This window comes from Dipodomys merriami, unplaced genomic scaffold (assembly GCF_024711535.1).
Source record: "Dipodomys merriami isolate MVZ:Mamm:240054 unplaced genomic scaffold, mDipMer1.0.p SCAF_7, whole genome shotgun sequence".
NCBI lineage: Eukaryota > Metazoa > Chordata > Mammalia > Rodentia > Heteromyidae > Dipodomys > Dipodomys merriami.
Genome location: NW_027206290.1, coordinates 59058277 through 59180172, shown reverse-complemented (window position 1 = coordinate 59180172; position 121896 = coordinate 59058277). Strand labels below are relative to the sequence as shown.

Sequence of the window (121896 nt, the reverse complement as noted above, 5' to 3'; positions counted from 1 at the left end):
TTTCCCTCAACTAAGCAAGAAATATAAAGTTGTTTTTCTGTGTTTTTTTTTTGGGGGGGGGGACAAGGGGACAATACTGGAGCTTGGACTCAAGGCCTTATGCTTACTAGATAAGCATTCTACCACTTGGCCATACCCTTATCCCTTCTTTTTAGTTTTCTTGACATAGCATCTTGGGCATTTTGCCTAGGCTAGCCTTGGACAATAATCCTATATTCTCCTTCACCGACCATAGCTGTTTGAAGTTGTTTCTCTAGGACAGGTCTCAAGCTTTGTGTACTTCCTGTTACAGGACTGTGTGAAAAATCTGCAAGCAGGTTCTTGATTTGGTTGAGGAAATTCTTTATTTTTGAAGATAGCTTAGCATGAACTCATGAGCATGTTTTTGGATCATCCAGAGCCTACCTATAGTGATTTCTAAGCAAGAAAATCAGTATGGCAACAAGTAGGCCAATCACAAATAAATCCCAGTATGGTCCAACGGTGTTGTCCAATTTCATCCATTTCCATCTCATTGTAAACTGTTGACAAGTGACATTTAGGTTAAAAAAAAGTCCTAAATTACCACTGTATTCAGATCCATCATCTCCTTGTTATCTACCTCCCACCTCTCGCAGATCTCATCAATTCCCCTTTGCTTCCTGCAGTCTTAGAAGAGACAGTCTTTTCTGGCTTTCAGCTCTTAGAGAGGGCTCAGCTAGCTACCATTGGAATATCCTCAAAGATTTATAAAATTTAATTTCAAATTCTTTTCAAATTGTAGCTCTTTGTGGTACCATTTGCTACCTACCATCTGCTTACCAGTCTGAGATTTTTGATGGCAGTAGCTGTGTTTTGAACAATATATATAGCACATGTTATTTCACTTAAGGCTTTGAACATAGTTTGTGCTGAAAAAAATATCTACCAAATGAATTCATTGGGTGTACTACAAAGTGCCAACACATACTCAATATAACAAGTAAAGCTGTTCTGCATGGTAAATATAAGTCTGAATGCTACTTGTCAAGGGAAAGCTATCCAAAAATTACTCTTATGATGGGCCTCATCATTTTGTCCCTAAGAATTGCTTATTGGAATTTCAGAACCTCAGGGCCTATTTGAAACACACTTACGTTAAAAAACAGGATGTCTCGGAGCAAATGCATTGTTTCCAGTTTCATAAGGGCAAAGAACACAGGTATGTGAGCATCTGGACTTGTTTGAGCAGCCATGTCATACAATCTCCTGGCCAAGTGGATGTCCTAGAAATAGAACAACAGCCCATCCTCATTAGCTACAGGTTCTTGACAGATAAACAGAAGCCATTGTTAGAAATACTATAGTTTACATTTGGCAGAGTGGTTCCTACAGATGTTTATGCTTTCATCTGTAGAACCTGCAGGTATATCATAGGGCAAGGGGCTTTTACAAATGTAATTAAGATGATAGATCTTTAAATAGATTCTCCTACATCATCCAGGTGGACCCCATATCATTGTATGAGCCTTTAAACAGAATTATCTCTAGAACAAAGAAAGAAGAAAACCAGAGAGACTCAACTCACCATTGCTGGAAGCTGCCACAAGGGAAAAATGAGAAGAAATTCAAACAGCTAGCAAGGAAACAGAATCCTTGATCATACAACTTCAATTCAGCCAACCACCTGAATGAGCTTGAGAGCAGATTCTTCCCAGAGCCTCCAGTGAAGAATGCAACCTTGATTTTTGTCATGTGAGACCCTATACAGAGGACCCAGTCAAACCACCAAGACTTTTGATGTACAGAAACCATGAAGTAATAAATTATATGTTGTTTTAAGCAATTAAATTTATTTTACAAAGAAACTAGGACAAGCCTTTAAAAGCTTTCTTGGATATCCTAGACCAGCTCTTTATACTTGTGAATTCAATGAAAGGGTTAGAGATCACTAGATGCTAAGAGCAGTTTCCTAAAACAAACACAAATGTAGGTGAAAGGATGATAATTTATTGTGTATAATGATCACCATCATATTTATCTTACTTGAAGTTATTAATTTGTCTCTAAGTCCTTGAAGACAAGGTCTTGTATTATTTTTTCCCAGTATTTCATGAAGTTCCTACTATGTAATAGGGCTTCAGGAATATTTTATAAATGAGAGAATATATAAAAAAGAATATCTGTCATAAACATTATAGACCATGATAATGAGAATTTGCCTTGTGACAGCTAAAACGTGTTTGTGAGTATCACTATCTCACAATACTGAGAAATTTGTGAATTTTATGAAATCACTTAATCTCAATAAAAATTATAAAAAAAGAAAAAAAGAATGAGAGAATATAATCTTTTGGCTCTTGGCTTGGAATCTGATTCCCCAAATAACATAATACTATATTGTCAGGGACTTGCTTTTGATAACATTAGATAATGGCCGAGAGAAATACTTTATTTTCACTTTGTATGGCTTATTCTGCTTGCTTTATTTTTGGTCTGTCAAACAGTGGTGAAAAGGCTAAGGTGTTTTACTTGTAAAGGTTGAGGTGTTCTGAAAGTGTTTTGCTTGAGTGCCGTGAATTACTTCAAAAGAAAGGGAAGAGGAGAAATGTTTCATGAACTGCCATCCAAATACATTATTTTCTGTCTGCATCATCACCTAGGCCTTAACAGTTGTGAGCCCTTGAGGCCTATGCAAAACCTGTTTCTTGAGTAGTGTCTTCTGTCAGCGTGTCTTCTGTCATTTCTTAAAAATTTCCATAGCTTTGAAGTCTGGTAAATAGATTTGTTGGAGAAAGAGAAATGCCTTTGCTTAAAATTTAGAAGACTGTTTGAAACAAATATTCCTGGCAACAGAGAAAATCAATGTTAAAAACTCTTAATTCTAGGGGCTAAGAAGGTGGCTCGGTGATAGAGCACTTGCTTTGCATGCATGAGGCCCTGGGTTCGATTCCGCAGCACCACATAAGCAGGAAAAAAAAGCCGGAAGTGGTGCTATAGCTTAAGTGGTAGAGCGCTAGCCTTGAGCTGAAAAGCTGAGGGACAGCGCCCAGGCCCAGATTTTAGGCCCCACGACCGCCTCCCCCCCCCCCCCCGCCCAAAAAAAAAAACCTCTTAATTCTAACATATTCTGTGGGTCATCTTATGATAACACTCCGCTGATTGTAACAGCTGTGTTAGCCCCTCATGGGAAAGGCAGCTTGACTCAAATGGGACATGTAGGGTAAGTTAGCTTTGTCAATATCTCAGTCATTCTTTCTTAAATTAGTCATTCTGAAGTTACTCCTTGGCACAAGTGTGGCTAGTTCTATTACTAGGTAATAGAAAAAAACAAGAAGCACTACCAAAGTGGAATGAGCTTGCCCTCTACCCTATGGGCCTCAAATGTTGGAGTAGAGTAGAATGTGAAAAATCTTTCTTTAAAAATTTCCAGACAAATTTCAAACACTTCTGCCTAATTCGATCAGTTTATTGCCAAACTTTAGAAAAGATCACTCATGCTTTGATCTTATTTAGTAAAAAAGTTTAAATCTAGCTGGGTAAAATGGTTTACACCTGTAATCTCAGCTACTCTGAAAGTAGAGATTAGGATGATTGTGGTTTGAGACTCCACCATCTCAACAAAAATACCTGAGAATGATAGTAAAATCCTGTGAACCCAGCCACGCAGGAGGTATACATAGAAGAACCATCGTCTAAAACTCATCTAAAAAAAAACAAAAGGCCATGCCTGAAAAATAACTAACACCAGAAAAATTGGCCAAAATCTTTCAAACAACAGATGTCTTCTTGATAAATAGTGTTCATTAAAGATGGCCAGGCCACAGTATAATCCTTATGTTTAATTTTTCTATGGTATATTAGTTAAATCAGTGATACGAGGGGTCTATATAAATCAACCCTCAGACTATTTTTAAATAACCTGTTCTAACTAAACTCTAACCAAAATGTCAGGTGTGCCACAGTACTGCTTAATATTCAAAACAGTTTCCTATAATTAAAAGATTCGGAACTGTTCGATTACACCATGCAAGTGTTTTACAGTCCCAGATGTTTGAGTGTCCTAAAAAATTTCTTGAAGTGAGACAGATGTGCAAATGGAAAAGTAATTCTTAAAATAATGAAATTTTATGGTCTTATATTGAATATGCCCTATGTAAATTAGAAGAAAATTTGAAATTATAGAACTGATTAACTGAGGAAATAAAGCCACTGATATTCTCACTATAGAGAAATAACTGCTGATATTAACACATTGTTCTAGCTTTTGTATATGTTCATTATACATTTTTAATTTAGGGACTTTTTTCACCTTACATAATGTTTTGTTGTCTGCTTTTTTATTTTAACCTGACAACACATTTTAAAACAAAATATGTGCTAAGGTAGTCTTATTGAATTATTTATTTATTTATTTATTTATTATTTACTTGTTTATTTTGTCAATTGTGGAGCTTGAACTCAGTGCCTGGGCACTGTCTGTGAGCTCTTTTGCTCAAGGCTAGCCCTCTTTCACATTGAGCCCCAGTGCCACTTCCAGTTTTCTTAGGGCTAGTTGGAGATAAAAGTCTCATGGGAAGAAAAGTTGGACAAATGGGATTGCATGAAATTGCAGAGCTTCTGCATGGCAAAGGATATAGCTAGCAAGATCAATAGAAAACCCACAGATTGGAAGAAGATCTTCACTAGCCATACAATGGACAAGGGTCTCATCTAAAATATACCTGGAACTCAAAAAATTAAATCCCCAACAACAAATCCTCAAAGAAACAACTGTCCAATAAATAAGTGGGCTAAAGACTTAAAGAGAAACTTCTCTGAAGAGGAAAGAAGGATGGCCAATAGACACATGAAGAAATGCTCATCCTCTCTAGCCATAAAAGAAATGCAAATCAAAACGACATTGAGATTCCACCTCACCCCAGTTAGAATGGCTATAATCAAAAACTCTTAATAACAACAGATGCTGGAGGGGATGTGGACAGAAGGGAGGCTTATTGCATTGTTGGTGGGAGGGTAAACTTGTTCAACCACTTTGGAAAACAGTATGGAGGTTCCTCAAAAGACTCTACACATAGAGCTCCCTTATGACCCAGCAATCCCATTTTTGGGCATTTACCCAAATGTTCACAAACAAGACCATATTAAAGCTACCAGCACAACTATGCATTATTTACCATAGCTAAGATATAGAACCAACCCAGATGTGCCTCAGTAGATGAATGGATCAAGAAAATGTGGTATATATACACAATGGAATTCTATGCCTCCATCAGAAAGAATGACATTGCCCCATTTGTTAGGAAATGGAAAGACGTAGAAAAAATTATATGAAGTGAAGTAAGCCAGGCCCAAAGAAACATAGGTCCCATGGTTTCCCTTATTTGCAATAAGTAGTATATGAGCAAGCAGAAAAGGTCAGATAAATTGGTGTTAGGTGAAATGAACCCCAAGATAAGTATTCAAATGTTTTTGCTTTCATGCGATTGTTTTTAACATATTTATAAGATGATTTCTTTGTTGCTTTGTATGTCCCTCCCCCACGGCATAACCCCTGCTTTCACTGTATTTGATGTTGGTATAATTTGTGGAGGGGGAGGGAAAAAAATAAATCGTTTAAATAGGGATACAGGTGGACCCATTGCAACAATGAGATGTACAAATTGTTATGTCGAAAAATGAACTTTACAACTTTGGGGGGAGGGGTGTGGGGGGGTTATGGGAAGGGATGGGAAGGGGAAACAAAGGAGGAGGCAACAATGCTTGATAAGAAATGTACTCATTATCTTGCCCATGTAATTGTAACCCCTCTGTGCAGTATTTTCAAAATTAAAAAAAAAGTCTCATGGGCTTTTCTGTCCAGGCTGGCATTAAACCACAATCCTCAGGTCTCGGCCTCCTGAGTACCTAGGGATACAGGCATGAGCCACCAGGTCATGGTTTAAATAATATTTTTATATATTTTTGTATTAAATATTTAATGTGTGCCAATCGCCAATATCATTTAATCATCATGATAATTCTGTAGGGCAGGTTGTATTAACTGTGTTTTGAAGAGGCACAGAGAAGGTAAGTTACTTAATTTTTTTTTTTTTTTTTTTTTTGGGTCCAGTCGTGGGGCCTGAACTCTGGGCCTGGGCACTGTCCCTCAGCTCTTCAGCTCAAGGCTAGCGCTCTACCACTTGAGCCACAGCGCCACTTCCGGCTTTTTTCTTTTTGCTTATGTGGTGCTGAGGAATCGAACCCAGGGCCTTGAGCATGCAAGGCAAGTGCTCTACCACTGAGCTACCTTCCCAGCCCAAGTTACTTAAATTAATATGGCATTTAGGTGCTGAGTTAGAATTCAATTCCATGTCTGCTTTTAACCTACTCATGCACTAGTAGCAGATACACACCACTGTATAATAATCCATTTATAACATATCTTCTACTGGGGAATATCTAGGGGTTTATAAATTTTATAAGTTTTATATATATAGAGAGAGACTACATATAATATATAGATTATATATAGTCTATATAATATAGAATCAGTCTCTAAAGTCTCTGTATATAATATAGTCTACATATTTATAGACTGATGATATATACATAATGATATTTATCTCCAAATGATAATTTCTCGCTTTTTGTCTTACTTTAGGCCAGTTGCCATTATCTTCAAGCATACATGCTTTCTTCCCTTTAAAAAATGGCTGTTACGTGTTTCTCATACTCCACATTCTATATTTTAGAACAGAATATAAGTATCCTAATTGTCTCCCCTCCATGAAATTAATTTTTCTCTCCATAACATGTTTAGTACTTTGCTTTTTATTCTTTTCAGGGGTGTGTATGTGTGTGTGAGTATGTGTGTGTGTACACACTTAATTTTTACCTATAACTATTGGTATATTTCTTCCATAGGTTATTATAAATCATTGGAACACTATCTGTTCTGTCCATGTTCCCAGAAACAAGAGTACAATGTTTCCTGACACAAAACAAGCACTTGATAAATGTTCAAATGAATAAATGAATGAGTGAAAAATCAGAACCTTATACCATGATAGTGTAGAAGTGTATATATCTTTAATTCTGGGGGTTCATTGAAAAGTTAATGTCATTGTTCTTTGAAGAATGTCAGTCGGGGGCTGGGAAGGTGACTCAGTGGTAGAGCACTTGCCTTGCATGCCTGAGGCCCTGGGTTCGATTCCTAAGCACCACATAAGCAAAAAGAAAAAAAGCCGGAAGTGGCGCTGTGGCTCAAGTGGTAGAGCGCTAGTCTTGAGCTGAAGAGCTCAGGGACAGCACCCAGGCCCATAGTTCAGGCCCCACGACCAGACCCCCCCCCCAAAAAAATAATGTCAGTGGGAAAAATATGGGAGAAGATCATTTCAGTAAGAGGGGTAATATATATCAAAAGAACTCAGCCCAAGGCCTCTGTAGAGGAAGGAATATGTAGTCGAGAATAATTTAAGAGAAAGTAGTTCATTAAGCCATCATTATGAAGATGGGTTAAGTCAAGGTAAATTTTGAATTTAGAGAAGTCAGGATTTTATTAGGCAATAGAAAACAAAATTATTTTATGTGTTTGCTTGTTGGTATTTTATGAGTAATTTTTTCTTTTCTCCTTCCACTTTCCTTCTTTTTTTTGAAAAGGAGGTAAGATAGAGGAGTAACAGCACCAGAGTTAAGCTTTATCAACAATAACATGATAGAACTTAATTAGATAAATTTTGTTAATCAATTGATAATATTTAAAAAATAAAGATCATGCTAACACATGTCACATACCCCCAGACTTCAGTAGTCTACCACCACAAACATCTGTTTTTCCCTCATTCTGCATTCTAATCTGGATGTTCTGGTGGGTGGTGACTTTTCCTCACATACATCTGAGGGTCTTAAGCTTCTTCCACATGTGACTGCACTTCCTTAGGACCTTTGTGCCTTTTGCTGCACTGAGTCAATGGAAGGGGAAAGAGACTAGAGGTAATGCCTATCTAATTCTTAACTATCTTTATCTACAAATGCTCTCTTTTACATCTGTGCCATTGCTGAGAACTAGTCACATAGATACAAAAGGTGCTGAGAAATGTAGTCTTAGCAACTATCCTAGGATTAGTGATTACAAATTACTAACTACACATCAGTAACTACAAATCACTAATCTTTGGTGATTAAAATTAGTGGTGAGTAGAGCCATTTCAGTCACTGGTTTTAAAATACAACATTAGAATGGGAGACTCAAAGTAGTTACAACAAGTGTAAGCAAGCAGAAATTCAGGGTAGAGACAGAAAGAATGACTAAGAGGGATGAACAATAGGGATTGTTCATGGCCACATTTCTGAAGTAATTCCAAATCAAATATAAATTGAATAAGAATTTCAGAAAAATTTGTGAGCTGAATTCTCATATTTTTAAACTAGCATGATTTCTCACTTCTTCTCCAGGTAGTATTTTGTGCTCTTACAAACAATTCTTGGTCAGCCCTGAATCCATTTAGGTCAAGCAATTCACCAAGCTGAGATAGTGGTTAGGGAAGCTTTGAGAATAACTCATCTGTATCACTATAATCCCACTTTTCTTTCCTAAAGACAGATGAGAACAACAATGACCCATATATTCACCTTGATTTTCCAAGAGTTGATTTATACCTCACTGTCCTCCCTATTTGGTTCTCAGAGAAACTCCAATAATATTATGTTCATCTTTTTCACTGGTTTACATGAGGATGAATAAGAACAATGATGAAGTGCCTTTCTGAAGAAATAATTACATGATGACAAGAGCTTGGATGACCTCTTCTCCCAACCCCTTTCTTTTATTGCAGTAAGTTTTGGAATTTTAATTGGCAAGATTTTTATTTTACTTGAATTTCCTAGTTAATGTGACTATGAGATGACACGATGAATAAACTTTGCCTCTGGACCCTTATTTTTCTAATGACTAAGATTAAGGATAGTGGCTTTTCATTAGCTAAATCAAAAAGTAAAGAAAAAAAGGGGATGAAGGAAAAAAAGTCAGACCTCAACTAAGATAGACTGATCAAAGTGAACTATTCATAATTTAACAAGAACCCTGACAGAAAAGAATAGGAAGTGGTCAGAGAGAAACTTCAAAGTATTTTCCTGAATGTCTGACCTGGCTGTTTCGGTAGTACTGTTTGACGTTGTAAAGACAGTGACTAGCAGAGAGATTCATGGTGACTAAGAAGGAAAACCAAAGCCTCTGATATGACTGGCCAGCAGGGCTAGCAGGCAGTATCTCTGCTCTGTTTATAGTTCCTGTGTCCTGACAGGATGCCCCTGAGGATTCAAGGCAAATACGGTCTTCCTGTAGTGAGGATGTGGCTGTCAGAAGACTTGAGTCCTTTTCAAAGCACACAGGGTGGGAGAGCCAACATGAATTTAATAATTGGAGTGGGGCATTTGCTTGCTTCTCATAAACAAAATTCATCTTGGGTTATTATGTTTTACATGAGGAATTGTGAATAAAAGCTTTAATCTTATAGAAGCCTCTTCCTTAGCAGTTGCTTAGGATTTCCTTCTGATCTATATTCCAGTGATTCCCCACATTTGACTTTCACAAAGTCTTACTCATTCATTTTATCTTCAAAGTGAAGGCCAGGCCGGGTATCATTAGTTCTGTTTTACTGATATGGTAACAGTGGGAGGTAGGGAGTTGCTAAGTAACATCCAACAGATCATCCAATTTAGCTACTTGGTCCAGTCTGTTCTCCTTCCATTTTTATAAACACAGGTAGCTTACCACTGCTAGGAATGGGGGAAATAGACTGATTTGGATTTGATATTCTTTCTATTGCCTAGGGTGCCAAGGCTGTTGAATAGTATTTGTCCAAAAGGCGGGCTGCAGGGGAGAACAAGACATTGGGGATCTGGATAATTGGCACCTGAAGAAGCTGCCTTTGGCTGCCTGTGCACACTGTTTTTGCAGCTCTCGGAGAGGAAATTCCCTACCAATAATTCTTAAATTACTACTAGCCACAACTGGAAAGAAAACAAGAACAGAAAAAAACCAATATTCTCCACAGTATTTGATTCTAGAAGTGCATTTAGGAATATAAACACCAAAGAAAAATGCATGTTTGTGCATTAAGAATAAATCAATCTAGGACTCATTTTTCCCCTAATATTTCTGAGGATCAGACAGGCCTGGGTTAAAGCTTAGACCCTTCCACCTATGAGCTCTGCTATCTTAGCCAAATGATGTATACATTGATTCATACATTTAGGACAATTATAGAGCTTCACCAACTGACTATGGGATTTAAAAGACATAGTGCACATAATACATGTGGCCCAATTATTATTGTCATTGACATTTAACACAACTTGTTCACCCTGTCAGACCCCAGTGCCATCCTCTGGTTAACTAGACTCACTGACTAGGGGATTTCCCCAATAGCATCTTATAGTGTTAGTGCTCTTTCATTAACAAATATGCATCTATTCTCTTGGGCCTTCCTAGAATACTGTACCCTGTTATGGAAATGCTAGTTGCTCTATAAGACATTTCTGAGGGCTGGGAAGGTGGCTCAGTGGTAGAGCGCTTGCCTTGCATGCATGAGGCCCTGAGTTCAATACCTCAGCACCACATAAGCAAAAAGAATAAAAACCGGAAGTGGCGCTGTGGCTCAAGTGGTAGAGCGCTAGCCTTGAGCTGAAGAGCTGAGGGACAGCGCCCAGGGCCCAGAGTTCAGGCCCCATGACCAGACCCACCCCCCCAAAAAAAGACATTTCTGAAATAGTGCCACATCAGTTTTTAGCACTGCCCTTATTCCACTTTGTCCTTTGTTACTGAGGACTTGGAAGTCAGTGGAAATGTCAATGGAAAAAAGGTTTGTAGGAGGAGAGGAATAGAAGTGAGGTCCATGGAAAAAGGTATGCTCTGGGAAAAGTAGGAACTTATGACTCCAATTGGCCTAGATGAGATTTCTTCTATTTATTATTCATATCCTTGATGTCAATCAAGAAAATAATATGACCTTCATAGGATTCATAGTGGAAAAATAGTATTAATAATATATATTGACATGAGACTCAGCAAATACTGAATCTTCTCCTTCTTTCCTGTAAATTGATGACATTAATGAAACTCAAAATATTTATGGATTTTCTCTTCCCATACAGCCATCATGGCTAGACTTAAACCAATGTGCTTACCTTTGCAATACCTAAGCCATGTTCATACATATATGCCAGATTGAACATGGCTTGTGCACTGTGATATTTGTCAGCTGCAATGCTGTAATGTGTAGCTGCTGTTTGATAGTCTTTCTTAGTCCCATAGCCATAGTAATGGTAATCTCCAATTTTTACTCTAGCAAATGCATTGCCTGGAGAAATATTAGAAAGAGAAGAAGAATTGTAACTCAAGTTATTCATATCTAAGTGATTCAGTCTAATGGTCTGTAAAAAAAGAGAAAGAAAAGTGGAGGGAGTGGAGGGAAAGGAAGAGAGTAAACAAGTGAAGAAAGGAAGGCGGAGAATGCAGTCATAATGTTCAATGTACATCCTATGAAACGAAGAAAGTTGATGGGAGTGGTGGGGTTGGGAGGGATGAGGAGATTGAAGGAAAGGGTGTCATCATCAAGATGCATTGTATTTATAAATTAATTTGTTAAATGGTAACTCCTTCATACATCTACTTAAAGATAATAAAAATATAATTAAAAATTATATATATATAATTACACACATTCTGAAGTTTATATATGAATAATTATACAATTTTACCACTTAAATTCATTTCTTTTGTTGTCAGTTATGGGGTTTGAACTCAGGGCTTGGGTGCTGTCCCTAGCTCAAGGCTAGTGCTCTACCACAGTGCCACTTCTGGTTTTCTGGTGGTTAATTGGAAATAAGAGTCTTACAGACTTTATTGCCTGTGCTTGCCTTGAACCATGATCCTCAGATCTCAGCCTCCTGAGTAGTTAGGATTAGATGTGTGATCCACCAATGCCCAGCCTTAAATTCATATCACTCCTGGAGACTGATTTCCTTTCCTCCCATTCTTAGACTTCATTGTTGCAGCTCTACTCTTCTACATCACCAGCTTCTTCTGTCCCAAATCAACCCCATTAGCTATTCACACTCAATCTTTTTAAAAGTGTGTTGTGTACTCACTATCTCCAGAGCTTTATTTCTCACTTTTGGTCTCAGTCTTTTGACTGAAAGTCACCTTTCTCTTAGAGATGACTTCTAAGAGGAAGGGAGGCCCATGTTTTTGTTTGTGAAAGAAAGATTGAGTGTGCTTGGTGTGGTGGCTCATGCCTGTAATCCCAGCTACACAGGAGGCAGAGGCAGGAGGGTTAAATCTTTAGACCAAACTCCAGCAAAAGCATAAGAACTTAACTAAAAAAATGACCAAACTAGAAAGGGCTGGTGATGTGGTTCAGGTGGTAGAGTGCTTGCATAACCTTGAATTCAAACCCCAGTACTAAGATAGATAGATAGATAGATAGATAGATAGATAGATAGATAGATAGATAGATAGATAGATAGATTGATTGATTGATTGATTGATTGATTGATAGATGTTGAAAAGATTAAAGATAACTCATCTAAGACATCCAGTCTTAGCTGTAACCAATCCATCATAGTCTATGAGTCTTTAGAAAAGAGAAAGTACTGAGTATGGGCAGTCTGGGTGTGTCATTAGTGATATAGGACTAGTTCCCAAACTTTCACCCCATTTAACCTAGTGGTGCCTAAAATCCTTTGGAATATATTCCTTTGCATAATAGAGTTATTTTCACCTTGTAGAATTCCCTATCAAAATGTAGTTTCCTCTAAGAAAGGTAATGCCATTGCCCTACAGTGTTACATGAATAGAGCTAATTTTATAACATTCTTACACGGATGAGGTCCTGGAGGACTGACCCCAAGAGAGGGTTCTGCAGAGGCCTGAAGAGACTAGAGGTCCATAAAGCCTTAGCGAGAAACACACTGCATCTCTAATTTTACCTAAACCCATCCTTCTTTGACTCAAGGAGTCATAACTCTACAAGAATAGGGCACTTCTGTGCATTTTTGAGCTTTACAAGCTGAATATAGTATTCCTGAAGTCTTTGAGAATAGAGGGCAGTGAACAAGCTGGTTCTTAGAAGATTCAGTTCAACTCTAAGGAGGGGAACTAAACCTGACAGGCTGTGTGGGGATTGGTTGACAGTAGGACTCCTACTTTAATTTCACAGTTACAAGACAGATACTGCGTACTGATAGATCAACACCCTCTTCACATGAAGCAACTGCTAAAAGAGACCAATAGTGAGTGACTAGCTGGAAAATTCCATTATTAGGTTTCCTGACCCCAAAAGATCTACTCAGCAGCCATATCTTTGGAGACACTTATACCCAACCTCTCTTGTGACACATAATTATTTTTAGCACAGTGACTTTTTTTTAGATTGAGGGAATTCTGTTTAATATTCATGTTTTCTCATTTTCAATTTCTCTTTTTTCCTTGATCCAATTTCCACACCATTTCCTGGTTTGAAATAAACACGCATTCGTTGCAACTGAGCTGATTTGCCATGGCTGAGAGATTGCTGGTGTTGTTTTTCTCATTCCAAATAAAGTCTTCATGGCATTTTAGAAAACACAGAATTTCTCACTAAAATTGCAGTGATGGCTTGCTGCTGCTTTATCAGCTCAGCTGTATCTGAGAAGGCACCACTGTGACTTTTCCTCTGCCTCATATTAGCATAGGTTGAAAATAATTTTTATCCTATTCACTTCCTGTTTAAAAGGATGATTTGGCCATAGCATGATTTTTATAAAACATAATTGGAAGTAAAATTGCTTTTATTACGCGAGCTCCTCACATATCCAAAAGCCAATTCTGACAGCTTTGCAACATCTCCCTGCTCTTAATACTGTAATTTTAGGGGGAAAATTGGGAGAAGCATAGTAATATAAATGCCACCTGTCAATGCTATTCCTGGTAACACTATTTTATATTCTTTACCACATCTGAAGTCAATGCACAGGAATGACATGAGAACTCCAGGCAAGGGAAAGGATCTTGCCATTCATCTTTACTTTGAATTGTTTTAATTCTAACGTGTTAATGGCTATAGTAAAGATCTGAACTTTGTTGTAATCATCAATATAATATTTTTCAAAGAGAAATCAATGAAGTCTTAGATACATAACTAATTTTGCCCATAAACTCAGAGACGTAGGTCATGTCAATGATTAATTCCATAAACAACTCAGCAAATGAGTGACTGAAGCCAGACTAAGAAAATTGTTTTCTTGTGTAAAATTATCATGTTTCAAACAACAGCTCTGGTGCCATGGAGACTGAGCCATAGAAAATTTCCTAAGATTTGCAAAACCAAGGGACTTTGAGAATAATGAGGATTATGGAAATGACCCCTAACATCAATATGGTTTGAAGTGCCACCTACCTGATATTCTGTACCTTTATACCTATATGCCCAAGAACATAGCTGAACCAGATTAAGTGATTAGTCAGGGAACAGGTTTGTGTTTATTTTTAATCTAGGTTTTATACCTTGAACAGCAGCTCGATTCCATAAGAGAAGTGCCATTGGATACATCTTCTCTTTCTCAAGAATGTTTGCCTTTTCTGAAAAACAAGGAAACATTCCATTAAGAAGGCTAAAAGTGCCTTTATAGTAAAGTCATTATAAGCATCTGTATGATTGGGGAATTGCAGAGAATTTTAACTTATCTTACTAGATTCCAAAATGAATGCTGAATTGCTCTGAGCTACTTCATACCCCATTTCTGCAAGCATTGCATACTGAACAAGAGAAGAATCTATATCACCATCCTTATAGGCAAAGTAAGCTGTCAGGAATTTTTCAGCCCAGTGGCCTAGTTCACAGACACCTTTATAAAGCTGTATAAAGGAAGAGAAATCAAGCACACTAAGTTAGTCAAGATACTTAATCCCAGGCAAATGATGGATGAAATCATTCTGAAGCGTCTCCAGGCTAGTCAGACAAGAATTTTAAATTTAATGCATGCTCTTTGCAAATTATCTGGGGGTAAAGAGCTAATATTTTTCCTAGGCACAAAGATTTCAATTGTATTTTTCCTTTTTAATTAAAATTTTTTCTTTGTCTTCAGCAGAATTTCTTCAGGGGGATTTAAAATTTGTATACTAACCTTTCCTGGCTTGGAGATTTTTCTTGACAAGAATGTAAGGATTGTGTTTGTTATTGTTGTTGTTCTTGTTTTACAGGGCTTATCTTGGCACTGCTGTGCTGTGTGGGCAAATTACAAGGCTATGGCTGATGTGGAAAGGACAGAAGAAAGGAAGATAGTGCCTAAGGGAAAAGGTGACATAATCGCAAGGGAGGTATGCAGAGTTCTATGGGGACAAATGTCAACTTAGCTGAATAGCCTTTATGTAACCAAAAGAGGTTAGCCATACATAATTCATTAGGAAGTTGGCAAAGGAACAAATCTAAAGATAGATTATTAGCTGGCAGCTTTTAAAATGAGCTTCAGAGGGACTGCAGCTTGGAGGTATTTATATTGGTGTAGCAGAGGGGACATATTTCATAAATCAATGAAGGGCATTAAGGTCCCAAAAGCATTCTTTTGAAAAGTATACTACTGGCTTAGGCTGAAAGAATACACTATCAATTGTCATCCAAATCATTAAAAAAAAAAAAAACCCTAAGGACTCTGCTTTCTGGAAAGAAATGGGCCACATTTTCTAGGCTAAATCAAGCCATTCGTTTCCCAAGTAGCAACTCCTAATCCAACTAAAAGTGCCAAATTGCCCTGGTGATGTGATTGTAGACTGAAACAGAGCTCCTTCACTGAATTATGAGGCAAGCTCTGAATGGGATAAAAAGCTCAATGCAGCAGAAGAGGGATCATTTCTCTTTCCTCCTGTTCCTTATCCAACTCACATCACTATTTTTCTTCTATGGAATATGTTGGTGTTTATGCTGTCAACTGTAAGAAAAGAGGTAATAGCCAGAAAAAATCAAAGGCACCAACACAGTAAGGACACCTCCTGCCTGGGACAAATGAAAAGAGCTGTCAAAGCAGTCCAGCATTTACCTCCACAGCAGTTCTACATGATCTCAACACTCCCGTTCCTGTGGCGTACATCTCCGCCAGGTAATAAATGGCAAGAGGCTGCCCACTCTGAGAGGCCAAGTAAAAATATTTGAAGGCCAGTTTATAATCCTTCCACACTCCAGAGCCAGCTGAAAATGAAAATATTTATGAGCCACATTTGTTTCATTAGTTGATATTATACTCTATGGATATAATGGTCATAGTGATGCCTGCTATCTTAAATAGGATGGGAAAAGAAAAACAATCAAATATCATGCTTCAAGGCTACTATGAGAGCAAAAAATATGGATGCTCATTTGGGCAACTAATAAAGTAGAACCGTTTATCTTATCTACTTTCTTGCTTTCAGTTTATAACCTCACCCACTGCCATCCGGCTTCCATTCCAGCCAGTCCAATACTTTTACCAACATTGTCACATTGATATATCCCAAGCATACTCAGTTTTTCTTCTTCTTCTTCTTTTGTTGTTGTTGTTGTTGTTAAAACTAGGCTTTTCATTGCATTTCACTAAAGTGCTGTTCGTTCATCGAGTCTTTCAAGAGGTCTCCACATTCTTTTTGTTCTTTTAATTCCCTTCTAGGATTCTATATCCTGTTCCTATGTATGACCATGCCTTTTCTTACCTCTTGGTGAGTACTTCCTCCTTTGCCTATTGAAAGATTAAATAGACTTTGCTAGAAAATCACGCAGACATCCAGGAGAACAACAGGTACAGAGAACAAAGGAAGGTTTATTGCTGGGAAAGGGGCTGGCAAGACCCCTTCTCACAAGGGAGAAGTGAGAAGAAGCCCCAGCTATTGTCTGAGGTGACCTATAGAACCTAGGAGGTTTAGGAGGGGCTAGAAGGGGCTAGGAGGCGGAGACCCTGGTGTGGACGCACCGGCCAGGGAGTTCATCATGGCTGACTAGGATTTATGGCTGCTATCTGAATAGTAAATAAGGGGTCCCTGCAGCTGCCTGGACCTGAAGGTCACTCTAAGGGGCTCTTGTTGCCTTATATGGTGGTAGCTGCCCCAGAGAAGTGCCATCCAAGGTAAAGGGAGTTGGAGGCTGATTATTTACTGATTATTTACTACATGGGCCTAGTGTTGCCTAGGAAGGGAGCATGCTAAGATGTGGAGAAGGGAAGAAGTGGACTAAGCTATGGGAAGGGAGCTCATTTTTTGCTAACACCTATCCTTTCAACAGATTACCACATTTTTGGTCATAGCTCATCTTTCCTTTCATACACATTTCCTTCCTTTCACAATTTCAGTTACTCTTAACTCACATTGATGTTGATGACTCCTATGTCCTCTCCAACGTTGACCTTTTCTTATGGGGTTTATGGTTACTTGTAGGTATGTGTGTGATACCACATTGGATATCATCTCAAACTTAACCTTGTCACAGATGAGCTTTTGACTTCGTGTTCCCCCTCCCCCAACTGATACCCTTTCCTCAAGTCTTCCTCAAACCTTCCTCAGCTTGCTGCATGAATGCTTCAGGCACTCACCTCAACCCTTTTATTTGTGATATAAAAGTAGCAGATTTACTAATGCATAAGTAAGTCTAAATAAAGCAGTAATATTTATAGTACCTACAGTAGTACATGAAGCCTAACTGGAACTGTGCATTAGGCCATCCTTTCTCTGCAGCTTTCTGAAAGTATTTAAGTGCTTCGGCATAATTCTGAAAGATAATTACATTCTATTATTCAAAGCTATATGTACAACTCCATGGTAACAATTATCTTCCACTTTTTAAGGAGAATAAAACCAGTGCCTCATAGGCTAATTAAAATAGCATCAGAAATAAAATATATTTTGTTTCATTATTACATTAGATTCTATTAAAATTAATTAACTCACATCCACTATAAATTATATATCTTCCACATTGATAGCAAATTTTGTTAGATATTAAGAGAAGGTCACTTAAAAGACAAACTAAGCTAAGAAGATAAATTTTTCTCTCAATAAAGTCCTCAAGGAACTGATATTTTGAAAGCTATGTAGAATCTATGATTCCGAAATACAATTAGGGTTTCTATTCTTGTCACAAGGCTTGTGATTCTTTGTCTCTTTAATGAAGATTTTACTAAATTATTTTATTCTCTATTACCAAATCTAATAATGTAGCCAAGCAGGCAATAGAGACTAATTCCTATAAGTTAATGCATGATAAATTTTACCTTATAAATTACTAGAAACATGTTGAAAGGATAGTAAAATTTTTTAACTTACCACAGGGATACCTTTTCCATGAAAGTGAAGGAGACCAAGGCCATAAAGACCAATTGCATTGCCCTAGAAGAATTTTTAAAATCCAAGTAAAATTTCAGAGAAAATTCATGATTAGGAAAATCACCACAAAATTATTCAGTATATTTGAAATGCACCCAGCAAGAGATTAATGAAGACATGTTAATCAAGCAGTCGGAAGGTTATTCTGACCTATCTAACTTGTCCTTTACTATCTTTATAACCTCCCTTAAATATGAAAGAGGGAAATGAAAGTCAAATGTTTACTCCATTCCGTACTACTTATTTAATACTTGCTTTTGGTGTGATTCTAAGAGTGGTACTGGGGTGAAAGATGAAAGGTGAATGAGAGGTATGATTGCGAAAAGTTTATAGGCCAGTGGGCCCTGAGCCATTTCAAATGTGTAGGTCACATTTCTTTGTCATGTTAAATGTGGTTAGTTGTGGAGTGAAATCCATTGAGAGCATTGTGGATATCTACAAGAGAGACACTGAACTGTGTGGTTGAGAGTAGGGAGCTGAAAAGAACTCTTAGCAGGGGGTAACATTTAAGCTTGGTTTCAAAAGGACAAATCAGTTTATCAGTGGGGGAAAGTCTATCTAGACAGTTCCTACCTACTTTAGTCAAGGAGGTAAATGACATAAATGGCCAAATGACATTTCAGGGACTCTGAATCTCAACCCAGCCACTATAGATAATAAAGCATTCTTGGAATGTTTCTTTATTCAGTTTTGACTACCTATAATATCACCAAAGTTTTCTTATCCATGTGGCTAAGTAATTATCATTTGTTTTCTGAATATATTCTCAATACTCTAAGAAGTGAATATTTAGTCTATGTAGTACTAGAAGATAATGCTTAATTAGCATATTCTCAAATATATTAATATTTAGCATATCAATCCTGGATGAAGAGTGAATCTTGTAAGTGACTTCCTAGCTAGACAACTCTTTTCTTTCCATCTCTCTCAAGTAATTTTCCCTCTGGAGACTGTGAAAAGCCAAGTCTTGGTCACTTAGCTTTCTTTTATCATGTTTATTTGATAGATTTATGGCATTTCTCTGTGATCTTGGAGAGGAGGGAAGGAAGAATGGTGTGGAAAATGTTGCCATAGCTGTGACAAATTGCTTTTCTTCTCTGAGAAGCCAGAGGCTCATTAGCTGTTTTAGTCTAAAAGTACCATGTTTAGAATTCCGGTGACCAACCCAGGTGTCTTCAGTACTACACTGATAACCTATGAATACATTAAGCAGATGATGGGGAAAGTAAAGGAGGTCAAGACAAAATAGAGCCTATCTTTCCAGTCTAAAGCCAGCAGCAGCTACTCAGCTACTTTGCTCCCCACGGTTTTTGGCACAAGGAGGGCTGTCCTATGTGGTCAGCTCTTGCTCTTTTCCAAGAAAAGCTAAATGTCTATATTCTTTCCTCCTCTGCCCACCCCCCCCCCCGCCCCAACTCCCATCAGTTGTCATGAGCTGCAAGGTTTAAGGGAGGCACATCTCATACAGTAGTGTGAAAACCCAACCTTTACACTTAGGAACCACAAAATAATAAGAATAGAGAAGCCCTCTTGTGCTATTAATACATGTAACAAGCAAACAAAGGAAATAAAAAAGGAGCTTAATGTTCAAATTCTGGTGTAAAGTTTACTGATTTTTTTTTTGTCTGAGACTGGGACTTGAACTTGGTATCTGATGCTTTTGCACATTGGCTAGTGTTCTACTACCTGAGCCATACATCCAACCTCAAGTTTACTGTTTTATTTCTTCTTTCTTTTCTTTTCCTATTTTTTTGTTATTATTAAGGTGATATACACAGAGGTTGCCATTTCATAAGTGAGGTAATGAGTACATTTCTTTTGTGGGCAATATCACTCCTTCTTTCGAAGTTTACTGATTTTTAAAAAACTTTTAATAACATGTAGGTTGCAAGGCTGGGTTCCTGTGGCTCACATGTGTAATCCTAGCTACTTAGGAGCCTGAGAGCTGAGAAAAGTGATCCAAAGCCAGCCCATGTAGGAAAGTCTATGAGACTTATCTCTAATTAAGCACCAAAAAAGCTGGGATTGGAGCTGTAGCTCAAGTGGAAGGGCTCAGGAACAACATCTAGACCTTGTTTCAATCCCCAGCGTGCCCACACGCGCGCGCACACACACACACACACACACACACACACAAAACAAAACAAACAAAAAACATGCATGTTGCCATGTTCTCATGTTACAATTTCCACATTAAGGCTGAATGCTTTCAATCAAGTTAACTGACATGAAGCTAGGGGGCAGATGACCATTTGTTTCACAAATATTTAATGTACCTACCTGGGTATGGACTAGGGGCTTGTCCTCCTGATGACCTCCAGACAATAGGAGAGAAACTAGAAGTAGAAAACTGCAGATTCCCAGGAGCAGAGAGAGAATATAAGGAAGGAAGAAATTCTAAGCCAAGAGGAATGGGGAGAGAAAGAGTACTGTACTTGGCTTTGGAGATAAGTAGGCCTTAGAATGGGGGACTCTGGGAAGAGTGGCTTTGACAAAAGTGCAGAGATGGGGGGATTGGCCTGACTTGTTCAGTCTGATATAGAGAACCAGAGTGTATGGTCCAGCATGGTACACTATAGACTCACTGCCAAATTACATGTTTATGAGTCAATAAAACAAAGGGATTGTAAAATCTATAGCTTAATGTCCTAGTCCAAATATATCTTTACAAATGGAAAAAGCAGTATTTTTTAAAGTAGTAAAACAAATTATCTAGGCAATGACCAAGAAGTATGTGATTGTACCCATGTATCAGAATAATTACATTCAGGGAAATTTTAGATTTCTCTCATAAAGAAAGGAAGCTGAGGTTTAGAACAGGAGCAAATTCAGATCACTGTTACTTACAAATTCCTAAATAGCTGGAGAGCAGAGTTAACTTACTCACCCAACTTCCTGGTATTATTCCCTTGGGCTGACAGATCAGTGTGATTTGCCATATTATAAGAGATCATTCTGTTACCTCTTTTTCAATCTGTTCTCCCTGGTTGTCCTTCTAATATAATGGGACTCCATTAAACTGTCTTGCTGAGCAACAATTTCGTAAAATTACAAGGGAGAGAAGTCCAGTACTAGCTTTCTCAGTAATTTACACCATAAGAACAGCAGCTACAAGCTGAGCTTCTCATCCTTTGTAAATAGGCTACTAAAGCAGTGCATATAGGCTTTTAAAAACTGAGAACAGTGAAGAATAATCTTGATTTAAACACATCTTTACTGTCGGCATTGCATTATAAAATTATAATGCAACGAAATGCGTCCTGCTATATGGGAATAGAACATTTACCAGGGCAACTTGCCAAGATTAAACTGATGGATGTTGGGATGAGAATGTATTTTATGATATGAGAGTTTCAGAGTAGGCTGGGCGCCCATTGCTCATGCCTGTAATCCTAACTACTCAGGAAGCTGAGATCTGAGGATTGTGGTTCAAAGCCAGACTGGGTATGAAAGTCCACGAAAATCTTATTCCAATAAACCACTCAGAAAAATGCAAAAGTGGTGTGTGGCTCAAGTAGTAGAGCACTAGCCTTGAACACAAAGAGGTTCAAAGACAGTGCCCAGTCCCCGAGTTCAAGTCCCAAGACTGGCAAAAACACTTTTTTTCAGAGTAAATCTACTGACCCTTGTCTGACAGATACCAGCCTCTGAACTTAGGAACAAAAGGCAAAGATTTCAACAATGGAGGCAAGTCATAGTTGTCCCTTGGTGTCTTGAGGGGACCAGCCCCAAGATTTCCAAAGTAGAGTGCCAAAATACTCCAGTCTCTTATGTAGAATGGCATAGGATATACATATAATCGATGTACATCCTCCTAACTATAGATAACTTATAATACCTAATATAATAGTGAATGCTGTATAAATAGCATTGCTCTATTTTGCTTAAGGAATAATAACAAAGCAAATCTGTATATATTTAGTACAGATACTGAAATAAGGATACTGGGTCTAAGTAATATCATTTTGTTCTCACAGCCATCTTGGTGTCTTGCTGGGTGATAGAGGCTTTCCACCCAGCTCTGAAATGCCTAGAGCTGAGATAGGCTGTTCTTTAAAATGCAGATGTCATTATGTTTGGCCCCAGGAAAGCTTTGCTATAGAGAATGCTTATCCTTGATTCTTTTCCTATATGGTTTGCTTTGCTTGCCCCCAAGTATTCCTCTATATGGTCTGCTTTTGTTGGGTTGGGTCTCCATCCCAAACATGGGGTATGTGTCTTTAAAAGCTTTGTGCAAGCTACATTTTGGGTTGTAGGTCTTTGAGACAGGAGTCCATCTGCAGTTGCTGGCTTTCTAATAAAGACTCCCAATTTAACATCTCAAGATTGAGGTTCTCTTGCTGGGTGCCTGTGGCTCACCCCTGTAATCCTAGCTATTCAGGAAGCTGAGGTCTGAAGATCACAGTTCAAAGCCAGCCTGGGCAAGAAAGTCCATGAGACTCTTATCTCAAAGTAACTGAATCTTCGAAGTCACTGTATCTCACTGATCTCAGACTTCAAACAATCACAGCTGATATACAAGGATTTCCTGTGTTTAGAGTTTTAAGTATTTCACAACATAAGGCACTTATTAACTCCTTAAATTCTGCCTGACGTGACACTATCCAGTAAATCTTACATTCCCATTTTATAGATAAAGAAGTGAAAACACAGAAAGGTCAACTAAGTCTATGGTCACACAATAAGTTGCAGAGCTAGAATTTAACTAGAATTTAACTCTGTCTCCACAGCAATCTATATCTATATCTATATCTTGCCCTGACCATCTAATTTGACAACTTCCTTCCTGGGCTAGAGGAGCTCTGGCTTTTGGGTAGGATACTACAGAGGAGAAAAATCGACATTTCTTGGTTTTGTTTGTCCTGAGCTTACTGTGGCTATTGATTGAGTTTTCCCTTCCTCTGTCCTCATCTATTTTAGTTTTTGTTCCTAGGCTAGATGGCTTCATCTACCGCACAGAGAAGACAGCTGAGCTTCTGTCTGGACTTCTGCCCGCCCCTGTGAGGGCAGCATAAGTCGCCATCCTTTCTTTATTATCAAGAAGGCAAGTCCTAGCTCTCTCACTCCAACCTAGTGTTTCATGTTCAAGGATATTTCTCCAGGATATAAAATTCCTACAGGCCCACTATCTGGACTTGGGATATTGAAGTTAATTCTTGAGTAGCAGTTACATGTAATAAAAACCAATTGGTGTGTGTTTGTGTGTATTTAGAGCAGTGATGTGAAGACATACCTTATCAGCTGCCATGGAAAAATATTTGAAGGCAGTAGCATTGTTTTGTGGTGCTGCCGCATTCCCTTCTAAATACATCTAGAGAAAAACAAATGAAAAGGACGTATAAACACAAGAATTTGATGGTATGAAAATAATTTAAAACTAGAGGTAACAAGCGGGAAACATGGTGAATGTAGCACTTCTCACCTAAGTATACATTGAAATACTTTTAAGTTATGTGAATTTTACCTCAGTTAAAAAATAAAACCCCATGAATTAAAAAAAAAAAACACAACTAAGGGTACCCTCTACTTCATATAGCTCAGAATGATCTTGTCCAAGAAATGGACCCCATTTGTTTTCTCATGTTTCCGGTGACTACATTATTTGATGTAGCACCTGTGAAAGCTGGGGTCTCACCCCCATGGTTACTAAGGCAACTTGATTGCAGAGGGTCAAGGGCAACACTGGAATGAGGAGAGAGTGGACTCAGAAGGACAGAGAGCATCTTTCTCTAAAGGCCTCAGAGGACATTATTTTAGAGGAGGCATAAGAAAAACCTTGGAAAGAACAGAGCTGTTTCTTTTCCCAGGAGTGTAAGGAAGAGACCCTTGGTTGGTCCGAGACCTGTATCAGTCTTCAATGATCAAATAACCTGGATTTCCTGTTCTGAGCTGGGGTGGTTCACGAGCTCATAGATTTACCTAGTAGAGGAGCCTGGGCCAGGTGCATTTTCTCTGTCTCTGTCTCTGTCTCTGTCTGTCTGTCTGTTTGTCTGTCTATCTGTCTATCTGTCTGTCTTTCTCTCTTTCTTTTTCATCTTTTTTTCCCCATGTTGGTCCTGAGGCTTGAATTCAGGGACTGGCCACTAGCTTTTTGGTGATTAATTGGAAATAAGATTCTCACGGACTTTCCTGCTTGAGCTGGCTTCTAACCATAATCCTTAGATCTCAGTCTTCTGAGTAGCTAGGATTACAGGTGTGAGCCACTGGCCCCTGGCTTCTTTCTTTCTTTTTAAAAAATTATACAAACGAGTTTCAATTCAACTTGCCAGTTTATCAGTACAATGCAGAGGTGCTTACAAGGTTGCTTTTGTGTCTCTGACCCAGCCTGATGCTATGTGGGACTTCTTCCAACTTGTCATCTCAAGAATATGACTCTACTGGGCACCAGTGGCTCATGCCTATAATCCTAGCTACTCAGGAAGCTGAGATATGAGGATTGCTGTCGGATGCTAGCCCAGGCAGGAAAGTCCATGAGACTCTTATCTCTAGTTAACTACCAGAAAACCAGAAGTGGTGCCATGGTCAAAGTGCTAGAGTGCTAGCCTTGAGTGAAAAAGCTCAGGAGCAGTACCTAGACCCTAAGTTCAAGCTCCACGACTAACAAAAAAAGAATACCATCCAGTTTGTACCAAATGCCTCTTGAGCTGCTACTATGAACCAGGCCTATGGACTTGTCATACCACATGCTGAATTCAATCAGCTGGTACCATTCTTAGGTGCTTCCTCTTCCTTCTTTTTTCCCTTGTTCTTTTTCTCCTTCCTTTCCTTTCCTCCCCCACCCTCTGTGTGTGTGTGTGTGTGTGTGTGTGTGTGTGTGTGTGTGTGTGTGTGTGAACTCAAGGCCTCAGATATGCTAAGCAAACAGCTCTGCCTTTGAGCTATATCCTTAGCCTATTAGGTCTTTAAGAAATGAAAAGTATTGATCAACTTAAACATGTACCTTTCCTATAAATGCCATGGCATTTGCACTCCCAGCCTTTGCTGCCTTTAAGAAATAGTATAATGCTTTCTGGAGAGAAAAAGAAAGAAATAGCATTATTGCCAGTCACAAGTTAATTCTATGAAATGACTTATTGAATCAAACTTTATTCTTTCAATATGCATTCAAAAATATCTACAAAATACCTACTTTGTTCAAGGCATGATTCCAAGTACTATTTAAACCAAAAACCTGAAGAGTGGGAGTATATGTATATTTACAGATCACACACACAATTTTAGAATGTGAACACTTATTTCTACCACTTGGATATGCAAGATAGACATAAGGATTTGTAGGGAGAGAGGAACCTTGGTTTCAGTTAAATAGCCTATTATTTTGAAACAGTGGGCTTCTCTGTTAACACTGTATATTTACTTTTACTACAGTTAGCAAAGTCCTAATGTTTATGTAACAGGGTAAGAACAAACACACCTGACTGCCCGGTGAAACCTGCAAAGAACTTTCAATTTCTTCTAAATAAAATAGGAGTTGGGCAAAACCTCTGACTTCATCTAATTTATAACACAAAGTCATATAACAAGTCTAAGATATGTAAGAGCTGACTTTGTCTCTTGCTGCTACATTGTCTAGGCCTCACCCTGATCTTCTAGAAAATCCATCAGAAACTAAATGGAGTAATAAAATAAGGATCAACTCCAGGAAGACAACTTGGAAACACTCTCCAAAGTTACACTTTAGGACAAAACTCTTTTGTTCTTTAAATTCTAAGCTAGGTTAACTGAAGAGGATTTACTACTCAAGGAGAAAATACAGTTTAAGGAAGGTATGTAGGTATGTAGATCTTTCATATGGGAATTCATCCCTGAAATGTTGCCCTCTTATTTGAAAGCCATTCCCGTGTTACTGAGGTCAGGCTGTCATGTGAACAATTACAAATTATATCATGCATCTATTTATCCATCTCTCCCATTCTTCATTTTTCTATTCTGAAAGTCTGCTCTATGCTTGTTGGTAGTATGTTATAGATGTATTATAGATGATTCACAGAGGAACAAGAAGATGGTTCCTACATTTGCTCTTTGACAATGGTGCTGAGGAGAAAGGAATATATGTTGATAACTATAAGACTGTAAGTGATAGGATAAAATGAATGCCCCAAAGAGAAGGGTATTAATTAACAGGAAATTAGAAATTATGATTAACAGGAAATTAATTAGAAATTATGACTGGTTTTCTTTTTACAATTTTTTTTTGCCAGTCCTGGGGCTGAGACTCAGGGCCTACGCTCTTTGCATGAGCTTCTTTTGCTCAAGGCCAGCACTCTACCACTTGAGCCACAATACCATGTGGGCCTTTTTCTGTTTACATGGTACTGAGGAATTGAACCCCAGGCTTCATGCATGCTAGGCAAGCACTCTACCACTAAGCCACATTCCCAGCCCATGCCTTGTTTTCTTTGGAGTGTTTATAGGACTTTTTTTCTTTTTTGAATACTCACAATGTCACCATCTTTGTAATATCTGATCTTGTTTAAGGACACTCAGAAACATGCAACCAATTCAAGTCCCAGAAGCTTCCTGATTGTAGTTCCCATACCCTTGACACTTGTTGTCCATGGTATAAAGAGGTAGGCTAAAGTGAGAGGCCTCACAAATGATGGAGATAAGTCATCAATCACAGAGATCAGTGCAAATCAGGGCAGTATCACAAGCAAGGGAACAGAGATGGGACTTTCAAGGCTGTGTCCAGGAAACTGAAATTAATTTAGTTACCAAAGCAGAATACCCAAAAGCTACAATGCAAAAAAGAGGAGCATTAGCTTTAAAAACTAGTCTAAGGAGTTTTATTTTAGTTGGAAGGAAACAGAAGCTGTTGCAGTTTTATGTACATTAGGGAGTCTCGAAGCTAAAATGTCTAGACCATTCTAAGTTTTAGTTGAATAGGAGAAAGTTACAACAGCAGTATATGATTTGCCAAGTTAGAGAACATTAATATGACAAAATAAAAACCCTCCTTCTGAATGTCTCACATTTACATACTCAGGGTAGTATTGTTGTAAATTTTTAAATATCTCTGTACACCAGAGCTGAATATGTCCCTTCCCTAGTGTGGTATTTATGCAACTTCCATTACATTCAGAGTTTTTTGTCCTCACTCAGATTCTTTTTGTCTGTACTTTCAGGGCATTCTGGCCTGTCTGTTATGGCAGTCTTCCACTGACTTGTGAGATTATTTTGGATTCTCTTCTACTTTAGCAGAGTTAAATGCTTAATATTAAGTATTCACATAATATTTCAAGAATGAATGAATGGATGGATGAATGTTTATGAATCAAAAAAGTGACCTGGATATTCATCTTTATTGGACCTTTCAGATCAAATTGTAGTTATTGAGAATAAAAATCAAGCATGTATTTATCCACCCATCTTTCATGTGGATGCAGTGCTACATTTCACTAAATCTAAGATATACAGTTCTCTTTCTCTTCTTCCCTCCTTCCTATCTCTCTTTTATTTGTGTCCATCCTAGGGCTTGAACTCAGAGCCCGGGTACTGCCCCGAAGCGCTTTTTGCTCAAGGCTAGAGCTGTATCACTTGAGTCATGAGCCACTGGTGCCAAGATTCCCCTCTCTCATTTTAAGCAGGATACTTGTAACTACCAATGACATGCTATAATGTAAGTTAATATTAGCAGTTTTTTTCTTTCTTAGTAGAACATTAAATAAAGGTAGCCTGTTCCATGCATTAAGGGAAGTTTTATTATTTTAACTCCCCCCCTCACATGAGTATGGTTTTTCATTGGTTTATGAAAATCCCAGTTTAATCAGTTTGTAATATGTCCTCTAAAATGACATGCCAAGAAAATGTATTATTCTAAAAACTCTTATGAGCACTTTCTTTTATCTTAGGCTCTGTAAATCATCCTGAAAAAATGGATGAGATTAGCTTTCATTTTAATTGGTGGCAGTGTAGATAAAGCAGTTGTCTTTATATATTAGATATTATTCCTCTTCTTCTATCAGGTATAGTTTAATTCTGCTTTATCCACTGTAATAAAGCAGTTGTCTTTGTATATTTGATATTATTCCTCTTCCTCTGTCAGGTTTCATTTAATTCTGCTTTATCCACTTTAATATTTATATACCCAAATATCCTGCCCTTTCCTAATCCAACTCATTCTGAGCCTGTATATATTTAGAAATGCAAATGAAATGAAAATTTATGTGTGTAGAAAATTCAAGATAATGTAATCAAGAAAAGCACATACAATACTTTTCAGTAATTAAGGAATTAGTCAGGGTTTGGGTAAAAATGTTGCCTGTAATGGCAATGCATGAGAGATTCACCCAGTGAGGAGAAGAGAAAAAGGCCAGATAGTTATTTCTGGATATTTTGGTATTTAATTTGCTGTGCAGAAAACTGCATCATCACATTTCACTTAAAAAAATTTTCAATTGGTCAAATGCTGATTTATTTCCGTTGTAAATTTCATTATATCCCTTTAAGATTCCCTGGAATGATACTATGTAACCCTTAAGTGTCCTGTAACGCTGGTATTTTATTATTAGTCTGATGACTAATATGATGTTTATAGTGAAGATTTCTAAAATTACCTTTTAATGGCAAACTGCAGAGTAAGAGTACAACATGGGAGAATAGGTCTATCTTGAATTGCTAGGATTTTGCTCTATTGGTGATTCTTATATGATCAGATAAAATATTGTCTTGGAGTTTACCACATCTTAAAAGAGCCTTATTTCTTTGGTGGACTGAAACAGCATATGATTGAAGTGGTGGTTTCTGGCTACAAAGCAATATATAATGTTTACCATGCTAGCATATGTTCGTTCAAAGACTCTTACTGAGAACCTGGGATGTGCCAGGTACTCATAAACAAGACACATAGTAGTGAGCATGAGAGACTAGGGCATCCAATGCATTGTGGGGATACAGACAATAAAGACAATAATGTGGGGAGTTACAATATCCTCCCTGAGGGGTGAGATCTAAAAGATGAAGGCTAGATCTGGATCACATCCTTTCCTTTTCCCTTTTCCCTGTGGTCTGTGCTGCCACATAGATAGCAATGGTAACTTGTAAACAGTGACCTCAGTAGACCTGCTTCGTCCACCATGAGAAACTGACTTCTCCATCTCTTCATTCTTCCTGGCCTGTGATGATTTTTGGCCAAAACAATGTGACAGAAGTGACTTGGAGTGCTCAGCTGGACCTCAAGACTCCCTTTGATTGCCATGTATAAAACTAGGCTGCTTGGCTGGAGGAAGAGATGCTCCAGTCATCCTACTTGTCACAAATCATTCCATCACCAATGCCCTCACAAACTAGATTGCTTTGGCAAATGCTCCATTTAAGTGCAGATGAATGAGCAAACCTAACTAGGCTTCATTGAGCCTGGCCCAGACCCTGTTCAGCAGAGCCTTCCCAATATTGTTGACATGCCCAAACCAGGAAATCAAGTGGCTATTGCTTCAAGTCATCTAAACTAGGAAATGGTTAGTTGTGTAGACTAAACTAATCACAAGCCAATCCATTTGACATTTTTTGACTGTAGTCTCAGGACAACTTCTTTAAGTTGAGGGAAGCAGAAAGGACCAGCTTGAGATTGCCTCAAACATTGTTCCAGAATTAAAATTGTTTTCTTGAGATATCTGGACGAGAGGAGCAAGAGCCCTAACCCACTATCAAATCGTTATAGATGAAAGGGCCCTGATTGATCATGCTCTTGCTTGTTGGTTTTTTATAAACAAGGAGGCAGATTTTAGAGCCTGTATGGAAGGGTGAGGCTGAAAGGAAATACAGTTTAATAGAAAGAGCACAAGTTTGAATGCTGAATACTGGAGTTCAAATTCTAATTCCTAACTTACTTCTCAGTTATGGCTCTTGAAGCAATTTACCTTACCTCTAATAGCCTCTGCTTCTCGTTTTGGAAACACTTACCATGAAACCTCTGCAAATGAGCGTCTGGAACCTGACTGGCTGGGGACCTAGTGATGCCCAGCAATGCCTAAGCATTGCCATGAACATCCCTGAAACCCTTCACTACCACCCTGGCTAGTCCTTCGCCCTAATCCAAGGTACCTCTGGAAGCTCCTCTGGTGTTCATAGCGAGTAGGGCTGATTGGAAGTACCAGACTTGGAGGAGGTATCATATTGTACCAAGATTGGCATGTCATCCATACAGCTCATGTTTGGGTGCTTTGACACCCAATCAAATGAAGACCCCTTAGCAGGTTAATTTCTAACACTGAAATAATATTAATTTGGAAATTCTCATTTAAGAAGATCATCTCATATGATTAGTGATTTTTTTAACTACCTAAAAACCTTCAGTTGAGCTATCTTGAGCTGCATATGCTTATTGAAATTGCTCCTTATTTCTAATCACACTTTATGAAATTAACTTTAGCATTTACTTGATGTTTTCTCTATCTCACATAAAACAGAAAACTGGATACCACAGAAATATTCATAAGATAAAATCAAATGAAAAATATTAACAGGTCACTTTTTTATGCAACAGCCCTATAAAGTTTCCATCACTGTCATTGGGATTTTGTTGAAACAGAGTTTGTGTTCTTTGAGACAATGAGCTTCTAGAACATGATAGGAACTGCAAAATCATCTTTTAAAAGGAAACTCAGGGAGCCAGACACGGAAGGCTTACACCTATAATCCTAGCTACTTGGAAGGCTAAGGATCAGTGTTCAAAGCCAGTCCAAGTATACAACTCTAAGAGACTCATATCTCCACTTAACCAGCAAAAGGCTAGAAGTAGTTCTGTGGCTCAAATGGTAGAGCGACAGCCTTGAGGAAGAAAGCTTAGCAAGAGCTTTGAAGCCTTGAGTTCAAGCTCCTGTTATACCAGCACAAAAATTAAAAGAACCCTAGAGATAACCCCTGGTCTGTAGTGACGAGACCCTTGAACCCACAATTAGAATCTACATAAAAGTTTATCCTATGACTCTGGTATTTCACTGTTTATTTGGCCGTTTCTCTCTACTATAAATGTGAATGGTTAATGAATCCTCTAACTTTACTGAGATGCTTTATGGCTAAGAAAAGGAAAGGAAGTTTTGTAAATGTAAAAGCTGTTTGATGTGTTGTTAATTGCAATGAAAAGAATCTCCGCACTGGAGGTGCGGCTTGAGTGATTAGAACAACATCTGTGAGTGGAAAAAAAATATGTTCCCTGATCTAGCCAAATGGGAATGGAGTTGTTCCTTAGCAGAAACTTCCCAGGTGGACTTTTATTCAGCTGACCTGGAAGGAGGGGAATATTTAAGGCCTGTGGGTTGGGGGTGTTTTTCCAACCTAACCATACCCTTACAGTGTGTGGGAGTAGTTATGCCCAAGTGTGGGTTCTCCCTGCCCCAATGGTTCCCTTAGAAGCTCCTGCAATTTTGTACTTGAAGGCAGGTAGGAAAGTTCTCCACTTGGTGAGTTTCCTTCTTCCTCAGAAGCAAGAAAGCAGGGAGGTAGCGATGGGCTGTCCTTGGCAATACTTCTACCTATCCCTGGTTTCCTTTTTCACTGTTCCCAGTCTCCCTCCCTCACCATTTTCCTCTCCACACTATATGACTAAATTTTGAGGTTGACTTACATAGTAATCTTGATCTAGACCTTTCCTCCCAATAAGATGTAATTGTCCAAGAGATACCTAGGAGCAATGATTTTTAAAAATGATTTTAGTACAATATTAATTTAAATTTACTTGGTGTTGATTAACTATAGCATGTTAATCCAGTTTGAGGCAATTGGTGGATTTTGAAAAAAAAGCTGGAAGCTGGGCATAGGTGGCTCATGCCTATAATCCTAGTTATGTAGGAGGCTGAATGAGTATTGTAGTTTGAAGCCAGCCTGGGTAGAAAAGTCTGTGAAGCTCTTATCTCCAATTAACCACACACACAAAAAAAATGAAATGGAGCTGTGGCTTGAGTGGTAGAGCAGTAGTCTTGAGTACACAAGCTCAGGGAAAGTGTCTAGGCCCAGAAGTTCAAGCCCCAGGACCAAAAGGAAAGAAAAAAGCTGGCAAACATTCCTGACTATATTTTTCATTAGAAAATTAGTTGCTATTGGGCAGATGGCTTCCTCAGTAGCAGGACGTTAGCTGCTGGGTATAGAACAATCATGGGCACATGAACCTAGGGGACTTAGCTCTTGGCTTGGCAAAGGTCACACAAATACTGCCCCATTCCCCAAGATAGTATTTCTAGATCCTTGTATGATTTCATATATATCAAAGACAATATTGGATGGTGCTTTTTTTCCTCCTTATAATTAAAACCTAGGCTTTAAAAAATATTTTTTAGGAAGAAATGGAAAAAAAACCCAAATCTTAATATGGCAACTGATTCTCCACATAGGCAAGTGATAGGGGATAAAACAGAAATAAGGCAAAGAGGAGAAAGTGCCTCTTCCCTCCCTTTTCCATTCAATTTGGGGGCATTGCTAATCCCTCCAGAATTCAGAGAACCAAGTCCCTTGTAATTTGCTTGTTTTAAGAATTCAGACTCTTCTGAATACATTACTTGTATCTGAACATCTCCTCTTTCTGCCAAAAATTTATAGTATTGGTATATGTCCCAATCCAAAATCTCACTGTTAGAACTCAAATTTTCAGGCCTCTCAGTGAGTCTCACTTTTTCCACTGGAATACCTTCACTTTTTTCCAACTTGTCAGCAACTGTGAATAGAAACAACCCAGAAAAGAGTTAGAAAACATAACCTGAAAGGGATAACAGTCAACTTAGAGAAAACAGTTGAACTTAGTCTCCTAAAATTGTGGTAAAATGTGGCTGACAGTGAAAACCCATGGGAAAAAGAAATTTTTATTCTTTCAAAAGTTCAAAAAACCTAGCTATTCTTTTCAATTCACAGAAGCATTATCAACATATAGTGAACTCTTCTGAATAAATTGGTCAAGGAGGCTCAAGAAAAGAGATTTTAGAAACGGCTAATTCCATCTGTGCCGACATTTTCGGGAACTGGTAATACAATATAAGAAGAATAACTGTTCCTTAGTTATTGCTTATAGATAGTCTGGAAATAAATATGAAGATAAACATGCTAGAATTTAACAAAGTATGCAGTTTAAAATATTATACATAGTAATTCCAATTTTATTAAGCATATAAAATGATCTTGTTATTTATATATATAGCATCTCAAATTCAAAAGTAATTTATTTTTTCCCTTTCTTTTCTCAGATTCCAGTTGTGGCAAAGATATGGTTCATTTCTAGATTTAAGTGTTATTCTAAATCCAGAAATTAACCAAATAGGCTTTGCCTTATTCATTTCTTGGAAGATTTTTATTTTAAACTCTAGTATAGATTCTGCTTCTGTGCTGTCACAGCTGAAATGTTACATACAAATTTGAAAGTGATTCTAGGCAAGACTGGGGACAAAGCTCAGGTGATAAAGTGCTTCCAGATTTTAAAAGAAAAGACAGAGAGAGAGAAAAAAAGAAAGAAAACAAAGCAAAGAAAGAGATAGAGGGAGGAAGAGGGGAATGAGGGAAGGTGTGAAGGAAGGAGGGAAGGAAGGAATGAAAGAAAGAGAAAGAAGAAAGGATTCCAGGAAACATAGATTAGTCTCATGTTGTGTGTTTTGGAGACGAAGCATAAGGTATTAGAATAGTAATTGCTTGAATTTACTTGGATGCAGTGGTAGATATCTCCAATGTATGTGTCTGTGTTTATTTCATTAAGTACTTTTAACAGCCATTTTACATTGTAAATATGAGGTTTGGAGTAAATGCTTAATATTTATTGGTGTTGCATTTAAAGTTTTTTTGCATTTAAATTTTTTATTTAAACAATGAACATCACAAAAATATGTAAAACAGAAGTGTTTGGAGATAGATTAATAAAAAATAAAAGATGAATACAATCATTTTTGAAGTGTCTCAGAAAGCTGAAACACCACAATGATTAAAAGAAATGTATTAGCAGATGCTAAGAGCATAGAAATCTATAGTACTTTCATAAATTTATGTTGATTAGTATTGATTGGTTAAGGTTGTTTAATCAGTCTGGGTTTTTTGCAGTGATAGGGAATGGAACTCAGGTTTTTGTGTTAGAAAAGTGCTTTACCATTGAGCTACAGCCCCAACCTCATGTCTGTTTCCCTTAAAATAAATTATGGGGATTACTCACTATAATCTGCTACTTTCTTGTAATGATTTAGAGCAACTTCACAATTTTGTAGAACATTGATTCCTGATAAATACCGGTACCCCTAAAAACACAAGAATACATATTGTTAACATTCAGACAATATTGTATTTATAATATTTCTACTTGACTCAAGAATATTTAATTTACAAACCAGAATCATCTGGGACATCATGCTTCCTCCAGCACTTCCAAAGGTATAATATATCAATGCCTAAACAAAAATAAAGCAAAATTATATTGTTTTCAAGTTAGGAACTCAAGTCAACCACTAATTTTCACTCCTACTCTAGCAATGAATCTTTAGCTACTTCAAAATAAATTTCAAATTTCTCTTTTAAGATGGGTGCTATTTATCAAGAATGGCATTATTATTAAGACTGTGGAATTTTTAATAAGGGAATTATGCATGATATTTCCATTCATTTTATTATCATAAAATCCCTAGAAAGTAGATACTATCTGCCTTTAGCTATGAATGTAAAATATGAGACTTTAAGAAACTCCTAGTAGAAAAATGTTAAATTTCTCTGTTGATTGGATGCTTCTAACAATAAAGTAAGTCCCCTAAACAATAGATTCTGCCCAGGCATGGTGGCACATGCCAGTAATCTTAGCATTTGGGAGGCTGAGACAAGAGGATTACAGGTTTTAGTCTAGCTTATCCTATCTTGTGAGATCTTGTCTCGAAACAAAAACAACAAAAGAATATATCTGATTCAAATAAATAAATTTAAATAAACAAATGTTTTATTCCCCCCAAAAGATAATAGAATTGACTTTACCTTGGCTTGATCGTATTCCATTCCTATTCCATAAGAAGACAAAAATCCTAAAGCCTAAAGTACAAATGAAAACATATAGCTAGATATGTCATTGGCTTCACAGTTCTTACCTATGATAAGGAATATTTGAAAGGTCTGATCCATGATAATTTGTATTGTTAATTTATTTGTTAAGTTCCAACAAAATTCTTTTGTTAAAGCTGTGAGAATTTGGGAAAGGTCACAATGGTGGAAGAATTATATAATATATATGAAGATGAGCTAATTCTTACTGTACTTTAGAATGAATAATAATAAAACATTTTAAACCAGTGGTCATTATGTATTTTACTTACTTAGAAACAGTTTTTTACCTGCAATATCTTACAAACTACATTTGAATATTTTATTCATGTTTTTAAATGAAATAGGATTGGTGCAAAATATTCAAGCAGTAAGAAACACATTGAATAAACTGTTACAGTCTAATCCCTGAACAAGTTGAAAGAATAGAAAGTCTTTTAAAGAGAAGCTTCTCTGAAGAAGAAAGAAGGATGGCCAATAGACACATGAAGAAATGTTCAACATCCCTAGCCATAAAAGAAATGCAAATCAAAACAACATTGAGATATCACCTCACTCCAGTTAGAACAGCAAAAATCAAGAACTCTAACAACAACAGATGCTGGAGGGGATGTGGACAGAAAGGAACCTTACTTCATTGTTGGTGGGAATGTAAACTTGTTCAACCACTTTGGAAAGCAGTATGGAGGTTCCTCAAAAGACTTCACATAGATCTCCCCTATGATCCAGCAATCCCACTTTTGGGCATTTACCCAAATGTTTACAAACAAGACCACACTAAAGCTACCAGCACAACTATGTTTATTGCAGCATTATTTACCATAGCTAAGATATGGAACCAACCCAGATGCCCCTCAGTAGATGAATGGATCAAGAAAATGTGGTATATATACACAATGGAATTCTATGCCTCCATCAGAAAGAATGACATTTCCCCATTTGTTAGGAAATGGAAAGGTTTGGAAAAAATTATATTAAGTGAAGTAAGCCAGGCCCAAAGAAACATAGGTCCCATGGTTTCCCTTATTTGCAATATCTAGTATATGTATGAGTCAAGCGGAAAAGGTCAGATAATGTGATGTTAGGAAAATGAACCCTTAAATATGTATTTTAATGTTTTCGTTTCTTTCATGCATGTGTTTCTAACGCATTTATAAGATTATTTCTTTGTTGCTTTGTATGTCCCTCCCCCACAGTGTAATCCCCGCTTTCACTATATTTGATGTCAGTATAACATGTGGAGGAGATGGGGACAAACAAGTCGTTTAAGGATTCAGGTGGACCTGTTGCAACAATGAGAAGTACAAAATGTCATGTCAAAACCAGCTTTACAATGTCGGTGTGGGGGGGGAGGAGGGTATAATTGGGTGGGGGGAGGGGGGAGGCTGGGAAGGGAGGTGAAGGGTAAACAAAGGAGGAGGCTGCAATGCTTGGTAAGAAATGTATCCATTATCCTGCCCATGTAATTGTAGCCCCTCTGTACAGTATGTTCTCAAATAAAATAAAATTAAATTAAAAAAAAAAAGAATAGAAAGTCTTAGATTGTATTCCTCCCTCCCCAGCCCCCCCCTCCCCCCGCAACAGACATAAACCTTTCAAAAGATCTCCAGAAACCATTTAAGTTGTAGTGAGCCACCAAGCTGAAAATAGAGATGATGAAGCCTGGTAGAAGGTTGCCAACTTCTGATGGCTTGACCTACAATTTCTCAGCTTTGGGATGGTGTGAAAGCAATATGTGTTCAGTAGAAATTGAACTTCAACGCTTAAATTTCCAGCTTTTTCTTGGTTAGTGGCATGGGATTGAACACTTTCTGAGGATGCTGGGCAGTGACAGGTTCCCAGTTAGCCAATGAGATCACAGGTCAACTACTGACACCCGACATGTCCTGTGTTGCAGATTTACAATGTTTGACAAGTCTATGAAATGGATTTTGCCATTTGGTGAGTTTATTGGGACATACTATCTCACATTTATGTCTCCCAGCATGCTTTTACTGTGAGCTATTCTCAGTTCTAGAGACGACTGAAATAGTTTCTAGGCTTTATGCCTCACCTCTGCATTCTACAACTCTCCATTATTATTACCTCTCGCTATCTACCAGTATCAGGCTCACATTTCCATTTCTTCATCTGGTTCATAAGAACATTACAGGAGACATGTAAAATGTCTAAAATCTAAATATGCATCAAGGTGTGGTAATTCAATCACCTCAAAAAATGGGTAATTTTTTAAAGTTTTAATTGCAATTTTGCAAGGCCAAACACTCTTTTCTGTCTTTTCGCCTCTCTCTGCATCTCTGTCTCAATCTCTCTTTATGGTACTGAAGATTAACTCAGGGCCTTGAGCTTCCCCAAATGAGCAATGCCCTCCATCCATTTGCTGTATAGTTTTTGCTCCTTCCATAGGGTCTCTTATTAACTGCCTGGACTGGCCTCAGTTGGCAATCTTCTCACCTCTACTTCTCAAATAGCTGTGATTACAGATGTACACTACCATACCGGGCCTGTGTTACTTTTTAAATTATGAAACTGCAGAGTTCTGTTTCCAAAAGCATAATGTCTCTAACATAGTTTATAAGTACAGTTCATATATCAAAAATTAAAAACAAAACAAAAAACTTCTGTGATTCTGAAAAGTCCTCTTTAGTTGTCAAGGTTTCCTCTTTAGGGAACTTACCTCACAATTGTTTTGTAAATGGAAGACGTCTGAATTTTGGTACTCCTGTAACCCTTGCAATGTATATTTAAAATGATTAAATTGGCTCCTTTCAGGGACATCTCCAGCCAATTTTAGATTATTTTTCAAAATTTTGTTGCAACTCCCAGCAGTTTTTTTCCCCTTCTGCTCAATTTAGAATCTAGTTCACTGATGCAGAAACTTTGACAGTAAACAAATACAATGACCTTCATGTAAGAAAATGAAGGTGCAATTCTATTCAATTTAGGCCTGTATTTTAGAGCCACTTACAACCAACAGTATCATTGTGTACAGCCTAGCCTGCTCTTTTGGTCTGATCCTCCTGGAAAAATACATGAGCTCATAAAGTTATGAAGAGGCTTGTGTGGGAATTAAATTAACATTCTGTGACAGTGAAGGGGAGTGTTTCTGTATAAAGCCCACTCCAAAGAGTAAGGACTAAAATAATGATTTTTATCAGCCTTGAATAATCAAAGGCTGGGCTTCCTTTCTCTTTAGTGTAAAAATAACATGGAGTGACTTTGAGTTAATTCTCGGAGGAGGGGGAGTTCAACTTTACTTTATTCTTGGTATTTCTTTTAATTCTGCTTAAAGCATGCCTGGACATTCCAGAAAGTCAAAAGTTGTCACGAGCTGTCCTGTGGTAAAATACACCAATTATTGTCAGCACAGACCTATTCTTTTATATGTCATGTATTGTCATGTAACAATTTCACATTCTTTGGCTTTGTTTGTTTGTTTGTTTTTGGACTCAGTCTTTTTCTGAGAAAAGGACAAGATAAAACAAAGATGGATTCTAGAATGATTAAGTTTTCATCCAGGAAAGAGAAACATGATGAATTGAAAGAGAAGCTGCAGAATAGTGATGACATCAAGGACATTTTTGTGGTTTTTTAATGGTCAAACTCTGCAAATTGGATTGTTTATAAGACTCAGATACTGAACTCAACCACTTTGGCATGGCTTTTAAGGAAGTGTTACGGTGGCTGGGGTTGCATGGGAAGAGTTAAGTATAAAGGATGTCTCACTGTACTTCAAGGTAAATTATTCAGGTTCTATAGTAACAATTTCAAAATTAAATATTCCTTTTGCTTTTTTGTGAAAAGGATTATTAATGGAGAAAAAAAGATGAAGCAATTTTCCTTTAATTATTGTATGAGGCTTGAAAGCTCCTGTGATCATTACTTTTAGTTCAAATTGAGTTCCAAAGAAAAGCATGAAGGAACTCTAACGAGCAACTCAGACACTGTCTGTACTCTAAATACAAAAAAGCATCAGCGTCAAGCAGTGCTTTACACAGGTAACTGTAGACTGATCAAAGTGATGATTAAGTTGATATGAAAAACATTTTTTCACTAGTAGCATAGTGCTAATAACTATAGCCCTACCACAATTCATACCTCCATAATTTGATTTTTGGATATAAAAGAAGAATATATAGAATCTTTGTCATTGAGACATGATTATTCTAGAATCCTAAAACACAATAAAACATGGAGTTAAGGGATATAAATCAAGGGACTCAAATGGGGAAGGAGAAGTCAAATTATTGTTATTTGCATATGACATGATCCTAGTTTTAAAAAAAACCTAAATATTCTAACCAAAACCCCTCCTAAATAAGCCAGTTACCAGTAGCTCACACCTGTAATTCTAGCTACTCAGGGGGCTGAGATCTGAGATCACAATTTGATGCCAACCTTACAGGAAAATCTGTGAGACTCTTATCTCCAATTAACTACCAAAAAACTGGAAGTAAACCTGTGTGTCAAGAGGTAGAATGTTAGCCTTCAGCAATAAGGCTTAGGAACAGCACCCAGGCCTTGGCTTCTTCAAGCCCCTGGATGGCACAAGAAAAAATAAATAAAAGAGAGAAAAGAAAACTCCTAGATTTGATAAACACTTTTGATAGCAGAATAAAAAATCGACATATAAAAAGCAGTAGCTTTTCTATACACTGACAATGAACAAGCTGAGAGAGAAATCAAGAAAATTCCAGGGTGGGAGACATGATTCAGTTGCTAGAGCACTAGTCAATGAGTGAAAGTGTTAGGTACTGAGTTCGAGTTCTAATCTTGGGCCAAAAGAAAAAAGAATTTCATTCACAATAACCTTAAAAAATTAAGTTAAATATTTTTTTTTGTCAGTTGTGGGGCTTGAACTCTGGGCTCAAGACTAATGCTCTACCACTTGAGCCACAGCGCCACTTCTGGCTTTTTCCATTTATGTGGTGCTAAGGAATCGAACCCAGGGCCTCATGCATGCAAGGTAAGCACTCTACCACTGAGCCACCTTCCCAGCCCTTAAATACATTTTAAATAAATAAAAGTAAGTTAAATAGCAAAGTAGTACATATGCATGAATAGAAAGACCATTTAGAGAGAAGAAAACAATATAAAACTACTTAAAAAAAGGAATAGAGCCAGGCACAGGTGGCTCACACCTGTGAGCTACTTAGAATGCTGAGATCTGAGGATCATGGTTTGAAACCAGTCCAGGCAGAAAAGTTAATGATACTCTTGTCCTCAATAAATTATTCAGAAAAAATCTGGAAGTGGCCATGTGGCTCAAATGATACTATGAAGAGGCTCAGGGACAGCACCCAGGCTCTGAGTTCAAGCCCCAGGACTGGCAAAAAATAATATAAAAATAGCCAAAATAGTGTCACCACTTGGAGATTACCATTACTGGTTTGAATTTTCTTAAGGGTAATAAAATATAAATGACCTATTCCTTGATTCTTTTTGTAGTACTCTACCTTGAACCATATACTGAGATCTGTTTCTTGATTTTTTTTTAAGTAAATGAGTTTTAATTTCCTGCCTGGAAAATTAATGGACAAATCTCTTATTGAGAACAGTTTATCTATATGAAGAAAAGAATGAGTTTCTTATTTCTCAATTTTTGCCTCCTAAATGAGAACTAGAAAATTGAAAAGTTACAAGTGAACTATCTATATCCAACCTGGTAAACACAGTAACTTACAGGACATCTTCCAGATTATGAGAGCTTGAAATCTCCTCAATTCCCACCATTTCATTGAAGACTACTCTACTAATAGTTACTATTACAGATTCTTTCAAATCATCTTACTGGGATATTTTCATAATGTAAATTGTTTTTGTTGCCCTTCACAGAATTTCCTTCAGTTTATTTTGCTACATGAACCAGTCAAGGTATGAAAAGAAGTAATTAGGCCTCTTTTCCTCCATCCAGCTTCTCTTTGTATAGTAGTCTAAAATTGCATTCCTCCCTTCATGTTCTCAAGGACACTTTATAAGATGAATTGTGGCATTGGTTTTCTTTGTTAATTTGTGTATTCTTATTAGTTCTCTGACATCCCATCATCATCTGTAATGCATCAGAACTTTGTTTTCCTGTGCATGTGTTCCTGTCCTAGCTATACTTCTGGCTTTTCGGTGGTTAATTGGAGATAAGAGTTTCATGGAGTTTCCTGCCTAGGTTGGCTTTGAACTGTGATCCTCAGATCTCAGCTTCCAGAGTAGCTAGGATTACAGGCGCAAGCCACTAATACCTGGCTATTAGTACTTCTGATTTATTTTTCTCTCCCCACTTCAGAGATGTAGTATCCTCTGTATCTCTCCAGCCCTGCAACTCTCTCCTATTCTTGCTCATTTCAATTTCTAGCTTCTTTAGTTGCATTTTTTTTTAATTTTTATTCTATTGTAATGATGCTGTACAGAGGGGTACAGTTACAAGAGCTAGATAATGAGCACATTTCTTGTCGAGCATTGTTGCCCCCTCCTTTGTTTTTATCCTACTAACCCTTCCCTGCCCCACCTCCCTCACTCCTGTCCCCCAAAGTTATCAAGTTTATTTCCAGCATAGTATCTTGTGATCCTTGTTGCAATGGGTCATCCTGTGTCCTTGTTTCAGCATTTTGTTATTCCCCTTCCCCTCGCCAAGTTAGATAAATGTATATACAAGACGCAAGGCACCAAAATCAAATGCTTAGGTGCATTGCACTTCTGTTGTGCTATTGTCCTTATGCTTTCCAACAGTGCCAGCAGGATCCCTATATTAGACTAGCACAAATATCAGGAGAAGGAAAGTGGTCACCTGGGCAGCACTATTAAGCTTGAATCAATGTGGCCTGTGGCCAACCTGGTCTCAGGACTTAGCCATTGAACTAAGTACTGTTTGTGGCATAAAATCTCCTTCACTCTTTCTTTTTAATACAAGGAACTCAATCAACTGTAAGAGGAGTTGCTATTGGAAACATTTTTCTATAGTGTTCACAGGAATAATAGTAGAAATGTAGTCAAATCCAGCTATAGAGCTGCAACAGGGTAGGTGAGGGTTCTAGATGTTAACCTTACATTTGCATATCATGGAGAGTTTGAGAAGAGTCTTGAGTGAGGAATGAGGATGTCCAGGTGGTCAGGGAGCGCAGAGGATGGCTTAGGCAGAGGATTTTTTTTTTAAACCATCAAATATAATGTTGCAGTGTTCCAATAAATAGCAGGGCTGGATTTCGCATAGTAGACCACTGTTAGCCATTTGGATTAATTTTATCTTACCTACACTCTGTCTTCTGGTCCCTCACAAACTAGACACACACCTATTACACAGATAACTTCATTTTTTTAATAGACAAAAGAAAATGAAATGCAGAAAGAACAAGTCAAGCCAGATAAGGTGGCACAAGCCAGAAATCCTCGTTATGCAGAAGGCATATGTAGGAAGAGCAAAGTCTGTCCCTGGCATTAACCTTGCCTTCTGTATAAAATGTAACTATGTCAAGAATCCAGAGCTCTCAAATGAGCCCTTAGGGTCTCTCACCTTAGGGTGGATTGGAGAGCAGTTCTCTTTTTAAAAAAATAAATTTTATTTTTTAATTGAAAAGGTGATGTGTTGGGGGGTTACAGTTACCTAGGTAAGACAATAAGTACATTTGTTTTTAATTATCATTACCCCATCGTTTTTTTTTGTTTTGTGTGTGTGTTGGGTGGGGGTGGAGGGGTTGCAGGGTTTGAACTCTGGGCCTGGAAGCTGTCCCTCAGCTCTTCAGCTCAAGGTGAGCGCTCTACCACTTGAGCCACAGCACCACTTCCGGTTTCCTGAGTGCTTTATTGGAGGTAAGAGTCTCACGAACTGCTCCTGCCTGGGCTGTCTTTGGACCGCAATCCTCAGATCTCAGCCTCCTGAGTAGCTAGGATTACAGGCATGAGCCACCAGCGCCTGGCTCTACCCCATCTTTCTATATCTCCTGCTTACCCCTCCCTATCCCCCCCCCCCCGCCCGACCCCCAAATTGTAATGTTCATATCCCACATAGTGTCAAGTGAGTATCAATGTGGCTCATCCTTTGTTCTGATGTTTCTGTGATTCCCTTTCCTTTCCACATATTGCATTGTCTATTATGTAAAACACGAGGTACAAAAGCTAAGAGAAATGAGGAAAGGAAAAAAAACAATAACAGAGAAAAAAGAATGAATTATATACCGGGTCTAATGAGAGGCTCTTGTTTCCATGAGTTGGGGTTCATATTAATATGCTTCATTATATATAGTTCTTGACACTAAGCAAGTGGGTTCTTGAGATCCCTTGTTAAGAGTATCTTCTACATATTCTAGTTCTTACAAATGAGGGAGATCATGAGACCTGCTTTTCTTTGGGTCTGGCTTACTTCACTTAATATAATTTTCCCCAAACTTTTCATTTCCTTATGAATGGAACAACAATGCTGGAGGAATTTCAATACTAAACCTCAAACTCTATTACAAAGACATAGTACTCAAAACAGCTTGGTATTGGCACAAGAACAGGCCTGAGGACCAATGGAATAGATTCGAAGACTCAGAAATGAACCCACAGACCTATGGCCACCTAATCTTTGACAAGGGAGCAAAAAAAAAAAAAATAGGATGGAAGAAAGACAGCCTCTTCAATAAATGGGGCTGGCAGAATTGGCTAAACAGGTATAGAAAACTAAAGTTAGGTCCTTATTTATCACCCTGTACCAGAATCAACTCCAAATGGAGCAGTTCTGTTCCTTAAAGTCATCCGTTTGGAATAAGGTACCAGGGGTCCTGCAGCATTACTGACCTGACACTACTATGTCTATGTGCATATGACCACATTACCACAGCCTAGCTAGCTCTGGGGTCTGCAGTAGTGTGGGAACACTATTGTAAAACTTCTTTTATGTGTTATTGTTCTTTTGTTATTTCAGGATGGAGCTATTTAAGGTTTTGTTTTCTTTCAAAACTCACGTTTTGGGCTTTGTATGATCCTTCTTTAGCCAGGGACTCATATAATTGGATAGCTGCTGTTATGTTTTGCATGCCAAAATTTCCAAATAGCAAAGCATCAGCCATTTTCTCCATTGCTTTCAAATTTCCCATGTCAGCTGCTTTGGCAAAAAGCATGTAGGCTCTGTTTCAAGAATATAATGTCAAAAGGGTGATTTACAAAAATGAAATTTTCTGCTCCTTCCTTTATGTGACTTCTTTCTAATAAGTAATAGTACCCTGTTGTCACAATGCAGCTGAGCTGAAGTCTATTATACCTGTAGATTTGTTGATTTATTTTACCTTTAGATCAATCTAAGGTTATAATTTCAAATACATTTAACAAATAATAAAGCTACTAATAATGAGAAATACATAAGATATGTCATCCTTAAGCTTTATGTGGTAAGTAAAGTGAAAACTCAAAGCAGTCATCCTAAGATAGCAAATTCTTCCATGCCCATCTCCATTATTTATAGATATTTGTTTTGTAAAGCAACTTCTGAAAATATGAGAATACTCAAAATTTAAATGCTGCATATGGGAGTTTATCTCATGCAAATAATGAGATACTTACATTTCTTAAAGCAACACTTCTCTTCAATACAGCAAAGCCAGCTTACTTGGAAAATCAACACCCAAACAAAAGTTCAATCGATAGGACTCTACAGTTTTGTTGTTTGGAATCATATTCTGGCTCCACCAGTTAATAGTTGGAAATTTTCAGTCAAGTTACCTAGCCTCTTTGTGCCTCTTTCATCTATGAAATGAGGATAACAGGACACTTATTCTGTAGGGTTGCTGTAAAGATTAATTGAGATAATCTTGGCATCATGCCTGGTAAGTGTAAACCCTCAATAAATTTAGCTATTACTATTAGAACCAAAGTTTTACAACTTAATAATTTCTCCTTAATTAGGTAGTAATGGTGTGAAATTTTAGTGGTTGAAAATATAGTTACTGTAGGATTGCCTGACACTGCATATTCTGAACTTCAGCCCAAATCACCTGGACTTTCTGTGTGTGACAAGTAGTGATGAAGAATCTCACAGGTCAAAATGTGTTAAGAGAGAGAGAGAGTACTTCGGGATGTACTTTTACTTTTATAAGTTCCTTTTTTTGTTAGTACCAAGTCTAGAGATCATTAACCTCTATATTCATGTATTTGACTCAAATATAAGAAAATGTACGGGTACACCCCCTCCACATCATTGTTTCCAATTAAGAATGATCAGGCAATTTTGTGTAGTGTCTTTAATGGTGAGAAAAGAAGCTGCTCCTTTACAAAGACTGGTGCAGAACAAGTTGGGCCAAAAAGGCCTCAGAAAGCCCCTCAACGAAGGAAGCAGTAGAGGTCAGCATGTCAAAAATAGAGGATTGGTATTCTAGTAGAACAGAAAATGGCAGACAACTAGAGTCAGGAGGGCAAGAAAGAACTTATCCAGGATAAAGCAAGCTTAGCATCTTGAGGATGGGGCAAACAAGGAAGAAGGTCTCAAAAAACTGATACCTAGGATAGGTAGCAGAAGGATAGGCTGACATTGGGATACAAATCCACTTGAATGGCTTTTATCACAAGGCTTGCTGTTGTAACTTATCTAGTCTGCAGGAATGAGAAGACTCCAACAGGGACCAAGATGTAGAAACCTGATATGGATTGTAGAAGCATTCCATTGTATATCTCATCTGTCCAAGGAACAGCAACAGGCCACAAAGCCAAGCTCTATAGGTTTGTGGATTCTGTGGACACAGTTAGGTACCTGGCTTCCCAGTCAGGGAAATCCAAAGTATAAAACAGATGCTACACATAGGACAAGTTGCTTCTGGTTAGGCAAGATTAAGTTCCACATGCAATCCTCAAAAGGGAAAAAGTAGAAGGAACTAGACAGCAGGAATAGATCTGGACAATAATATTCAGTTAGCTATCTGTATGATCACCAAAGCAATTGGGTGTTAAGTGGGTATTGGAGGGAGAAGGGTCTAAACATTCCTCCAACACAGATCAGCAGCGTATCTGAAAACACTGATGTGGAATAATTCTAAATGAGGGACCAACAATGGCTGTCACTGAGATTTCCTGACTCCCTCAGACAAATTTGTGTCTCTCTTGATAAATGCTTGCATGATAAGTGTACTTGTGTGTGTGTGTGTGTGTGTGTGTGTGTGTGTGTGTGTGTGTGATTTCTGAGAATTGAACTCAAAACCTTGAGCTTGCCAGGCAAGCATTAGATATTTTAGTGGCACTTCCAGTCAATATGTATATTTTTAACAATACTGATGCTTTCAACAATGCTACCTATTTATACATAAATAGATGAATGAATGATTAAACAAATGATCAAATGATTCCAGAATGTGGGTAAGCTCAAAGCACGAGTGCCATTTCCATGGGAAGGTGCAAAGCATGAGAAGATAGAGGGATTCCCTTCTAGTCAGCAAGGTATACATTAAATTTCTCTTCACCTTCCTGAATCTTGAACAAGACAATAGAGGTGATTGGCTGAAGGAGAACATGGGCTATTCTGACAGCATAAAGGATTTGCCCAGCTTCCTCACAAACTCCCAGTATGTCTTGTGATTAGCAAATTTGGTTTTAGTTCTCCACTGCTGTTAACTCAAAAGCATCAGGTGACTCAGGCATTAGATATCCTCTACTGCTATGTAAAACAGCTACTCTTCTGTCACTCCTAAGCAAGGAATAGATTAAGACAATCTGGGCAAGAATAGCCTGGAATAAAGTCCTTAAATTTAAAGGCTGGTTTGCTGTTTGGACTGGGTTTTGTTCCAGTCCAACCTTTAAGCAAAGGCTAAGAGAATCATTAAGCTAGATAAATAATTCTCTGTTTTCACTTACTAAGTGAATTCCTTAGTAAGATAAATTCCATATTAGGATAGGTTGTATTTTAGGGGTCTGATTTTTACCTGTCCTTATCAAGACAGTCATCAGGGACGCTTAGCAGGAGACCAAAATCGTGCTGGGAGTATTTCCTTTGTTCTTGCAAAGAGTTTATGAATCACCTTCTCCTAAGGAAAGGAACAACTTTCTCATCTCTCTCTTCTTGTCACTTTGGAAGAATTACAGAATCTTTTTCCCTCTCCGTTTCCTCATTTGGTTGGGGGATAATAATCCATGCTTCACAGGAGCATGATGAGCACTGAGTAATATCGAACTTAGCCAGTAGAAAGTGATCATGAACAACCCTCATCTTCTATACTCCTGCACTTTCCTCAGAGGCTTCAGGTTTTGACACCTTTGTAAAGACACAGGCAACAAAGAGGAAGAATGGGTGTGGAAGACCACAGCTTATTCACCTCCTTGCTGTGTATCTATGTTTGTCTCACTGTAAGAATATTAGCTTTCTGTTTCCCATTTTTTAAACAGGCTAGGTGTAGTATTTCTTGCCTCATAAGATTCATCTGGAGAGAACACAGAAACACATGAAAAAGCTCCGACAATCATAAGGTACTGTACAAACACTCAGGAAGAATAAAACATGCTAAACCAGCAACTGTTCTAGTTCAAATAACACATTTAAAATATCTAATTAATTAAAGCCAACATAGTATTTTGGCTTGAATGCTCATGAGGATCAGAACCTTAATTCTCCATTTCACTTAAAGGTACCTGAGCCAAATAATCCTCCTGCTTAGGGTAATGCTTTTTGAGACTCTTTAAACACCATTTGATCCTTCTAAAAGCAAAACTTATGGGCAGATAAGCTTATTTGTTGTTCTAATGAGCTTAATGATGAATTAGATTCTAGAATGCCCTTTTTTTTTTTTATTAACGTGAGTATTAACTTGGCTACTTACTCTGCTTTATGCTTTTGGCCTTTAGATTCCTGGAGAATCTTGATGCCCATGTTAAATAGCTCATCTCCTTGATCTGTGAAGTTTTTCTTTGCTTGCTTTTTTACTATATGGGCAAACAAGGAAAAGAAAAACAATATTGCTTCTTTATTTTACTTTTTTTTTTTGTTGTTGTTGGTCATGGGGCTTGAACTCTGGGCCTGGGCACTGTCCCTACCCTCTTCAGTTCCAGGCGAGTGCTCTACCGCTTGAGCCACAGCACCACTTCCAGTTTTCTAGTGGTTTATTGGAGATAAGAGTCTCACACTTTCCTACCCTGGCTGACTTTGAACCATGATCCTCAGATCTCAGCCTTTTGAGTAGCTAGGAATACAGGGATGAGCCACCATTGCATGGCAAATTTTATTTATTTTTAGAATATTTTAAATTTCAAAAAGTTTGCTTAGTATTATTCTCTAAGTTAAGGACACTGGTAGGTCAAAAGGGAGAACCTGCCTAAAAATGTCACTTGTTATTTTGTGAAAGGATCTAGACAATGGGGAACTAAGTTTCTGATGGCAGGAGGGAAAGTGGTGTTCACGGGGTATGTAAGGTTCTGTAAACAGAAAGCTGGGGATTTCTGGATCCTGTCTATAAATCTCAGAGCCATGATATATAGTTGAAGAGAACAAAAGGACTAGGCAACAAGCATTTCTAAGATGACCTAGCATTGTGCACCTAGAATCAGTATATTCTTGGGAGAAAGACTGCTAATTATAACTTGCCTTATAGACTGAGAGCTAAGAAGTCTGTTTTATGGGACTTAAGGAAAATAAGATGCAATCTTACCCACTACAGTAGTATCACTGAATCATTTCTACAGCACTTCATAACTCTTAGATCATTGTCACCAGTTTATTAACTAGAAAAGCAGGTTGGAGGAAGAGTCAAATTTGCAGCTACTCCTCACACTCTAACAGACACACACACACACACACACACACACACACACACACACACACATACACACACACACACAGCCTTTCACAACATCTCAATATTTATTCAAGTCCATTTCAGTATCAGTGAAATCTCTGATTAGGAAGACAGCACCAGAAATCATTTCAAAGGAAGGGCATTTGGGATTTGATGCTTCATTAACAAGACCATAAAGAACTTTTAAATGGCTCTTATTTTTTTTCTTCCTGACAAGCTATCAGAGTTGTCTCATTTCATTTTTTAAATTTAATTTTTATTGTTATCATAGAGGAGTTGTACAGAGGGGGTTACCATTTCATAAGTCAGGTAATGAAAACATTTCTTTTCTTTATTTTTGGACAATGTCATCCTTTCCTTCACTTTCCTCCTCCTGTCTTTGTCCACAAGCTACATAGCTCATTTTCCCATAGTGTATACTGAATATACTGCATTTTTTCACTCTTCCTCTCACCCTTTTCCCCCTACCTAAAAAAAAAAAAACAAAGCAAAACCAAACACCACAACCATTTTATTATTTAATTAAAAAATCAACTTAAAAGCCAGTTTAAAATTATTTTGAGTGCTTCACATTAGTTAATCAATTTAGAAATACATGATATTTTAGCATATAATTTTTGCTCTGAGTTATATATTATCTATACTCATGATTAAAACGTGAGGAATAATGGGAAAAGCCTACTAATCTGTGTATACAATCACAGTTGCTCTCATTAACACGCTTTCAAAGCATAAGAATAAATTTTGAAAGCTTGACTCTGCATGCACATAAATATAAAATGGTTTACCATTGCAAATTTTTTCCCATAGCTTTTGCTTTTATTTGTAATTCTTTTTTGGCTCCCTAAAATGTATTGAGCTGTACAAATTTTCTTCTTAGAAGAAAGTTCAATTATGAGATAAAGTTATCTTGATGATGCTTTCATTTTCTTCTTAAGGTTTGAAGGTTTTGAAACTTCAGGGAATGTAGAGTAAGGAAATGTCTTGAGATTCCAGATTTGATGTGAGGTAATCATAGTGGCTGGAGAGACTGATGCAGCCTCAAAGCTGTATTAGAGCAGGACATCATGGGACCACTCAAATAGACAAGATACTGAAACCAGTTTTTGACCCTAGACCTCCAAAGTATGAATTGAGTCCAGCTTAGCGCCAAATAAAGAGATCTGATGAGGGGCAGAGAATGAAGATTCATTATATGGCACACATAGAAAGATAGTTCTTCAATACATCTTTGGCAATCTTCAGATGTCTTGAAAAGGAGAGTTAAATAGGAAGAACTGGGGGAAGGCTGAGGGAGAAGAAATGCATGCTTAAAGCAGTCCTAGAGACATGCATGTACCCAGAGACAAATAGCTGACAATCTATTGTCTAGGACTGGGCAGGTGATCTGCTGCTTCCTGGCTTGGCTTCTAAGACAGTTTCAAAGTGACTGAGGCATGGAGAGAGAGTAGGAAGGAAGACTAGATGTCATTGTTAGGAGAAAGAGAATGAATTGAGTGGTAGGAAGCTAGCGCTCATTGAAGACAGGTATTTTACAGTTCAAAATCATGTTGGTGAGAAAGCTCTGACTGTGACTAACAAGTGGCAGATGAGAAATGGAGACAAGGAGGATTGTAAATGTTAAGGTCTAGGATATAAGGCAATATCTTCAATAGGCTATTTCATATCCAGGGTGGCTAGTAGTGGTCACTTTAGTAGTCATTCACTGAGCAATGTAGCACAGACCTTGTGATTATAAGAAGAGGCATTTTTCTATTGCAATCCACTCTTCAAAGGTCTAACTACTAAACCTCTAGCTTTGCTCTGTTCTTTTTTGTCATAACCTTAAAATCTAAAATTTAACATTCAAAGTAAAACTACTCTCTAACACAACTAGAAAGATGAGAGAAAAATAATGGATTTTTTTCCACCTCAAGTTAAATATATTTACAGCATGAAGTACATAAAGGATCACTGAGAATGAAAAGAATTGATAGTTGGGTCGGTAGCTCACACCTGTAATCCTGTAAAAGGTATTTTAAAAGCTGCTTCTGAGCCGGGCGCTAGTGGCTCACGCCTGTAATCCTAGCTACTCAGGAGGCTGAGATCTGAGGATTGCGGTTCAAAGCCAGCCCGGGCAGGAAAGACCGTGAGACTCCTATCTCCAATAAACCACCAGAAAACCGGAAGTGGCGCTGTAGCTCAAGTGGTAGAGCGCTCGCCTTGAGCTGAAGAGCTGAGGGACAGCGCCCAGGCCCAGAGTTCAAGCCCCACAACCGACAAAAAAAAAAAAAAAAAAAAAAAAAAAAAAAAAGCTGCTTCTGCTAGGCCCATGAATTAAAGAAACGCAGGATAAATACCGGGGCACCCAGCCCCCACCTTCCATCTGAGCTGTTCCCTTGTACAGTCACTTTGCAATCACTCTGGGCTCCAGGAAAGATAGGATTTGACACACATAAGCATCTTGTGACAAAAGTCAAAGTGTCCCTTAGATAGTCATTGTCAATATCTGAACCTTCAAGAAAAGCTAAACATAGCTAAAGATGTATTGAAGTCTACCACATAATCTCCTTTCTCTGTCCTTCATCAATTGTCTTTATTTGTCCAGACCTGAAATGTGGGACTTCTAGAGTTTGGGCCTAATGTTTAAAAACCTAATTTCAGTTCCAGTTACTCTGAAGAAAAAGAGGAAGAGGAAGAAGGCTTAAGGCCAGCACCGGCAAGAGAAGTTAGCAAGACCTATCCCAATCAACAGGTGGCTTGGGGTGTGCTTGTCATCCCTACTATACTGGAGTTATAAATAGGAGGATTGCAGCCTAAGTCAGCCTGGGGAAATAAACAGGAGATAGCTAAAAAACAAAAACAAAACAAAAACAAAGCAAAGCAGAAATCCAGTAAAAGCCGGGGGCGTGGCTCAAGCACTAGCATACCTACCTAGCAAGCAGGAGGCCCTGAGTTCAAAATCTCAATATTGTTGAAATAATTAAAAGGGTTGACAAATGATCAAGGAGATGAATATTTTAGAGGCTTATTAAACATCAGATAAAAAGGCAAAGTCTTTCCCCTTGCAGCAAATCTTGCCTATACAGATCACCAAGTCCTTCTCACCTAATTTCTATTGCATTCAACATAAAACATCTTCAGCTTCCAATGTTTAGCATATTGCCTAAAAAGAGCTCCTCATATTTACCCTTATGTGTGCCAAGAAGATACAATATAAGGAGAGAGAGAGACTAACGATCCATTACTAAAAATAACATTCCATCCAAGAAAGAATGATTCAGCAAACCCTTCAGTTAACAATGTGATCAACTCAAATACACCCGAGTTAAACACAGATATTTTTTAAACAATCAAGTGCATTTTCATCATCTCCAATTCACTACTGTCATATGTAGATAAGCCATATTATCAGTAGAAAAAAATAATCTGACTTCTTCAAATATTTACCATAAAAAATTTAATAGGGATCCTGACTAAAGATATTGAATCTACTGCCTAAAAACTTAATTTAGCAAAAAAAAAGAAGATTTATAAAACAAATGAAGGATTAAAAACAATAAACATTTGTGTTATAATAAGCGAATCAGGTGCCAGAAATTTGGGACAAGCAGTTCTCAGTGTTTATGCTTATTTTCTCAGAGTATAGCAGGAAGGTACAATGGCTATTTCCAATTTATAGATGAGGTGATGCATATACAAAGTAGTTGAGTAACATGTTAAAGCTACCAAACTTAACCCAGATGATGATGATTCACATACGCTTTACTTTTTTAAAAATAAAAGTTTTGCTATACTTTAGGCCTCATTTTTAGATGTATGTAGCTGGAGGAACTTCATACTGGATGAGCCACTATTTCATCACAGTGAGAGATATTTCATAATTATTTTTACTATTAATTTTAAAAAATTGTTATTATAAAGGTGATGGACGGAGGCGTTACCATTTCATAAGTCAGGTAATGAGTACATTTCTTTTTGGACAATGTCACTTCTCCCTTTGCTCTCCAATTTTCTTATAAAAATCACTATATTTAATATATTTGTGTGCTGATTTGAAGAAAAGTTTACAGCAGAATAATGACAGTATTAAGGTAAGCAAATTGGATTCTCTGATGCAGACTTTGAAATCTCTAGTACTGAAGAATTGCCTTCAGGTGGCTTGAATTGTGCCTATTTCTTCCTCTTAGAATTGGGTCTGGCTCCTGCTTTTATACAGGGAAGATGAGAAAAAGGCACCCAGTATGAAATTATCCCCCTTTGGAGGAGCTTGCTCTGTAATACTGAGGTCTAGCCTCCTCAGGCCTCTATGCTTCCCCTCCTCCAACCTTTCCCCAACACAGAGGACTGCATCGGTCTCTTCCAAAAACACACTTAAAGATAAAGAAATTACTATTCATTCTGCACAGATCTAAGCATGATCAGTGTTATTAGGGTTGATGTTGGGCATTCAAGGCAGAAGAGAGATTTTCCCAGGTGTGGGATAAGAGACACTCACTCTTAGCTCCTAATTCTCCTCCCCACCCCAACGAAGAACCACATGAGGAGATGATGATGGACTGGGCAAAGATAGAAACTGATGTAGCCTTAAAAACACTTGGCTTACTCTCCACAAGGCAATTTGGAGCTAAAATGGCCCTCACAATGGTCTCAAGCAGGGGAAAATGATCAGGCCTTTGTACTCCTGACTGCCCCAGGGAGGGGCAATTTTGAGTAAGTAGCTCATTGTACCCAATATAGTGCCATTATGGACTGATTGCCAGAGTCCATTAGCAATTGAAGTAGGGATGGGGAGGGATCTACATAGTACTTTATAGCATATGCTACACACACACACACACACACACACACACACACACACACACACACACACACACAAAGGGGAATACAAATGAAAATGATAGGTGATATGATCAGGTCTAGAAACAAGAAAAGGAATTACAATACTAGCTTCAGACCTCCTCCCACCAAGGACACAGTAGTTAGTGTCAAAATTAAAGATGATTATTTCCAGGTGAAGTGGAAAAGACCTGGTCAAGATGGAATAGAAGATCGTGTTCCAGCAGCTCTATTGTACCTACTGTAGTATGATTGGCTATTGATTTGTCATACTAACAACTTAATAAAGCTAATTATTTTTATGAGAGTCAGTTCTATCTTAGAAGGAAGAATTAGTTGAAGATTTACTGTTAAAATATCCTGAGGGAAAATGAACATGCTATTTTCAAAAAGGTAATGGATGTAAAAACATCATGTTGAAGTACAAAAGTACTTGAATATTCAAATGAACTCTAAAAAATGTAAGGCTTGTTTACTTTTGCGTAGCATGTTGTAGAGAGAATTTTGAATTTGGGGTCAGAAATAACTCAATTCACTTTAATTCAGCAAATATTTATTTACTGTAACTGCATGACAGATACACCTCCATTTAAGTGATGGAGGTACAAATGCTGTTTAGTATATTTCTGATTGGAAAAGGAGTAAAAATGAGTCCCTAATTTCCCTGTTTTTCAAGATGTGAAAAAATACATCTACATGTTCTAGAAAGGTCAGCTCGATGTTAATCCCGTTAGTTTCTCAAATAGACTATTCTGCATTTTTTTCAATGTGATTAAAACTCACAGGTAGAAGGACACTATCTTAGAGAGTCTGGGTTGGCCTAATTCAGAACACTGCAAAGCCTTAAGAGTGAAACCAAGGCTTTCTCTTTTTTACAATTCTTTTTTTATGTATTTTTATTTGTTTATTTATTTTTGTCGGTTGTGGGGCCTGAACTCTGGGCCTGGGCGCTGTCCCTCAGCTCTTCAGCTCAAGGCTGGTGCTCTACCACTTGAGCCACAGCACCACTTCCAGCTTTTTCTACTTCAAGGCTTTCATGAAGCAAATAAAATTATACCTTTAGGAAGTAGTTTAGCTTCTTCTCAAGAATTATAGGCTTCTTTTCCTGACAAATTCTGAACTTGCCCAGCCAGACACATATATGTAAGTAAATCCCTTACAATAAATCCTTTAATATACATCTGTATCTCTTCTATTCTCCAAGATGTTTTTCCCCCCTGGTTGAACTTTGACTGGCTTAATTCTTATTTTTTCACCCTTTTGAGTCAGGGTCTTACTAGGTAGTCTAGGCTGGTCTTGAACTTTTCTTGTCTCAGATTCCAGTTGCTGGGCTTACAGGTGCACGCCACAACTCAGCTTGGCTTAGTACTTTTCAGTGAGAAAAGGATTTATTTTGCCATGGAGTTGTTATGCTTCATCACTCAGATGGTGTCTAAAACAACTAACAGGACTTTAGCAATGACACGCACAAGGCACCACACACGCGCACAAGGCACCATTGCTCAGTGGGCTAGGCACTGCATGCTGATCAGGACAGTGCAGGTCAGATTGTTATGTCCAGCTCCTGACATTGACTAACATGAAGATCATAGTTTGAAATGATTTGAGTTTAATGTAAGTTAAGAATGTTATAAGGAAGTGAGCGATGTAGTAGAGAACACCATAAACTGCCTTGTATGATAATAGAGACCTTACTCTCAGCTATCTTTTTAGGAGCTAATGTCATTTGTTAGGAACAGCTGAAGAAAGATCTTCTAGGGTAGGCAACCTCTAAAATTTCCTTTATATTCTTAGATACTTAGTAATTTTACTCCTATTACAATATTATAATTTCACTAACTATAATATAGTATTATAATTATCCTCCTATTTTCTGTCAGCAGAAATCTTTCATCCTTCAACCTGCCCTGCTTAGAAAACCAGTGTGTTGGGTTGAGAATGTGGCTTAGTGGTAGATTACCTGCTAAGCATACATGAAGCCCTGGGTTCGATTCTCAGTACCACATAAACAGAACAAAAAGCGCTGTGGCTCAAGTGGTAGAGTGCTAACCTTGAGCAAAAGACACTCAGGGACAAGGGCCAGGCCCTGAGTTTAAGCCCCAGAACTGGCCAAAAAACAAAACAAAACAAAACAAAAGGCATGGTTGGGAACTTAATGGCAGAAAGAAAGGAAGAAGGGAGAAGGAAGAAGGAGAAGAGGAAGAGGGGAGGAGGAAGGAAGGAAGGAAGGAAGGAAGGAAGGAAGGAAGGAAGGAAGGAAGGAAGGAAGGAGAAAGAAAGAAGAGAAGGAGGAGAAAAAAGAGGAGGAGGAAGAAAGGAAAGGAAAAGAAAAAGAAAAAAAGCAACAAAGGAATTTTAACTCCATGCTTCTCAAAATGATTTTGGGGAAATACTGAATTATGTGATAAGCATGCTGCGACTTACTGAGCACCAAACGTATTTGAAGGTTTTAGGTGAGAATAAATAAAAGTAGATGATGGAAGACATTTTATAACTAACAACTATAGTTTATGTTGTAGATTTCAAAACTCGCACTTTGAATTGTCACATCTAAGACTTTAGAGAAAGAAATGTCTTGCTGTCCACCAGATCTCCAGGCATGTTTAAACCTGGGCACTGGTGGTTCACCTGTATTCCTAGCTATTCAGGGGGCTGAGATCTGAGGATAGTTGTTCAAAGTCAGTGTGGGCAGGAAAGTCCATGAGACTTACCTTTAATTAACTGCCATAAAAGCTGTAAGTTGAGCTGTGGCTCAAGTGGCAGAGTGCTAGCCTTGAGCAAAAATGACCAAAAATCATAAACCAAAAAACAACATGGACACACACACACACACACACACACACACACACACACACACACACACACACACACACACACACACACACACACTAGGCTCTGAGTTTAAGTTCCCATACCAGTATACACCACACACACACACACACACACACACACACACACACACACACACACACACACTCACTTACTTGGTCCAAGTGTCTTAATTCCTCATTCTCTTAGGAACCTGAGACAAGCAAAGCTGCAATTCCTCACAGAACCTGAAGATGCAGCCTGGGAAGGCCAGCTGCACTACACTAAGTAACAAGAAGGCTGTGATACTGTGTCAAAAATTGCCAGATAATTATTGCAATATTTATGATTGTATCCTTAGACATCTCAGAAAGTAGCTCTAAAATGTGGCTTTAGATGAACTGTCTTGTTTTAAATTTAGTTTTGATGACTTGGAGCTTCACACTTATTAGGCAGACACTTGAACACTTAAGCATGGTTCTAGCCCTTTTTGCTTTGCTTATTTTTGAGACAGAGTATCCCTTTCTTCCCAGTCTTGTTTGAACCTTGATCCAGTATTTATGTTTCCTGCAGAGTTGGGATGACAGGTACATGTCACTTTTTTCTATTGAGAGGGGTGTCTTATTATTCGTTTTTTTTTTTTAGTCTAGAACTCTAATCCACTTAGTTCCTACATTCTGAGTAGTTAGTGTTATACATATGTACTACCAATACCCAGCAACAAAAATCATTTTCTTTTACATGTGAGACAGTTTTATACTTACAATGAATTTTATTTCTCCTCGGGACATCTTTATTTTGAATTCCTTTTATTTTTAGTTTATGCTGACCCTTCTTTTTCTCTAAGAGATACTCTCTTTTATTGGTTAATTTATTCAGTTTTCTTTGTTCCAATATTTGTGTTAAAAGCCGTTTGACTTTGTTCACTGATACCTACAAAGAAAAAGACTTTTGTTCATGTATAATTCTTTTTATAAAATAGAAAGTGAAAATTCATCTGTTTATGGCAAAAATATAAACATAAGTCAGTTATGTGAATTCTTGCTATTTTTCAAATAAAAATGACAAAGTTTACTTAACTTGGGCAATTCATATATTTTATGAGTAAAATTCTGTTAAACCTATGACATTGTCATCTAAATTGCCAAGACAAGTATTAAAAGCTAAATGTTATAGATAAAATAGAAGGAGAATTAAACTAATTTGCTATTCTAGAGGTGAGTTGTCATAGTAATAGTGTGTGTTTTTTTTAAAAAACTTAAGTATTTGATAGCCCCTTATATTTAAAGTGAATTGTGACTATCATTAAAAGTATAAAAAATGTATTTTCCCAAAGTATTTTTTTCAGAAGTAATATAATTAACCTATTTTGATTAAGGTGATGAATTTGGGGACAAGGTTCAGTATACAAGAAAATAATGCAGACTTTAAAGGAAAAAGTTAAAAAAACATACACATAGCTTTTCAGGATAAATTATTATAAAGTAATTTTTTCTTTATTTTTAATGAGTATGTTAAGAAAAGTTTTTTATTTGCTGTTTCCCCCCCTTTCCTTCAGCACCCCCATTTGAACTCTTGCTTTCTATGTTTATTTTCTGGAAAGCTTAAATCTTTCCTATAAAGGTGGCAATGCAGTATTCCAGGAAGTCTGAGAAAAGAAACCAGCAAACTCTTAGCTCTCCTTAGCCTCAGACTCCCCATTTTTTCCTCCACTGTTCCTGCTCCCACCTCAACAATCACTAATCTATGTTCTGTCTATGGAGCTCCCTGTTCTTGGCTTTTACAAGCATGGAAATGTGTATGTTTTCTTTTCTTGTGCAGCTAGCTTTTTTCATTTAGGATAAATTTTCCAAGATGAATCTATGTTGTGGTATGTATCAGCATTTCATTCTTTACTTTATAGCTAAATAATCTTTATCTCAATTAATTACATTTTATCATTCATCCAATGATAAACATTTTAGGTTTTTCCATCTTTGGGCTCTTCTAGTGCTGTTGTTGTCATCATGAAGGTACAAAATACATAAAGATTTTGAGGGTGAGCCTTCTTGCTTTAGAATCGACAGATTCCATGAATAAAATATAAGCAGCTCAGTTATAGTTGAATTTCTGATCAGAATTTTTGTAGGGTGAATATGTCCCAAATATTGCACCTACCCAAAGATAAACTGTGAGATTTCCAAAAAGCTCACTTCTACTAATAGTATTCTCATTACCAATCAGGGTATGTGGCAGTTAGAGTGATGAATATGGAGGAGGGGGTTAGAAAATATAATGAAAAGAGACAGGTTTAAAATGCATAAACAATTATTCCCATTTTACTTCTTCAATTTGGATTTAGGATTTCTTCAAGTAATTCAGTAAACATTTATTGCTAAGAAATGTAATTGTTCTCCTAGTACTCAGGAGGCAGAGGTATTAAGATCTTGTTTGAGGTCACAAGGATTCTGTGGCAAGAACCTATCTCAAAAACAAAACAACATTTAATGAAACAAAAAGGAATAAAAATTATTGAATATATGTGCACAGTACTGGTCTAGTTGCTGGGTTATAACCACAGTAAAAAACACAGATAAACATCTCTGCTCTTGAGCAGATTATATTCTGATGAAGAGTGGCAACAGTGACAATAATATTGTGTGTTACATAGTTCTTAGAAAAAGATTCTAGGAGAAAAATTGCCACAGGGAAGGGAGATAGAAAAAGGTATGTGACCGAGTTTGCAACTTTGGATGGGAACGACTATGAATTGAGAGGATCTGGGACGAAGACCCTCTTAAAAGTTGGTATTTGAACCAAGACTCAAGGAGGTAAGATGAGGGAACCATGCAGTTATCTTGGCTACAAAGGCACTGTGAGTAGAAAGGACAGAAAGGTGTGTGCCTGCCTGGGGTTGCTGAAATAAAAGCATGGAAGCCAGTGTGTCTAGAATGCTTAAGGGAGACAGCAGGAAGAGATGCTATCAGAGACCAGACTCTTGAGCACAAGAAGCAGGCCAGGGGCCATGACTTTGGTTTTGCAAGAGAAAAAACAAAAAACAAAACCCAACCAAACACACAAGAAAAACCACTCGGGTTTCAAATAAGGTATCACTTGAAATGCCTTGTATTTAGTTTTGCACTGGCTGCTGGGTTGTGACTCGTCTGAAATTTTGAATCATCGTTTCCAAGACGTTAAAAGATAGGTGGTTAACAAGCTTCAATGAACATCTGTATATAACTAAAGTCAAACTGTCTCTGCCATTTTGGTTTTAATATAGTCTTACCTTACAGTGGACTAAGAAATGTTTACTGAGTGAATGAGAGCGAAGAGAAGAATGAAAGGACTAGTAAATAATTCCCTGTGTAAGAAGTTCTAAGCAAGCTGAATAAATAGTACCAACTCTGCCGAAGGCCTATTGTTCTATTGAAATATACAGCGATGAACTAAATAGTTACCTGTGTGGTAATATTTCTTTCCTTTTGTCTTTTATTGTATCTTTCTGCTTCCATATCTGTAATATACAAAGCATTTTTTAAAACATTTGAAAACTTGAAATTTTCTGTAAGTACAGTTTCTGGTTAAAACTACGTAGGAAACTTTTAGAAGTGTCTTAACAATAGTTCTAAATAAGGAGTTTAGTGATAGAGTACTTGCCTAACATACATGCATAAAGGCCCTGGGTTCTACCCATGCAACACACAAACACAAATGAAAATAAGTTACAATTTCATTACTAAGAGTGTGTTCAAAATAGTTCCTTCAATGACAACTTCTACGGCTCTAACATGAGTGAAAAGATGGCAAAGATATATTATGACACCAGAGAGTGTCTGAACAATTTAATCAAGCATTCTGAAAGTGAGTTAAGATGCAAGTGTTCTACAAATAATAACGCTAATTATAACAGTGTATAACTTTCTGAGCTTGAGTTTAGTTAAAATGTATCTATGTAAATATTGTATCTTTGTACTTAAAGGCCATCTATTAGGCCTTGAGAAAATGAGGAAGGAGGATGGCAAGGTTGAGGTTAGCCTGGGCTACACATTGAGACTATCCTATGATGTCAAATGAATTGCACTAAAATAAAAGTGTTACTATAAATGATACTGTATGCCAAGTTTGTCAAGTGACTGGATCCATGAATACTTACTATTGGAAGCAAAATGCCATCATAGTTCATCATGTAGTCTTTAGGTCAAACAAACCTATGTTTTAGGTTTTATTTGTGCCCATTTCATTAATTTGCCGTGATAAGCAAATGACATAATCTACATATTTAGCCCAGAACTAATACATTCAGTGTTCAATAAACCTAAGCTACATTTTTAAAAAAGGATTTAAGATGCCTTCAAGATAATATCACATGTTAGTAGTTTTAAAAGACTTTGGCATATAAAGTGTTATTAGAAAGTCCATATATGTTAGAATTTATAAATGCTTTGCATATATGGCTTCTATCAATGACTGGTTTTTCCACAGATTACTTTGCTTACTCATGTTTGTTGTATTAGAAGCCATTTGCTATGACTGATATAGTCACCATAAATGTCTGGTAATTTAAAACTCCATTATCACAACTAGAATGGTAAGTGAGTTGGACAGGTTCCCATTTTCATCTTCCCAAAAGTACACAGAATAAAATTAGAGGTAGTATGCACAGAATGTGCAGTTGCAGAAAAAGTGCAAAGGGCCATACATATTTTAAGTGAGAAGATAAAATTATGGATATTAAATGGAATACAGTTTATATTATATACTGGACCAGAAAATCAACCTGTCATTGACAAAGAGTAAGATGAAAATTACAGGATTAAAACTAGTTATCAAAGGCAGAAGAAGTGTAGATAAAAGAATTAGTGGAATTTGGGGAGGTAAGAGTATAACTAGAGGAATTAACTACTCAATTGCTTAAAACATAATAAAAAAGAAGATAGAGGGAACTGGACAGTCTTTCCAGGAGAAAATGCACAATCCAAAACACTTTTGAAACATATTAAAAATGTAATTCTTTTTTACATTTTGAGCTTTTAGATTTTCAACTAAGAAAATAAGGTTTTGGTTGGCTAGTGGAGAAAACAGTCATTTTTGCAGCCATCTTGGAATCTGGGAAAGAATAAACAGGAAACCTGAGCACCTACGAGGCATCAAAGATTTGTTTTGCATCAAGGTCCCACCTAAGCGATCCTGAGACAACTATAAGATCCAAAGAGGCCTTACTGAAGGCGAGAGCCAAAAGCAGAGACACAAAAAAAGAAGCACTGCAAGAGGTTCGATATAAACACAACAAACTCAATTATAGAGCTGTTGAGGCAGCAGTGGTATCAAAACTCCAGAGCCCATTTCAGGCACAGAGCTTATTCCAGAGTTACTGGCTCTGTATACCTTAATATACCAAAGTAATACTTTATTTGCATCAATAAGTTACATACCAATTAGCTTCATAGTCAGTGCTGGAAATATGGTGGTAGTTTATTTGCACAAACAAGGTATAGAGTTCTTATGCCTCTGCATTTTGTGCTCAGATGGAGCAAATGGCTGTTCATGAAATAGAATTACTCAGGTAGGGCACAGCCTGAAAGCTATTGTTCTATACACCATATAGTAACTTTGGAGCAGGGTACAGCCAGATTCCCACAAGGGCCAAGTCATGGACTGAGATAAGTCCATTTTGCTTCTGAATCTGTCTTGTTTCATCTTCCTTCCGTACAGTTAGTTACCTTGCAACTCAGGAATAACAGATCAGATTGATGGGTATCTTAAGACAAAAGGCTAAAACTACTCTTTAAACAACAGCAATCTTCATAGCACCAACTTGGCATTGCCTGTCCTAAGATAATGATGGAGGCAATGGTTAACAAAAACATGGGCAGACCAAGATGACCCAAACTGCTTGTTGCCTTTGCTTCTCTCTAAGATAAGTTGAAACTATTTAAAGCACTTTGAAGACAGACCTTTTATTCTTGGAGGTGGGGGAGGGGTCGTGGTGGTGGTGATCATGCTGTTAAAAAAAAAGCCCCTTTCCTGCCTTTGCCATTACTTTCTCTGATTGGCTTTCCAGGACCTATGGTGGAGCCTAGTCTATTGGGACTGTCAGTAGCAACTTTTGCCCTAACTCTGATTTAAAAAAAAAAAAGTGCATGAATTCTATGTCTCCATCAGAAAGAATGACACTGCCCCATTTGTTAGGACAAGCAGAAAAGGTCAAAAGCTATGTACATATGACCATATAAGATGATGCTAAGCAAAATGAACCCCAAGATAGAAACACATGAGGTTTGTATCTTTCTTGCTGTTGTTTTTAATGTACTTATAATGTACTATGTGATTTTTTTGTTTCTTTTGTATGTTCTTCCCCCATGGTATAACTCCTGTTTTCACTGTATTTTAATCCAGTGCAGTGTCCTGCATCTTGTATATATATATTTTTTTCTAATTTGGGGAGGGGAAGGGAAATAACAAAATGCTGAAACAAAGATACAGGTTGACCCATTGTAACCAGGAGCTGTAAAGACAAACTTTGTTGAAAACAAACTTTACAACTGGGCAGGGAACAGGGAAGGACTTGGGGAGGTGGGGAGGGAAGGGGTGGTAGAGGAAAAACAAAGGCTAGGGTAACAATGCTTAATAGGAAATGTATACATTACCTTACTCATCTAACTGTAACCCCTCTGTAAGTATCTTTACAATAAAAAATATATATTAAAAAAAGTGCAGGTGGGAACAGTAGGAAAACCAGTTACCCAATCTACAGAATTATGATGAGCCTGTAGTGAATCATTATTGTGTCAGCTGACCATGTTTTGGGTTGTTAATGCAAAAAACTGAAAACTGGAAAGATTGGTTCTTTGGCCTACTGGGACTCCGTAGACAGAATTCTCCTTTCTCAGAAGTGAAAGTAGACCAATAAATAATGTCAAAATATGTCATATAGAATATATTCATAGAATGGACAAAAACCTTAGAGGAAAATAATGTAAACATACTGCTACATTGTGGTTCTTTACAGATCTACATTCTCTAAGAAAGGCTAAATGTTTATTAACACCTGGATTTACCCAGAAGGCTGCATTTCTCTAATGAAGACTCACATCCTTTTGTCCCTGCTATTGTCTAGATTTAACCTTTCCACCTTACTTGACCTGTGGGAACTGTTATTGCATTTATCACTCTGGTGATAACCAGTGATAACTCTGGTAACCAATATTTTGACTTTCTCATTCTCCCTTACATTTAGGTATTTCCCCCTAAACACTTGCATTCCTGTAAGAGGCAACCTAAAAAGTGATTTTGCTGGTCCCTGTGAATTAGCTAAAAGTCCTCCAACTTCTTATCTGTGCCCTTTGATCTGAGCTATTCTGCTGCAACCCCTTTGCAATTACCTTGGGCTCTAAGAAAGAGAAAATTTCTTGATAAATGTCTTTTGTGGAAGGCCATGTTCTCTTATCACTTTAACGGAAACAGCCAAACCACTCAGGAGACTACCTCGCTCCTGTTTGGTTCCAGTAATAAAGTGGTAGCAACCTCTCTGGAAAGTCCTCTAAGGACAAAGACTGAGCTAATGGCCAACTTATAACTTGGGACTATTTTAACTGTGCATACCTTTCTCACCCTCTTCCCCCAATTTTCCCTGAAGCCAAAATCTGAATCCCTGAAGACAGCGAAAGATGTACTGAAATGCTGTCTTCCTATGCCTGACATGCAATAAATCTTCTTCCTCTGCCCATCATCATGTCTTTTTTTTGGCATATAGGGACACATATCTGTTTATATTTCAATTGCTTTCTCACTGCTCCAGACTCTCTGAAAGAAGGACATGCCATGTTACTTTCTACCACAAGGGGGCAGTTTCCCTTAACACCTTGTTCTCTAGGATCCAGGGCAAGAACACTGCCATTCATTAACTCTGCCATTCATTTAAGGCCCTCCTAGTCAAAGTACACAAAGTAAAGGACACAGGTGTAAAGATGACTGGAGTGAACACATGAGGTAATAAAGCACCACTTTACAAAAAGCTCAGTGTAGTGAATAATAAAGTGGTTAAAAAATAAGGTCAGACTGTTGAGGGACAGTTTAAAACATACATTTAGTTTGGGCACTTTGGCATTGAAGAGTTGATAGGAATTCATCCAGTCCACTTTGTTGTGTATTTAATCATCGCAGATATGTGTGCACTTATTGGTGACAGTTAAGTAGTTTTGATGTTTTCATTCTTTAAATCCTAACTAGAGAAGCTTACCAATTGCAAGATTTCAGAATTTCAAGGAAAGCCTCTCAGTTTAAAAGCCTTATTGCTGTATTGCTAGAGCTAGGCAGATCACATTTAACATTCACTCTTATACTTTCTATTAATAGTTGGCATACATTTTAATTTTCAAACTCAATTTTGCAAGAAATACATCCTTAGGATTTTTTAATAATGGAATTTAATTGGCATGGAATTTGTATTTCAAGCTATCACACTATACACTTCTCTTGCTTCTTCCCCTTTAGCTTTTCCCCTACTTCTAGTCCAGAAAATGCTTTCCTATTTGGGGAATGGGGTCTAGAAGATCTTGAAGTGCTCTTAATGTTACAAATCAGACAGTCTTCACCTATATCTTCTTACCACCTTATTTTAGAACCACAAGCGACTGGCATCCACAACTATGTTCTACCATGCTTTCCTATTGTGATTTACATTCCTTTCAAATTATTTCTCATCCAAACAAGACTACAAGTAATATTTGCTAAGCATTTCCTATATGCTAGTCAAGCACTCCGTGCAAATCATTTAACTATCTTTCAAGTTTGCTGTTAAACTCTTACATCTATCTACAGAAGGTAATGAGGCTTCTTGAAGGAAAATCCTCAGCAACATTGAAAGTTATTCAAGTTTTTTGACTAAAACCCAGAAAAATGAAAGCACTCTTCACTTGTTGTTATCCTATTTCAGTACCTTTAGCTTTCATGGAAAGTGTACACACATACTACACCCCTAGTCCCCTTAGCCTTCTCTTTTTGGAGACATTTTAGAATTCTAGCATAATTTGCATTTTAGAAAACCTTTAGAAATAAGCTGGAAATTCATTGGTAGTTCTAGGATTGTGTTGTTAATTTACAAAGATCTTGTTTACTTATTTATTTATTTTTAATTAATTTTGCCTGTTCTGGAGCTTGAACTCAGGGCTCTGTCCCTGAGCCTCTTTTTTGCTCAAGGCTGGTGCTCTCCCACTTGAGCCACAGCAACCAGTTCCAGCTTTTTCTGAGTAGTTTATTGAAGAGTCTCATGGACTTTCCTGTGTGGGCTGGCTTCAAACTACAATCCTTAGATCTCAGCCTCCTGAGTAGCTAGGATGCCAGCAGCACCTGGCAGATGTTGCATATTTAAATTGAGGTTCACTCACATATATACATATATAGCCTTAATTGGTTTAGATTTTTTAATTTATCCTCTTCAGAAAAATTGTCATTTTCTTTCATATGCATATTTTTCTACCTTCAATAAATTTTATTGAAGCAATCTTCAATATCTATTACTAGTGAAAGAGATTCTTTAAAGTCAATTATAATAACTATGTTTCTAAATATTAAAATGAACATGTACTTGGATGTAAACTTGAAGTTTAGTTTCTTTGCTTACTGTTGACTTTTGGTCTTTTTCTTCAATCTATGTTATATTTTGTTGGAGTATATCTTTTTGTCCTCATTTTAGCTAGGTTTTGTGATGACCAACTGAAGAACTTCAGGTCCAAAAATGTCTTATTTCACTTGTCTGATAGCCTTTTAGATGATAGATTCTTAGCCCTAAAATTATTTCACCATTGTACTTAGAAAATGTTTCTCCAATGTCTTTTTATATTTTAATGTTGCTTAATAAGCTTAAAGTCAGCATCGTACTGTTTTTCTCTTTGTAAATAATGCTATTTCTCTTTAGAAGTCTTTCAGATTTTCTTATTATCGATGAAATACTACAATTTTACGGATTTTTTTTTTTTTTTTTTTTGTCGGTCGTGGGGCTTGAACTCTGGGCCTGGAGGCGCTGTCCCTCAGCTCTTCAGCTCAAGGCGAGCGGTCTACCACTTGAACTACAGCGCCACTTCCGGTTTTCTGGTGGTTTATTGGAGATAGGAGTCTCACGGTCTCTCCTGCCCGGGCTGGCTTTGAACCGCGATCCTCAGATCTCAGCCTCCTGAGTAGCTAGGATTACAGGCGTGAGCCACCAGCGCCCGGCTTTTACGGATTTTTTTCAGAGCTGGTCTTAGCTTTCTTGCATGGCACGAAGTAGGACTACATCTAAAACTTGAATCTTTTTTTTTCAGATCCTTGGAATTTTATTTGCTTATTTATTTTTCATTGCACTTCTGTTCATTTCTTTTAGAAATCCTCTTAGCTGGTTTTGGATGGATTCTTGAATTCATTTAATCCTCTAATTCATTTAATCACCTCCTCTTTCACTTATGATCTAAGAGAATTGATCAGTTTGATCTTTGAAATTCTGGATTGCCCTTGGGACTACATCAGTGTTGCTGTTCTAGCTTTGAGATTTTAAAATCTTTTTATTTTTGTGCCAGTCTTGAGGCTTGAACTCAGGGCCTGGGTGCTGTCCCTGAGCCACTTTGCTCAAAGGTTAGCATTCTAGTGCTTGAGCCATAGCTCCGTTCCTGGCTTACTGGTGATAAGAGATGAGTATCTCACAATCTTTCCTGCCTGGATGGCTTCCAACCACAATCCTCAGCTCTCAGCCTCCAGAATATTCTGTTTCTTCAGGTGTGTGTATAGTTCGATGCTTTACCTTCATAGTGTTAAATGTTTGGTGAATACTTATTGGATTCAGGCTTAGATTTTTCTGTTTACCTGTCTAAGAATGCTGTAAAGTAATGCTTTCAGCTTATAATGCAACAAAGTGGATTGTAAATAGTTGTAACATGATATTGCTTAGGGAATAATTTACAAGGAAAAAATATTTTTCATGTGTGGTTGCAGATGTTGAATGATGGATAGGAAAGGCTGACTACATTTAGTGAATTTTGGCTATGTATTTTGGCTATATGAGCCTGCCTTCTCATAGAAAAGACAAAAATCTACTCCTGCCAAGTGTGCGGCATTAACAGTAAGAGACCACCTTAGATCTGATTCTGGGATTAGGTGTATGGGAATACATAGGCATGTTAAACTGATGATGCAAATTTCCATGTGGGTTGGTCAGTGACCACACTTTCCTCTCTTCCTTTTGCTCTTTGCTAAATGTAAGGTGTATCAGATCTCTAGAAGGAGTGAATTTACTTTTGGTTTGCCCTTATTCTAAAAGAGCATCATTTTATGTTCTTAGGCTAATACAGACAAGGTCTTCTGTTAAGGTCTTGAATACTGGATTCTATTCTTCCTTCTTTGCAAGACCATTAAAACCCAAGGCTTGTACTGTCTGATTCAGTCAACGTGTTCTCTGATAATCAGATATAAGTAGGTTGTGAGTCCACTCAAGTCTTCTGTGCTTACTTTCTTGAGTTCTACCTTTGTCTTAGCTTTTAATTAGTTAGTTCTTTACTGCCTTCAGTACCCTTCAAAGTACTTGAAGGCTGTTTCTGAATGTGGTGATGTGTGTCTGAAGCCTATGCTATTTGGGAGACTGAGGCAGGAGGATCACTTAAGCCAAGGGATTTAAGACCAGACCCAGGAAGGGAGTGAGATACCATCTCAAACAAACAAATTCTTGTTATTTTACATACCATTTGTTATCCGTGGGAAAGATTGTTTGGATAGCCATCCTATTACTGGAAATAGATTTCTCACCCTCTCCATTGCGCATGGTAGTGGTGGTTAGGGAGGGTTAGAGGTGTTGAGACTTTCACATTGCTCTTCCTGTTGATTCCAACCAAATACCTTCTCCTTGTCCAAGTATTCCCTATTTGTTTCCTAAATCAACTAGTAGAGCTTTTCTAAGAGTTTTTTTTTTTTTTTTTTTTTACAAACTTCGGGAAAAACTTCCTATTTCAATTCAGTTCCATCTCTCATTTTTGTCTTTTAGGCAGTCTTAGTGGTTTCTTTTTCCAGAGCAGATGAGGTTTTTTGTTTGTTTGTTTGTTTATTCTTTTATCTATCCTATCAGGGAGGCTGCTGGACAGATAGCACTTTATCCAATCTGAAAATATCCATTTTATTTCTAGCAATGTAAACTAGCCTTGGTTCCACACCTGCCTGAGACTCCTAACTGCTGGGAATTATAGGTGAGCACTACCATGCCTGGCTTAATGATTTAGGAAAGTTTTATTGCCTATTACATTCTCAATGGTTGGCCAGCTAATGTAGATACTGTAGGTATCTAGCTAGATAAAGTAAATAAATGGAAGACTCCAGTAAAGTTACAAAATCAGTTTAAAAATGAATAAAATGTCACAACTGAATTTATGTAATCATCATACTGCCAAAACAACTGGGTGAAAAGCAAACAATCAAACACCTGGCTATTTGTTCTATATGAAGAAAAACATATTCATACTATATTTTAAAATATTTAGGTGATTGATGGAATTTTTTTCAATCTGGCCTTTTGGCAGTGGAAACAGCTTGAAGCAAATAAATATGATAATGAGTTAAATACCTAGAGTCTTCCTTTAGAGAATACCAATTTAGAATGACAAATAGGTAGTGCAAAGTGAAAACATTAGATCCCAGTAGAGGAAGTGAGTGTTACTAAACTATATACTTTAGGGTTTTAAAAAATCTATAGATTTAGGGTACTAAAAATATTGATGTAGTCTATTTCAGGAGTACTGAGAATGTATTGTAGAAATTTCAGTATTACATAGATATTGACTATTATCCAATTTGACAAGTCCTTTAGAACAAATAATCTAAGTGCCAATTTTCCACAGACTATGGAAGATTTAAAAGGCAAAGCACAATATCTGCATTCAGGTAGTTGACAATGGTGAGAGACTTAAAAAACTCAATTATGAGTGAATAATTATATGATGCATAAGACAATAAAGGCACAATAGGTCACATATGCCATGAGGAAAATTTTGTTGTGATTTTTGTGTGTGTCTGGATGCTGTTTCTGAGCTTCTTTTGCTCAAGGCTACTGCTCTATCACTTGAGATACAGCTCTATTTCCAGATTTTTTGGTAGTTTAGATGAGATAAGTGTTACACAGACGTTGCTGCCTAGGGTGGCCTTGAACCATGATCCTAAGATCTCAGCTTCCTGAATAGCTGGGTTTATAGGAATGAGCTAGTAGCAACCAGCCACTAAAGTGGAACTTGCATGGACCTTAAAAATTGAACCAGATGTTTTGCTGTAGGTTATTGATAATGTTGAAGACGACATGAAGACAGTCTATCCCTGAATAGCCTATCTGCAGAATAGATAAAGAATGTCACTGATATGAGAGAGCTAGCAAGTATAGAGTAATTAGCAGTTTGCATTGGATGCAATAAAATATTAGCAGAGACAAAATACAATTACACAGGATGTTGACTATTGAACAAGTTGTTAGAACTTTACTTTCTGTGGTACAAGGGGAGACCGTGATAATGTTTGGTGTTTTGGATTATTATTTCTGGTGGTAACACACAGTGGGTAAGAGAGAGGAGAGTCAGAGATACAATGGTGTAGTTAAAAGATACTAAAAGGAGATATCACATTGAGACAGTGAAACACATGGAAGAAAAATTGAGGAAGTAAAGACTTGATGAAAGAGTAAAAGAATATTAAATATAAAGGATTAGATCTGGTGATGGCAAAGACCTATAATCTCAGCACTTGGGAAGCTGAGGCAAGAGAATTTTGAATTTGAGGCCAGCCTGTAGTGAGACACTTTCTTAAAAAATGCAAAACCTGCTGGGCGCTGGTGGCTCATGCCTGTAATCCTGGCTACTTAGGAGGCTGTGATCTGAATATCACAGTTCAAAGCCAGCCCAGGCAGAAAAGGCCCCTGGAAGACTCTTATCTTCAAGTAACCACTCAAAAACCTGAAGTGGTGCTATGGCTCAAAGTGGTAGAGTGCTAGCCTGGAGTAAAAAAAGCAAAGCTCAGGGACAATGCCCAGGCCCTGAGTTCTCAAGTCCCATGACTGACAAAAACAAACAAACAAAAACATTAAAACCCAAATTAAAAAAAAAACAAAACCCTGAAAACATAAATCAAACAACAAAAAATGATTTATCAATTTGGATGTGGTGGCACACATCTTTAAGCCCAGTACTTGTGAAGTGAAGCTGGAGGATCTAAAGTTCAAGCTCAGTGTGTGTTAATTTTTTTTTTTTGAGGAGGGTGGTCCTGGGGTTTGAACTCAGAACCTAGGAGCTGTCCCTGAGCATCTTTATGCTCAGGACTAGCGTTGTATCACTTGAGCCACAGAACTACTTCTAGCTTTTTCTGAGTAGTTTATTGGAGATAAGAGTCTCATGGACTTTCCTCCCCAGGCTGGCTTTGAACTATGGTCCTCAGATCTCAGCCTCCTAACTAGCTAGGATTTATAGGTGTAAACCACAGGTGCCCAGTTCATTTTTTGTTTAAATGAAAAGATATGGAGATTCTGAATCCAGACTTGGTTTTGTAGAAAAACTCTGAAAAAGCAGTTTTTCACTAGTCTTTATTTTTTTTCTTTTCCTTTTCAGATTAATGTTTTACTGTTCATTCTAGGCTAGATTAAAACTTGCCTCTGGAGTGCTGGAATTACAGGAATATGTTATCATGCCTAGCTGAGAACCTCAGTCTGATTATTTATTGCATTAGGTGATGCTGTGGGTATTATAACTGCATGATCAAAAAACGTTATGAGAACTTTACCTTTGAAATTTAGAGCTGCAGGGAAGGGTAGCTGATAATAATAGAAAATAAACAAAGAAACATATGCAAGAGAAGAACTTTGAGAAAAATATTACTTATTTGTATAGATGGTTTGTGACATCTTGTAGCCAGACATACAGGCCTAGTGCTTAAGAAGAAGACCGGCTCTAGGGCTCATGAGAAAGAATGGGAAGCACAGAATATGAAAAGCAAGAGAGTCAAGCACTAAACTTTGAGAATAACATTTAAAGGGAGAGTTGAGGAAGACCCATCAGTGAAAACACTTAACACGATCCTATGGAGACAGGAGAAAGAGATGTTGACTAGTGGCAAATGATCGCATGCAAAGAATGGTAAGAATTGGTTTACCAATAGATTGGTACCCAGTGAGCTATAAAGTCATTCTTTTTTTTTTTAATTGTGAAAAATGCCATACAGAGGGGTTACAATTACATGGGCAAGGTAATGAGTATATTTCTTATCAAGCATTGTTGCCTCCTCCTTTGTTTCCCCTTCCCATCCCTTCTCAACTCCCCTCCTCCCCCGCCCCCCCCGTCACCAGAGTTGTAAAGTTCATTTTTTAACATAATGTCTTATACATCTTATTGTTACAATGGGTCCACCTGTATCCCCATTTAAACAATTTGTTTTTTCCCTTCCCCTCCACAAAGTATACCAACATCAAATATGGTGAAAACGAGTTATACCGTGGGGGAGGGACATACAAAGCAACAAAGAAATCATCTTATAAATATGTTGGAAACAATCACAAGAAAGAAAAAAAACATTTGAATCCTTATCTTGGGGTTCATTTTGCCTAACATCAACTTATCTGACCTTTTCTGCTTGTCTCAGACATATACTAGTTATTGCAAATAAGGGAAACCATGGGACCTATGTTTCTTTGGGCCTGGCTTATTTCATTTAATACAATTTTTTCCAAGTCTTTCCACTTCCTAACAAATAGGGCAATGCCATTCTTTCTGATGGAGGCATAGAATTCCATTGCATATATATATATATACCACATTTTCTTGATCCATATAATGTCATTCTTTGAGAAAGCAGTTGACAGCGAGTAAATCTCAGAATCTATTAGGAAAAAGTAGAAGCCTAGCATTGGCAGAGAAATGTAGTAGGGTATATATGCAATGAAAATAATATGAGGGCTGGGAAGGTGGCTCAGTGGTAGAGTGCTTGTCTTGCATGCATGAGGCCTTGGGTTTGATTCCTCAGCACCACATAAGCAAAAAGGAGAAAGCCGGAAGTGGTGCTGTGGCTCAACTGGTAGAGTGCTAGCCTTGAGCTGAAGAGCTGAGGGACAGTGCCCAGGCCCAGAGTTCAGGCCCCACGACCGGACCCCCCCCCCAAAAAAAAGAAAATAATATGAGCCTTTGTATGGATAACATAGAGTTGGGAGGGATTCACTTGGGAGGGATTCACAGCATGATATAGGACAGGTCAGGGAGGCGAGGTTCTCAATAGAGATGAGATAAACTTGATGCATGGAGGTTTATGAATTTAGCAGGAGTGTCAGTTCCCCAATCTGCACCAGGCTTAGTTCTGTCTTTTCCCCAACTGGAGCCTCTTACTAGATGAATTTAACAACTAGTTGCTAGTATATTGCTTACTATAGGAACCTTTCAGATCTGTATACATAAAACATTGATGAAGGAAACTGAAGATGACACAAATAAATGGAAAGAAAACCCATGTTCATGGATGGGAAAAATTACTATTGTTAAAACATCCCTAGTACTTAGTTGCTATAAAATGCCATCATCATTATTTTATAAAAACAGACAAAGCAGTCCTTAAGTGTATATGGATCACAAAAGATCTTGAATAAAAGCAATTTTGAGCAAAAGGATAGCTGGAGGCATCACACTATCCAATTTCAAAATACATGACAAAATTATAGTTGCAAAAAATCTTGGCATGGGTATGGCTTATTTCTGAGCCCAGAAATAAGCCTGTACATTTAGAGTCAGTTGATTTTTCTTTCTCTCTGTTCCTTCCCCCCATTCTTTTGAGCTGGAATCTTCTTTTTTTTTAAATTTAATTTTATTTTATTTGTGAACATACTGTATAGAGGAGTTACAATTACATGGGCAGGATAATGCGTACATTTCTTACCAAGCATTGCAGCCTCCTCCTTTGTTTACCCTTCACATCCCTTCCCAGCCTCCCCCCTCCCCCCCAATCCCAATGAGCTGGAATCTTCTTAAGTAGCCCAGATTACTTAACTAACTTATTATGAATCCGAGGTGGGTGTTGAACTCATTATCTTTCTGTCTCTGCTTTTACAGTACTGAGATTATAGGTTTATATCACCACACCTGGCATAGACAATTGATATTTGACAAAGGTGATGAGAATGTGCAATGAGGAAAGGACAGGTACATCAAAAAATGGTATTGAAACAACTGGATACCCAGACACAGAAGAATGGAGCTGGATCTAACAACTATACTGAAGGTAACACAAATGCATGGAAGATTTGAATATAGACCTGATACTGGGATAACACCGAGGAAAAGCTTAATAGAATTGTGCATTTCCACAAAACACAGGCATCAAAAGTTAAAAAAAAAAGGGGGGGGGAACGAATCAAAATAAAGTTTTTGGAGAGCAAAGGAACCTTAATGGAGTAAAGAGAAAACTTGTTTGCAAACCATATATAAACCATACATAAACCCTGATTTACAATTGTGGCACTAATAACACTAAGCATAATTTCTAAGCAACAGGATAGTACTCATATGTCCTGCAGAGGCTCAAGGGTCCTGTGCAACGTGTACAGGACTTAGTCCTACTGCATCTTCTCTTTGGAAAAGACAGGGACCTACATATGATTACTAGACTACTTGCTTGTTAACCTCTGATTATTGTAAGATTGATGAATATTTGTCTTTTTAATTAGAGCAGAGTTGGTGAGTGGGTGGGTTTAAGAAAAGAAGGTGGCTATTAACTTTCTGTTGGTTTGGTTTTCTAAGGGACAAGTACAGGCTAATGAGAAGTTACTGCTAGGAAAAAAGTAGATAAGATGGAGAAAATCATGGATCCTGGATGATGTAGAGCTGGAGCTACTGCCAATGCATTTTCTCTGTCTCAGTTACATATCTTACATTACTATAAATCAGCAGCTGGTTTGGTGAGGTAGAGAAAGAAAAAAACATATTATTATAGAGATACTGAGCAATGTTTTATATGGACTGCTCATTTTTTCTGGGATTGACTATTTTATTCTAAGAATTTACCAAATGTGGTGGAAAATAAGTGATTGTTGTATAATTTTCCCTAGATGAATGTTGAGTCTGGATGATCACATAATTGTGCCCCCCCAACTTTCATATAGGTAAAACTAAAGTGCAAAGCATATCAACAAACAAAAACACAACATGTACCCTGGTGCTTGAGTGTGAAAAAAAGATATGTCTATTTTTGCCTTGAGAACAAGGGGAGAGAGGCAGGGAGAAGAAAGAAAGAGCAAAAGCCAGCTATATGTATGAATCCTGGGCCTTTTCGCGCTAGAGTGAATTGCTTTCTCCCTTACTAACTACTTTCCTGGGTCTCTATATACCTGAAATCAATAAATGACCCACTGAAAACTCTAGTCTGGCTACAAAGAAGCATTGTTCTGGAAGAGCTCCGTAATTGTCATCCCTGTCAATTCTTTCTCTCCTTTTCACACCTACCAATTGAAATGGTTTTTGGTACCTGCTTCTCAACCAAAATTGTCCTGGAAACCTAAACATTTCCTAGACATTAAATTCAGTGATTGACTCTTACATTACCCACTTTCTTTGCCATTTGTCACTATTAGTAACTCTCATCTTGACATTCTCTAATCTTAGACTCCATGCCACAACTCTCTGTAGGCTTGTTTTCCTCCTGCTGCCCATTCTTACTGCCTGATGTCTAAACCCTTATTGTATGTTATTTGGACCATTTCAATCGAATCTGTAAGCCAGTCTCCTGCTGACCACATCGTCACTGCAATTATGCAGCTAGAATTTATTCACCTTTCTGCTGCTAAGGTAATTTTTCAAGGCAAAATTCTATAAGGAAACCTTCAAGTGATTCCCACTTTGTCACAGGATACAGCTAAGACTTCATAGCCCATCACAGTCTCTGCCATCACTTTAGCCTCATCAGGTGTTGATACATCCTGTATCACAGTAAACTCACATACTTCACAGACTAAATGTGTTTATCTTTCTGTGCCTTATTATCTGGACTGAATGTTCTCATTTCCCCTGGCCTGCTTGGTAATGGCTCACTAATCTTTGAAGATTCAGTCTATGCCATCTTGTTTTTGAAGGCTTCTGGTCACTCTGCACAGCCAGAGCAGAATGGATTTCTTTCATATTTGTGGCCAACAGTACCTTGTTTTACCCTGTAAATGCTTCTGTTTGAAGATCTGGGACACTTTCACAATGTATTTCCTCACTTTTGTTTTTCCCCCCAAGACTTGAAGCTGCTCAAGAAGAAGGTCTGTGTCTTAGGTGTTTTTGTATCTCCAATCTCTTGGTTTGTATCTTTCATCAAATGATGTAATAATGTTTAGCATATTCATAAATTTGTGCAGGCATTACCATGGTCAATTTTCGTTCATTTTGTTATTAGTTTTTGTGGTGCTAGTGGTTGAACCCATGTTAGGAAAGTACTCTGCAACTGAGCTACGCCTGTCCCAGCCTATTTATTTTGTCGTTTGCCATGTTGTTTCACTATGTTGTCTGGGCTGTCCTTGAACTTGTGATTCTGCCTCAGTCTCCTTTGTAGTTAGGATTTAGTGACGTTTGACACATTCGCAATGTTGTGCAAACATTATCTCTCTCTCGTTTAAAAACTGCCCCATCGCCTCAGAAGAATGCTCTTACCCACCAAGCAGTGACACCTCAGTTCTACCTCCCCGTCTCCCTGACAAACACAGATACATTTTGTTTCTATGGATTTTCCAGTTGTGATCATTTTATATCACAGTCACCAAATAATGTAGTTTCTTTATTTGGCATTTTCTAATAGCAGTAAAAAAGTATTAGTACTTCTTTCCTTTATATGGCTGAATAATACTCATGCATATAGCACAATTCTTTTTTGGTTGAATAAATGATGTGTCTAAGAGCACTCATGTACATCTATGTGGATGTATGTTTTCATTTCTCTTTGGCATATTCTTAATAGTAGAATTAATATAACACATTGTAAACCTATCTACGTATGTATGTATGTATGTATGTGTGTGTGTATGTATGTATGTATGTATGTATGTATGTATGTATGTATGTATGTATGTATCTATCTATCTATCTATCTATCTATCTATCTATCTATCTATCTTGGCTTCTAGTTTAGTTTTTCTGAGACAGAGTCTCACTTGTAGCACTGGTTGTTCTGGAACTCTTGATTCTCTGTTTCAGCATCCTGAGTGCTGAGGATACATGTGTATACACAACACTCAGCTCTATGTTTTTTCACTGTAATAGTACTATTTCATATTTCCACCAGTAATGTGTGAAGGTTCTTATTTTTTTCCTACCCTTGCTGAACCCTTGTGCCATTCCTTTTTTTTTCTATCTTTTTTTAAGTGCTGAGGAAGCATATCTTCATGACTGTTAGGCCATCACTCCTTCTCTGAGCTATATACACTCCCAGTGCTCTATTTCTTTTCTGATTTTCCTTTCCTTTCCTCTCCTCTCCTCTCCTCTCCCCGCCCTACCCCTCTCCTCTCCCTCCTCTTCTCTCCCTTCTGCCCTGCCCTCCTCTCCCCTCTCCTCTGCTCTCTCCTCTCCCCTCTCCCCTCCCCCTGTTCTCTTTCTCCTCTCCTCTCTCCCCTCTTCCCTCTCCTCTCTTCTCCCCTCCCCTTTCCTCACTTTCCTCTCCCCTTCCTTCCCCTCCCCTCCTTTACTCTCTTCTCCCCTCCTCTCCTCTCCCCTCTCCTCTCCTCTCTCTTTCCTCTTTCCTCTCCCCTCTCCTACCCTCCCCTCACTTCCCCTCTCCTCCTTTACTCTCCTTTCCCTTCCCCCTTTCCTCTCCCCTCCTCTCCCCTTCCCACCTTCTCCTCTTCTTTCCCTTCCCTTTCCCCTTCCTCCTCCCCCTTTTCCTCCCTTTCCCTCCTCTCCCCACCCCTTCTCTCCTCTATTCTTCTTTGGCCTCCCTTCTTCTCTTCTCTCTTCCCCATCCTTCCCCTGTCCCCTCCCCCCACTCATCTCTCTCTGAACAAAGTTTCGCCTTGACTGGCCAGGAACTTGCTATGTAGCCCATAATGGCTTCAAAGTCATGGTGATCCATTTGCCTATTTCCAAAATGCTAGGATTGCAGATGTGGGCCACTGTACCACCTTTGGTTTTAGTTTGTTTCAAAGATTCTCTTAAATTACATTTCATGTATAAAGAGTAAGCATTATTTCTTTCATTGTGTAGATGGATTAGATAACTAAATCTCACTTCGTCTACATAGTGAATCCTTTGCTTCTTGATAGAAACTCAGGTGGCACAGGTTGAGGCCCTATCTTGGTACCATGCAGGTTTGAGCAGATATTGCAAAAATGAGAAGACTGGCCAGATTTTCACAGGTGGCTCCGGTAGAACTTCTGGAGACCTTTTTTTTTTTTTTTTTTCAGAATTTGAAGAGTATCTTGAGACAAAAGGCTCCATTTATTGATTCAGCCATTCTTGTGGGTGTGATGTTATCATTATGGTTTTTGTTTTAATGACTAATAATGTTGGCCATCTTTCGTGGGCTTTAGCATTTGTATATATTCTTTGGAGAAGATTACAATACCTTTATCATTTTAAAAACGGGGTTGTCACTTGTTGGTTATTTGTAAAACTCCTTTACATATTCTAAACTCTAAATCTTTACTGTATACATAAGTTGCAGTTGTTTTCTTCCTATTTTAGGATGGTATCCTTTCAAGTTTCAAATTTTATGTTTTCTTTTTATTTATGATGTTAGTCATCTAAAAAATCATTGTTTAATCCAAGGTCTAGAAGATTTATTTCTACATTTCTACATTACTTATATTGCTTTCTAGTCCTGGTGCAGAAAACGAAAATACAAAGACAAATACTTCAGTGCCAGGGCACTGTTCACGAGCTTTTGTGCTCTAGACTAGAGCTCTACCACTTGAGTCAAAGTTCCATGTCTGATTTTTTTCATGGTCACTTGGAGGTAAGTTTCATGGACTTCCTACCTGTTCTGGCTTTGAATCTTAATTCAGAGAGCTAGGATTATAGGCAGGCGACACCAGTGCCCGGCTTACATTTATATTTTTAAAGCTTCAGCTTATATTTAGATATTAATTAGAATTAATTTGTGTATATATGACATGAGGTAGGAATCCAAATTCATTCTAATTTCCATGGCTAGAAATTCTAGTACAATGGCAACAGTGAACATTCTTATCTTATTTCCAGTCTCCAGGGAAACACATGTAGACTTTCATCAATAAATATATTAGCTGTGCCATTTTTGAGAATGTGAGGGTTTAAAAAAAATGAGGTTCATGGGGCTGGGAAGGTGGCTCAGTGGTAGAGTGCTTGCCTGGAATGCATGAGGCCTTGGATTTGATCCCTCAGGACGACATAAATAGAAAAACTGGAAGTAGCACTGTGGCTCAAGTAGTAGAGCACTAGCCTTGAGCTGAAGAGCGGAGGCCCAGAGTTCAAGCCCCATGACCTACCGAAAAAAAAAAAAAGCTGTGAAAAAAAAATCAGGAAATTTCCTCTTACTTTGTCTGTTTTTTTTTTGGGGGGGGGGGAGGTTTGTTTTGTTTTGTTTTGTTTTAGATAACAAATGATGTTGAATTTTGTCAGATACGATACTTTTTCTGGTCTTTTACTCTACTGAATGATGTGTTATGTTAATTTATGTTCAGATGGGAAACCATACTTACTTTCCAGGGTAATTTAAATAAATATTCTTTAAATTAAATCTATAGTGAATTAATTACATGAAGACTGGGTAAAATTAACTCAAGAAATGAATAGGGAAATAAGACTGGAAAATAATCTTCTTGTTCAGATTGCTGCTTAGGAAATAAGGAAACTTTGGAAGTAGAATTATCACTGTATAAACTTTTTTAAAAGAATACGTTCATAATACTTTTTCATTCTTTCCATCTTATACTTTCCTTTAAAGTCCTAGAAGATTTAACAACACTTAACAGCCTATTCCAAAATGCTTTACTTTATGCATATTACTATAATGCTTTTCTTGTATATTTGTTCTCTCTTTCTCTCTCTCTTTTCTTCCTCTTCACCTTCTGAAGTATTTGTACAAAACATGGTATCCATTGAGAACATAATGACTTCTGACTAATTAGTTTTAGCTCCTTGTGTTATAAAGAGGAAAGAACTTTCCCTCAGAAAGACCCTTTTCTATCCCAAATGATAGAAAACTTACTTTTAATTGTGACCCCAATAATTATCAATATCTGTATTAACAAGGTCAAGGGCTTCATCTTCTAAGCAGCTCCTCTTCACTGTAACACAGGCAGAATTAGGTGGCTGGCCTATAAGCTTACTCTTCGCACGGAGTCAGTTGCTAAGTAACCATTTCCTTACACTTGAGGCCAATGGGCTTCCAAGGAAGTTCCTTTCAATATGGAATTGAAGGCAGCTGATTGAGAGCACAGGCTCTGGGAAGAAACTATTCGTACTCTTCCATTCCTCTCTTATCTCTGGCTAGAGATAACATTTAGGTTTGAAATATGTAGGGGTTACTCTCTGATGCAAAAGGAAGGAACCAGATGCCCAATATGTTTACGATGACACAAATGTTCAACTGTTTTCAGTGTTTCTGGAAATTCTTGTTTTTATGTTACCTCTAGAAACCTGTGCTATACAGTTTTTGTTACTATAAGAGATACCTTAAGCTGGATAACTTTAAAAGATGTTTGTTTCAGCTAGTCCTACAATGCCTAGGGGCTACAGTCTGTCAGTCTGTCATGAACTTCTGGTTGGCAGAATCCAGGAGTGATGAAGAATACCACATGTCATCAAGGGACAGAGAATCCACTTGTATGTCTATTTTGTTCTGGTCACTTTCCCTCTTAGAAGATTCAATCATGGGATTTCTACCCTAATGACCCAAATATAGATAATCCCAATTATCTCCTAAATGCCTTACCGCTAAGCACCAGTGTCAGATTAATTGTTCCTCCCCCTAATACCTCATAGTGGTGTAAATTCAGCACACGAAAGTTAGGAGGAGACACACACACACACACACACACACATACACACACTATATCTAAATCATAATGAGGTGCCAGATGCACTATGTGACAAGGCAATTCAGTACTTGAATATAACTTGATGTTATCCCTCAATATGAAACCCTTAGGTAATGGCAGAAGAGAGAGAGAGAGACAGAGAGAGATGGATGGCGGGGTAGAGGGTAAGAGAGAGAGAAAACAGAAGCACACAGACCAAGCCTGCTTTCTTCCAAATCTGGATGAAAATCTGTTTAAGTTAGGAACTGTTAAAGTTTTACTAGGATAAAGGCAGACAGAGGTAAAAATGAATATTTAAGGAAAAACTTGGAAATATTAAGGATACTTAAGGAATGGTATAATTGAGAAATTATGCCTAAAATATATTTAACTTTTACGGTGAATCCAGGTAATTATTTCAGAAACACATTATTGTCATGAATTGACATGTTATACTCTATTAGTCTCTCACTGCTATAGTAGCAAATTGCCACAAATCTACTATGTTTAAATGATAGAGATTTATTCTTGTACAATTCTGGAGGCCAGAAATCCAAAAGGATTCTAAGAGATATGAAAATGAGATCAGGAACAGGGTTAGTTCTGGAAATAGTCTATGCTTTTCCTTTTCTTGTATTTTTTTTGTGGTATTAGAGGATTGAGCTCAGGGTTTTGGCATGCTAGTGAAGGGTTATACCCTAAGCTACACTGTTAGACCAGAATCTATTCATTATTTTGAATTTTTCTCCCTTCTACTAGCTACTAGCATTCATTGACATACAGATATATCCCAACAATTTCTATTTAATCACCATTTGTCTTCACTTGTCTATAAGCAAGCGTGTTTTGATTAATGATGAAGATGAATTCTGAGAAATTTGTTATTGGACAATTTGATTATGCAAACAATACGGAGTGTACTTCTAGAAACCTAGATGTATGGGTCAGTCCTTGACATGGCTTCTTACTGCAATCAAGAGACAGGGTAACCACAAAATATGTGAAGTTACTGTCAGTGTAAACATGACATACTTTTGTACAGTAAGCTGCATTTTTTATTGTGAAAAAACTGTACAGAGGGGTTACAATTACATGGGCAAGATAATGAGTACATTTCTTATCAAGCATTGTAGCCTCCTCCTTTGTTTCCCCTTCCCATCCCTTCCAAGCCTTCACCCGCCCAAGTAAGCTGCATTTTTTCTAAGTAGAAGAACACACTATATGATAAAACTATAGCTTAATAAAAGTAGCAGCCATTTATTACTGGACATTATAAACTGCATATATAATTACATGTGTTATACTCTTTTATAACTGGCAGCGCAGCAGCTTTGCTAGCACCAGCATCACTATAGTTGAATAATATAGTTTGTTATGAGGTTATATTGACTAGGCAATAGAAATCTTTCAGACTCATTTTAATATTATGTAATGGCCATTAACTATGTGTTATATTATGTAACATACATAATTATGTGATACCTAATATATGGTATGTACTGCTAAGTACTGTATGGCAATGGTTTTATCTATCTCTATATGCTTATATGTACATCAACACACACATATACACACATATATGAAAGTATCTTGTGTAATTCTGGTTGTCCTCAAACTTATGAGCCTCCTTTTTTAGTTTCTTGAGTGTTAGAATTACATCTGTGAGCCATGTCTAGTTTTGCCTCTTGGTAAGGGACATTTGTGATAATAGTTGGGAGTCACCAATATAATCCATGATAATTTCTCTATCTCAAAAATTTAATCTCATCTTCAAGGTCTCTTTTCCCATAATATAACATTCACACTTCCAGAGATTAGGGCCTGGATACTTTCTTGTTTTGGCATCATTAGTCCCTAATGTGACTTCCTTCTACCAAAGGGTATATGGGATGTTCATAATTCTAAAATAGCATAAATAAAATTCATTTAAACTATCAGATATTATCTATCAATTTTTTCCTGATCTCAGCTTCTTATGTGTCTGGAATGAGAAGTGTATGTCACTGTGAACAATTAATGCTTGACAGAAAAGTTGATGTTAGGGAAATGAACCCCAAGATAAGTATTCAAATGTTTTTTTTCTTTCATGCAATTGTTTCTAACATATTTATAAGATGATTTCTTTGTTGCTTTGTATGTCCCTCCCCCATGGTATAACCCCTGCTTTCACTGTATTTGATGTTGGTATAATTTGTGGAGGGGAAGGGAAAAACCAAATCGCTTAAATAGGGATACAGGTGAACCCATTGCAACAATGAGATGTACAAGTCATTATGTCGAAAAACAATCTTTACAACTTTGTTGTAAAGGGGGAGGGTCAGGTGGGGGGGAGGGGGGGAGTATGGGAAGGGATGGGAAGGGGAAACAAAGGAGGAGGTAACAATGCTTGATAAGAAATGTACTCATTACCTTGCCCATGTAATTGTAACCCCTCTGTACGGTATTTTCACAATAAAAACAAACAAATAACAACAACAACAAATTAATGCTTGAGAAGTCTTGCCTGTATGCTTGAGCTAGTTTCCAACCCAAATCATCCTGATCTCAGCTTCCAAAGTAGCTAGGATTATAGGCTCCAAAACAATCCCTTTTTTCCCCTTTTGCAGTCTTCCTTTGAATGTGGAACTGTATTTTTGATAAGTTTGCTTCCCAATTTTACTGATACTGAGGCCATTTGACCAAAGGATTTTCTTTCCCCTTTTTTATTTAAAAAGTTCTCCCAACCTCTGTTGACTTGTTTTTCCAGTGAATTCCAAGATGAAATATCCTTTTCATATTCTAAATCTATTTCTTTTCTCTTACTTTTGATTTTTATCCTTCTACTTTTTGTAGTATTTCAGTTAATTTAACATTTATCCATTTTACCTTTGTCTTCTTTTTTTAATCCTCCTTCATGTAAAAACTCATGAAACTTCTAGAAAAACTACCTTGTTTGTGGATTATTTTGCCTATTATGTCCTGTACTTTGGTTCCAGCCCCTAACTATCTCAAAAGAATATTTTATAACCAAATGTGGATGGCACACATCTGTAATCCTAGCAAATCAGGCAGCTAAGATTTGGAGGACAACAGTTCAAAGAGAGCCTAGGCAGTCTGTGAGATTTTAATCTCTAAAATAACTAACAAAAAGCTAGGCTGGGGGCATGGCTCAAGTGCTAGATCATCAGCAGAGCTAACAAACTGAGCATGAGACTGAATTCAAATCTCAGAACCACTAAAAAAAGAAAGACAGAGGAATAATTCATAATCATTGTTTTTGGTTTATTACCTCTAACTTTTTTCCCCCAAGTCCTAGGGCTTGAACTCAGGGCCTGGCACTGTCCCTGAACTTCTTTGTGCTAGTACATTTGAGTCATTGCTCCACTTCTGGATTTTTTTCTGGACTTTCCTGCCTGAGCTGACTTTATTCTCAGATCTCAGCCTCCTGAGTAGCTTGGATTACAAGTGTGAACCACTAGTGCCCAGCTTCCAGTTTATTCTTCAACAGCTTTTTTCTATTTTCATTAATTTACTAGAGTGTATTGATTTTTTAATTATCTTGATCTCTGTGAGATATCTGACCTTTCATACCACAAATACCTTAAGATATTAGTTAACCTGCAAATGGAATTATTACTTTTTCCATTGTTTTCAACTCAACTTCTCACTCTTTTGCCATTCTCTCATTCCTTTATTCATTGATACCTATTTTATGCCAAAAGTGAATTATAACATTCTGTGAAGAATTCACTAATTTCTTTTTTCTCTTTTGCTGATCCTGGGGCTTGAACTCAAGGCCTGGGCACAATCCTTGAGCTTCTTTGTGCTCAAGGCTAGTGCTCTATCACTTGAGTCACAAAGCCATTTCTGGCTTTTTCTGAGTAGTTTCAGAGGAGGTAAGAATCTCATGGATTTTCCTTCCTGGCTGGCTTTAACCATGATCCTCAGATCTCAGCCTCCTGAGTAGCTAGGATTACAGGTGTGATCCACTGGCACCTATTAATTTCATTTGTTAGTTTCTCTTTTTGTTTTCACATTCTCTTCTGTTCCTATATGCTCTTCCTCAGTTTTACTAGCCTCTCTCTAAGAATGTACAGTTAATATTGATCTATTTTTATTCATTCAATGACTATTTATTGAGAGTTTATTCAGTGCTGGGTATTGTGCTATTTTTTGGTGATGGTGAGCAAAAACATATATTTCTTGTCCAAGGGGATATGTCATGGTTTCAGATGTGCGTATATTGTTTTACTCAGAATAACCCTATTACTTTCTCTTTCTCCATATTCAACTTTTACTACTAACAACTTTCACTGAGAATCTTTAAAAAATTTTTTATGCCAGTGCTGGGACTTGAACTCGGGGCCTGAACTCAGGGCCTGAGCAGTGACACTAAACTTCTTTGCTTAAGGCTAGTGCTCTCTAGAGCCACAGCTCCACTTCTGGTTTTTTGCTGGTTAATTGGAGATAAGAGTCTCATAGACTTCCTGTTTGGGCTTGCTTCCAATTGTGATCCTCAGATCTGAGTCTTCTGAATAGCTATTATAGGTGTGACCCACTGGTGCCCAGCTACTGAGACTTTATATAATAAAAGTTCTAGTTATTTGAGCTGACAGAAGTGAGAACCAGTACCAGATATAGTGATAAATGATTACCCATAACTTCTAAGGTAGAAGGACTGGCCCTAGGCTGGGGTGCAAACAGCTTGGTATTATGTGCTTTCCTGCAAACACTGTGTACTTCTGTGCCCTTAAAAATAAGAACTCAGTATCATTCTCACAAATATGCTCTTGTATTCTTTGTAGTAGCTTTCTATTATTATAAAGAAATACTTAGCAAAGGCTACTTAGGATGTACAGAGAAGTTTATTTTGGCTTGTGAATCTGGAAGCTCAAGTCCAAGACCCTGTGTAATGTTCCACTTCCTCCCCTTAGTTTAAGCCTCTGGTTTCCAGCTAGGAAGCAGAGAGAGAGAGATTGAGAAACACGGGTCCCACAATACCCCTGCGGGCCACAATCCAGTGCATCATCTTTTTAAGGCCCATCACTTCTCAGTAATGCCATCTAAGACAGCAATCCTTTTTTCTTGTAAAGCCTTTGGGAGACATTACTCATATTCAAACCATAGCATTTGCCTAAGATTCTTCTCCTGAACCATGCTCTGAAACCCTTGTCTTATCTCTTTTTCTTCTCCTGATTTATTTCATTACAAATTTTTATTGCTTCAACCTGGGCAGTATTTCTTGAATGAATGCCCACCTTCTATTTTTCATTAAGTAATGAATGCCAATTTTTATTACTATTTGAAATGTTACTACTTGACACTTTATTTTTCGGATAAATGTTCATGCATGTCATGTAATTTACCAAAAAAAAGTGGGGAGGTCAAAGTAAAAACTGGTATTTTATAATATTATAAATCATTACCAATACCCAGAACATTCCATTCTTTACAATTCTTAAAAGTGTGTTCTGAACAAGAATTTACACAACACATACAACACACACCCCCAATTGTCCGATAAATGTGAAGTTACTTCTACCAGTTCTGCCTGGTGGAATTGTCTGGCATTTGGAGAAATGCAACCAATTTAGGAAGAAGGTAATCATTCCTTCTAAATTTTAGTACCCTCTGTTCTTCTAGTAACCTTTCCTCGCATTGAATTTTCCGAATCCCGAGAGACTCGTATTACTAAGAGTTAAGCTAGCTCTCTGGACAAGAGCCATGATCTTAAGTCATAGTTAGAAGAATTAAAAACAACAACAACAAAAAAAACCCGGCTTTGATGACCACTCCGTGTAGCTTACTTTGATGTAGGACTTATTTCCAATACATTTTGGTTTTCAGTTCTTCAAACTATTGAGTAGCCCATTCTAACTTTGTCCTTTCCAACTCCAAATTCTAATGGGTTTAGTTTCTTTTCTTTTTCTTTTCTCTTTTTGGCACTTTTTGGTGCCAATTCATTTTACCGTAAAAACTTGAATCCTGAAACTAGTCTTAAAACTTTTTTGTTTTTAATGTGTTACTTGTATTTGTTCAGGCTGTCACATCGAGGTACCAGGACTTTGCTTCCTTCAGCCCGAGGCTGGACCCCAGAGGCTTGGCAGCCAGGCGGCGGCGGTTTCTGGCGGAGCCCGGGTTAGTGGAAGGCAGCTTGGAATCGGTGGTGATGGCATGGGGCGGAACCCTCTCCCGGTCTTTGCATTTCTTTTAGTTCCGTCTGCCCACCGAGCGGAGGCCTTCGGGTCCTCGGAGGCAGGGTGAGCAGGAACCATGCGTTTGGACGCCACGGTCTCTTCCCGTAACACATCCCACAGCCGCTCTTCCCCGCGCCGCTCGCCTCCGCGGCACCTGTTCCACCCCGCTCACCTAGCCCCCTCCACAGGCCACGCCCTCAGGCCTTCCGAGACTCGGGGAGCGCAGCTGGACCCACCTCCTACGCTCCCAGAGGCATCCCCGCCACGCCCCGTCATCGTGGCGAGGCTTTCTCTCCCCGCCTCTCGCGCTCTGGCTCCGCCCCTTCCAGCTCCCCAACGTCCTCGGCGTCGGGCCCCCGAGCCTGCGCCTGCGCCTGCGCCGTAGGTCCGTACTTGGGGCGCGCCTTGGCTAGAACGCGGAGAGCGGCGGTTGGCACAGCCAATGGGAGGCGGCGCTGGCTCAGCGGCTGGGAGGCGGGGCCTGCGCGGGTGTTAGGTTCGCGCGAGGCGTGACCTAGTTGACAGGCTCCGAGGTGCTGCTGTGGCGGCTGGCGGCCGCGGGGCTTGTGGCGGGTGTGGGGAGTCGGAGCGGAGCCGAGCGGAGCCGAGCGCCAGCGCGGGCTGAGGGTTAGGAGGGCGGCGACTGGAAGAGCGACCGGCGGCGGCGGCGGCGGCGAGGACGGGGCGCCCTCTCTCACTTTTTGAGTGCCTCCCTCCCCTCCTGACAGACCACCCACCCCACACGGCACCCCTCCCGCACCCGCCCCCCGCGCACCCCACGCTCTCATCCTGCCTGCCCGTGAGCCTGGGGAACTTGCAGCTTAAAGCCGGCCACCCCCACGGCAACATGTACCCCAGCAACAAGAAGAAAAAGGTGTGGAGAGAGGAGAAAGGTAAACTGGCCGCGTCGAGTTCCGGGGGTGCGGGCGGGGTGGGGGGGGGGCGGGGGGGAGGGCTGGGTGCGCCGCGGCGGCGCCCCTCCGCCCGCCTCGCGCCCTCCTCCCCCCGTGCCCGTGCGCACACGCGTGCACACACACACGCGTGCACACACACGCGTGCACACACACACGCGTGCATACACTCTCACGCCGGCGTGCACGCGGCGTCCCCGGGCACCTGCGGCCCGCGCACGTGGGGGCGCACACCCCTCTCCTCCACCCGCCGCGCCCCCACCCCGGTCACCTTCTGCCTGGCACACGGCGGGCGGCGTGGGACCGACGGCAGCCCAGCCCTCCGCCCTCCGCCCCGGCCGAGGGGTGTGTGTGTGTGTGTGTGTGTGTGTGTGTGTGTGTGTGTGTGTGTGAGTGACTTAGTTCCCCAGCAACCCAGCTGGGACTTTGACATTCCCCGGGCTGGGGTGTCCCAGAGACAAATGCACTCCCGCTGCGGCTGCTACGGTGCCTCGGGAGCTCCCCGCATCATTCCTTCTTTCCTTCTCATCTCTGTCCTCCCTCTATTACCGCACACTGGCTGAGGGTTCCTGTTTTGCGGGTGTTTACTCCTTAGTCCTTCCTCTCCCCCTTTCCCCAGCGGGCCCCCCCCCCCTTCCTTAGCTGCAGGGTGACTTTTGAAATGTGCAACTCTAGGGGAAACCTACAGGGAGCTGCCTGTCCATCCCAGCTGATGGGAGCCTTCCCCAGTCCCATAGTCCGAAGTTGCTCGGAGTAAGATGGAATGTCACCGCGAAGGAAACCCATCTCTGATTGTGTGCATCCCAAAGGCGTATCCAAATCAGATAGACAACCATACTCAGGACTGTGTGAGATTCCGTCCCCCACCCCTCCTTGCCTGCTTTCTTTTCTCTCTCTGTTATCTGTGACACAGATGATATCCTGATGTAAATCTTCAATCTGGCTTTTTTTTTTTTGCCCCTCTCCTTTTTACATCTTTTTCCTTTCATGATTTACTGTGTGTGTGTGTGTGTGTGTGTGTGTGTGTGTGTGTGTGTAACAGAAATAAAGAAAAAGTATTTACATTGCTACTGCTAAGATCAACTTCACCTGTCTATGCAGGATGAAATGGAGTACAGTTAGTTAAAAGTTCTTCTAAATATCTCTTGTTAATACCCTTAGAGCTTTTTTCTTCTTCTTCTTTTTTTTTTTTTGTTGGTCGTGAGGCTTGAACTCTGGGCCTAGGCACTGTCTCTCAGCTCTTCAGCTCAAGGCGAGCGTTCTACCACTTGAGCTACACTGCCACTTTCCTCACTATGTAGCACAGGGTGGCTTCAAACTTGGGATCCTCATGATTCAGCCTCCTTGGATTACAGGTTTGCATCACCATGTGCAGCTGCTAATAACTTTTTTAAAAAGAGTTTTAAAAATTGTTATTGTAGGGGCTGGGAAGGTGGCTCAGTGGTACAGCACTTGCCTTGTATGCCTCAGGCCCTGGGTTCGATTCCTCAGCACCACATAAGCAAAAAGAAAAAAGCCAGAAGTGGCGCTGTGGCTCAAGTGGTAGAGCACTAGCCTTGTGCTGAAAAGCTGAGTGACAGCGCCCAGGCCCAGAGTTCAGGCCCCACGACTGGACCAAAAAAAAAAATTGTATTGTAGAGGAGATATATAGAGAGGTTACACTTACATAAGTCAGGTAATAAGTACATTTCTTTTTGAACCATGCTAATAACTTTTTTAAACCTGCAGCTTTTTTTTTTTGTTTGTTATTACAGGTCCTGGCCTTTAGGAACATTATGGCCAGGAATATTATATAGTGGAGTTAAGAAAGGAACTCTAAAAGGACCCTTTATATTAATAGGGTCTACTTCCAACAGTGCACCAGAAAAGGGGTGAAAATAAATTTTAACTACCAGGAAGATTTAATCTACCTGTACACATAACTAAAGTAGCCTTTAACACATTGAAAGTGTAGTTTATGTGTCATAATTTTTTTTTTTAATTTTTTTTTTTTTTTTGCCAGTCCTGGGGCTTGAACTAAGGGCCTGGGCACTGTCCCTGAGCTTCTTTTGATCATGGCTAGCATTCTACCACTTGAACCACAGCACCACTTCCGGCTTTATCTGCTTATTGTGGTACTCAGGATTGAACCCAGGGCTTCATGAATGCTAGGCAAGGACTCTACCTCTAAGCCACATTCCCAGGCAATTTTTAATTTTTAAAATTAAAATTTTTTATTGTCATTATAGAAGAATTACAGTTACATAGTCAGGTAAAGAGTTCATTTCTTTTTGTACAGTGTCACCCCTTCCCATGCACTCTCCCAGTTTTTTTTCTCTTCCATCCGTATTCACAAGTTGTATACTTTACTTTCAACAGTGTGTGGTGAATGAATACCACTGCTGTATTTGTTTACCATTTATCCCTCCATTTCTGTGCTTCCCACTTACCCTCCCAAAGACATAACTGAGCAAACAAGACAAAAAGAAAAGAAAAACATCAACAAAGAAAATTAATTATATTTTAATTATGAATATATGGAGGACTAAAAAGTTTGGTGTCAAAAAATGCTGTTAAAAAAACCTTAAGCTTAGCTTTGTAGAGAGTGGTAAAAAGCATTTGCCTAACTTTAGGAAGGCTTGGGTTAGATCATTAGCACTTGGAGGAAAAAAAAAAAAAGTTCAGCACTGTCTGATCTATGAAAATAAGTTTGCTTTATTTTTACAGCAGCAAGTGCTTCAATTTTGATACATTTCAATAAGGCTTTACCTTAACATTGAAAGAAATTGTACCCATTTTTATTGATGATTTTGAAGTGTTAGCTTTGTATTATTGATGATAATGAAGACAAAATAGTGGAAGATATTGTTTTCAATAACAAGTCATTGATGAAATTATAGTATTTAAGAACTTTTTTTTTCTGTTATATTAGAAAAACAGTGTTCCTTAAGTAACAATGTTATAATGGTTACTTCATTGAACATCTGCACAATTGTACTGTGTGATAGGCAGGCATTTCAGAAGCTTTTTAATGTCTTGATTTTTTGTCTTTCACTTTCTTCTAATGGGAAATAAAAGTGAATTTTATTTTATCTTATTTTATTTACTTATTTAATTATTTTTGTTGGTCGTGGTGCTGGAACTCTGGGCCTGGGTGCTGTCCAGCAGCTCTTCAGCTCAAGGCTAGTGCTCTGTCTCTTGAGCCACAGTACCACTTCTGGTTTTCTAGTGGTTTATTAGAGATAAGAGTCTTGTGGACTTTCGTGCCTGGACTGGCTTTGAACTGCAATCCTCAGATTTCTGCCTCCTGAGTAGCTAGGCATGATTCACCAGTGCCTGGTGAATTTTATTTTATTTTATTTTTTTACATAAAGAGGCAAATGTACAGAGAAGATGGCTAACAAAATAATTTTCATTTTTCTAAGCTAGGCTATCTTTGCAGGAAGTTTAAAGGTAAGGGAAAAGTTATGATGTGATACTTTAAAGTATGTCTTCTGTTTTGTCAGTATGTCTTTTTGGATTGTTTAAGTATAAAATAACACATATTATTCCACCAAAAAGGAGCTAAGGATTTCTAGTATAGCAGAGAAGCTGATGGGATGCCTGAGTTTTTTCCTTTCATTCCACTGGAGAGTTGATAGCATAGTATTTTTGCAGCTGTTATTTAAGTCTACAGAAAGGCTTACCCACTTCATTGAAATGTCAAGGCATTCTAGAAACATATTTTAACTGTATATCATCTAGTAAGTAGATCTCTTGGATTATATGCTTGGTTCACAGAAAAAGAATTCATTCACCTTTATGTAAAGCATTTTCTAAAATTTTATGTAATGCCACACACACACACACACACACACACACACACACACACACACACACACACACACACACACACACACACACACACACACACACACACACACACACACACACACACACACACACACACACACACACGCGCACATATCTCCTGGATCTTCAGTAATTTTTAAACAGTTCTCAAGAACATATACCTTACATTATTAATCTAATATTTTGAGCTCTAATTCAGAACTGTTCAATATATATTTTGAGTTCAAATATTGCAACTTACCTCTTTTTTACATTTGACCCTGGTTTTGTTCTAAGTTTTTGCACTTGAACTTTTAAATAAATAGAATGACAAGAGGCCAGGTATCATTTCTATATGTATCCTCTGACATTTAGAAAAAGTAAATTGTCTTAGACATCTTTCAGTCTGATCACTGATACTGTAATGATTTTGCAGTAGTGTTTTGAGCTTTAAAAACTTTATTGTTATTAAAAAGGCATGTACAGAGGGGTTACTATTTCATAAGTCAGGTAATGAGTACATTTCTTTTTGTATAATGTCACCCCTTCATTCTTTCCTCTGATTTTAGCTTTCAAATTGGTGCTAAGGCATCTGATAATAATTTCCTCTTCGGTCTTCATGTGATAATTCAAATTTAACATTTCACCAAGACCCTATCTCCTGATAATAAATAGATGAGATTGCCTTTAAATTCACGAAGAACATAAATGACATATAAAGTGAAGAGCCCTAAAATAACTCCATCATGGTTTTATGGGTCTGTTTCTTTAGGTTTTGTTCCTGTTTATTCTGTTTCTGAGATTAACTGGACAGCTTGTACTCATTAGCTTATCTCTTCTATTCTTTGAGATCTGTGCTATCATTTAGTCAATCTTAGGTGTGTGTAATCTCTATGTATGTCATTTCTTTTATATGTGTATGTCAGTTCTTTTATACTACCTGTGATCAATCTCTCATAGTCTCAGTTATATTGTAATAAAACTAAGGTCCTAAGGCCATTCAGCAATAATGAAAATTGGACTAATATAACACTAAGAACAGTTACAATATAAATACTATTTGTGTGCTCAGTACCATTTTTAGTGTCTTACATTTTGATTCTCACAACTATGAGATAAGAAGGTGCATAGGGTAGTATAGGGTCAAGAACTGGAATACAGTTGCTTACATTTGGATCTGAGTATCATGCATACAAGGTGTGGTACTTTAGGTAAATTATTTGACCTATTTTCCTTAGTCCCTTCATTTACAACTTTTACTTCCTTTGGTTTTTTTTTTCTTTTTCTTTCTCTGGCAGCACTGGTTTGAATTCAGGTACTTTACCACTTGTGTCATGCCTCCAGCCCTTTAAAAAAAATTTTTTTTGGGTCCGGTCATGGGGCCTGAACTCTGGGCCTGGGCGCTGTCCCTTAGCTCTTCAGCTCAAGGCTAGCTCTCTACCACTTGAGCCACAGTGCCACTTCTGGCTTTTTTTTTTCTGCTTATGTGGTGCTGAGGAATCAAACCCAGGGCCTCATGCATGCAAGGCAAGTGCTCTACCACTGAGCCACCTTCCCAGCCCCCCTCCAACCCTTTTTGCTCTGGTTATTTTTTAGATGTTTCTTGCTTTTTGCCTGAGCCATTCTGGACTTTGATTCTTCTGTTTACACTTCTTGCTACAACTGGGATTACAAACATGTACCATTTTACTTCCATATTGCTTGAAATATGTTTTTTTTTAAACTTTTTGTTCTAGCTAGCTTTAAACCTCTACCTTTACAATTTTTATCTCCTAAGTGACTAGAATTGCAAGCATGAGCTGAGGGTACTTCTTGGCCTACTTTGCTTTCTTTTTTTTGTTCAGCTGTGGGGCTGAACTCAGACCCAACGCCTTTTCCTGAGCTCTTTTACTCATGAGTAGTCCTCTACCACTTTGGTCCACAGTGCCACTTCTTGTTTTGTTGTGGGTAATTGGGAGATAAAAGTTTCACAGGGACTTTTCTGCCTAGGCTAGTTTGAACCACAATTCCACAATTCTCAGATCTCAGCCTCCTGAGTAGCTAGTATTGTAGGTTTGGGCTACTGGCTCCTAGCTTGCTTTCATAACAGTAGTGTAGATATCCCAGTTGATAAAAGCGATGGGTTTTATAATGTAATATTTATTCTTTCCTACTTTCCTGTAACTATTGGCAATATTTCCCTTCCTTGTATTTACTAAAACTCTTTTCCTTGTTTTTTCTCATTTCACAAGGACCTGATAACCCCATTGACAACTGGGTTTTATTTCATTGTTCTCTTTCTGCCTGCTAACCTAAATGCTTTATTTTTGAAGTTTAATCTTTTTCTTTTTTCCTCTCATCTGCCCTTTTTTCTTTTAGAACCAGAAATTTAGGTTATGATTTCCAAAATATTTATACTAGATCATATTAAGTTCTTGATTTCACTTTTCTTGAATGTACCGCAGACAACTTAAATTCAATTTGTTGGCCCTTGAGTAATGTGATTTTAAATTGAATAGGTATGTCTGTCTCTTTCTCTTTAAAATATCATAATGTTGAGGAAAGATTAGTTGTAGCAGTAGGAAAAAATGCTGATTTTTTTTTTTTTTTTTTGCTTTGTTGTTTAGGCTGGTCTTGAACTTCTGGGCTGAAGTGATTCTTCCACTTAAGCCTCAGTTGGACTAGAGGTATACACTACAATGCCAGGCTTGAAATACATACCATCTGCCCAGCTTGGAAATCTCTTTTGAAGTTATTATTTTGTGAATGTTGGATTGTCATAACATATATTTTATTCTTAAGTCCATCTATTTTTTAAAATATATTTATATTATCTTTAAGTAGTTGTATAAAGGTTACCATTCAACAAATAAGTACAGTGCATCTTGATTTATATCACCCTTCAGGCTGTCAGGCTGACTCTCTACAATTTGAGCCATGGCTCCATCCCTGTTTTTTGTTGGTTATTTTTTATTTTGGGACTGGATTATAGGCATGAACAGGGGCCCCTGGCTAGTTCTTCCTTATTTTTTTTAGGTTAAAAAACCTGCAGAACTTTCTTTTTTTCTGTATGTTATTAGACCATTTTATATACCTACTAGAGTCTACCTATGACTATAGTGGTCTACTTTATAGGCTAAAGGCTAAACTGCTTGTGATGGCACACAAGTCCCTGTATAATATTGATTTATCATGTTCTCAGATATTTCTGTGAAACCTTCACTCCACATATATTACAGTTTCATCAAATGAAACATTTTTCCTTATCTTTGTTAATAATGTTCTATTAGTTAAAATAGTCTTATATTTTACTGACTCATGGCAAAATTCTACTTATCCATTGCAAATCATGAGTTGTAACAGATTATTCCATTGAGATCATACTTTGAAGTACCTGTTTAGATGGGGAGTTCTTTATTAATGACATTCATAATTAGTAATTTCTGATGCAATTATTTTTATAGTTTAAGCTTTTTAGTGATGTGTGTGTGTGTGTATGTATGTATGAATATGTGTATTTATTTAATTATTTTTTTCCCCAGTACTGAGGCTTGAACTCAGGGCCTCACTTTTTTGTGCCAGGTTGGTTGTCTACTATTTAAGCCACAGCTTTACTTTCTCATGTATTTTTTTTTTATTTGTCAAGACTAGAACTTGAAATCAAAGCTTTATGCTTTCTAAGAAGTACATATTTAAAGTAATTTTTAAAAAATCACCACTACAAAGTAATTACTGAGTTGAAACTATACTTTCATTGTTGATGGCCTTGTAGAACTGAGGCACTATCTTGGTAGGTATGTTTCTGTGCTCACACTTATTCGTACTGCTGAAACTATCTGTCTTAGCAGTTTGTATTTTTTTTATATAGACATTATTTTCTGTCTCATCCATTCCCTCTTATTTTTTCTGCAAACTCAAGATGAAGGGTCACCTTTGTTCCTGCAGTCTATAAACATATCATCTTTCATATAGTAAGATATCAATGATGTTAATTGAAAGAACAAATGAGTTTCCTTATTTTCTGGACTATCATAAAAGTCTTCATCATGTTTGGTTTAGTTCTTCTTGATAATATGGGATTAATTTGACACCTTTTAACTCTCAAATGTGAAATCATGTATTTATATTATAATATTCTTCAAAAAGGCATCAAGTCTTTGGTCTAACATAATTTAGAATATAAGAAAATTCTTAAGCTTAAAAGCTCAATACAAATGGAGATTATGCTTTTATTTTGCAAGAACGTTTACTGAAGATGACGTTAGAGGACAGACGCAAAGAATACCTAAGAGACTATGTTCCCCTGAACACCATTCTATCTTGGAAAGATGAAATGAAGGGCAAGAGCCAAAGTGATGGTAAGTTTCTCAGAATATATTTTAGGTATATAATGTTGCTATTTATTTATATGTCTAGCAATAAAACTGCTGGCCAAAATGAACAACCTTCAGGGAAGAGGCTATTTTTGTGATTTTGTTATTTGAAATTATTGCTTATCATTCAGCTGTTTTTTAGTTATCTATATCATGTGCTTTTTAAGCTTAGAAATATATATTTACATAATGTGTGTTTCTGAAATACACCCCATTTACAATATGGTACTCTATAAAAGGTACCTTTTTACTTTTAAAAAACTTTTCTGCAGGAGTTTTTGGAGCAAATGCTATTAGAGATTTGCTGCATTTGTAGTGAGGTATGTTGAGTTTTCTTTGATTAGTTTAACATTTATTGGATTTCTTTTAGGTATTTAAAGGATTTTATAGGTAAAAGACAGTACATTAGGAAGAATAGAGAAAAACCAAATAGCATTTCACATAATTTTAGAGAATAGGTGCTTTGTATGGTGTGGTATTATGTCTACATGTAATATATTTTTATGGTCTATTTTCTCTCAAAAGCTTTTTTGATGAAGGTCGAGATTGTGTTAGAATATAACTGAAGTTTTGAGGAACAAAAAGATATGAAAAAGTTTCTAAACTTAAGTTTAACAGATATTGATTATACTCATTTCAGAATTGTTGATTAATCTGAATTGGTGAATGTTAAGTTTAGACTGAGTACTTTTTAGTCTACTTAGCAATTTAACTTTATGAAATGGACTTGGAACATAGTAATTTTACAAGGTATAGTCTTAGCTGGAACTACACAGGATATAGAGAATACTTTGGGCCAAATGTGGAATGAAAGACAAAGTATAGAATTCTTAGGGACAAAGTCTGTGGAGAAAACAGTTGAAATAGGCTTTAGTGTGGAGAGAGAACACATTTAGGGTTGGGCTTTAGATAAGATTTTGATTTTGTTTTTTATAGAAGGACAAAGTATGGGGTTGGGAGAGAACAGATTTTTTTTTTAATGATATACTATCATAATGCTATGTTTCTTTTTCATAGTGTTAATACCAGTTGGTTTTTATATACTCACTAGTAAGATTATCTGATCAGGCTTCATTTCTTTTTTCTTTTTTTTGGTCGGTTGTGGGGCTTGAACTCTGGGCTTGGGTGCTGTCCCTGCACTCTTCAGCTCAAGGCGAGTACTCTACTGCTTGAGCCACAGCACCACTTGTGGTTTTCTAGTAGTTTATTGTAGATAAAAGTCTCACGGACTTTCTTGCCTGGCCTGGCTTTGAACAGCAATCCTCAGATCTCAGCCTCCTGAGTAGCTAGGATTACAGGTGTGAGCCACTGGCACCTGGCTCAGGCTTCATCTTCTTTATGACCCCATAGTTACCATGAAAATAGGGACTGTATATTCTTTTATAGTCTTGGTTACCTGCCATAGTGCTTGCTGTTCAATAGATAATCAGTAAATATTGGTTCTATAAATTGAGTATATAATAAACTGTTTCCTTATTGGTAATTTTAATAGAAGGGTTTTATTTTTTAATTTTTGGAAAACATATAGCGCTTGGTTATTTCAGGAAGCTTCTTGATACTGACTAGTATATGTTCGTTGAGAAAGATAGTGTAACTCTTTAAAAAATATTGTGATCTGTTAAGTGGTTATACAAAGGGGTTACAGCTCTTCAGTTTACAACACATTAGTTTATAAGTACAATTCATCTTGATTGTTATTATCTCTTTTATCATTCTTCCTCATCCTCTAAATCTCATCTCATCAGTTTTCCTAGTTTCATAGGGTATTAATTGAATATTATGACTGCATTCTGCCCAACCCTTCCTCTCTTCATTCATTTGACCTCCCTCCACATATCTCGTGTATGTTACTCATTTGTTGGATTGTGAGTTTTTCTAACGAGTTACACCATTTGAATTTTCCCCTAATAAACCATGCTTTGACGATTATGTTTGTCTATATGATGTCGTGTGTCTTGATGATATTTTGTGCATTATTTCCTTTCTTTCCACCTTTCATGTATAATAAAAATTCATGTGGAAATAAGAGTCTGAGAAATTAAGGCAGATGCTGTTTAATGTAGGTAATAAATACTTTGTAATAAAAGGTTACTTTTATTGTAAGTGTTCTACAGTTCAGCATTTAATAAATGTATACATTAGATAAAGGTTTCACTAGATAAGACAAAGATGAGAATTCATATGTTATATGTATTTATAAGCATTGTATATTATTTTACAATATTTAGTAACTAAATGATTTCAGCTTATAACAGCTTAAGTTAAATAAGTATAAATTTCTACCCTTGGGCCTATTATATGGACTTTAAATTCTAGGATAAAAATTTCAGAGGGTTGCCATTTTAAATGTACTTAGTTTTACATTGTAGATTCTCTTTCTTTTACTACTTTAGTAGTGTGGGGGATTGAGCCCTACATCATGATGCTAGACAAATACTCTGTTAACTGAGAATTATCCTCATTGCATTACTGATTATGGACAAGTATATTAGGTTATTCTAATATTATATCCTGTTTGAATCTATTACTGTTAGTTGGTTTGTTTAAAAAACCAACTCTGCTACAATGTGGTTTTCTCTGGAAGAGTGAAATTAAACAACTTCTAAGAATCTTGAGAATAAATGGTATTTAAGTATGAAAACATAAAATTTTCTATGCAATAATATTTTTGTGGAGGTGTGAGCTGTTATTTAGTCAAATATTTATGATATAATTTAACTAGTAAAATGGAAACAAAACATGAAGTTTAAATTCATGAATCACTAAATGGCTCTGCTTTTCCTCTGCTTTATTTTTGGTTCTTTCAACTACTTTTCAAAATTATTTTGACATTACATAAGTAAAATTTGCAGCATGTACAACTGTTATGTAAATTGTTCTCGTATGAAATATATTGTTATACTATAGAAAGAAAAAACAATAATCTTTTTATATGTATAAAAATGACTTGGTGTTGAGACCATAAGGTGCAAAATTCTTTTTATATACTTTATAAGTCTATAATTTTACCAAATATCTGCATATTGTAGGCCCTGATGGCACTTAGGGCCTTATGCTTGCTAGGTAAACATCATACCACTTGAGTCATAACCTATGCAATGTTGTTGAATATTTGGCATTTTACTGTTTTATTGTCATAACCCTGAAAATTAGGTTCTGGCTTCTTTAGCATTACATTAAAATTTTTTTTGATTATAGGAGGCTGTGATAGCCTAATTGACTTGAGATTTGTGTGTGTGTGTGTGAGAGAGAGAGAGAGAGAGAGAGAGAGAGAGAGAGAGAGAGAGAGAGAGAGAGAGAGAGAGAGAGAGAGAGAGAGAGAGAGAGAGAGAGAGAGAGAGAGAGAGAGAGAGAAGAAAGAAAGAGAAAGAAAGAAAGAGAAAGAGAGAGTGTGCATGCTGGTTCTGAGGCTTGAACTCAGAGCCTAGGTGTTTTTTCTGAGTTTTTTTTTTCTTCTCAAAGCTAGTGGTCTACCACTTGAGCCATAGCTCTACTTCTAGCCTTTTGGCAATTAGTTGGAGGTGAGAGTCTCATGGACTCTACTGCTGGGCTGGCTTTGAACCACAATCCTCAGATCTCACCCTCCTGGATAGCTAGGATTATAGGCATGAGCCACTGGTACCTGAGATTTTTAAAAACTCTTTTGAGGAAGAGTAGTCCTTGTGTTTAATCATTGAATCTGCTCCTTTAGCTTGTGTTCAGCTCATGTTCATTAAAAAGGGAAGAAAAAATATAGCACCATCCATTCTATTAAACTATTACACAGTGCTTTATTTGTGTAATTTTGTTTTTGAAGTAGTGTAATTAATATAAGGGAGTTTCATTGTGATATTCCATACATATACACAATATACTTTGAACATATTTACCATGTCCTCCTGTACTTTTTTTTTTTTTTTTTTGGTGGTATTAGATATTGAACTCAGGGCTTCCTGCTTGCTAGGTAGGTTTACTACCATTTGAGCCACAGCTCCAGTGTTTCTCTGTGTTGACTGTTTTTGAGATAGGGTCTCACTTTCTATCTGGGAAGGTCTAAGCTACTCTCCTCCTACTTGTATTACCCCATTTCACTGGGATAACAGGTTTGTGTCACTGTGCCCAACCATTGTACTATAGCTGGGAGAATAGGCATGCCCCTAAGCCTACCCATTGGTTGAGATGAGGTCTTGAAAATTTTTGTGCCATGGCTTGCCTTGAACTCTTGTCCTTATCTCTGCCTCCCAAGACTGGCACTCTACCACTTGAACTACCATTTCTGTCTATTTGCCGGCTAATTGGAGATAAGGATCCCATTGATTTGTCTGCCTGGACTGGATATGAACCATGATCCTCAGATCTCAGCTTCCTGAGTAGCTAAATTTATAGACATAGGCCAACAAAAACCAATAGTGACAGACTTGGGGCAAAAAGTCATGTGAGAATGTGAGGTCCTTTGTTCAAGCTCCAGTACTGGAGGCAAGATCAGTATGAACAGTTGCTGTGGTTTAATCCGTACTTTGGAGCTTGTGTATTGATACCCATAGTGTTTGTACTAATAATTTACATTCCCACTAACATTTTTTAAGGAGTGCCTCCTTGCATTCTCAACTTGTTACTGTTTGTTTTCTTGATGATTGCAAGGATTGTTAAGGATGTTGACCATTTCTTCATGTATTTACTAGCCATTTGTATTTATTCTTCTGAAAATTATCTGTTCAAAATCAAATTTTTTCAATTATTAATTGCTCTTTTGCTGTTTAATTTTTTGAGCTCTTTGTATATTCTTGAAATGAATCCTTGATCTGTTGAGTAGCTGGTGAAGATTTTCTCCCATTCTTTGGGTTGTCTCTTGGTTCTGGCTATTTTTTTTCATGTCACATATTTTCTTTCAGTAAAATATTATATCTCAATAATAAAACTCCTTGAATAAAGCAAAAAAGTCTTTTAGATTTACTCAGTTGTTTTTATTATTTCTTTGAACATATATGGAAAATACAAGTGAAATATATTAGTTACTACACTCCTAAAATGTCTTGCCATTAAATTTTATTTCTCTGAATCATTTTCTTTTCTACCCATAGTTGTTGATGTCTGTGTCTTTTAAAAAATATCATTTCTATGCAGTTCTGAATGCTGATGATACAATATACCAAAAATATACACTACTTTTACCTGGATTTTTTGAAACCATTCCTATTTTCAAGACTGAATACTAGCATTTTCTTGATCTTACTAGATAATGTTAAAGATTTTTATCCAATTACTAGGATTCATGCTAATTTCTCAAATGTTAATTAAATAAGATGCCTGAAATGTTGAGAAGTGGCCATTAACTAAATATATCATCAGAAATAATAAGATCAGATTCAAGAGAAAAGCTGTCACTACAACCACCTCTCCAGCAGCAATTATAATTGCTAACTTCAGAGAATTTTTTTTTTCTGGTGCTGGGCTTGAACTCAGGGCCTGACACTCTTACTAAGCCTTTTTGCCCATTGATGCTCTACTATTTGAGTCACACCTCCACTTCTGGTTTTTTTGCTGGTTATTAGTGGTAAGTGTCATAGAATTGTCTCCTCAAGCTGGCTTCGAACATTGATTTTCAGATCTCAGTCTCTTGAATACCAATGATTATGTGGTAGGTGTGAGTGCCTGGCATACAACTAATTTTTTCCAAAAAGATGTATTGGAAATGAAACTATTTAGTATTTTGAATATAAAACAAAGAGAAACCTGCTCAACAAAATAATACCCAAAAACTAAAAACACTGAGAACCTATTCAACAAAATACCAGAAAACTTCTTCAGCCTCAAGAAAGAGACTCTCACCTGAGAAAGGCATACAGAACTCCAAGCAGGTAAGACAAGAGAAGAAACACTCCTAGACATGTTGTTGTAAAATCTCTGAAATTAATTTTAAAAGCAGCAAAACCAAAGAGACTACTTCATTACAATGGAAAGATTAGAATAATGAAGATTTCTCAATGCAAACTCTAAATCCAAGGAGAGCCTGGAGAGAGATAATTGAAGCTCTGAACGACAACTGCCAGCCTAAACTGGTGTACTCAGAGAAACTATCATTCTCATTTGATGGGGAACCTAAAGCCTTCCATGTCAAACAAAAACTAAAAGAGTTCGTAAATACCAAACCAGCATTACAAAGGCTACTAAAGGAATGCATAGTCTCAGAAGACAATAGCAATCAAAGAAATACAGCAATGAATAGACACTACTAGAGGATTAATAAAACTGGAGGAAGATAGAAGCAAGAAACACAACAACAAAATGGCAGGAAACAGCATATATTTCGACAGTAACATTAAATATCATTTGACTCAATTCTCCAATGAAAGGCATAGAACAGCAACCTGGATCAAAAAATAAGATTCACCCATTTGTCTTCAGGAAGATATTTCACTGTCAAAGATAAACATGGATAAAGATGGAAAAAGATCTTCTGAACAAATGTATCCTCCAAGAAGGCAGGAGTAGGTATACTGATATCAGGTAAGAGACTTCATGTTAAAATCAGCAAGAAGAGATAAAGAAGGTAACTTCATATTTATAAAGTAAATGAACCATGAAGACTAAATTACAGCGGTCATCTATATGCATCAAAAAGTAGAGCATTCAAATGCATTAAACAGACATGTTAGACTTACAAAAACTGATAGATTACAATGCAATTAGAGTGGGGGATTTTAACCCTACTCTTATGAAGGTACAAGTCAAGCAAACAGAAAATCAGCAAAGGAACCTTTGAGTTAAATGACAACATGGACTTAATAGATATCTACAGTGTATTTCGCCCAACAACAACACAATATACATCCTCAGCAGCCCATGGAACCCTTAATAGAAGATATTCTAGGACATTCAAAAGCCTGAGCAAATACATTAACTCCCTGTATCCTGTTGGGTCACAATGGAATTAAATTATAACTTAACCTCAAAAGATACTACAGAAAAATTGCAAATATGTGGAAACTGAACAACAGCTAGGTCCCTAAAGAAATAAAGGGAGAAATCGGAAATTTCCTGAAATCCAATTAAAATGATAGCAATCCTACTAGAATCTCTAGGATACAGCAAAAACAATGTTGGGAGGAAACTTCGTAGTTCTAAGAGTCTATATAGAGAGAACAGAAATTAGTTAATAACCTCACAATGCAGCAAAAACTTCTAGAACAACAGTAAAAAAAAAAAAATCAACAAATCCCAAACTACTAGACTGAGAGAAATAGTAAAGATCAGAGCAGAAGGCAATGCATTAGAGACTAAGAATTGCACATAGCATTTCTTCATGTGTCTATTGGCTATTCTTATTCCTCTCCAGAGAAGTCTCTTTAATTCTTTACCCCACTTATTAATGGGGTAGTTGTTTCTTTGAGGATTTGTTATTAGGAATTTAATTTTTGAGCTCTAGGTGAATTTTTGATATGAGGCCCTTGTCTGTTGTATAACTAGTGAAGATCTTCTCCCAATCTGTGGACTTCCTGTTTATCTTGCTAGCTATGTCCTTTTGCCATGCAGAAGGTTTGCAGTTGAATGCAGACCCATTTACCAATTTTGATCTGCTGTGTTTTGGATCTTTATTTTGTAAGTTTTGACCTGTGCCAAGGAGCCCTAGTTTATCCCCTACCCTTTCCTGTAATATTTTCAGGGTATCTGCTCTTGGGGAGGCAAGAGGGGGAGGATGCAGGGAAGGAATTCTATTATACTGTTGGTGGCAATGTAAACTAGCCCAACTACTGTGGAAGGTAGTTTGTAGATTCCTCAAAAAACTAAATGTAGAACTACACTTACAAACCAGCAATATCACTCTTGAGCTTCTACTCAGAGTATTACAAATCAGGATATGTTAAAGATCCTTACAATCTATGTTTATTGCTACGCTAGTTACAATAGCCAAATTATGTAAACAGCCCAAAATGTCATAGAACAGATGAGTGGATCAAGAACATGTGGTACATACATGCAATGGAATTTTACTCATCCTTTAGAAAGAATGGTACATCACTTTCAGGGAAAGGGATAGATCTAGAAAAAAATCATGCATGTTAAATAAAGTTAGTCAGATTCAGAGAGACACATGGTGTATGTTTTCTCCCATATGTAGAAACTAGATCTAAAATACAGCTAGGCATGATATAACATGGACAGGGCTCAGTGCATTTACAGACAAACTGACTAAAGGAGCTATGTTTAGGGGAGGAATCTAGCGGCATAACTCCTATGAATAACTAAAGTACTGAGACTAATTTTTTGTTCAGTTATGTGATCATGTGCAAACACTTTATTCTTGGTTCTTCTATTTATATAGTGAGAATAATTACAAACCTATAGTACAAAATTTCTTGAAAAAGTTACTAAATATATAAAATACTTTTATAAAAGTATCATTTATGACATTTATGACAAATGATAGATTGTTATTCATTGAGTTATTTTAAGTGCTTATTGATAATATTGGGGTTTGACTTGAGTTGGATGGATACTGTTTTTGCTCTGAATTTTGCTTTATTTCTGATTTTAATAACTTATACGTCTCTTTGCCATAATAGCAAAAGCTTATTGAAACTTCATTTCTTTCCTTTCATCTCTTAAATTAATTATTCAGGAGAATAGAAGGGTAAAGTAGTACAGATAACTAAATTACAAATGGGGTCTTGAAATATATCATGCAGACAGAAGACAGCAGCACTGTTCAATAATGAATAAGATAGAATTCCGTGTTTTCCCTGCTGATATCTACTGAAAGTAATATTGTAGTAGTGCCTGGAATCTGTTGAGCTCAAATAACTATGCTTAACCTATGCTTACATGTTTATGAAATGAATAGATACCTATAGTTTCTAAGTTTTTGTAGGTATAGATTAAGGCTCAGAAAAGTCTAAACAACTAACAAGCTGAGTGTTTTTTTTTTTTTTGTGGCTGCCTCCCATTAGTAAAATAAATAAATAAAAAATAAATACCTTTCCTGTATCTCATAGAAAATCAGTTTGGAATTGGGGTAATGTAAACTCATTGTATTTTGGTTTTCTTTTTAACTTTATTATTATTTTTTATTGTAAATTTATTGTAATTTCTAAGTCTTACCAAAGTCGTTATGCCTTCTAATAAAATAGTATTTCTTAATTTAAGAGGATTTTTTAATTTATGTAGTGGTGGGATCTCCATATAAATGTTATAGGTTAGTAATGTTGATTACTTGCAATAATTCTAGAATGTTCTATTAATTTACTAATTTAGTGAGTGATAAATTTCAGTTTACAACTGAAAAAAGTTTTGAGAGAGTCTTAAAGTGTCGCTCAAGCTGGCCTCAAAATTGTGACCTTCCTGCCTCAACCTCCTGATTGCATATTCCTCTACATTGCATATACCTCTACATTGAACACTTAACAATGAAAAACAAAATTCCCAACACTTTAAAAATGATCTGCCCTCTTTCCCCTCGAATTTCTTGGTATAGTTTAGGTGCCCAGAACTTGAAAAAGTTAACCATTTCAAATGGCCTAAACTTTATCTTTTATGGCCCAAATGTGCCTTTTATTTTAAAGAGTATTTCACATGAGTATTTGGCTGTGTTCATATTTACTTTGAGATAAATAATGGTCTTCTTTACATTCAGAATGTAGACAAATCACAAACTACGTAAATAACTTTGTAGAGCTTACTAGTTTTGACATAATGAATTTAGCTAAAATAGACATGATGTTAGAAATTTAATACATTATATAAACATATATCAACAAATAAAGCATCAGCAGACAATCTATACATACTTGATTTTTTAAAATTTAATTTTATTTCTTTTTGGGTCCGGTCGTGAGGCCTGAACTCTGGGCCTGGGCACTGTCCCTCAGCTCTTCAGCTCAAGGCTAGCACTCTACCACTTGAGCCACAGCGCCACTTCCAGCTTTTTTCTTTTTGCTTATGTGGTGTTGAGGAATCGAACCCAGGGCCTCATGCATGCAAGGCAAGCACTCTACCACTGAGCCACCTTCCTAGCCTCCACATACTTGATTTTTGTATAAAGTATCTTGATGTAAGGATTAAAAAGATAGAGGGGCTGGGAAGGTGGCTCAGTGGTAGAATGCATGCCTTGCATGCATGAGGCTCTGAGTTCAATTCCTCAGCACCACATAAGGAGAAAAAGCCAGAAGTGGCGCTGTGGCTCAAGTGGTCAAGCACTAGCCTTGAGCTGAAGAGCTGAGGGACAGCACCCAGGCCCAGCATTCAGGCCCCATGACCGACCAAAAAAAAAAAACAAAAAGAAATGGGAAAATCTGTATAATTACTCTTTTATTCTTAGATTGGTATAACAATATGAGGTAATATAATTACCTTTTATTTCAATCCAAATATTGGAGTTTTTTAATGTATCAACTGTTTTGTTTTTAAAATTAAGAATACCCATTAAAACAGGAATCATTGACTTGTAGAGTGACATAAATATACTCCTTAGAATAACCAGATGAAAATTGTGCTGTGATGCTTTTTTTTAAAAAAAAAAAATAAGGTGACTTCAAAGAAGGTGGAGGATGAGTAAATATGAACCTTTCCATAGGGTAATTGCAACTTTTGTATTCTGATCGTATTTTCTGTGTAATTTGCTATCTTGATAGCAGACAGAAGTTTAAGACTCTTTCTGAGTAGGAAATTAAATAATAAAGTTTATGTTCTATTGTTTTGACAGCTATTTAGACTTGAATAAACAAATAAAAATAAAAATAAATCAGGCACTGGTGGCTCAAGTTTATAATCCTGGCTACTCTGGAGAATGATATCTGAGGAGCTCAGTTCAAATCCAGACTAGACAGTAAAGTCTGTGAGACTGTAATCTCTAATTAGCCACCAAAAAGCCAACACTGGAGCTGTGGTTCACATGGTAGAGCACTAGCCTTAAGCAAAACTCAGGGATAGTGCCCAGGGCCTGAGTTCAAGCCCCAGGACCAGCACAAAAATAAAAAAAAGAGAAAAGAAAAGTAACAGTATTGTTATAGTTTTTAGATTCTTAGCCCAAAGTTTGATTTCTTACTATATTGTTACTTGTTCCAACCTTCAGTTTAAATGATCTGTAAAATGTAGGTTGGCTATAATGCAGTTACTTACTCTTGTGATAGTTTATTTAAAGCAAAATAAGCTGTGCATGATAAAGTAAAAGAGCTAACTTTTGTGTTCGCATTTCTTAGGTTTCAACAGATCAATCTTAAAATAGTTGAAAAGATTTTTTTAACTAAAGTTGTATCAAATGTGACAAGCTCAATCTAAATTGCAACAGAGAAACAAATATAGAAATAAGAAAAAAACTCATAGCAGCTTAGAAAAATAGAAAAAAGATGTAATCAGTAAGCCATAAAGTTATGAGGGTTTTCTGATGAGATTAGATTATTGAAAACTGTTAGTACTGTACAGTCTGTAACACATCAGGAAAAATATCAAGGTTCTAAGTAGAAAATAGACTTGCTTATTTTGATAGTTTCAAAATTTACCCAACTTTACTATGAACAGGGTTATTGCAGAGAAATGGCCCTGTGAGCAGTATCAGGATGGTTAGGAGACCATAGAATGTTGATTCTTTTGTTTGGGGGACAGGGTCAGTCATGGGCCTTGAATTCAGGGCCTGGGCTCTATCTTTGAGCTTTTTCTGCTCAAAGCAAGCACTCTATCACTTTGAGCCACAGCGCCACTTCGGTTTTCTAGTGGTTAATTGGAAATAAGAATCTCATGAACTTACCTGCCCTGTCTGGCTTTGAACAGTGATCCTCAGATCTCAGCTTCCTAAATAGGTAGGATTATAGGCCTGAGTCATAGGTGCCTGGCTGGAACTAGCAATTCTTGAAGAAAAAAATCTGAATGAAAAGAATGGTGAAACACTTTATATTTGCAGAAAATTTTCATAATGCCAAAGAGAGGATTTGTATACAACAAGAATGCAAAAAAAATGCAGCTATCCTAATTATAATTGGGAAAGTAACAGCAAATTGAAAATTTCTGTTTAGAATTTTGAAAACATTATATTGAGAAAGATACAATGAAAATACTTTTTTGTGATTACTAAGAGGTAAAAAATATAGATGCTTGAAATCAAAGTAGTAAATTTAATCCAAAGTTGGTCTTACAAATCTTACAATATTTGCTAACACAGGCAAAGACCTAAGATTAAAGACTGTATAGATTTGGGGGAAGAGATCCTTTTTTTTTTCTCTTTTTTCTTTCTTTCTTTTGTTTTTATCAGTCATAGAGCCTGGGCACTGCCCTTAGCTCTTCAGCTCAAGGCTAGTGCTCTACCACTTGAGCCATAGTGCCACTTCCAGCTTTTTCTGCTTATGTGGTACTGAGGAATGGAACCCAGGGCCTCATGCATGCAGGACAAGCACTCTACCACTGACCACCTTCCCAGCCTGAGGAAAGAGATATTTGGGCCACTACTATATTCCAAGTTAGAGCTCAGACTCCTTTATATAGCCAAGATTCTTTTAAACAGGACTTAAATAAAGGGGAGCCTAAATTTAACTTCCATTTGAGAGACATCAGATAAGTTACCTTCTCTTGGCTTTTGGATAGCATACTGGAAAGATTCACATAAAACTCTGAGGTATGCCTTCATGTGGATATGAGATTCCAATTTATTCTACAACAAGGTTGTTCATAAAATGAAAGAAAATTATTAAGAAGTTGTTAAATAAGTGTTGCAGTGCTGTAATGCATAATAGAAAAGCAAAAGTTTGTACACTTTTAGAATGGTTCTCCCTCACAGTATATCCTATGATAGATCCAATAAGATGCTTTTATAGTCCAATGCTTTTTAAAAAACAAAACAAAACAACGAAATCCCACAATAACCCCCAAACCAGAAAATTAGCAATCAATGAGAATGAGCAAGGAAAGCAATACAGTTTGATCCCTGAATATTAGATATTGAAATTATTAGATAAAAATCTGTTATATACATGTCAAATTAGTAATACAAAGAAAATCAGAAACACGAGTACAGAACAAAACTACCAGGAAGATGAAGACCTGAAATTATTAAAAATATAAATAAATATAAATTAAAAATATAACAAACTTGAAAAGCATTCAAAGGTAAGTAGATTGAATCAGCTGGTCAGAGAAATAACGAAACTGAAGATACGGGAAACAAAATGAAAACAAAACAAAACCTGAGAGATGAAAACAGAAAAGGAATGTTTAGATAGAGAAGAATAGACATGACACATACTTTGGAATTTCAAAAAAGAAGAGATTGTCACTATCCAAAGAAAGAATGACTAAGAACTTTTCACAATTAAAGCGGTTAGAAATAGATTACTTACAAAACTGGAAATTAGACTGACAACAGACTTCTAAACTTTAAGAATATATGCTGGATATAATAAAATACTAAGTGAAAACAGTTATCCAGAAAATAAAACTAGAAAATCATTCAAAAATGAGGGTTTAGAAATAGATTTTCAGAAAAATGAGATTGATAAAATTTAACTATACTGTTAGTGATTATGTGGGACAGTGAAAACTCTTAGCTGATGGAAGTATAAAAATACTTTTGAGAATAATTTGACAATGTATAGTAATTTTTGTGTGTGTGTGCGCCAGTCCTAGGGCTTGAACTCAGGGCTTGGGCACTGTTCCTGAGCATCTTTTGCTCAAGTCTAGCACTCTACCACTTGAGCCACAGTGCTGCTTTTGGCGTTTTCTGTTTATATGGTACTGAGGAATCAAATCCAGGGTTTCATGCATGCTAGGCAAGTACTCTACCACTAAGCCACATTCTCAGACCTGTATAGTAAATCTGATTGTGCATATTTCAGTGAGCCATGAATTCTGGTTGTATAAGAGCATCTATAGTATATACACATATTTTAATGAGTATCTTTCTCTTTGTACATATACACACATTATTATTAAAGTTACAGCCACAACAAAACTAGAATTAGAAATTCAGTAAACAGGTAATAACTTCTTAAATGTTTTCCTTTATTTCTAGGTCTTATCACTTTATTTACTTTATTTATTTGGAAAACACTTAAACCCATAATTCGTGTGTAGAGACAAGAATAGCAATATTGATAGCATATCCTGTGTAAGAGTGACAAACTTTTATATGGAAAAATGAATAAAACAAACTGTAGCATATTCATGTAAACACCTTAAAGTAAATCATGATAAATTGGTGAATTATGCCTATATTCAATAGATACATACATATATAAAGCAAATTGCCAAATAATACATTAAAGGGGGTGGGGGGTGGGAGATGGGAAGGGGAAACAAAGGAGGAGGCAACAATGCTTGATAAGAAATGTACTCATTATCTTGCCCATGTAATTGTAACCCCTTTGTACGGTATTTTCACAATAAAAAAAAATAGCTGGAACAAAAACAAAGCAAAGCAATTCTATATATGGTTTTGTCTTACATATATAAGAACATATAAAGAAATGGATTTAGTTTATAATCACCAAAGTTAGTTTTCTCCTTTAAGCAGGGCATTTCTGTTTTCAGATGACATTTTTTCTTCAGCCAAATGATAAATACATAGATAGTTTTAAATCATACCTTTTACGACTTTACATATCTAAGATATTTCACAACAGTTTTTTTAAATGGGGAGGGCACTGGGAATATAGTTGGGGGTTGTGTGCTTGTGTAGCAGGTATGAGGTCTTGGGTCTTATAACTAGCCCTATGACAAAACAAAATACAACATAGTAAAATGCAATATTGACAGTCATATGGACTGTTTTTCTTTTAGAAAGTATATTAAAAAGAATTGGATAGTATAAGAGAAAAGTTAAAACATATAGAATAGATCCAATCAGCATGCCATGATATGAGAAACTGGCATTCTGGAAATAAATACGATGTAAGCAGCCGAAGTAGTAGATGAAACAGGACAAAAATTTCCTCACATGAAAAATACAATGAAATAAGAAAAACTGAAATAAAATTTCAGTAAAATCAAATACCAGTAAGACTTATGAATTTGGGGAATCAAAAGAAAGTCAAGTTTTCAGACAGAGAAAAGGACTACCCATATATGTGTGTGTGTGTGTGTGTGTGTGTGTGTGTGTGTGTGTGTGTGTGTGTGTGTGTGTGTGTGTGTGTGTGTGTGTGTGTGTGTGTGTGTGTGTGTGTGTGTGTGTGTATATATGCATATGTATATAAATACTCTTATATGTACGTGTGTATATATATATATATATAAATATATATATACACTAACCGACAGTAGAACAAAAACTATTTTTCAAGCATTAAAACAAAAATATATACTCTTCTAAAAGACTATGAACTGAAGTGGGAGAGAGCTGGGAGGAAGGGGTGATATCCAAAAAGAAATTACACTTTACTTGACCTAAGTATCTGTAACCCCTCTATATATCACCTTTGTAATAGCAATAAAAATTTTAAAAAGGGACTATGAACTGTAATAACTACAGATTTGAAAAAAATTAATTTATTATTTGGAAGTACTTAAGCAAAGTGAAATGAATCAGAGTGAAGAATCCTGGCCCAAAAGAGAAATGTATATAATAAACATTGAGAAACAAAACTAAACAAACAGAAATCAAAGCAATCAGTAAAACCTACGGTTAAATCTAAGTTATTATCAATAATTTGCTTTGTAATATAACAATTTTTAAGAAAGAATATTTATGTTTTAATAGTAAGAAAACTTGTCAGAGCTTTATTGAATGAGTAAAGTAGCAGGCAAACAGCCAAAAAGCTGACAGAGAAGCACAAAGGCAGAGGCACACTCTAAGGGAGTGTGGGTACTCTCAAAGGGAGAGATGAGAAAATAGTTCTAATAAAATGGAGGATATGAATGAAAACTGATGACTGGGAAATAAAAATTCTAGATGAATAAAAAGTAGTATAGCTGGTAGGCTTAGGATGGATGGAAAAAGGTAGAAGAAAATTATGCATACTATGCAGTGCAAGGGATTTCTAGCATAAAGTTACAAGGGTAGGCACTTTACAGTTGTAAATAAAATAAACCAGATACAGACTGAAGTACATTCTAGATCCCTTCATAAATATGATAATACATAAATGTTGAAAATTTGATAATTTTGAGAAAGGAAAGCAAATGATCAATTTACAACCTTTGCCATATATGTTTGGAAGGATGTATTTTTTTTAAAAAGCCAAATTTGGTGGTGGACATCTTGATATCCTAGCACAAGGGGACCTGAGGCAGGATGATTAAATTTGAGTCCAGTGTGGGAGACCCTATCTCAAAAAAGCAAAATGAAAGAAAACCCACAACAGTAACAAGTACAAATTAAGAAAGGGTAAGAAAGAGTGACATTAAAAGTCTGAGGTAATTCCTTGATGATAAGGAGAGGTAAGAAGGGGTGACATGGATAGAGCCAATCTGAGGAAATTCCTTGGTGATAGTAAGTAGGCAGATGAGAAGAGCAGAGGAACAAGAGCACAGAAAATACAGAATACTCAAGAAACTCCATTTGTGGTGTTCATAATCTCAAGGAATTGAACTGTGTAGTGTAGCTTATCAAATTAAAAAAAAACACACAAAAAAAACCACCTATAACAACTGGCCTCTCCTCTTTCTTCTTTGTATGTAGTACTACTTGTCACCAGGAGTATTTGTCTGTTCAGATGATTCTAGAGGTTTCTGATACATATGTTGAGATTGGAAAGAAGAGCAGAGCCTGGGAACTGCTAGGAATACATTTTTGGGGAAGGGAAGGGAAAAGAAAAAGGAAAAGGAAAGGAGGCTCCATATTTTCCCTCAAAGAAAGCCCTCCTATGTTAGCAGTCTTTTTGGATTTCAACTCAGAAACACACACTCTAAATTAAAATGTACATCTTCTTATTCAGGGAAGATGCTTTTGGAGAGGAACAGACCAACAAGAGAAAACCAGTTAGCTAGTTCTGGAACCCCTGTCACAAACTTGGCTAACACGGGTCACCATAAAACCAACAACATAAAATAGAAAATGAACTTAACAGTAAAAACTGAGCCCTGACAGCTAGGAACTGTTCAAGAAATACAAGGAACTTAATGTTATTTGTACTTCCAGAGAAAGGATAAAACAACCAGAAAATTGTATCAGGCTGTTCTGAAATAAACAACATGAAAACTTCTCAGAAACTAAAAATGTGATTATTCCAAAAATTCGAAGTACTAAAAGCTGAATTAATGATTTAGATGGAAATTTGAGGGAATGTCTTAGAACATAAAAATAAAAGAATGTAGATAGGAAATAGTAGCAAATACTTACATGACACGAGGCATGGAAACAAGGTAACTCATTCTTCTGAGGATATAGGCAGGAAGAATATAAAGAAGTAATGACTAGGTACTATAGAGTATTAATACTAAAATAGATGAGTGAGATTGATAATGGAGTCCTGTGAAAAGTTGGGAGAAGAGTATGCATAGTATGATAGCTGTGTTCAGAAATAGTGTGTGTGTTTACATGTGTACAAGAGAAAAAAAGACAAGAAATCATGAAGGTTAGTAAAGTTTTCTTTATTTTTCTCACTTCTTCATGAATTTCCCCTCCCACCTATCAGATAAAGATTTTTCTCTTGAAAAAAGACTGGAGAAATGAAAGTAATATTTTTCTTATCATGTAATCTATAAGGAATACTTCTATTTAAAAATTAAAAATTGATAAGTTATACTGTTGAGGCAATTCAGGGGACAATGTGAGATAGTTAACCTGAATAATTTTTTTAATTTAATTTTTATTTTTTTATTGTGAAAATACTGTACAGAGGGGTTACAATTACATGGGCAAGATAGTGAGTATATTTCTTATCAAGCATTGTAGCCTCCTCCTTTTTAACCTGAATAATTTTTTTTTAATTGTATTTTATTTTATTTGAGAATATACTGTACAGGGGGGCTACAATTACATGGGTAGGATAATGCATACATTTCTTACCAAGCATTGCAGCCTCCTCCTTTGTTTACCCTTCACTTCCCTTCCCCGCCTCCCCCCTCCCCCCACCCAATTTTACCCCCCTCCCCCCACCCAATTATACCCCCCTCCCCCCCCCCCACACTGACATTGTAAAGCTTTAACCTGAATAATTTTAACAACGCTTATAGATGGTATAGCTTCATTCCTCCCTCCCTCCCTCCCTCCCTCCCTCCCTCCCTCCCTCCCTCCCTTCCTCCCTTCCTTCCTTCCTTCCTTCCTTCCTTCCTTCCTTCCTTCCTTCCTTCCTTCCTTCCTTCCTTCCTTTTCTCCCCTCCCCCCTCTCTTTCTTTATTTCTTTTTGTGGGTCATGGGGCTTAAAACTCATAGCCTGCTCAGTGACCCTGAGGCTTTTTTTGCTCAAAGCTAGTGCTCTACTACATTAAGCCACAGCTCCACTTCCAGTTTTCAGATTGTTAATTGGAGATAAGAGTTTCATGGACTTTCCTGCCAGAGCTGGCTCCAAAATGAGATCTTCCAATCTCAGCCTCTGTAGCTAGGATTACAGGTGTGAGCCACCAGCACTTGGCTATACTTTTACTTCTTAGCAGCTCTCTCCAGTATTATTAAGAATTCTTACAGAAGCATTTTCACTTACCTCTCAGTTTTTTAAGTTAAATAAACAAAACTAAACAAAAACCAGGATATTGAGATGGGAATGGCTGATGATTCACTTTTCGCATATGGATTTTATTAGGGTTGGTGTGTATGTAGAAAATGCTTAGGTTGTCTTTAAATTCTAGGTATTGCTTTATTGATATTTAATATCTAGCATTTTTTGTGGAAATGAGTTAGCATACATGTAAGTTAAAATAATGAATGGTGAAGAAAAACATCCAGGAGAATGACATTCAAGATTCTGAAAGTAATCCTGGTGGGTTGTTTTAGGTTGAGAATAGAAATTGCTAAGCATCAGAATCATAGTAACATGTAAGTATAATCACAAAGGTGTGAAGTGGTGTTCTGGATCACCTGAAAGGCCTTATCCTTTTTGCGAAGAGATGGATATGATCCTTGGTCTCAATATGCCACATCTACTGTAAACTTCTGAACCCTCCACCATCATTCAGGATGCATCTCTAAGGACTGAAGAAGTAGTGGATTTTATGGGAAAGAGAACCTGAGGATCCTTGCCTGGGATAAGTTATGGAAAGAAAATCTTGCAGGTATTCTTCTATATTTTACTTGGTTGTTGTACTTTGTCTAGATAAAAGAGTGCTTAGTGTGGGAGAATTGTGGGAGGTGGGAGGATTGAGGTAAAGTATAGGTCTTTACTAAAAATAATTAGGAAAGACTATGAGCACCTTTCTTATTTTTTCCCCTATTTTTGTACAGCCTTTCTTGTCATCTTCCTAATAAATTTTATTAGAGTTCTTGAATTCTAGATTTATTTCTTCTATGAATAATAAGATTCACCAGGAACATTAGGTACAAAACATGCTGTTGTAATAGTATTAGCTTTCAGCATCTTTTAGAAACTAATGGAAGATGTTCAGGTCTGTCAATTGAATTTTGAACATTTTGAATAAATGCTGTAAAATCTTAGTTGTAATAATTTGTTGATTATCTCTTTTTTGCGTAGGTTAATTGGCTATTTAACCATTTGACACACTAATTTATTTCTCAAGACTGGCAATGTTTAACACAGCTATGAATTTTAATTAAGTGGTTAATTAACTGGAGCACTTTACATCTTGTCTTTCATTTCCTATTTTTTTCTTGACTAGGAGAGATTCAAGTATGCTAAGAGTTCAGATAAAGCCTTCCAAGACAGTCCAATTTTAGCTTAAAAATATTCAAAAGATTTATTTTTTCAAATGATTTCTCAGGGAATTTCTTGGAGAATTTCTAGGAGTTCTCTTACTTGAGATTTTAAAAATGGTATCTTCAGCTGTATTTGTGATTATTGGCAAAGAAATATGTGTGGGTATGTAAGGGAAAGTTGTTTTTCCAAATTTAGAGCAGTTGGAGCTTACACCTGTAATAACCCAATTAAATCAAAGTAAACAAAGATTATGTCAGAATAAATTTGACTAAGGTAAATTTAAGTGAAATGAAAGAATATATTAGTAGTTTTCTTCCTTTTTCTTTGAAAAATAGGAATGATGCTCTTACGAGAGAATTTTGTATTATTTTTTCTTCCTTTCTTTCCCCTAGTTTCATCCTTAGGAGAGGAGCCCTTTTATCTGGTCTTGTTCTTCCAGTCCATTTTGAATCAAGAAAGTCCCATTGAAGACTTCTGTGAGAAGCAACTGTTTTGAAGAAAGAAAAAGAGATACTGTTTGGGAGAAGGCAAACAAGATCAAAGAATGACAGAAACATGCATTTTTGTTGTATAACATGGAGAAAACTTCTTAATGTGAACATAGAGAACCGAGAAGTGAGTAAATTAATGAATGACTGCATTTTATGGGTTTTGATGGAAAAATGCTGGTCTGCTAATGTGGAAAAACAATTGGAGCTTCAAACTCAGAACTTTGTGTCTCTGCTGTGTGCAGTTATCATCAGCTCTGAACATTCAGACCTCCCTTTGTCCTCCATGAATGATGGCAATCTTAATTCTATTTCAGCAGTGATTCCAAGATGAATGAAAATACATAGTGTCTGCCAAAACCTAAAAAAACTGCAGTCCATGTATTAATCCCTAGAGCTTTATAATGTACCCCTCTGGCATTTAAATTTTTGATAATGCTCCATCACCAACAGTTTTTGTCAATAAATTCTAATTTTTAAAAATGAAGTGTGATGATTCCTATCTGTATTGTGTTAAATCCCCATTTTGTTATCGATAGAAAGCTTAAATGATTCTGCAACTTAATGTGTGATTTTAAGCTTTTCTGTTTTTTTAAGACCTTACATTAGTGTATATATTAAAATAAGCCTTAAAATAGTACATATAGTGCAATGCAAAGGTTATTGATTTTTATATTAATTTAGTTAAATTTGGTATAAGCTTATGCTACAATCTCAAGTTTTGGAGAATAAGAATTTATGTGTGTTATTTAGAAAGCATCTCATGAATTGATTTGTGTAGATGTTTCATGAATTTTTTTTTTTTAGTATTTGATTATATTCTGTTAGGCAGACTTTATGTATGTATGTATGTGTATGTGTATGTGTGTGTATGTATGTATATATATATATGTATGTGTGCATGTATGTATGCATGTATGTATATGTATGTATGTATGTATGTATGTATGTGTATGTATGTATGTATGTATGTGTATGTGTGTATGTATGTATTTGTGGTGCTGGTAACTGGGCTTGAACTCAGAGCCCCGTGCTTTTACTTGCCTTTTTTCCACTCAAGGCAGGTGCTTTCATCCTTCATTTCTGGTTCCCCCTGCATCCCTTGGTTAATTGGAGATAAGAGTTTTGTGGATATGTCTGCCCAGGCTAGTTTTGAACTTCAGTCCTTAGATTTCAGACTTCCTGAGTGGTTAGGATTATAGACATGACCACTGGTCTAGCTCTGTTAGGTAGCTTTTGTTTGGAAAACAAGAGAAGGACTTCATACTTTTGAATTTAGAATTACTTCAGTTCTTCAGGCTACTATTGTAATTGGAATTCTGAACTTCGTTTCTCTGTCTTCAGTCATTCTTAATTTTAAGAAGAAGTTTAAATTAGAATTTTTAGATTAGTGTGGCTCAAGTAAATAGATACCTGCCTAGAAAGTACAAGGTCTACAGGTCCATACACAAACAAGTTCCATATTGAATGTAATAGCTTAAAAAATGTGTTCTTTCCTTATAAAGAATTTCATTGTGATATTTACATATAAGCATATAACATATACTTTAATCAAATTGACCTTCTATTACTCTCTCTCTCTCTCTCTCTTTTTTTTTTTTTGCTGGTTCTGGGGTTTGAACTTGGTCTGGGCCCTGTCCCTGAGATTCTTTTTGTTTAGGGCTTGCTCTCTACAACTTGAGCCATGGCGCCACTTCTGGCTTTTTCTAAGTAATTCATTGGTGACAAGAGCCTCACAACTTTCCTGCCCAGGCTGGCTTCAAACTGCGATCCTCCTATCTCAGCCTCCTGAATATTTACTCTTTGTTACTTCTTGTCCCTGTCCCCTTTCTAAACAGTTTGTTTTGTTTTGTTTTTATAGTGCTAGTACTGAGGCCTGAACTCGCAGCCTGGGTGCTGACCCTGAGCATTTTTGCTCAATGCTAGCATTTTACCACTCAAGTCAAAGCTTCACTCAGTCTGGCTTTTTTGCTAGTTAATTGGAATTAAGAGTCTTGCCGACTTTCCTGACTGGACTGGCTTTATACTGTGATCCTCAGATTGTAGCCTCCTGAGTAGCTAGGATTACTTGCCTGAGCCACCATTGCCCAGCTTGAAGTGCTTCCTGTTATGCTATTTTCATACTCTTCAAGTAACTGTTCAATAATTATTAAAAATATACAGAATATAGCTTATATTCTATCTCATAACTTTGTAATTTATTAGTTGCAGAAAAATGCTTTTTGAGGTCAGTAAGTTGCATAATTTGCTATTCCTGTGAAATGAATGAAAGAAAATTGAACATTGATTGTGATCCCTGGGACCATCAAGATAGAAGAAGCCACCCATGTCTACAAGATTAATACGGATATTTGAAATGTAATAAAAAATATTACAGAAAGTAGTTTCAATTTAACCTGATTTCTCAAATTTGCTTTTGAAGACACAAAATTGCCCCAGAAATTTTGAATTTACTTGTATACATACTTTCTAGTTTTTTTTTCTCCATGGTCCTTAGAAATCACAGGCAAGAGAACAACATTTATCACCAGACAGGGGAAAAATATCAGTATCATTTAAATACTGTACTAGTGAACATTCTGACTATACCAGGTACTAAATTGGTCAGCAGCATTAACTGTATAAAGTTTGCTCAGATTAAAAAGTGATTGGGTAGGGGGGAGGGGGGAGGCTGGGAAGGGAGGTGAAGGGTAAACAAAGGAGGAGGCTGCAATGCTTGGTAAGAAATGTATGCATTATCCTGCCCATGTAATTGTAACCCCTCTGTACAGTATGTTCTCAAATAAAATAAAATAAATTAAAAAAAATAAATAAAAAGTGAACGTTAGCCAGGTGTTGGTGGCTCACGCCTATAATCCTAGTTACTGAGATCTGAGGATCACAGTTCAAAGCCAGCCTGGGCAGGAAAGTCCATGAGACTCTTATCTTCAATTAACTACCAGAAAATCAGAAGTGGTGCTGTTGGCTCAAGATGGTAGAGTGCTAGCCTTGAGTGAAAGAGCTCAGGGACAATGCCCAGTCCCTGAGTTTAAGCCCCATGATGGACCAAAACAAACAAAAAAAAAGAAAGTTATTTGTTTACTCAGATATATAATTAGGAGCTTGGACTTTATAAACATTAATGCCTGTTTTAGAAATATAGTTATATAATACCTGAATAGTAGAGATTTGATTTTAAATATGATATTTAATTTACCAACAAAATGGAATAATTTGTCTCTGAGGAAAGATTAATATGAAGCATCTGTTCCAGGAGTTGAGCAGTGCTTTAGTCAACTAAAACATTAGAACATTTTCTTTAAACCCTAATTATTGCTAGTAGATATCTGTGGCTGGTCTGGACTTATTTATAGGGTATAAAATTTAAAATATAATAATTTTAAAATACAACAAAGTGGCAATAGATTTGGAGGTGTCAAGAAATAACCAGATGTTATATTGAAGACATAATATTTCTTTTGCTTTACATTTATTTTGTGATTTGCCCATGGAATTGTGGGTAAAATCAAGCATAGTTCATCAGGGGGAAAAATATTAGGCTTATTGGATAGTATTATACATTGAAGTGTGGAAGTATCTAAGATAAACATTAAGTTAGGAGAAAAATCCATCAAAAATCAGATTCGATATGTAGGCTTTCCTGAATAGGTAACTTAAAAATACGTTATTCTAGAAAATCCAATATATAGTTAAGATCTGAGTGTATGATACTAAGATATAGTTTATTAGCTTTTGTTTGTAATTCTTTGGGTCAATACTGAGCTCATTATCTTCATTTCAAACCTGATCAGCCTTCACTCCTAGTTTTTGGGAATGACTTCATCAATTCAGCTGTTTCAGTTCCTTATTACTACACAGTATGAGTTATATTCAGTAGGCCCTAAATCATTCATTATAATGTTTTGACTTCTGTTCTCTTATCTATACTACTCTTGGCATAAACATTTCTTACTAAGACTATAAAGGCAGCTTCATTCATCTAAACTGTATTGCCTAATGTATATAGTTCTCAGTTTCATAGAAAACCTGATTGATCATACTACCCTTTGTTTTGGCTCAGTGAAGAAAAAGAAAATGGAAGTTTGCTGAGGAAAAATGATACAGAAAAAGGAAAGGGAGCAAATAAAATTTTGGCTCTCCCTTTCTCTTAAAATTGTTCTTTATATAAAGGCCTTTTATTACCCTGAAAGATCTTTGAAAGCATATTAACTATGGTTTAGTTATCTGTTCCCTCCTCCATCCTTATTATTGATGCTCTCTAGCATGGTTAAACATTTTTGCTCCTCTCAGTTTGCTAAAGAAAAAAATGAGCACAATCATTCATTAGAATTATTATGAAGAGATTACATGCATGATATTGCTTAGTAACTTGGTCTGGTACATAGTGTTAGCTGCTGTTATAACTGTTGACCTTCACCTCTTTCCATTGTCCTTCCTATTTATGTAAAATTATTCAAAGCACTTCTTGTATTTATTTTACTTTACTTGTTTGTTAACTGTTGCCTCTCCCACTATGTTGAAAACATTTTGAATATATAAGCTGTCTTATTTTTTATTGTATTTCCTGTGATTGGTATTTCATCAAATGATTTGTAGGAAATAGTATGTATGAGACTAATTCTTATAGGTTTTGAGAGATTGTAAAATTTCAAGATGCCCTGAAAAATTATTCTGTACTATGGATTCCTGAAGAACTTTTTTTTTGTTGTGGGGCTTAAACTCAAGCCTGGGTACTGTCCTGAGTGTTGTTGCTCAGTGCCACTGGTGTTTTGGGGGTTAATTGGAGATGAGAGTCTCCTGGACTTTCCTGCCCAGGCTGGCTTTGAACTGCAGATCTCAGAGCTCAGCCTCCTGAGTAGGTAGGGTTATAGGCATGAGCCACTGGTTCCTGGCTCTGAAGAAAAGCAGTTTGTTTTACTGGTCTTTGTGAGAATAGTATTCTTTGTTGAGTGCTTAATAGATGGTGAGTGTGTTGGTCTTTTGAACAAAAATTGGAATGTAAATATGAATGCCACTATTAGTTATGGAAGGTACTATTTTCATGTGCAGTTGAGAATATGTAAATTCTACATTACATACCTTCAATCCCATCATTTAAAAACATTTTCAGGTTTTTTTGTATGCTTGCTTGCTTCTTTACCCTTCTTCCATATGTATTTTTCCTCAGCAGACTTCCCTTTTGCTTCTCATTCTTAGACAAAACAAGGGAAGGTGGATGCTTCTTATCTGAAATGACTTGATTTTATGATTGATAGCTGACGAGTTCTAGAAAAGAACAAGTGAACCACTGGAACAAAGTCAGAACTTATGTTTCTATATGTAGAAGATACAAATTTTTCTTTAACTGCCAGTTAAAATTGGAATTAGGTGCTTCACCAAATTGTCACTTGTCACGTGAAATTGTTGTTGTTGTTGTTGTTGTTTCTAGATGAGGTAATAAATTCTTTCACTCTTCTATTTAGGTATATCTTACCCTGAAATCAGGAAAAAAGAACTTAGTGATACTTTATTATTTACAAATCCATGTTTTTAACAGCAGCCTATAAACAAATACCCTTCCTTCTTTTCATCATTTTGCAAGTAGATTATTTGTTCTTGACTCTCTCTGAAGGAATTAGTTCATCTTTCAATTCTACTGCTTTCTCACCTATAGAGATTAGTTTTGATATCCAAATTCCAACTTGGTCCTTATGAAGATCTTTGTGGAAATTATTCATGTAGAGTTCCAGAGATTTTAATTTCTTACTCCTATCCCCACACAACTGTACACATAATTCAACCAAAGTTATTGTCCAAGACACCAGTCCTTCTA

General features: G+C 37.2%; 2 protein-coding genes and 1 pseudogene across 11 annotated transcripts in view; 1 reads left to right on the top strand and 2 right to left on the bottom strand.

Annotated features, from left to right (window-relative positions):
* Positions 1-340: 340 nt before the first annotated feature.
* Positions 341-79947, bottom strand: Sel1l2 (SEL1L2 adaptor subunit of SYVN1 ubiquitin ligase). Of its 5 annotated transcripts, none has more exons than XM_070007686.1 (20): positions 79831-79947; positions 60108-60163; positions 57435-57603; positions 48073-48175; positions 44242-44404; positions 35246-35299; positions 34615-34674; positions 34443-34524; positions 32815-32969; positions 31887-31943; positions 25263-25331; positions 23556-23633; positions 18263-18325; positions 17621-17708; positions 16015-16163; positions 14671-14836; positions 14486-14560; positions 11128-11300; positions 1116-1244; positions 341-521 (listed from the first exon to the last, which is right to left on the bottom strand). In XM_070007686.1, the coding sequence occupies exons 1-20, from the start codon at positions 79886-79888 to the stop codon at positions 402-404; spliced, it is 2067 nt and encodes a 688-aa protein (XP_069863787.1). In that variant the 5' UTR covers positions 79889-79947; the 3' UTR covers positions 341-401. The 5 variants fall into 5 exon arrangements, with proteins under 5 accessions (XP_069863787.1, XP_069863789.1, XP_069863788.1 ...); XM_070007688.1 differs by having other exon boundaries at positions 32926-32969; XM_070007687.1 differs by lacking the exon at positions 35246-35299.
* Positions 19742-19834, bottom strand: LOC138817407 (small nucleolar RNA U13; annotated as a pseudogene).
* Positions 79948-87341: 7394 nt separating the features above from the next.
* Macrod2 (mono-ADP ribosylhydrolase 2) overlaps positions 87342-121896 on the top strand; it is a 1801573-nt gene continuing 1767018 nt past the window's right edge. For 3 of the 6 annotated variants that reach the window (XM_070006720.1, XM_070006719.1, XM_070006723.1), the window contains exons 1-2: positions 87344-87710; positions 95759-95875. In XM_070006720.1, coding sequence (XP_069862821.1) covers positions 87665-87710; positions 95759-95875 — 163 coding nt within the window. In that variant the 5' untranslated portion in view covers positions 87344-87664. Of the gene's footprint in view, positions 87711-95758; positions 95876-121896 lie in introns of all 6 variants that reach the window. The other 3 variants (XM_070006718.1, XM_070006722.1, XM_070006721.1) reach the window with 2 other exon arrangements.

Coding starts and splice junctions, on each gene's coding strand:
- Sel1l2 (XM_070007686.1), bottom strand. CDS start 79,888: ATGAAGCCCTTGACCTTGTTAATACAGATATTGATAATTATTGGGGTC. Junction 25,332..31,886: donor GTCTAGATCAAGATTACTAT/GTAAGTCAACCT, acceptor TTTTCTCTCCAG/AAAGCATTATACTATTTCTT. Junction 16,164..17,620: donor GTTAGGCTTCATGTACTACT/GTAGGTACTATA, acceptor TTTCATTTTCAG/CTGGCTCTGGAGTGTGGAAG.